Source organism: Haliotis asinina, chromosome 3, assembly GCF_037392515.1.
Source record: "Haliotis asinina isolate JCU_RB_2024 chromosome 3, JCU_Hal_asi_v2, whole genome shotgun sequence".
In the NCBI taxonomy this organism is placed as follows: domain Eukaryota; kingdom Metazoa; phylum Mollusca; class Gastropoda; order Lepetellida; family Haliotidae; genus Haliotis; species Haliotis asinina.
In genome coordinates, this window is record NC_090282.1 from 33,592,319 (window position 1) to 33,736,497 (window position 144,179).

The 144,179-nt window shown below is 38.8% G+C and overlaps 6 protein-coding genes and 1 pseudogene across 7 annotated transcripts; 5 read left to right on the forward strand and 2 right to left on the reverse strand.

Moving 5' to 3' along the window:
- The first annotated feature begins 6,026 nt into the window (after positions 1 to 6,026).
- Positions 6,027 to 13,934, forward strand: LOC137276754 (CUB domain-containing protein 2-like). The gene is made up of 11 exons (XM_067808392.1): positions 6,027 to 6,262; positions 6,546 to 6,636; positions 6,986 to 7,119; positions 7,329 to 7,481; positions 9,119 to 9,203; positions 9,617 to 9,738; positions 9,956 to 10,132; positions 10,472 to 10,550; positions 11,478 to 11,602; positions 12,263 to 12,427; positions 12,616 to 13,934. Exons 1-11 carry the CDS (start codon positions 6,202 to 6,204, stop codon positions 12,699 to 12,701), a joined length of 1,278 nt encoding a protein of 425 aa, XP_067664493.1. The 5' UTR covers positions 6,027 to 6,201; the 3' UTR covers positions 12,702 to 13,934.
- An 8,182-nt stretch (positions 13,935 to 22,116) lies between these two features.
- LOC137278836 (tolloid-like protein 2) lies at positions 22,117 to 26,610 on the forward strand (annotated as a pseudogene).
- Positions 26,611 to 27,612: 1,002 nt separating this feature from the next.
- Positions 27,613 to 45,906, forward strand: LOC137276755 (cubilin-like). 2 transcript variants are annotated; one of them, XM_067808393.1, is made up of 23 exons: positions 27,613 to 27,772; positions 28,956 to 29,040; positions 29,273 to 29,379; positions 29,564 to 29,713; positions 30,124 to 30,199; positions 30,981 to 31,120; positions 31,751 to 31,900; positions 32,004 to 32,088; positions 32,414 to 32,544; positions 36,168 to 36,302; positions 36,561 to 36,648; positions 37,150 to 37,283; positions 37,819 to 37,968; positions 38,522 to 38,609; positions 39,788 to 39,909; positions 40,200 to 40,355; positions 40,837 to 40,927; positions 41,231 to 41,349; positions 41,484 to 41,648; positions 41,925 to 42,003; positions 42,599 to 42,729; positions 43,608 to 43,772; positions 44,971 to 45,906. In XM_067808393.1, the coding sequence occupies exons 1-23, from the start codon at positions 27,712 to 27,714 to the stop codon at positions 45,138 to 45,140; spliced, it is 2,778 nt and encodes a 925-aa protein (XP_067664494.1). In that variant the 5' UTR covers positions 27,613 to 27,711; the 3' UTR covers positions 45,141 to 45,906. The 2 variants fall into 2 exon arrangements, with proteins under 2 accessions (XP_067664494.1, XP_067664495.1); XM_067808394.1 differs by having other exon boundaries at positions 27,647 to 27,772; positions 36,168 to 36,290.
- Positions 45,907 to 50,612: 4,706 nt separating this feature from the next.
- LOC137277844 (cubilin-like) lies at positions 50,613 to 68,542 on the forward strand. Its single transcript, XM_067809809.1, has 26 exons — positions 50,613 to 50,749; positions 51,871 to 51,952; positions 52,333 to 52,457; positions 53,137 to 53,286; positions 54,063 to 54,138; positions 54,602 to 54,741; positions 55,326 to 55,463; positions 55,768 to 55,849; positions 57,100 to 57,224; positions 57,545 to 57,700; positions 58,338 to 58,434; positions 58,863 to 58,987; positions 59,247 to 59,399; positions 59,880 to 59,964; positions 60,392 to 60,507; positions 60,992 to 61,141; positions 61,464 to 61,545; positions 61,803 to 61,921; positions 62,593 to 62,748; positions 63,444 to 63,522; positions 65,096 to 65,214; positions 65,454 to 65,609; positions 65,933 to 66,011; positions 66,625 to 66,749; positions 67,016 to 67,174; positions 67,731 to 68,542. Exons 1-26 carry the CDS (start codon positions 50,626 to 50,628, stop codon positions 67,943 to 67,945), a joined length of 3,213 nt encoding a protein of 1,070 aa, XP_067665910.1. The 5' UTR covers positions 50,613 to 50,625; the 3' UTR covers positions 67,946 to 68,542.
- Positions 68,543 to 72,767: 4,225 nt separating this feature from the next.
- On the reverse strand, positions 72,768 to 91,899 carry LOC137276756 (cubilin-like). Its single transcript, XM_067808396.1, has 29 exons — positions 91,698 to 91,899; positions 90,905 to 90,986; positions 90,305 to 90,429; positions 89,701 to 89,850; positions 88,657 to 88,732; positions 88,105 to 88,247; positions 87,478 to 87,615; positions 86,896 to 86,977; positions 86,507 to 86,628; positions 86,155 to 86,310; positions 85,721 to 85,829; positions 85,119 to 85,243; positions 83,888 to 84,037; positions 83,635 to 83,734; positions 82,362 to 82,483; positions 81,810 to 81,959; positions 81,040 to 81,139; positions 80,210 to 80,334; positions 79,913 to 80,062; positions 79,565 to 79,664; positions 78,418 to 78,542; positions 78,120 to 78,269; positions 77,720 to 77,798; positions 77,292 to 77,410; positions 75,574 to 75,729; positions 75,036 to 75,114; positions 74,590 to 74,714; positions 73,928 to 74,086; positions 72,768 to 73,321 (listed from the first exon to the last, which is right to left on the reverse strand). The coding sequence occupies exons 1-29, from the start codon at positions 91,753 to 91,755 to the stop codon at positions 73,008 to 73,010; spliced, it is 3,669 nt and encodes a 1,222-aa protein (XP_067664497.1). The 5' UTR covers positions 91,756 to 91,899; the 3' UTR covers positions 72,768 to 73,007.
- Positions 91,900 to 97,933: 6,034 nt separating this feature from the next.
- LOC137276757 (cubilin-like) lies at positions 97,934 to 117,259 on the reverse strand. Its single transcript, XM_067808397.1, has 20 exons — positions 117,042 to 117,259; positions 116,353 to 116,434; positions 115,840 to 115,964; positions 115,294 to 115,443; positions 114,850 to 114,925; positions 113,690 to 113,829; positions 110,867 to 111,004; positions 110,556 to 110,637; positions 107,121 to 107,245; positions 106,637 to 106,792; positions 105,771 to 105,852; positions 104,944 to 105,072; positions 104,540 to 104,685; positions 103,851 to 103,935; positions 103,117 to 103,232; positions 102,454 to 102,606; positions 102,188 to 102,266; positions 100,809 to 100,933; positions 99,748 to 99,906; positions 97,934 to 99,269 (listed from the first exon to the last, which is right to left on the reverse strand). Exons 1-20 carry the CDS (start codon positions 117,097 to 117,099, stop codon positions 98,977 to 98,979), a joined length of 2,499 nt encoding a protein of 832 aa, XP_067664498.1. The 5' UTR covers positions 117,100 to 117,259; the 3' UTR covers positions 97,934 to 98,976.
- Positions 117,260 to 121,523: 4,264 nt separating this feature from the next.
- Positions 121,524 to 137,868, forward strand: LOC137276758 (cubilin-like). The gene is made up of 20 exons (XM_067808398.1): positions 121,524 to 121,661; positions 123,418 to 123,496; positions 123,781 to 123,905; positions 124,973 to 125,128; positions 125,674 to 125,749; positions 126,286 to 126,431; positions 127,331 to 127,468; positions 128,329 to 128,410; positions 129,447 to 129,580; positions 129,988 to 130,161; positions 130,281 to 130,380; positions 130,647 to 130,783; positions 131,877 to 132,026; positions 132,320 to 132,407; positions 132,766 to 132,887; positions 133,315 to 133,470; positions 134,959 to 135,037; positions 135,604 to 135,725; positions 136,002 to 136,166; positions 136,715 to 137,868. Exons 1-20 carry the CDS (start codon positions 121,592 to 121,594, stop codon positions 137,017 to 137,019), a joined length of 2,604 nt encoding a protein of 867 aa, XP_067664499.1. The 5' UTR covers positions 121,524 to 121,591; the 3' UTR covers positions 137,020 to 137,868.
- Positions 137,869 to 144,179: the final 6,311 nt, after the last annotated feature.

Here is a 144,179-nt window from a genome sequence, read left to right on the forward strand (position 1 = left end):
GATTCGAAGTTATTGCCAGTGGTCCCAGAACTTCATCATAAGATTAACGACCAATAGTCAGGCTGCTACTCTCTATTCATAAAATTTATAAATAGGATATGTCACTCAGTCAGGTCTGACTACGGACACCTGTCATGAAATACATACGCTGCCTACTGACACAAGCGGTCATCTCAACATATTTAATACTTTTCATGTGTGTTGAATATGTCTCATCTATTGATTAACATCTTACGTGTCATTCTTTCATAAAGTTTATCTTAAGATAAATAAAAGAGTATGATGCCTGGTACCCACAGAAAAAAACCCATCGCACTGAATGTCTCAAAATGCATGTCAGTGGCTGACTTCGGCTTATGTGCACAAGATTGCTGTTTTAATCTCATGGGACCAAATTTCCTTCTCGAATGATCGTGTCTGTTTATGAGACGAATTCGTGCAACCGGAAATGAAATGATGACAACTATAACAGGGAATGGTCGGAATCGACCGGTACTCCTAGTTATGCATAATATTCCAGACCCCGGCATTCGACTGGTCAGGATTTGACTGTTTATGGGTGGCATGATCACCCAAAGAAAAGGACTGGATAATGTTACGTATGATAGGACATGCCGTGTACTTAACTACTTTAACTCCACAGTGAGATTATCATATCTTAGGTGATGTCTCTATCCCCCACGAAGACCCAACCATCGTCCGCTTCGCCCGTCCTGGATTTGCCTTTGAGATGACCGCTCCTACTTGCTTCTATTTATGGTGATAGTGAGACTCCAAGTAGCTGCATCATTAATAGTTTCAGCGTGAACGTTACTATTTTAACGTCATCTCTAATTTGTGATAAAACTAAATCTATTTTTTTTAATCTTTTGTAATACATCATTGCCGCACTAATCTCTCCAAGTAATATCCCTTTTTCACGTTTCTTGTATCCTTACCACTGCAACTGAAGTTAGGCTGAACGTATTTTCACAGATATGTCACTCTTTCACATATAAACTACATAAATTGTAGAGAAAAACGCGAAAAATATATGTTATCCTATTTCTGACAGTACTATAGTTTAAACTCTAGACGCTAGTTTTCATTCTGACTGTGATATTTTAGCTGCTTTACTGTCCTATGGTGAACAGTTTTTTAAATATTATATACATATTTCATTTCATTTTCATGTATGTTCTCGTCACGGCATGGCTGTGATCTTTAATCTTAACTCACTAACTCATAAGATTAATATTATTCATCATTTATACTAATCCAACACAAAAATAAATGTTTGGATGCAAAACAAACATTTTCCTGAAATGTTTTCATTTCTATTGTATCTCGTAAGCGGCAGAATTTCTGCACTTGTGATTTCAAGATAAAAGAAAATGCACTACCGTGTCAAAGGACTGTATTGACAGGTCTCGATTTTTACTCACCACTGTCGTATAACAGGAGTACCGCTGTTAGGCTGCAGGAAAGTATACCCTTTTCAATGCCAGCCTAGTTAGAATTTAACAAAAGCGTTACACACCACTTGAAATCTGTTTCTGCATATGATCCGGACTGATTTGAATTTGACACTGGTGTTTTATATATAAGACGGTTAGATGGTAGAAAACCCTTCTTTTCGGTCCTAAAACATATCGACTTCTTTGATCCGTCGATTGTGGAATAAGCTTAAATGTAATAACTATGCTATTTAAGGCCATGTCTGTTGGAACCATTTCAAACCGTTCATCTAAGGGTGACGGGTTTTGTATGTCAGCTTGCTCAGACAGGAAGGGCTGATTCCAATATTCTTTTTGAGTGTATTTAACAACTGCAACATCTGGCAATCTCTCTGGGAGACATCTGGCAGCCACTTTAGAGACATTCAATATGTTTATCGTCTCTATTGGGCCAAACGTTTGCATACAAAACCATCATACATGATATTTGTTTGCAGTGTTAGAATATGACATATTTCACGTGACTGGGTGGATGAAGGACACGAAAATCAGTCGATATATTTATATATTGTGTAATTAAAGGATGGGTGGATTCTGTAGTGTAGAAATGTTTGCTTCCGGTGAAATGACACCGGAAATTGTGAAATCGAATGGCATCACAATGCGTATTCGGATTCGCTCACAATAACGTATGTAAATTGTATGAAATTGCATGTGTGAGTTGTATACAATTTATTCATGCTATTTGTTGATACAAAACCGAAATCACATTGAAATTTAACCTTAACATATGCTTATTCGGTTTTAAAAGGAAAACTATTTATGTGAGGAATACAATCAATGACTTTGCGTCGTCATAATAGGACTGCCAATGGCATAAAATGATTAATACCAATTTTCATTAATTTTGTAACCACGATTAATCATCATCTTTAGGAAAGTATCTGAACAATCGGAATATACAGAGACAGAAACTACACTTCATCTTTCAGCTGCACACCGGTGTGGTTAAGTGATGGCCCAAAATATACCAATTAAACAGACTCTAACAGGCATGCCAAATTACAGCTTTCTTCTCAAATTACACCAGTGACTAGTATCTTTTTATGTTCCAGACTAAGTCAAAAGGGATTAGCAAAGGTATGTTACAAGAACACATGGATGACGCTCTATCTCCATGATATCACATCTCACCGTTGAGAAGACGGCTCTACATTGTTATCAGGACATGTGTCACTGGAAATAATGTGATGTATGGCAGATAGAAAACCCTCGGCTTCGCCTGTCTTGCACTTACATTGTGAATTGCAAATAACCGAACACGTATCTTTCAAACGCTCAAATCTTGATCTTGCATAATATTGCTAACGTCCTGTTTCCTCCCTTCTATTGTTTTGGGTAATAGCATTAACTACCTCCTAATTGACATCACCATCCGTCCTCTACTTCCCCGTCAGATGAGATAATTGCATCCAATCGTTCCGGCAACGTGTCTAAGGTGAGTGGACTGAGATCTAATACTGAGTATTGTTCGATCAAATAGTGCTTCTACTGGGTGTTGGATATAGCAATATATATTTGGATATTTGTTTTACTTGGTATTATTTGTAGCTAAAAGTATTTCGTTCATATATGATGTATTAATAGAAGAATCAGTTCGAATCATTCTGAATGGAACACGGATCACTTTTGGATGGCTTTTGCATACAATGTACGAAGTAGAACTAAGGAGTGTGAGGAACTAGAATTCAATCTCTCCTTTTGTTGAAATATGGACAATAGTGAACTGCTTGTAAAGCTTGTAAATATCAACTCCACTTTTGCGAGTTATTCTAGTCCAAACCTCTTTGACCACAGACATAAACAGATGACCATAGACATAAATAGTGTAAGCTAATAGCATGAATGTTGATAGCATGAATGACGATGACAAGAACAAAGACAACGAAAACAACATTAGTGGTACTTCATTTAGCTTCGAGCAGCGACTTGTGGCTTAATGAAATCTCTTTTTCAAGCTTGAGATAAATGTGCTCTCGTGCATTCTAATCTGTGCTAAAGCATAAAAACCTCACTTACACAGAGTGTAAAAACGACTGGTCTGAGTCCACTTCAGATACAGATATTTCCCGTCCAGTCAAGGGGCGTAGCCAGTAGAAAAATGATGTTTAGGCACAACAATTTTTTAAAAATGGTTGCTCTTTATGATAATTTTTTCTGAAATAGCTTATCAACTGCTGTGAAAAGTGTTCTTTCAGTATTACGCATGGCTCTTGGGAGAAAATTTAAAACTATGTTAATAGTGTCAATATTACTGAGCATCAATAATACTGCTGGACACATAAGCACAAAAAGTTCGAGTAACCAGAAGGGTGTTCTAAATACACCGAATCAAACATACGAGGACTGGTCACAGCCTAGGGTTCATTTCTGTGTTTGACGGATTCATATTTTGTCTTTAATGGTTGACGAGTCGGTGTTTACCTCATCATGATGAAACGATAGTCGCCTGTCACAAGCTCATGTGTTGCTGAAGACAAAATTTTAACACAATTTACCAATCAACGACTACTTTTGAGTAAAGTTGGTAAATTGAAAAAAAATGTTTGGGAAAAAATTTTAATCATGCTTTTGGGAATATGTTATTTAATAAAAGTTGTTATCATTATCTGCAAACTGTTTTTGTAAATAAAGCATCGACTCCAAAATGTATGTTCCTTGGCAGAAGTTCATTTTGTCACGCGAGACGGGACGTCAGACAGTTTTGCGCATCACAATGTAAGGGGCGCAACTCTGCACATCCAAATTGACAGCATGGTTGTGCATACATCATGTAAAAGCGTAAGTTGACCAATGAAGCGGCCATAAAATCTCCCAGTCCTCTGATGGGATTTGAACAACGTGTATTCTGATCCAAGGTCAGACACCTTATCAACACATTAAGCGGATTTTTCCTGACAGCAGGCAAACTGTTTACATGTTGCTATGGTAACATAGGTCCAGTTAACGTCAGCGGTACTCCAGGAATGTTCCCGCTGATAACGCGTTATGTCTGTGTTTACCATTGCCATGTGTTCACACAGACAATCATGGACAACTCCCACTGTATCGAGGCATATGGGTCACACTTGAACCGGTGATGATTATCAATATGATAGGCATATGATCGCGCAGATAAAATACGGCACGGCGCCCTGTGAGGTTTTGTAGTTGTCTCCCTTACATCATACGCTTTCACTTCTCATGCCAGTTTTGCTGTAATGTCTGTTTATCATCGGTCGGCTTTCATGAGATCTACTTTCAGTCCTGTTAAACAATCAGTATGTCACATGCCCTCTACAACAACAGATCAGGTTGTCATATACCTAGAGTGAAAAATATGACAATATGACACTTGTCAATTTTGCCAAGAAATGTACTCCGAAACTATATAAAAGGGAGGACACTCAAGCCATGTGCGTAACTGTTAGCCACGCGGTTTATCCTGCGCGACTCAACCGGAAGTTAAGTCACTGTTGTCGTCAGTAGCTAAATGTGTTGACATGAGACTGAGACAGCGGTATTGTTACATGGGGGCGTTGTACGCAGACTACGTGTGCATTACAAAGATCTGCCCGAATCACTGGGTTTAAAGGAGCGCCATTATAATCAGGGCAGATAAGCATTGGGAAACAAACGCTCATTTCGCAAACTATGTTTCATTATCTCACTTTGTTTCAGCAAGACTACCAAGACCAACACCTAGTCTTTGCAATAAATATATTTAAATCATCTTGATGACTTTTAACGATTAGGAGAAAAAGATTTTTCTTGTTCAAACTGAAACTGCAGCAATCATGACTTACAAAGTATTTTAGTATAGCATGGACGTTAATATATTTATATCTGAGTGTGCTGACGGACTGCACTTGTAACCTGGAGTTACAAAATCCCTTATCCCTCCTCTTAAAGTCGCACTTGCTTTCCACCGAACAGAACGGCCAAAATGACTCGCAAGATCAAATCAGTCACAAAACACTAAAGTAGATCCTAACAATCTACCCTGTTGCCCGCCAGTTGTAGTAGCATAATACAAGCAATACAACCACATACCCCTTTCCACATTCATGTGAAAACTCGGTCAATGGAGTTTCCTGTACTATGGTTACGACATCATAAACCAGCGATGCTATCTAGTAGTAGGGAAAGGATGAGCGTACCCTGCTCCACACGTATGTGTCCATATTCAGCATTTATCTGGATTATTGGAATATCTCACTTGTCCATATAAGAGGTACCCTCTTCTAGGTACAGCTTCATTGTTTCCCCACCTGCATGTTCCATGAAAGCACCTGTAAATAATAGAGCCTGACCGAAAAGAAACAGGATGAGCAACATTCACCCTGTCAGGTTAACCTGACATGCAAACAGCCAAATCACACGTTGCGATCCTCTAATCACAAGTGACCTCTTGCGATAAACAAGAAGTATTGAAGATATGTTCTGCCCAGGAGGAGCACAGAAACTGTGTTCAAGCATTTGTACATGGAATAACGTGTATCACATAGCCCGAACGCGACCCACCTAACTGACCTTATTTTCCACCTACCCAGAATAGTTATGAATGTTGCAATACATGGACGTTTACACTGATTAGGTTGATATCACGTTACTAGGTCTCTTGGGTATGTGTGGGTCTACGTAGAAGTTGACCTTTTGATGGACCTTGTATACAGCCTTTCCTCAGTCTCCTGATGTGATCGTACTTGGTCGTATTTGAGCAACTATGTGTTTTAGGGAATATTATACTGGGTTGTTCATGCTGCTCTGCTCATCATACATTTCCGGTAGGTTTCCTACAATTCTCTACAGTGAAATACTGGGTGTTTAATCTGATGTCAACGGATCATTTGAAATACGGATTTTTTAATAACTTGTGTAGTTGAAAATATATGTTGATGACCTTTGCTTAAGAACTTACAAATGTCTTTTGGAAGGGATGATTTGCACAACTGTCTTTTATTTCCTGTCGGGAAATCAAAGTCGTTACGTTTGTTTCGTTTCCATTTCCTTCTTGTAGGTATGTTAGTACTTTGAAAAAAAAGTTATAAGTGCATGTGAATTTCGCAGATGCTGCGTCTTCTTGTGGTAATTCAAATCTGACGGCAACATTTAACACTAGCTATCTTGTATCTCCCGGGTATCCATCGATTTCATCCGGGTAAGTCTCAACTTGGCATGCCAACGCTTACTGTATGTAGACGAGCTAGTATCTGTAATCGAATGTTCAGAAACATGAATGTGCATAGTGCACAATGCATGTAAAATATAGTTTGTTTTTTATCCGACTTCAAATCAGCTCGAAATACAACGGTTGTACTTGCTGTTTCTCTTGGGTATGTGTGAGGATCAAAAGTAGGCAGATGTATGCAAACTTACAGTATATAAATCTGATTCTAAGCAGTTACAACTGTATAAATATTGTAAATCACACTTGCCAGGAAATGTATTGTACGTATTTATGCATACGGTATTAGATCTTACTGGGTTCACTCATGTTTTACATTCAGTGAGGATTCGTGCACATGGTTAATCTCAAAGTCGTCAACCTCTGACAGGATCCATGTACGCCTTCAAGTAAAACATATGAATTTAACAGATTCGTTAACTGTCTGCACGAAGGATTACATTGAGATATTTGATGGTACGTACCATACAATGCACCATTTATACGTAAAAGTAGATATACATGGCTTATCTTCTTAAGCGTAATTAAGTCTTAAATTACTATATGTCATTATATTAATTATCGTTATGTGTAACAGATCCTGATAATGTATGCATGTGTGTATGTATGAATGTATGATGTTTGTAAAATCATACACATTGTTTGAACTGCATGTTTCACCGTAGGACCAACAACCTCTTCGTACAGCTTGGGAAGATGGTGTGGGCAACAAAAGCTTATGGTACAGAGTACATGGAATTCCCTAACTGTCCACTATAAGCGCAGCAACAGCACCATACACGTCAAAGGATTCCGGCTCATGTACTTCCAGACTGATGGTAAGACTAATGTAGAAACACTGGTCGTGAGATCGGTGAACACATTCCAATGGCATACATGTCCTGTCGGTAAGATTGGTGTACATATTCTAATATTAAGTCTGGTGTACACATTGTAATTGTCAGACTGTTGTACATGTTCTATCAGTATGGCTAATGTACATGTTCTAGCAGTAAGACTGGTGTACGTGTTCTGTTGGTTACATTGGTGTACATATTCTAATGTTAAGTCTGGTGTACACATTGTAATTGTAAGACTGATGTACATGTTCTAGCAGTAAGACTGATGTACGTGTTCTAGCAGTAAGACTGATGTACATGTTCTTGCAGTAAGACTGGTGTACGTGTTTTGTTGGTTAGATTGGTGTACATATTTTAATGTTAAGTCTGGTGTACACATTGTAATTGTAAGACTGATGTACATGTTCTAGCAGTAAGGCTGATGTACATGTTCTTGAGGTAAGACTGGTGTACGTGTTCTGTTGGTTAGATTGGTGTACATATTCTAATGTTAAGTCTGGTGTACACATTGTAATTGTAAGACTGATGTACATGTTCTAGCAGTAAGACTGATGTACATGTTCTAGCAGTAAGACTGGTGTACGTGTTCTGTTGGTTAGAGTGATGTACATATTCTAATGTTAAGTCTGGTGTACACATTGTAATTGTAAGACTGATGTACATGTTCTAGCAGTAAGACTGATGTACATGTTCTTGAGGTAAGACTGGTGTACGTGTTCTGTTGGTTAGATTGGTGTACATATTCTAATGTTAAGTCTGGTGTACACATTGTAATTGTAAGACTGATGTACATGTTCTAGCAGTAAGACTGATGTACATGTTCTAGCAGTAAGACTGGTGTACGTGTTCTGTTGGTTAGAGTGATGTACATATTCTAATGTTAAGTCTGGTGTACACATTGTAATTGTAAGACTGATGTACATGTTCTAGCAGTAAGACTGATGTACATGTTCTTGAGGTAAGACTGGTGTACGTGTTCTGTTGGTTAGATTGGTGTACATATTCTAATGTTAAGTCTGGTGTACACATTGTAATTGTAAGACTGATGTACATGTTCTAGCAGTAAGACTGATGTACATGTTCTAGCAGTAAGACTGGTGTACGTGTTCTGTTGGTTAGAGTGATGTACATATTCTAATGTTAAGTCTGGTGTACACATTGTAATTGTAAGACTGATGTACATGTTCTAGCAGTAAGACTGATGTACATGTTCTTGAGGTAAGACTGGTGTACGTGTTCTGTTGGTTAGATTGGTGTACATATTCTAATGTTAAGTCTGGTGTACACATTGTAATTGTAAGACTGATGTACATGTTCTAGCAGTAAGACTGATGTACATGTTCTAGCAGTAAGACTGATGTACATGTTCTAGCAGTAAGACTGATGTACATGTTCTAGCAGTAAGATTCGAAACTAACATTTCCTATTATAAACATTCCAAGGTGTTGAAAGCCTGTCGTTGAAGCTTCATTTCAATGTTTCGTTTTCACGTTTGTCACATTGGGTCAGATCACCTTTGATCAGAAATAGAGAATACTTACACAAGGTTATAGTTCTGTTCATTACCAGGTTGTTGGATTTATGTGTAGAACAAGGGAATGTATTTCTTTTTAAAGAACCATGGTCATGTGGAGGGATGTACAATGCAACTACAGAAGGCGCCTTTCTGCAGGCCCCAGGCTATCCTACATCGTACAGGACGTATGTTGTCATACTTATGTTTGTTCAGCATTAGTTGAAAGGTAAACAGAAATGTTAAAACTCTCACCTGTCCCTCATGAGAATTCAGTCCCATTACCAACTGGCCATGGTATTCCATCGCATATTGTTAGAAATGACCAAGGCTGTATGACACATGGCAGGTGGTAGAATGATATACGTAACATTTGGATGGGCTTTGATACATCTTTTCAATTCGTAAACATGTTTCATTTGTAGGAAACAAGGAAGAATTGAACTGTTTGGTATAACTGTATTCAATCTAGTGGGATCTGTTTCGTTGGATAGTCGAGGGTGTTCCCATAGTGAATTATGTAAATGTGTTTTCAGAGTAAATCTTACCTTGGTTTTAAGGTTCGATTTTGTATTCAATGAATTTGATCGTTATGTTTCAGTGACACGAACTGTCTTTGGGTGATAGAAGTCCCCAACGATTTCAATATACGTGTAATTGTTGAGGACTACGATATACTCTCGTCTAAAGACTGCTATGGTGATGACCTCCGATTCGTTGATGGTAAGTTCAATAAACCGTCAATCTTAATTTAGAAAAAAAAAACGCAAGAAGACAATGAGAACGGCGATTATCCACGTTCTACAGGATATGAATTGTGTGGCGAATTTAAATTTAAACAGCAGAATCTAAGGCCTTTAGATCACACCCACAGTCTTTGATAGGGCAACTATGGATTAATATCTACATGCGATTGTAATTAATGCACTGCTTCTGTCAGGAAGGAGCCCTCATTCGCGGGAAATTGGCGTGTTATGTGGCTCGCAAGCTGGACCTGGCATTCGTCAGTTCACCTCATCTGGCCAAGTGATGCGCATCGAGTTCTCTGCTGATCCAAGCCGTGCAGTTGTGAGACCCAGAGGATTTAAATTAGCATATCTGAAAGGGAAATTTGACCGTAAGTGTTAAATAAAGTTCATTTGCTTAAAAGGTACAGTGTACCTGGACCACTGCACGTGACATGTGCAGGGATGATGACCAGTGAGCCCCCAGTAGGGTTGTGTTCAGCGGAGCATGTCGTCTATGATCAGAAACAAGGACGTGGACAAGAAAACCTCCCCCCCAAACTCCACTTTTGAAAATATTACAACACCTTGCTTTATCTCGCATTCACGTAAATGTATCTGTTTCTGAAATGATGTACTTTAAGTATTATACCTGACTAGCATGTTACTTTGCATTAAACATCTTCAGATTTCACATCAAAATTAACGTTTGGAATCTTTTACACTTTCAGCATGTGAGGACAGACATGTATGGGCATCTCAAACGCAGAAATTTATAACGTCGCCGAATTTCCCTAGTAACTATACAAGGTAACGTTGTACTTCCAATTTAGACATTTGTTTTCTGGTAACATGCAAGCAACAATTCATACAAGCACGGATAATTGAAATTGAGACATACAGTATTGTGCATTAATTAACATTATGCAATTCATACTTAATTGATGTGTTGCAGCTCACTGTCATGGCAGATTGCATGTTATAGGTGTAACAATGACAAGTGGAAATGTAGGTTCACATGTTTATGGGGAACATCTCAAGTTTAGAGGTAGTCTTGTCGTCTAAACGCTTGTAATTCGCTTTGAGGTACTGCGTCCCTTGGTTTCAATCCAATTTCGTCCTTAATGTGGTTCAAGGTTTGTCTGCACCATGAGTGTGTGTCCAGCAGTGTCTAAAACCTGTGTCACTTGTAGGGGTGGCTACTGAAGGGTAAACAACTATGACGATAGCAATGGCCTATTGCGACCCACGATATAGCTATTGCAATACTATAGCATTAGGTTCTTGGCGCCTTGAATTGTGTCATTTATAGTCATTTCCCAAAGGACTGCATACTTTACGTGGAATAAAATATGTGGAAGTGTTTTATTCTCTTTTTGCGACTGATAAGACAAAGTTTGTTTAAGAGTTAACAGTTGCGGATAACTCTAAATCAAAGTAAACCCCTCGGGTGCTTCCGAAATTTGCTATCGATGCGTCGATAAGTTTTCCTTTCTACATCGATTAGTTGCTATCGGGAAATGAACAATTGCAATCCATCGATAGTTCGATGTATCTTTACAACCCCTATCACCTGGAGATTCCACCTCAGATTAAATGCACAGGCTATGGTGTAAATAAATTACAGTTCATAACGGAGTTCAACCCAACTCACTCACGACCACAAGTACTCACTCATTCACTCTCACTCACTCTCAACACTTTTGTGTTCAGTAACCTAGCTCCTTTCTTTTGCAGTAACAGTAACTGTTTGTGGAGAATAGAGACCCGGAGCCCGGGATATATGGTACAGGTGACCCCTCTTCACTTCTCTGTACAGTCTTCTGCGAACTGCACCTCTGATTACCTCTCTATATATGACGGTGAGTGTTGTGGTCGCATTGTGATTAAGCGCGAAAGAAAGTATAATTTTATTTGAAACACAATTATAAATATACATACATTTTAACTTGAAATAATATGCTGCGAGGAAACCGCTCAATGTTATGAAGTGGTACTAACACATATGTTGTAACTGTGAGCAAAGGGCCATCTAAACATGTTTGAAAGATGATGTATATAATTATACGTGTACATGTCAACCTCAAATGTTAAACATGCATGTATATGTCGTACAGTGACTTCCTGGCGTTTTGACAAGGTATTACCTTTCAAGATTGTAACTTTTCCACTTCTTGAGTTTCATCTCGGTAGGTAGGATTTCACATTGTACCACCAAAAATATTACTATGTCACTGATAACATTAACTGGGCACCCTCTCTGTTCCTGGTATCATAGCAGTTAATTCAAGGTATTATTTTACTTTAAAATAGTTTTTGATAATTAACAGTGTAGCCATTCTGCAGTTCCGTTTTGCCTACGTTGCCAACTTCTTTCTTTATTGTCATCACAACGTTCCTGGGCCAAAAACTTTGTGTGATCAATAAAGAAACATTTGACACCCACAACATGTATCTTTTATCAGAATACCAACTTCCACATGCCAAAACCTATAGCTAACCTGCTTCGTGTGTAATTCCAGGCCAGAGTGCGGGACCAGGGGATGTCCCTATTGGAAAGTGGTGTGGTCATGACATGCCAGCTGTACATAGTAGCCAGTCAAACATGTTGCTTATTTTCCACACTGATGGCGATCATTCACGGTCGGGTTTCAATATCAGCTATACTGAAATACCACGCCCAGGACGTGAGTGTTCACAATACTGATAGCATGGATTGTGTTGTAAATTTTTCAATTATTTCTCAACTGCATCTGCATCTGAGCGTGCTCAAATAAAACGGTGTATTAATACCGTTGTGAACATACAATAACATTTCTTATTTCATTACCAGCTCTATGGGGAATATATGTTAGTGCCTTTCTTTGTTTTTCAGCTACCAATGTTGGTGCCGGACGGGTTGTTTCATCGAAGCTCGGTTGGCTACTTGTTCTTTCGTTATCAACTGTTTTGCACTTTTAAGTATTTATACATGCACACCTGAACACCTGAGTGGTATTAAAAGTACTTTGGTTAAATCCTAATGGGCAGTTTTGAGTTTGATTTATAATTAGTTTGACTGATATCGTTTCAGCACATAAGTTGTTCATTCGTTACTTCCTTTATTCGAACTTTTACAGTAATAATTGTACATGAAGAATAATGGTATATGAAGAATAAGAAAAGAACGACAGTGATATTAATTAATGCATGTATCTTGTTTGTTTATTGTGTTTGTATTGTACATTAATATATGCAGGTATTTGAATCTGATTTGCGTGCGGTTGTCGTAACATTACATGTCGTGTAATAGGTACTGTTGACTCCTCTAAGATCCTCTCAGTAACCTTTCTGTCAAAACGCCAAAGAGTTCCAATTTTAGTCCATCTTTTCTGAAAACGTTTGACGGACGGACACAATATGCAGGATTAAGAGATAATGCATGAATAAAAATTCCCTGGTTGCGTTGGAAGTATGTACGCCATGTTTGGTCTCTATGATAGTACACAAGATCTGACTTGGTGGATGTTGGTATACGTTGAAATCGACAATATTGTAAGTATATCATCACTCAGAGTACGTAATCTCCCTGTGTCATTGGATAAGCCACTATTAGCGATATTCCAGCTATATCACGGCGACGGGCACCAGAGATTGGCTTAACACATTGTACCCATTATTTGGCGCTGGCGTGTCATGTTAAAGCTTGTCGAGTCTGACAATTGTGTGATGTTTTAATCAGTGGAACGTTTTACTACTTGTTCCAGGCGTCTAGATGTATACAAGTATATCGTAGACATCTGGAGATGTAGAACCTGTCAAGATGCGGGTTAGAACTTCAGTAATCCATGCTTGTCCTAAAAGACGACTAACGGGATCAGGTTGTCGGGCTCTCTGACTTGTTTGACACATGTTATCGGTTCCTATTTACGCAAGTCGATGCTCATGCTGTTGACCATCGGATTGTCTGGTCCACACTCGATCGAGACACAACGACTACAGTCACACGGAATTGTCTTATTGTATTTACTTTAATGTTCAAATCACACTCAGACGTTATATATATATTATAAGTATATTGTACCTTGTTTTACATTTATCTGCGCGATATATCAACCGTAAAGCCTTGTTCTGATATCGAATTTGGACAAAATATTCAATCATAAGTATATAATGTATCAGTACCACAATGAAAATAAAACAATTATATATTCACCTTCGACTAATTCAGTCCCTGTATCTCCTCTGTGTATTATAAGGGGCACATTGTCACAGAGGCGATAAACAGATATGACCTACTCACTATCTCTTGCTTATGGAATGCTGCAGGGGACATTCTCGCGATTCTCGCACTTTTGTCTTTTTAGACTTTTTCCCAAAGTCCGATATCGCGAGAATGAAAGATCGCGAGTATGTCCCTTACAGTATTCCATACGTGCTACATATCTTGGTCAGGCGATCTCTACTATAGAAACCTGATTAAACACAATCTTTGGCCCGACAATCGTACTTGCTTCACTGAAGTAGCCTTTCATCTTGTCAAACAAAGGAGTGACTGTGAAGGTGATCTGTGTCGACAATGTTGAATATCAAACACAACAACGAAAGAATACATGCTGTAATACATATTTATCTTACTGAACACATAATGTAGCTTTGTTATTGGCTGAGCGTTCTTCTATTAGTTTCAATGTACACAGATTACAAGCGAGTAACATACCTATGTACCCAGCTGGGAATGCCGATCTCATTTGGTACTTCGTGGTAGTAAATCCTTATCTCGAATAACACTGAATTACTTACGGTGACGAACGGAAATTACCGATGTTGTGCAAATGCAAATCAATGAAAGGGAGAAACCTGTTTTTCTTGTCTGCAAAGTCTACGCACATTAAACAAAACAAAATTAACAAGGAGATGTTCGGTAACATATATACGATGTTCACTGGTCCCTCGCGGCCGATTGGTTGATGTAGATGGAATGATGTTTGTTTAGGTCCCCCTCCCCTGCTGGCTGTGAATTAAAGGGGCACTGATGCGGAGCGAATAATGTTTCTCGCCAACGGTCTAACTACGAAACCAAACCGCAAATTGGTCAGCGCCCGCTCCTTCGACTGTGACGGACAAAGGAACTGGGCTCCTGTCCATATTAGCAGAATTTCTTCACCTAAACAGTCAGGAGGCCGGATGCCCATCATATGCCATTTGTTTAAAAATATCCATGGTATTCCTTGTCTGATCGTAACCATATATCCCAGCAGTGTAGTTCTTTTCGGATGCCTGGATGGTATAGTTACTGATCCAATTGGATCCTATTTCTGTGTTTTTAACCTCGATATTTAATCATGTTACATGAAAATATGATGTCTACAGGCACCTTGCAAGCCATTTGTTTCAGTACGGAAGCAAAGCTTTTTATTTAGGTAGTTTTGAGTGTTGGTTCAGCTGTGGTAGCAAATATCATACGTAAATTTTGGTAGCTATGGTAGCTACAATGGTTTATTATTTATGATAACAAAAACACACAGTTGATTTATTTGAATTCGTAAACAAAAAACGATGACTTTGCCTTTGGTAGAGAAATCTGGAACTTTTCTTACGTAAAAAACCCTTATTTCACCTATTTACCCAAGTACACAGCAAATGCCTGTGTGTATTCCTTATGTAACGAAATTCCATTGGTATTCTCCAAACAGTTTCGACCCATAAGTGTTTTCAGGCTGCATGCGACACAGAGATTACATCTTCCTTGCTGTAACTCGCGTTTGATGGTGTAAACCTACACGTGTTATTTGGCATCATTCTCTGGATGGTCAATTAATGAATTTATAACAGGTATATTTTACCATAAGAGTTATACAAGTTATACTCCGTTGACCTCTGTAAAGTACCATGTGTAACACTGCTAATTCTATTTCCATTTAAAGCTTTCAATAATTTTACCATCCATTCTCGGACGAAGTCTCTCTCTCTCTCTCTCTCTCATTCGGAATTCGAACCAACAATGATAGGTTGCTTGCAGTGCCAAGGGGACGTAACTCTACATATAGAGGAGGCGAGCCTTGGACCCTTGGGTCAATAGTGCGCCGAACATATGATAAACAATGTACAAAACCACGCTACAGTTTGAATTATTATATGTCTACGACAGAATCGTGTGTCAACACCACTTAAAAAGGTAAACTGTGAATTAAAGTATTAATATGGGACTGCTACATGATAATAAAGCCTACATATTCTTTGTGAGATCATGATGACGTGCCACATTAGGATGTTAAGTCATTACTGAATGGCATCAGCATCTGGTGATCATGTGTAAACAACTGATCCCATCTGTTGGGATTTGTGCTCACAAAAGGCCTCTCTACAGCCTATAACCTCAAACTTAACCAGTCAACTGTGAACATGTATTCATGAATCTTAACCACCCTTTTTTTTCCTTAACCACCCAGTCCAGTGCCATACACTTAACTTCTAAATGTCTCTCGTTGTTTTCTTTGAAAATCACTTGAACATGTACCAGATTCGTTTTCTTGGGAAACCATTCATCAATATGAAAATCACCTTCATGTCATTGATATTGGCACACTCATGCCAAGACAAAATACCAATGCACTGAGAAATTCAATGGAAGGTTTGATTTGATAGCACTAAATGCGAGGCACTTGCTAGAGCACATTTTACGAATCATCCGATATCGACAAATGGCACGCCTAGATATGGTGTTAAATGCTCAAGCGCAAAGTTTCCTGCGCCAGGAGCTGCCAGAACCTTTACGAAAAGGAATAAAAACCCCACACATTTATATGATCAAAATCTGGAATCTTTGACTGATTATTAACATACCCACTTTTAATTGACTTACTGAGAAGAAGATATAAAACGCATGAAAAGAGTCAATGAGCATTCGGTTAATCCTGTATATTCGTATACCCAGCGCATCTGGGGACGGATAGCTGTCGAAGATTTGGCCCCAGCAGTTATCACACACACAATAGCTGTGTTATCAGCAACACCGACTTTCCCAAGGTATACACAGTTCGTAATCGTGGTGATATCACTAACTATTCAACTTAATCTTGTAAGTCGTGAAGCGAGTATGCTTGCGAGTCTTGGGACTGCTGCCCCTCCCCATACTGATGCGGATAGAATCTTTGGCAAGTGACGATGAGCAATGAATGGGTTCCCGGAAGTCTGAGATAGCAGTGTGACTATTGCCTCATTGGCAGGATGGGTTGTAAAATCCATGGGAGGAGTCATTCTGGCTTTTTCTATGTTGTGGCAACTTAATAGCAAGGCCAGAAAACACTCCCATTCTAACATTCGCAAACGTTGTTTATTTAGTGTCTCAACCTTTGTCATCAATCTTCATATTCAGATATGGACAATTCCAGGCCAGAGTGCCGGACCAGGGGATGTCCCTATTGGAAAGTGGTGTGGTCATGACATGCCAGCTGTACATAGTAGCCAGTCAAACATGTTGCTTATTTTCCACACTGATGGCGATCATTCACGGTCGGGTTTCAATATCAGCTATACTGAAATACCACGCCCAGGACGTGAGTGTTCACAATACAGATAGCATGGATTGTGTTGTAAATTTTTCAATTATTTCTCAACTGCATCTGCATCTGAGCGTGCTCAAATAAAATGGTGTATTAATACCGTTGTGAACATACAATAACATTTCTTATTTCATTACCAGCTCTATGGGGAATATATGTTAGTGCCTTTCTTTGTTTTTCAGCTACCAATGTTGGTGCCGGACGGGTTGTTTCATCGAAGCTCGGTTGGCTACTTGTTCTTTCGTTATCAACTGTTTTGCACTTTTAAGTATTTATACATGCACACCTGAACACCTGAGTGGTATTAAAAGTACTTTGGTTAAATCCTAATGGGCAGTTTTGAGTTTGATTTATAATTAGTTTGACTGATATCGTTTCAGCACATAAGTTGTTCATTCGTTACTTCCTTTATTCGAACTTTTACAGTAATAATTGTACATGAAGAATAATTGTATATGAAGAATAAGAAAAGAACGACAGTGATATTAATTAATGCATGTATCTTGTTTTTTTATTGTGTTTGTATTGTACATTAATATATGCAGGTATTTGAATCTGATTTGCGTGCGGTTGTCGTAACATTACATGTTGTGTAATAGGTACTGTTGACTCCTCTAAGATCCTCTCAGTAACCTTTCTGTCAAAACGCCAAAGAGTTCCAATTTTAGTCCATCTTTTCTGAAAACGTTTGACGGACGGACACAATATGCAGGATTAAGAGATAATGCATGAATAAAAATTCCCTGGTTGCGTTGGAAGTATGTACGCCATGTTTGGTCTCTATGATAGTACACAAGATCTGACTTGGTGGATGTTGGTATACGTTGAAATCGACAATATTGTAAGTACATCATCACTCAGAGTACGTAATCTCCCTGTGTCATTGGATAAGCCACTATTAGCGATATTCCAGCTATATCACGGCGACGGGCACCAGAAATTGGCTTCACACATTGTACCCATTATTTGGCGCTGGCGTGTCATGTTAAAGCTTGTCGAGTCTGACAATTGTGTGATGTTTTAATCAGGAGAACGTTTTACTACTTGTTCCAGGCGTCTAGATGTATACAAGTATATCGTAGACATCTGGAGATGTAGAACCTGTCAAGATGCGGGTTAGAACTTCAGTAATCCATGCTTGTCCTAAAAGACGACTAACGGGATCAGGTTGTCGGGCTCTCTGACTTGTTTGACACATGTTCATGTTATCGGTTCCTATTTACGCAAGTCGATGCTCATGCTGTTGACCATCGGATTGTCTGGTCCACACTCGATCGAGACACAACGACTACAGTCACACGGAATTGTCTTATTGTATTTACTTTAATGTTCAAATCACACTCAGACGTTATATATATTATAAGTATATTGTACCTTGTTTTACATTTATCTGCGCGATATATCAACCGTAAAGCCTTGTTCTGATATCGAATTTGGACAAAATATTCAATCATAAGTATATAATGTATCAGTACCACAATGAAAATAAAACAATTATATATTCACCTTCGACTAATTCAGTCCCTGTATCTCCTCTGTGTATTATAAGGGGCACATTGTCACAGAGGCGATAAACAGATATGACCTACTCACTATCTCTTGCTTATGGAATGCTGCAGGGGACATTCTCGCGATTCTCGCACTTTTGTCTTTTTAGACTTTTTCCCAAAGTCCGATATCGCGAGAATGAAAGATCGCGAGTATGTCCCTTACAGTATTCCATACGTGCTACATATCTTGGTCAGGCGATCTCTACTATAGAAACCTGATTAAACACAATCTTTGGCCCGACAATCGTACTTGCTTCACTGAAGTAGCCTTTCATCTTGTCAAACAAAGGAGTGACTGTGAAGGTGATCTGTGTCGACAATGTTGAATATCAAACACAACAACGAAAGAATACATGCTGTAATACATATTTATCTTACTGAACACATAATGTAGCTTTGTTATTGGCTGAGCGTTCTTCTATTAGTTTCAATGTACACAGATTACAAGCGAGTAACATACCTATGTACCCAGCTGGGAATGCCGATCTCATTTGGTACTTCGTGGTAGTAAATCCTTATCTCGAATAACACTGAATTACTTACGGTGACGAACGGAAATTACCGATGTTGTGCAAATGCAAATCAATGAAAGGGAGAAACCTGTTTTTCTTGTCTGCAAAGTCTACGCACATTAAACAAAACAAAATTAACAAGGAGATGTTCGGTAACATATATACGATGTTCACTGGTCCCTCGCGGCCGATTGGTTGATGTAGATGGAATGATGTTTGTTTAGGTCCCCCTCCCCTGCTGGCTGTGAATTAAAGGGGCACTGATGCGGAGCGAATAATGTTTCTCGCCAACGGTCTAACTACGAAACCAAACCGCAAATTGGTCAGCGCCCGCTCCTTCGACTGTGACGGACAAAGGAACTGGGCTCCTGTCCATATTAGCAGAATTTCTTCACCTAAACAGTCAGGAGGCCGGATGCCCATCATATGCCATTTGTTTAAAAATATCCATGGTATTCCTTGTCTGATCGTAACCATATATCCCAGCAGTGTAGTTCTTTTCGGATGCCTGGATGGTATAGTTACTGATCCAATTGGATCCTATTTCTGTGTTTTTAACCTCGATATTTAATCATGTTACATGAAAATATGATGTCTACAGGCACCTTGCAAGCCATTTGTTTCAGTACGGAAGCAAAGCTTTTTATTTAGGTAGTTTTGAGTGTTGGTTCAGCTGTGGTAGCAAATATCATACGTAAATTTTGGTAGCTATGGTAGCTACAATGGTTTATTATTTATGATAACAAAAACACACAGTTGATTTATTTGAATTCGTAAACAAAAAACGATGACTTTGCCTTTGGTAGAGAAATCTGGAACTTTTCTTACGTAAAAAACCCTTATTTCACCTATTTACCCAAGTACACAGCAAATGCCTGTGTGTATTCCTTATGTAACGAAATTCCATTGGTATTCTCCAAACAGTTTCGACCCATAAGTGTTTTCAGGCTGCATGCGACACAGAGATTACATCTTCCTTGCTGTAACTCGCGTTTGATGGTGTAAACCTACACGTGTTTTTTGGCATCATTCTCTGGATGGTCAATTAATGAATTTATAACAGGTATATTTTACCATAAGAGTTATACAAGTTATACTCCGTTGACCTCTGTAAAGTACCATGTGTAACACTGCTAATTCTATTTCCATTTAAAGCTTTCAATAATTTTACCATCCATTCTCGGACGAAGTCTCTCTCTCTCTCTCTCTCTCATTCGGAATTCGAACCAACAATGATAGGTTGCTTGCAGTGCCAAGGGGACGTAACTCTACATATAGAGGAGGCGAGCCTTGGACCCTTGGGTCAATAGTGCGCCGAACATATGATAAACAATGTACAAAACCACGCTACAGTTTGAATTATTATATGTCTACGACAGAATCGTGTGTCAACACCACTTAAAAAGGTAAACTGTGAATTAAAGTATTAATATGGGACTGCTACATGATAATAAAGCCTACATATTCTTTGTGAGATCATGATGACGTGCCACATTAGGATGTTAAGTCATTACTGAATGGCATCAGCATCTGGTGATCATGTGTAAACAACTGATCCCATCTGTTGGGATTTGTGCTCACAAAAGGCCTCTCTACAGCCTATAACCTCAAACTTAACCAGTCAACTGTGAACATGTATTCATGAATCTTAACCACCCTTTTTTTTCCTTAACCACCCAGTCCAGTGCCATACACTTAACTTCTAAATGTCTCTCGTTGTTTTCTTTGAAAATCACTTGAACATGTACCAGATTCGTTTTCTTGGGAAACCGTTCATCAATATGAAAATCACCTTCATGTCATTGATATTGGCACACTCATGCCAAGACAAAATACCAATGCACTGAGAAATTCAATGGAAGGTTTGATTTGATAGCACTAAATGCGAGGCACTTGCTAGAGCACATTTTACGAATCATCCGATATCGACAAATGGCACGCCTAGATATGGTGTTAAATGCTCAAGCGCAAAGTTTCCTGCGCCAGGAGCTGCCAGAACCTTTACGAAAAGGAATAAAAACCCCACACATTTATATGATCAAAATCTGGAATCTTTGACTGATTATTAACATACCCACTTTTAATTGACTTACTGAGAAGAAGATATAAAACGCATGAAAAGAGTCAATGAGCATTCGATTAATCCTGTATATTCGTATACCCAGCGCATCTGGGGACGGATAGCTGTCGAAGATTTGGCCCCAGCAGTTATCACACACACAATAGCTGTGTTATCAGCAACACCGACTTTCCCAAGGTATACACAGTTCGTAATCGTGGTGATATCACTAACTATTCAACTTAATCTTGTAAGTCGTGAAGCGAGTATGCTTGCGAGTCTTGGGACTGCTGCCCCTCCCCATACTGATGCGGATAGAATCTTTGGCAAGTGACGATGAGCAATGAATGGGTTCCCGGAAGTCTGAGATAGCAGTGTGACTATTGCCTCATTGGCAGGATGGGTTGTAAAATCCATGGGAGGAGTCATTCTGGCTTTTTCTATGTTGTGGCAACTTAATAGCAAGGCCAGAAAACACTCCCATTCTAACATTCGCAAACGTTGTTTATTTAGTGTCTCAACCTTTGTCATCAATCTTCATATTCAGATATGGACAAGACCAGGCGCAAGTCCGATCATGCATATCAGATTATCCAGATTGACTTATCACAAAGACAGAAAGATTATGGTTGCGATAGGAAAACTCACATAACACGTACAATCAATCCATTTCTATATCCGACACGGCTACGTCTCATCAGGAATTTAAGCATGGAATACATTCTGAGTCTTGGCATCAGTTTGATGTGCATTTGTGTATCTGCTTTGGTTTCGCTATCTGGTAAGAACATTGTCGTAATTTCATCAAATATATATCTAAGTCGTATTATTATCACTAAGTCGTCAGTTACAACTTGGTGGACTTGATTAATATGTTTTTGTACTTACATTTTATGAATTTCAGAAATTACGTTTATTAACTCAAGGTTATCTGTGGTGTAGTGTGATGACGTAGCAACTGATGACGTCGTGTCTTGACGCCATGTTTGTAAATGCTCGTACCAAGGTCATATATATAAACAAAGGCACGTAATATGGCGACGCCAACAATAGCACAATTCAGTGGTTAATGCTAAATGTGATTTTCACGTTTTTGTACCTTCCTTTTATGAATTTCGTTTCATGTGCATATCGGAAAAAATGCTAATATTGTTAAAGATAAGTCTATGGAACCTTAAATGCACAAACTTCAGTAATTAATATGACCGTCTGGGACATGGATTAAGGCTTTAAGTTTAGTAATTTATTTCACTACTTGACTCTTTTGAAAGGGAAAACAATTTAGAATTTAAAATTCTTTCAAACACTTTTAAAATGTTTAATTCCCCCAAATAGTAGACAATACTCAATCACATGTTTAGTTTTAGTTTATCTACAATAATGACTCAGGACTGAAAATACATTATTTCAGTCCCGTAGTTGAATAGCCATAACTACACAAACCTAACTATATGTTAATCATAGTTTCAGAGAATACGACCAGTGTTCATTCTTGCGGAGACACTACACTTACAGCGACGGACAAACCGCAGTACTTGCAAACTCCAGGCTACCCAAACGGGTACAGAGAGTAAGTCACACACTAGGCAATATTCTTTGTAGTGTTCTTGTGAGTATTGCTTTGTTTCGATACGGTTGTGTCTACTGAGCATGTAAATCATCTAAAGATCATAAAAGATCATGAATGATGAGGAATATGATTGTATCTTTGCCTCTGTCTTTCAGCAATGATTCTTGTGTCTGGACAATAAAAGCAGAACTGGATTATATGAGGGTGCAGCTTATCGTTGAAGATGACGGAGTTGAATATGGCCTTACGTGTAACCACGACTTTGGAAAAGCCTTCGATGGTAAGATAACTATAACAATTGCTTCAAGTCATATGATACAAGGACTGTTAGTTGATTACATAGATTTTGATGTATATCTGAAAATGTTACTCATTAAAATTATCAAATTTAACACAAGTTTTACTTTCCTTGAAGCCGTTTACAGACATGGATGCAAGTGGTGCATGCCATGAGTGCTACATAGTTTTCAGCATCATTCACATGGCAAATTTATATTTCTCCCTTCTTGGTTAGCGATCTATGTCAAAACGGTGCTGTAACGATAAGATATAGAAGATGGTAATGTAAATGTGTTTTCGTAATTTTTTGTCATCCACCAAACTCAAGGAAATGCCTATCAAGTAATCTGTCAGACTCTAGTTGCACATAGTTGGTATCCAGCACGTCTAGATTCGGGCATCTTTATACATGTCCACTTCCATCCAGGTCCTTCCATTAAATCTCCCTTGCTGGCAACATGGTGTAACGAAAAACACCAGAGGTGAAGAGCAGTGGGCAGGTTATGACTGTACAGTTTTACGCTGATCAGTACGGAACTTTCAGAGGATTCAAAGCCAGGTTCTTCCAAACGAATGGTATGTTCATCGTTATGAGATATATTTGCTTATCATTTTAATATAAGTCCCTGAACATTCGATGTAAATTTAAATATACAGAGTTTTCAATCGTAGTATTCTTGTTATTTTAATTTTGGCTGTCATTTCTTACACTCGCCAGTGGCTAAAGGGATGGTGTAAATCCAGCCAGGGTACATGCAGGTGGCAGAGGTACTGTAAGTCCCTATGGACCCTAGTATGGTGATCTAAATCAGTTGTTGGCGGTCTATAGCCCAAGTTTCATATCGCATACATATATATACAGTCTATTTCTGTAGGTAGGCCATCGGCACAGGTACATATTATCCTTGCTAGTTTTATGTTCATATCTGTGATAGTCTAGTGTCCTTCGATGACATGTTTTTACTTTTTCAATTTATTAAAGGCCACATGCAACGCAAAACAGAACTGCAGATTCTGATACCTTTCGGTATGCACTTACAGGAACAAATCATCAAAAATGCCAATTCAACCTATAAAGTTAAAACAAAACGCGATGAATAAAAGCCCGCGGAATCGGAGTTCAAATGATTCACCTATTTTCCCCCAGCGTTGGAAAAAAAGTGGTTTCAAGAGCTATGCTGCGCTGCGCTCATAACGCATGCTCAGTGAATAGGTTTCCGAAGCTTGAAAGTATGAGGTCGTGAGCAGTAGTCTAATCTTGGTTGTCTACACAAACAAATAAATAATCTACTCGTTACATTTAAAATAAAAACACAAAACGTGTTGATTGTGACAAGCAGACTCTGCCACATAGGAAACTCAATGTCTGGATTATTGACACTTCTATGACTGACTGCCTGCTAATGACAATATGTAATGCACAACTTCAATCACTGACCACTTACAATTAACACGCATCGGGCGTATACGCCATAAACAAAATGCCGGCTAAAGCGCATCGGCAAACGAACCTGTAGCCAATGAAAAAGTTGCGGTACACTTAAGTGCACACCCACCAGCTCTGACTGGGTTCGGTATCGCGGCTGCTTCGTCTCGAGAAAGGGAAACCAAAGCACAAAATATTGCGTTTTTGATATACGCTTATAATTTTGTTCATTTGTTTTTTTAATCAGCAATGCATTTCATATATAATGAATAAGTGATAACTCTGTTTTATTTTTTAGCATTTTACCATCAATAGTTTGGACACGTGTGCAGTTTAATATCCACAGGACACTGTCCCTACGTGCCCATTGTTTCAAGAATCAAATATAGCTTAATTATATCGAAATTACGGAACCATAAATGATGACACATTCTTCAACGATTTGAGAACTTTAAGGTATGCATTTATTTCGGTAATTGTTCCACAGTCACAGCAAAGAAACCACCCGATAGATATTCATAGGATGATCACTGATTGATTTGATCATTTCAGAGATTGACTCCTGTGGCGGGAATGTTGACGTCGTCAGCTTCCTTACTCGAACCCAAACTCTGATATCTCCGGGATACCCTCATGGTTACCGAAGGTAATAATATTAAATCGTCTTCATACTTAGCAACCTTCATCTGAAATTCACTACGAGAACAATATGTTTAGTTGTAAACTTCAAACGTTATATATTTGAATTGTATACGGGTGCAAATTCGATTTCTCCTTGATAATGTTTCAAGGACTGATCACTCATTCAGTAAATATGAATTCTCCAAAAGAGATTTGATCTGAGAAATGATATCTCTCATAAATGTGCATTTTAAGATGTGAAACTACATATGGGCTATATCTGTCACTAACCAGGTTATTCTTTTGCAAAGCACTAACGTAACCTTAGTGCAGTGTTAAGAATGAGAGTTAAGGTTTAGTAAACGTTGCTCCGTAACTGCCGCCCCTGTATCAATAAGAAGATTTGCTCTATTTTACTGAATCACGTTATTTACGGTTTAGAGATTCAACTTCATACATCAAGGATGCCGTTTCTTTTTGATACTTTTCGATACTGATGAAAAGACAATATCATTGATTTATCTTCTAAACCGCAACTTAGATAGTACTCTACACTTCACAAATAGTGACTATATTTGTTATGATAGGATTTCAAAGAGCCCCGGATTCTTCCGTCAACATTTTTATGGTTACAGCACCAAAGACCTGCAGGTCCCCCTATGGACTTGTGAAAATTTTACTTCTTCTTACGTGTCATTGTAATGGATGCCACCGCTGTGTTCAAGCGTACACTTTGTATCAACAATAGAAGTTTACAAACACATTCTTCTGACATGGCAAAACGTGTGCTCTGGTTGTTGCTGTGGTTTCGTAATGACATGGAAAGGATATTGTATATCGTTTTCCTTAGAAGCATGGGTATATGTTATTAATTTTTCTTCAATTGACAGCGACATGGAATGTGTCTGGATTCTCCAAGCAATGGGTGGTGCAAGAATTCGGATACAAGTACTCAACACTAGTTTAGAGGCCACGTCGCCATCTTCAACGAAGTGTCACGACTTTGTGGTTGTTCATGATGGTATGCAAATTAATACTCCAAGACATGCCATTTGTTGGCCTCGTATGTGTTGTTATCATGAAATCGATCACTCATTTTATAATATTAATTATATTATTTTCAGGACAAACAAAGTGTTCCAGTGAGCTGGGTCGGTTCTGTGGATCAGATACCCCCACTTTGATCAGTTCAGGGCCCTATATACGGATAGGCTTCTACTCGGACAAAAGCATTGAACACAAAGGCTTCAGATTGCAGTTCGATTCGGGTATATTTGATTGTAAGTGTCACAATAACTGCTTGTGTTGAAACTATTATTGGGACTCGTAAGATAAACCTTTTCAATCAGTATTTCAATAATATGTGACACATATTTTCCTGTGTTGACATTAGTCGTTTTATGTGTGATGTCTATTCACTTTACTACATTTTGCCCCGTTTCCTTCCCTCACGACTTCATTTACAATGCAGTGTTCCTTCTTCCAACTACGCTGAATAACCATATTTTGTTATTTTGTTTCAAAGTTATTTTACACAGATATGCATGTAATTGTAGATGACACAATACTTACTTGTTTATCATTTGTTCTTGAATAATGATGGATATACGTTGCTGGTTTTTGGTACAAATAATACAATACTTAATACAATATTTGAACAGACGTTTTCAGGTAGACAGATTTGTTCATACCTCATATCGCATCCCAGCTGGGATACTCCTGATGTCAGCAACTGAATTGACTGGACTGGTTTGTGTGTTCAATTACCGTCATTTAGATGGGGCAGTGATGTTTGCAGTCTTAGACAGTAAAGGCATGAACCAGTGGATGAACAACAATCTAATTATTCCTTTATTCTTCTTTCTGTAAATGGTTCATGTGGGTGTTACATACACACATGCAAACATACACACATAAGCGTGCGTGGATGCATGCATACAGACATACATGCCTACGTGCATGCAACCACCCACCTACTTTACCTACCTACCTATCTACCTACATTCATGCCTGCCTGCCTGCCTGCCTGCCTGCCTGCCTGCCTGCCTGCCTGCCTGCCTGCCTGCCTACCTACCTACATACATACCTACATTTGATTACGTGGCACCCTATTTCGCAACCCTGTCATACGACCTACATGATATCAGCCGCACAACCAACTAGAGTGAATTCGAAGATACCGGACCGGAGCTGAAAACATTTAGGTCACGACAATGTGTAAACATTGTTGTGAAAAAACTGCGTTACATGCTCACCTGGAACCAGTTTACCCATTCATTGGATACGACGCTATGTCAATACACGCAGGCGCAGAAATAGTTCTGGATACGCGGAAATGTCATGTCATTGTCGATCTACTTTTGGGTTTTAAAGTTTACCTACTAATTACAGGTAGACATTCAGAGACAACATGCTTATCCACAAACACGCAATTTTAGGACTTCTTCTCGCCACGCTGGTTTATCTCACAGGTAGGCCTTGACGTATTTATTTCTATGTGTCCCAAACAGCTTCTGTCACTTGTTCCCGAGCACTGTTTATTGTACTGTACACACAATATGGTTCCGATGTTGAATCACATATTTATGAACAGACATGACGCCCAAGAAACCAACACAGGCCAATAACGCATCGTAAATTAGCAAGTGTACTACAAAATGGACTCGATCTCTCTCTCTATATATACATCTGTATTGAGATAGTCGTGCTTAATGCGACAACTCGACATGCCGAGGATTCGAATCTCCTCACTACTCTCTCTCTACAATTCAGTACCAATTACTGCCAGGTAAATTCAATAGAGTGAGGTACAACATCAGGATGCATGTAATAGCAATATTTCGGGCAGTAATTTCGGTGTAATAATATACACCTGGCAATGGCCAAGTATCCAGTATACAGGACTGCTTAGACAAGACACTTAACTGGTGGTATTGATGTATTGTTAGATAGATTAGGAGGCATGCAATTACCAATCTTATATAAACCCCGAATATCTAACAACTTACAGAGTCGATTTATTAAAAGATAAATTCCAGACAGTTTTTTTTATTATTTATTTTTTTGATATAAATAGTTATGAACTTCCATTGAATCTCAGTAGTAACAGTGAAAATATATGTTTTACATTCAATTTGTTTAAAAACACTATCCCTCCTTTTGCGTATTTATAAACAACAGTCAGTTAGTGAGCCTGGTTTTACGCCGCTTTTAGCAGCAATATCCCGGCGGCGGGCACCAGGACTGAGCTTCACACATTGTACCCATCACACATCAAACTCGGGTTTTCGGCGTGACGAGCGGACGCTGATACGACTGGTATAAACATTCGAATCCCTACACGTAATCGGAAGATACATTTCACAATTACCATGTGCTAGGTCCATCCCTAACTTAATTGTCCTTTTTCAAACTCCTGTGTAGTGTTATGCAGCAATTACCACATTGGTAAGAGGGTAAGAGAATGCACGAGCTGATGCATTCATATGTATTTGAGTACTGAGCGCAGGTTTGCTGTGTATTGTGTAACTAAGTCTTACTCAATTTTATTTAAGTTTTAAGGTTAATAGAACAGTGAAGAGGCTCCTCAGATCGATCTCCATTGAAAACATACAGTTACTTACATGTGTACATTTAGTATCTAATGTGTTCCAGATGCTGGTAGATGCAGTTGGGAAATCAACGTTACTGAACACGATCAATTCCTACTTATGCCAAGTCCCGTGCAGGCAAACGAAAGGTGGTATTGCTGTGTGTACATGTAGATATACCACAACAGGAATGGAATACACGTTTTAATGTCAAGAAAAAATGCACTGTACACAATAACAGAGCGTTAATGCATTATAACGTATAAATGTACATTATTGTCCATAACACAGGGTAAAGCCGCTTACTTGGCCCAGAACAGATAATTCCCGAGGAATATAACAATTTCTACATAGTATATCAGTGGCTACTGAATGTTTCAGCTGTTGGTGGAGACTACATGCTGTAGAAGAAGGACACCATGTGGTGATGAAGGTCAGGAACGAACACAACCTTACGGGATGCCCTAGAACATTAGCTGTATACGATGGTATGTTGTTACGGGAAAATGTTTGATTAAATATTTAGTAACTAAAACATTACAAGACACACATACACGTACACCTGAAGAAAAAATCTCTATTGTCGGATTTTTTACTATGCGTGTTCGGATATCTATTTCCAAGATTTTCCCTAACATTTAATATCACAACGTTTCATATTTGTTCCTCCAGGGCACAACAGCTCCGACCCACTGCTGGCGGAAATATGTGCGACTGAAAAGATGTCTATTGCCAGTAGTGGCAGGACTCTGTACGTAGACATGGAGCAGGCCAATACGTTCGCAGAGACAAGGATAAATATATTGGTGCATGCAGTGAGAGGTAAGTAGTTTTACCATGTAGCAGTTTTAGTAAAAACACAAACTACGTTCGAATGGAGAACAATAGAAAAGTGAAGGTATATCTATGATGCCATGTACCAGCTATTCCTTCTGGAGCCTCACATTTAGTCACTTCTTACAGTTCACACTGATGCCCATTCTATTAATCACTGAATTGTCTGGTCCAGACTGTTTACAGTTGTTGTTCACAGCGCCCCGTATAGCTCTTACCCACTCTTACAATACAGTCTCCCATCATTATGCAAGAATGTATTGACATTTAAACATCTGTGAATCATTGGAAGAAGAGAATAAAAACTACGCGTGTCCTCCTTTAATGAGTAATAAGAATCAGGTGATAGAGATTACAAAGATATTGTACCAAGTCTCATTTCTCACATTTCCTTTAAGAATGCGGTGGCCAGCTGACGTCGTTTGGGACATATACCGAACTGACATCTCCTGGATACCCTCTAGACTATTACAGGTATGGCACATGGACAAACCTGAAATCAAGCTGTCTGTTGTGAAGACACATATGCTCCAGGCTTTAGTAACGACTTTGTTTTCGAAAACTGAAAACGGTATGTGATCATTGCATCGCTGTGTGATTCATAGAAGCATGCATATATATTTTATGTTAATATTTGTATAGCGCCAACATCCAGGTCAGCTGCTCAAAGGCGTTCGTTTTTCTCTCTCGATAACTGTCAATCTCGGCACATCGTATTATCAATCTCAGCTCTAAGGGGATCATACAGCTCTTGCAGCCACTGGGCGCACAGAGCTAATAGGGCTTTCCCGTCCTTACAATGTACCCATTTACAGCTGGGTAGACTGGGACATACAGTCACAGTACCTTTCCCTGGTTTACTACACATTGCTGTACCCGCAACTAGGTGTTTGCATATCTTCATGTTGTCACGATCTGGTCATTTCTCAACGGATTCGTGAGCTCTATTAAATACACAGGGATATGTACTGTACACAAGGGGGCGTGGCAAGGTGTGAATATATGAATATAGAGCTTTATGCTGATTGGCGTGTTTCTTCAGACTATTCACTTTTGCCTGTATGACTATACATAAGACAAATAAGAGCTTTTCACATAATTTCGAATCTAATCATGAAAGTTATTTTCTTCGAGTTCTTGCGTATAGATTATATGAGAGGCATAGCAGCCCATTCGTAGTTATGCATCACGCATTCTCATGTGGTCAGACTAGTTCATTGTAGGGAAAGTAATGTTTCTCTATTATTTATACAAGGAACCTCTACTGCTCATGGGTCATCAATACAGAATCTGAGAGTGAAACAGTGATACTAAAGCTGACAGATGTTGACATGGACCAGAGTGATATGTGTAAGAACGGAGCAGTTACAATATACAACTCGAACTCCTCCGATGGTAAGTTACGCTCTTTTCTGATGTGAGTGAATGAGAAGATGCGATGGATTTTACAAGGGCTGTTCAACTTATATCACTGCTAGGAAAACTGGATTTACACACTTTACCACAGACCCTCATGTCTTTGTGAGGATTAAAGGTCGCAAAACATTGTGTTCAAACCGACCCCCGATTCGAATTTATTCACAATACAGTACACAATGACCGTTATGATGTAATGCACAGGTCGAAAACCTAAACATTTTGTCGTAAGAGAGGTGTGATTAGTTTCTCTACAGTGAGATATTTCACATAATTGTAATTAAAAACAAATAACATTGTTACAATATCAAACATAACATTTTTTCCAAAGAATATGTAAGATCATGCTCATGTCACAAGTGAATACATACACAAGGCCAGATCAATCAGGAGTATGATAACTACAAACTGGGAACGACAAGTCTCTATGATCAACTTCTTTACTTCTTTACAATAACGACGTATTCGAATATTACAATTATAATTAAGCGCGAGAATTTACAAACTGACATGTTTCATTCCTTAAAATCAGCTTTGGGCTGGTTGTCTTCTGTCTGTTTGGTTTATAATGTTTGTATTCTTTGATATACCTACATTTTTACGGGACAGAGAGCCTTCTTCTTGGACGCTTCTGCAAAACGGCGTATACTGGGAGTATTGTCCAGAGTTCCCAAAACACGCTGAAAATAGAATTCAGTGCAAACGTGTCTTCTCCTGGAACGTACAGAGGATTCAAGCTACAATTTTACTCCGTCGCAGGTACTATTTAATTATTGCAAACCGTTGTCCATATTCCAAAAAAGAAAATGCACCCTTACCTTCTCATTTTTCTTTGAACATTTTGTTGGGTTTTTTTTTTCAGAAAAAAGTTGCAACTTTACAACCGAGCTTGTGGAAAATACGTCTATGTTTATATACTCCCCAGGATATCCAAATTCGTATTACAAGTAAGTGCTATGATTCTATAAAAATAACGGAAATTAAGGTCGGGACGTGGGTTATGAACGTGTAACATAGGTCTTGCATGGATGTGTTTCGACATGCCTCTGTTTTGTATTACTCCAGTACAACACGACTTCATTATAGTGTCTACCATAACAAAGTGTAATGGTTCGAAAGAACGAAAGCGGACACATGTTTCGCCGTTGTTGAGTTCCGGGACAGACCAGGACCTCAAAACGAAATTCTTGTCCAATGAATGCAGTCGTTGATTGTTTGTTATCATGTCCCAGCAATATTGATCAGAATGATATTACGTAGTGAATATTTCAGTGATCTCCATTGTCTTTGGGACTTGTGGACACCAAATGAAATGGACATTGTTCTCGAAGTTGTTGACTCCGAGCTTGAGGGTTCAAATCCTTCCTGCAGTGAAGATGCAGTAACAGTGTGGAGACAGTACAGTGGGTGGTTTTCAAAGTTGCTTTTAGATGTATGCGTATGCTATCTATGTCGTGGCATATACTTGCTTTAAAGGTCACATGCAACGTAAAAGACAACTTTGCAGATTATGGTACCTTTCAGTATGCACTTACCGAAACAAATCATAAATAATGCCAATTCGAGCTATAAAGTTGAAAAAATCCGCGATGAAAAAAAAGCCCGCGAAATCGGTGTTCAAACGTTTCACTAAATTTCCCCCAGCGCTGGGGGAATAACTGGTTTCAACAGCTGTGCTGCTCTGCGTCCATAACGCATGCGCAGTGAACAGGTTCGCGGAGCTTGAAACAGTATGCATGCCCAGAGTCTGAGGTTGTGAGCAATAGGCTAATCTTGGTTGTGTACACAAACAAGTAAATAATCTACTCGTTACGTGAAAAAAATTGTTGATTGTGGTAAGCAGTCTCTGTCTCAGAGAAAGCTCAGTGTCTGGTTTATTCACACCTATATGTCTGCCTGTCTGTCTGCGAAACATGCAGTACACAGCTTGAATCATTGACCACGTGCAATTTGAACTTAACACCTATCAGACTATACGACATAAAGAAAATAAATTGATTTATGACTCGTGCACCCGACTCCCGTCTCTGCCACATTATGTAATTAGGCAGGTGTGATGCACATGACATGTTTTTATGTCTGTGGGTTGCAAACAAACTACATTCATTTTTTTTCGAAAGAGTGGATCTAACTTAAACTGGTGCAAGCTCTTGTCAGTTTCAAGTCCTGCTTTCTACTTGGACGAATGACGAATTCCAGCCACGCAGTAGTTTACCATCTCTACTGAGATGATTTTTGATTGGATCGAGCGCAAATTCAGAGAACATGTATTTTCAAAACCTAACATCTCTATGTACATTCTTCATGGATAACAATTTCTTTTAGCGTATATGATTTTTTGTTTGACAACAGTATATGAATCCATACTGAAACGACGCATCAAGTACACAAAAAGAAGTTGTTCTCCATAAAGAATCTTTGTTGTGACCCGCCATACTTCTAAAATGCCCATCAAACAGAACATCTTTCTGTACACACAATGAAGCCTCAGCATACAGCAAATGAAACAGCCAATCGGAAGCCGTCGTTACACTTGATTGCAGATCCACCCGCTACGACTCGGTTCGGTCTCCCGCGGGCTTCGTTTCTGGGGAAGGGAGCCCAAGTACAAAATATTGCGCTTTTGAATCGCGAATGTACGCTTATAATTTTGTTTAATTGTGTTGTTTTTAAAAAAAGCATCAGTGTAACTATATTATATGTCATGAATAAGTGATAAATGTGTTTTAATTATGTTTGATTTTTTTGTTGCATGTGACCTTTAACAATATGTTAGATGCATTGCACAGGTACGAGTAGGGCCTTGACAGATCTGAGATGATAAATATCACTACCATATTCTAGGATACGAATACGAATACGAATATATGATCACAAGAAATTCTCATCCAAAGGATTGTTTGAGTTCAGATACCTTTGCGCTATCGCCTTTTGAGTAGCTTGTATAGTATGTCCATGTATAGCATGTATAGTCTGTTGAGAGACACAATTCTATAAAGTGATTGCAGGATTGTAAGTTTATTTCCAAATAGCTTGAACTTTCAGTGTACACGATAAAGCATGAAACAATTGTGGAAATAATGTAATAACAATATAATTATATAACAATGTTCAGTATATTTACAAAGCATACATTAACATCTATGTATCAATATCCAGTACTTTAACATTATAAATGTTGATAGAGCTGAAATGCATTAGTGCCGACTGTCACTGGATCCAGAACAATCTCTTCTAGAATACCTATTTATAGCTCTATTTTTACAGCAGAGGCAAACGCAATACTAACGGCTCTTAAATATATTCAAAGACACCCTGCACATAAACAGTATATAATCTTTTCTGACTCTCTTTCTTGTCTTCAGGCTATTAAAATCTGTCTATATAGTTATATAATGATCTTGCTACTGGCCAATATGACATCGTCTTCTGTTGGTTACCCAGCCACATGGGCATTTCTGGCAACACAATAGCAGATCTTGTTGCTAAGGCAGCACTCAATAAATCTGTGACACCACTCCTTATTCTATACTCAGATTACAAAGCAACCGTTAGAACTTACGCTCGTGATCTGATGCAAAAGAAGTGGGACACCCAGGTAGGTATCAATAAATTACATGAAATAAACCCGTATATTGGTTATACCTACTTGGTCTGTCAGCCCAGATTGGAGTTCGTTATGCGACGATGTCGTATTGGCCATACGCTGTATACGCACGAATATTTACTTAAAGGTGAGGATGCTCCGTTTTGTATCCCTTGTGATGAAGGAATCACGGTCAAGCATATCTTACTTGACTGTATTGATTTTGCCACCACAAGGGAGAAATATTTTACTGTCAAAACAATGAAGGATCTTTTTAATGTTAATTATCATTTAATCATCGAATTTTTAAAGGAAATAGAATTATTAGATAAATTTGGAATAATATGTTTTGTAAATAGAAAGTTGATATTTTAAACATGGTAGTGTGAATTGGCAACTGCGATTGTTAGTGGCTGTACCCTCAAAGGGGGTTAAAGTAGCGTAAAATTATTGTCCCCCTGAAAGGGTGTGTAAGTCCCCAAACTTTCAAAGTGAAATTTAAACTTAGCAGTATTTTAAACGTAGTATTTTTGTCATTATAAATTTCGGCTATATTTTCCTACAATCGCCAGCAGCTGAGGGGATGGTGTAAATCCAGCTAGGGGCCACGCAGGTTGCTAAAGTAACGTAAGTCCCCTTGGTTCCTAGTATGGTGATCTACCTCCAGTTGTTGGTGATCTATAGCCTACTTTTATATTATGTATTGTCCAAATTGTGCTGTAGTTTTAACTTCATATGCTAGTTTTAGACTCGAATTGTGATACTCTAGTTATTTTACCGTACTTTGATGACGGCTTTTATAATATCTACATGTTCTGTATAATCATGTTATTCTCGTCACGATATGGCTGAAATATTGCCGATGTGACGTTAAATTATAACTCACTCACTCACTCTTTTTTTAATATAAGCCATGAGATTAAGATTATTTATTGAGTTATTGTTACATAGAATATCCACAGACATTATCAAAGATATCTTATTTCATATATATTATGTGCTTAAGATTACTTATTGAGGTATTATTCCACTAGATGTGCATAAACATTATCTAAGTTATCTTATTTAATATATGTTAGGAGCTTAAGATTGCTTATTGAATACACACACACACACACACAACTATTATTGCATATGTCAGCACCTGTCTGATGGTGAAATAAGTTAGACAATTACCGATTATTTAATATAGTTAAAACTAATAAGTGCAAAGTAATCATTATACTCACACATACGCAATATGTTCCTGCAACACCGATGCGGTACCATGTATTTAATTAATGATCTATATAATATGAGATATCTATAATTAATATTTAAAGAATTTCGTAGCGGTATGCCTTTGCGAATTCATATAGTTGAGATTAAATATTGACATATTGACAAAATGCACGTACAGAAGGGCAAAACGCAATGATGTATTGGTTTATGTTGCAATAGAAAAAGTTGAGACGTTTTGTGGTACCTCCACACCAAATTTTACCATTCCTGATGGGCTGAAAGTGATGTTTACAACGCGCCCCGCTGTTGGAAAGAAAGGATTCCGGATGAAACTAACTGCAGGTAAACAAAATAGTAAGTATAGAAACAAAAAGGCGATATTTTGAAGAAAGGAAACTGCTCGTGTTTAATCCCTCGAAAACCATATTTTAAAACATTCTAAACGACCACCGGAGTTGCAACATATATACTGTATAGTTAGTGCTAACCTATCCCTTTTATATGGCATTTCCATCGTTGAAAATCCGAAATATAACTGATACTGATTGGCAATAGAAGCAATATCGAATTGAAGGTCAATAGAAATTTATATAATAATATCTATTTGTCCAGTTACACCGAGCTGTGGAAATCAAAACCTCACTGTTGTTCAGTCAGATCGATACCTTGTCTCTCCTGGATACCCAATGGCGTTTGAAAGGTAAGACTGACAAATTGTTTACAAAATCAAAGATCACTTCTAGTTATACTGAATGTACAGTAACCATATCCTGGCGCAATGTGTGCAAACGTGAGGAATCCCCAACGACAAGGCATGCCTGAATGCGATTCCTGGTGAAAACACCCCCAGGAAACACACACTTTGATGACGTCATTTTATGACGTTATTTCACAATGATATAGTGTCGACAATATGTTTTACAAAGCCTTTCATCGTTTCCGAAACGCTGATGCGACGTGAAGTGTCTCTTTTCCAAAAATGGTCGAATTATTCGTTCTTTCGGCATTATTTATAACTCTCATATTATACTTTGTGATTACCATACATATACTGAAGTCACAGTAGCGTAATATCACGTCACTGCACCGTTTCGTTACAATGTTGTAATGGTAATCCACAGAAACCGTGGTACGGACGAAAACATAACGTTGTGACAACATTGTTACAGTGTTTTCTGGGACATTTCACTTTTTGCTGTAGGCGTCTACACGTAGATTGCCTGTGGACCTTGACATCATCCGATCCTGACATGATGGTCCATATAGAGGTCTTAGACTCCCAGATGGATGGGTACAGGGACTGTGATTCAAGCGACAAGGTCTATGTGTATGATGGTAAATATTAAATTCATAATAAGTCTGTTATTCTTGCCCTACACGATCCAGGGTTACATAATCAGGTATAACTGATCTTTGTATATACGATGATTATACCTGTATTCCTGACAATTGTAATCACGATTGTACAATAACAAGACAATTACCATAGAGAACATTGAACAAGACCTTGTATTATTCGTGTCCCCAAGTCATTTCTAGATATTATGTTTCTATGGTTCCACAAAAGTAATGGATATAATTATGTTTGGTTCGTAATCTCTGTACAACATCCTAGTTATGTACGGCAGCCAAGACACAAACACTGACCTCACCAATTTGAATATTACTAACATCACTTCATTTGAACAAATCTTCCTCATTTTGTGAGGCGGTGTACCTAGAGTGTTGGATGTTCGAGTCCACACATCGGTTTAATATGAGGAAACTATGACGTGTTCTCCGTACTATGTCTGGATGAAAACAACATCCCCTACACTCTTCATAACCTTTTAAATCAAGTATTTTACGAAAATGGCAATAATGTTTACAGGTCCTGACACGACAGCAGCAGTTATACAGATATGGTGTGGCAATATGAAGCCTGTGGTTCAGAGCTCTGGTTCTACTCTCACTGTCAGATTTGTGACAACTGACCGACGTTTACGCAGAGGATTTAAACTGAAGTATACAGAAACACGAGGTACAAATGTGTATGGTTCTCCATATGAAGACTTTTCACGAATATCAAAAATAGTGAGTGAGTTTGGTTTTACGCCACTTTTAGCAATATTCCAGCGATATCACGTCGGGGGACACCAGAAAATGGGCCTCACACATTGAATCCATGTGGGGAATCGAACCCGGGTGTTCGGCGTGAGGAGCTAACGCTTTAACCACTAGGCTACCCCAACGCCCTCAAAAATAGAGTTACGACATAAATTATTGTAAGAAAACGTTAATTGTAATACCTGCACTAAATTGTACTTACCTTTGGCATAAATAACAATGCAATGAAAATTATAATAAAAACTCTAGCCTTCATGTGTGTAACTTTGCTCACTTATATTTACTCTTCTGTAAAATATATAGGTGACATAGCGAGCGATTTGTTGCAAAATGACAGTAAAAGACTGGCAATGTTGTTTTTTTCTTCATGTATCGTTGAGATACCATTTGTGGTCTCTGTGTTTATACGAAAAAGAATAACTTGTGGATTCATGTTCCAAACTAATAGTCCAAAATTATTTGTCTAGAACCTTTCTCATGTGGCGGTCAAATCAGCGTTACCAACTCCAGTGAACAGTATCTGGTCTCTCCTGGGTACCCCGGCAATTACCGTAGGCAAGTTGAATTCAATCAAAATGACCTTAGGCTAGAACGGATTTCAGTGAGCACGAACAGGCATCATACACTGCACCCAGTGGAGAAGTAGCCCTCGGCGAAACGACTCAACACTTTAACCACTAGGCTATGCCCCACTACCAAAAATATAATCTGAAAGGGAAAAAAATGAATTTTGTTTTAAACAACAGTCGACATATAGCAGTGGTACCTAATGGAAACTAAGCGAGCTGTTGAGAGTTTAGATATCATATCTATCAATAATAAGTGACGACTAACGGGTTCACATTGATCCCCCCTCGTAGATGTGTTTTATCCTTCTCGATTCGAATCCAGTTGCTTTAATCGATGATAATGTTGTCAATCACGGGATTGTTTGAGCAGGTCTCGATTATTTATAGCTGGACTGTTCATTTAAAACACAACACAATAACATTAAATAGTAAATATTATATTAGATTTATTATTTGACTACAGCAAGCATTTAGATAAGCACTACCTTTACACTACCATCGTAACTGTGTTTCATTTCTTCATAAAGCGAACAAGGGAGTATTATGCTAAACGCCGTAAGTTAGTTCACTGACAGTCATTACATACTATAGCATATGTCACCTTTATTCGGGACATTAATTCTTCGAGAACAATTGTGTTCACTGATAAGACGAGTATATGGATGACAACTTCTTTTTATTGTCTAACACTACGTTTCTGTGTTACTTCTTACCCCTTCTTCAGGTGATAGAGACAGGAGTACAAAACATATTATATATACCAGTATTTACAGGAAGAAGATAAGTACATGTATATACAAACAAATCACGGAGGCCAGATCAAATGCAGTTATAAAAACAATGATAACAGGGATAAAAAAGAAGGTGTCATCCATATGAGTACTCGACCTTTCAGATAATGTTATGATACTGTCTTCAGTAACTCATGCTTGTCACAAGACCTACTTACGGGATTGGGTGGTGAGGGTTGGAGACTTGGTTGATTCATGTTATGGTATCACAATCACGTAGATGGATATTTATTATGTCAGTCACTTAATTGTACGGTCCTAGCTCCATTAGTTATAAACTGACTTCATGTAGCCGGAAAATATCTGAAATAGCAAACACCGAAAAGAAATAATAATGAGACATCAGTCATTTCCTTGTCATGACGCATTCCAGGAACATGAAGTGCGTGTGGATTTTGAGGAGCCCACAAAACACCAGGATCTACATTAATGTACGGAAATCGTCCATAGGTGATGGAAATATCTGCACTGACAGTTATGTGAGTGTTCGTAATGGTGAGTGGAACCTTAAATATCAGTTCATTTAGTAATATGAAATTTTTACCTACATTTTCAGAGAAATATGAATTCTTCATCAGGCAACTTATATATACAGTGGTCACTAACTTGCTCTATGAAGAGAAGTGTTTGACTTGGTTTAACGTAGTTGCTGTAAAGTGATTGTCGTTTTATATTTTTTTCTTTCGTACATGTTACATAATTGCTCGTATCATGTCATGAATGTATAATTCTTATAACAGACATGTGTTATAAATTCGCCGTGTACACATTATTTTTTTATGTAGGTGCAAACGAGTATTCCAAAGAAATTGGCGTCTTTTGCGGTGAAGCGGGGCCATACTACATAAGTTCCGGGAATGTAATGTCGGTAATTCTCCATACTGGCCCAGGGTCTGTTAAACAGGGATTCCTACTCGAGTATATCTCTGGGTCATATCACGGTACGTCTTCATGCTTTCATTAACAAACTAGCTAAATGTGTTTTGAACAGTCCATTATGTCAGATGTATCAGAACAACAGAATTTATTAAATGCATTTCATAATCAGTAGAAGTACGTGCCAAATGAAATATTACAAGTGCGATTTTCCGAAAATTAAAAATGAGATGTCGTTGATGATAGAGAATATAATGTCTGTCAGTAATTGTCACGGCTCCATATAACTTACACTGTCCATTATCAAGAACAATATCTTAAGCAAGTTAATATCTAAACACTAACAATGAGATATGACAAGAATTTTGAAAAAAAAAATCAATTTCATCAATTTCTCCGTGAAAGATACCTACATGTAAGGACATGTAAAAATATAAACAATATCGAGAATACTGTCTGCATGGCTGTAACTACTGACCCACCTCAACATGTGTTGAATGCTCGTAGGTTTTTCTGTTGAATGTTGAATAGCTGTCTTCTCTACAGATCCTTATGATTGTGGCGGACACATACATCTGAATTCTACAGTAACGTTTTGTAGATTAACTTCGCCGGGATACTTCTCAAACTATTATTTGTAAGTGTTTGAAATAACGCTACCTTTATTTCATAGACGCCATTCATTTGTATTTAAGTTATCCTGTGTATAAAAGTTCCAGGTTAAATGTTTTATAGTAAAGTTACTATTTGTTTCGTGAAGTTGTCCAATACTAGTTGGATGTACTGTGGAAACGTATTGTACAACTTTATATTCCTGTATATACATGTGCGGTCTAGTTTTTCTGTTCACCTTTAATGAATTAAAAGAAACTTACTAGACTGTCCTGACCATTAATACTATAAGAGATGGTAACAGTAATAATGTTTCGATGACTTTCAGTGATATGAAATGTGTCTGGGTAATAGAAACAAACAACCAAAACCTGCAGGTTTCCACGGAAAGAGTGGACATCACATTTTCACCTTCCTGTAGAGAGGAATACCTCACATTAAATGATGGTGAGTGTGACTGAGTATGGCTCTTTCACTTGGCCAGTAAGATTACATCCAAAACTAACGACCTGTCACATACATTTTATGCTTCAAATCAGACTTTACTTGTTACATATACACTACACATATTTTGTATTTAGGTTCCTTGTCCCAGCCCAGTTTAATCGGGAAGTTTTGTGGACAACTACAATTCCAAAAAGAGTTCGTTACGTCGGGAAAAGAAATGGTTGTCACGTTTCAAAGCCGGAGGCCAAATAATGTCCACAGCGGTTTCAGTGTGTTAGTTGTGGACGGCGATTTTGAAGGTAGACAAACCTCTTTATAGGATAATGTGATGTTCTTCAGTGAGATATAGTTATCATGGTAAAATGATAACCATCAATAATTATAGTTTAATAAACGAAGATAAGCAATATGCAATATTTATAATATCTCTCAAATATAAACTCCAACAAACAGTGAAATGGTAACGTAATATATTGTATCTCTTTTGATAAAATGATGACTTAGGTAACTTTTTCTGAAACCGAGCATAAAGCACAAAAATTATGTTTATAAAGCAATACTTTTGCCTGTTTCAGCCTGCACATTGCAAGAACAGATGGCATGGGACACAATAACATACATAACATCTCCTAACTATCCATTTAACTATCCAAGGTATGTGTACTCCGTGTATAAGTACATCTTAATGGAATTACATAATTCCAATGCTTCAAATGCTCAACAACACCCGGAAATTGGCCGACACATGATGTTTATCGACACTATAAACAAACAATTTCAACCAAAGGGTTTTACTGTGCAGTTGCTTACATCGAGTAGAGGTACAGCAGTGAAATGTCATCAGCTGGCTGTTTCAGCTGGTTCCCATGGTAGCATCTGGAGCTGCTCATTTGTGACGTCATTCTGACTTCCCAATATGCTTTGAATGACGTCGCCACTGTTGGTGACACAACTTAACCATTGTTTGCGAAGTTTCTACGTGTCAATAGCAGCGAACAGTCATGCAGTTTCCGTGCATCAAATACCGTTTGATCATGTTTTTCAACCAATCAGATTACAGAACACAGTGACCTCTGGTTAACAGTGGAATCATACAAAATGATTATTACGGTTTACGATTATCACATTTCCATTTTGAGGTCGCGTTATTCCTTACGAATTACGTAATACACTTCACTGAATTGAGAATAATCATTTCTGTAATGATTTAGTTGAGGAAATAGTTAAATCTTGCTATCTGTTCTTGTAGAAATGTTCACTGTTCATGGAGATTAGACACTGATGGCGATGCAGATATGGCGGTCCAGTTGACGGTGATATCATTGAATATCACAAAGGTGTCAACGGCATGCGATTCCAACTACCTTGAAGTATTTGATGGTATTGTATACAAAAAATCGAGATGACATTGTGAATGATATCAGCTGATATTATCTATGTTTTAAATACAGGTATTAATTACTAACTATAACTTGTATATGTGCTGACGATTCCGGATTTATTGTGATCTACAGTCCGTGTTTTATATTGTATTGTCTGCTTTAATTACTACAATATTTTACTTTTCTATGCTAGATTTATATCCATATCTGTGATACACTAGTATTTTTACTGTCCACCGTGTCGGGTTATATTGTTTTCGTCACGATGTGGTTTGGATATTGCCGATGGGACGTTAAATATTAACTCACTCACCCAGATTTATTGGGATTTGGCCAATTAACGCCAACAGCCATTATACGTTAGCTAAGTACACACCTACCCACCTATCCACTTACCCACCTACTGACCAAACCGTGTATACTTTAAATTATGAAATGACTTCGCACGTTAAGAAGAATATTGTTGACAAGTCAGTTACTTTTTTTCTGTATTAGTTATCGTAGTTATTGTATTTTCTTTTGAGGTATGTGGTTTTGTATCAATGGATTGTCTAATCCAGACTCCATTATGTACAAGTCATATATATCAAACATTGCCAAGTGTGGCAATGGACAACAAACCGACAAAAATACCCAATCGAGAAGTTATTTTCACCTATGACTTACACTATATATACCCATTTGAATAACTGTCACGATCAATAATGGTAAAAAAATCGTACTATTGCAAAGTAATAAGATGTATGAACTGAATATTATTATGCCTTCATGTATATATTGAGGTATTATGTAGTACCTAGGATACAGACCTAGTCTAAGATTGTTCCTGATTTGTGAAATTCAATACATTACAAATGATATACAAATGTGCTTCAGGCTATGATCCCAGCAGTCAGTCCTTAGCTCGATGGTGTGGTGCAGGACAAGACCATGATGTCCTATCCAGCAGCGGGAGGTACCTCTTCCTGAAGTTTGATACCAGTTATGACACGCCCAATACAGGCTTCAACGTTTCCATTAAACGGATCTTTAGTCCCCAAGGTATCGTGTTTTCACAGACCTGTTTTTCACAATGCTTTGCCGCTTGAATTGTAGCTTCCCATTTTGAGTTTATCCTGAACTGAACTCAGGATGTTCTGTTTCTATCAAACCACGCTGAAAACCGTTAATGGCCACGATTGTACTGGCTGATACGCATCGATGAGTATTTATGTTAATTTGTTTCACGTCAACACGAGGACACAAATGAAACAGACATTGGAACAGTATAAACATATAGATGAAATATAGCTAGGGCCCCGTTTCACAAAGGCATCATAGCGCTACAACTGCCGTAGATCCTAAACTGTAACGAAGACTTGCGACACTTCATCGCCTTAGAGGACGACTGGTGTCTCTTTGCATTACATTGTTCCTGCCATGAGACGATTTGCTGGCGAACGCTACTAGAGTTCCAAAGAATAGACAAAAGTATTAACCCATTATACGTTGACAGATTAATCACTGTTTGGTTGTTTTGACAGAAATACTGACTATGTCAGTAGGTTTAATCACACATTTCGTAAAGTGAATGTATAGAAGCTACGCCCTTTGTTCAAAGGATTAACTGATAATACTGATTGCCCTTTGTAGCCTGGCTCAATGCTTTCTGTATGGAACTGTATAGAAAATAGTTGAAAAGACTGCTCTTTCGGCTGACAAGTGAGTGCTTACACCTAAGTGAAAAAACAACAGCAAACAACAAAAGCAAACTGAAACAAAGTTACCTCACCAGCTGAAAAATATCACGAATTTCAATATCCTGAAACAGACATGTATTACAATAATAAATATGATTATCTGTTTTGGTCAGCTGTGATATATGAGGGGTTATGTTACTTTGTGTGCATATTGATGAATATTAGGTAGCTGATATATTTCTTAATGGTCGGAATTTGAGTGCTACACAAACAGAATTGTTGAAAAAAACATCCTTGTTGAACTGTACACGTGTATGATTTACGTGATCATAACTTTCAGTAGTTACGCTACCGTTTGTAAGTTCAAATATTGTAATATACTTGAAGTAAATATCTTAAAAATCACATAAGATCATAAATATTCCTATATTGTTTCCAAGTTTCTTCACGAACTTAGACAGCGAATTAACCTGGAAAAAATAAATGAACACTTGTCCCCTCTTGTGATTCCTGATTTTTCCTTCAGTATGTATAACACATCGTTCACATTGTTGTTACAGCCTCCCGCAATGGCCTCATCATTGGAATTGCTGTTGGTGCAACTGCTGGTGTATTTGTGCTCGTTGCTATCGGCTACCACGTTGTTCGAAGGGGGTCATGTTTTCAGAGCGACACCATAGCACACAGAACAAACCTTCGCCGCTTCTTTTATAAAAACACGCATCAGTAACTAACAATGGATAAAGTATGAGGGAAATAGCAACATTCCTGGAATTATGAAATACGGTCAAAGAAATGATTTGAAGAAATTATGTTGGAGTTTATATTACTGCTACCGCCTGCCAATGATACTTCAAACCATTGATACTCTACTTCTATATTGGCTCCCTGTTCAAACAAAACAAATGAACGCAAATACTGGTGTTTTTATAAAATTTGTCTTTACCATCCCAGTGATGACTGATAGTGTAAAATAGTTACAAAGGCTTTGACTGTTGCTTGTACAATTCGGCCGTAAATTACAGACATATTGCTAAACATGCTGGTATGTAATTGGATGTGAAAGCTGGTATGTAATTGGATGTGGGAGCTGGTATGTAACTGGATGTGACAGCAGACATGGTAAACAGAAGAAGGCAATGCACAGATAGTACATGACTCATGGAGTAGATCTTTACTTGCCCGATACAGTGATCGATTATGTAAATATTGAATAGAAGGTGGAAGATCTTTATTGAAGATGGATTACATGTATTGCTTGTATGTGAGCGTTGTTCAAATCTATGAACGATATATCACAATTAACCACTCTCAAATCTTTGACAGATATATTTCATCGGAAAACTATAAAGTTTTGATAATACATGTGTACAGACAGTCCATCAGTTTCAAGAAACGTAATCGATTACTTTATTGATATGCATTTGTCATGCAACCAAACAATGTATTTGGGGTCTGTGACCTTATGTTCGAATAAACTGTTTTTTGTAATGACATGAGACCTCCCTCTCTTCTAGCAACCTTAATGTAACAGCAGTGGAAGGGTTCAGTTGTTTCCGTTGTTGCTTCAAGACATCAGACATGCACTAGTCAACCACTGTAAGATCTGTAGGGTGTTTTGGGTTCAGGTTTAGCGCTATAGCTTTGTTGTGTTCCAATACATCGAGATGATACAGTGAATATTTCCTTCTTTCCACGCCATTCAAACACGTACATAATCGATCACGAGGCTCATTTACCTCACCTTCCCAGTCTGCTGCAACATTATGTCATCCACATCATGGAACCAATTGCTTTATATCTCAGTTGTCATGGATCATGTATGCGCATATCGTTTCCGGTAAACTCAATTGAAAGTTAATGACGTCAGTTTGTTTGTGTTGTCCTTAGTGACGAACGACATGGTATGAGGCAGTCGTTAGTTCTCGCGATATCCCTAGAACATGTTTAGTGTCCCATGCTAGCTAACACATTCACAAATGCAACACATCAGCTATAATCGTCGTAGCCTTTTGGCACCCATTACGATCTGTTCAGAACCATATCCTTGTCAAGGCATATCTATACAGGTGAAAGTCTGTATGCAACGTTAAAGGGTTTGTTACTGCCACGTAGACGAAAAAGCACAGTTGAAAGCCAGTGTTCAACACAAACTCATCCTCGATAATCTCCAGGGTATACGTTCCGATGACTTTATTACCTCCTTTGGTTGGCTTTTTATCCAACCAGGGCCCGCTTGCACAGAGCAGTCTTAGGCCCTTACAATCAATCTTAGGCCCCTACAATCAACTTTACAATCACTGTACAATTGCTATGATCCACTTGCACAAACACGATCTTAAGACAGCATGGATTTAAGATCGCAGTCTTAAATAAGACAGAACTCTTCAACGTTGGAGGTAGAAATTTCTTAAACTCGACTCCTGTCTACAGTTGTCTTCAAGTGCGCATAGCATGCAGCGCAAATAAAACGTGAAACTGGTTACTGCACGCAAATGACACCCCTTCCTTAATCGCACCTTGCAGATTTTTCATGAAAACAATACAAAAAAACCCAAAACCCCAACCCACAAATCTTTGAAGGGAATGATAAGTTGAGGAAGGAAGCGATAACGTGGAAGGTAATTTTTCTACATTCTAATTTTTTATGAACTAGACGTGATACTGCAACCACAGAAATATCATGTTTTATGCTAGTAATGAAATACAAACAAATACGTTAACAAATTGGGTCTTGAGTTATTGACCTAATAATCATGAAATTAAAAGATAGCGCATAAATAAAATTTCCTTATGACATAACGCCGAAATGTACCATGGTTTGTCAGTGGCTGTCAGTGGAACATAGTTTGGCATCTCGTAGGTGTTATTTGGAGTAAAATCCCAAATATATCCCACAAGCATTAGATTTGTAAAGATATGAAAGTGTGACATGACTGTGGGAGTGTTGTGGAAAATTCATAACAGGGAAATACGAAAACGTAACTTATTTCGTGTGTGTTGTATGTGTTGTTGAATGCTCATCCACAGTATATTAATTACTTTATGATATTTTGTTGATAATTATTTTTTCGTTTTGTTAAAAAAACGTTTTATGCAAATTTCACAAACCCCAGCAAGTGTATTTTTCCCGTTTGAAGAATACTTATTTAAAATGCATAGATTACAACTCTTGTCTCTCGTCAGATTCAATTTTTACAACTAGAAAAAAACATAATTCTGCACGTTATCCAACTGTAGATTATTTCAATGATAAACTAAGACAAAATCATTAACCGAAAAGAAACACGTGGAGATCCGTTCTGTCACAACAGAACATGCATTGTATTTGGGCAGGGAAGATTTTACGGCAACGGCATGATATGCAAAGGGAAACCACTCCCATCTTGCGTAAAAGCTAAGATTAGCTGCCCTTGAGTTATTGAAAAGGTCATGGCCACTGCTAACCACATGCAGACACCTTTCGTTACTATCCTTTCCTTGTTTATCAAAAAGGTATGGTGTTCATACTTTTACCAACACTGAATCGGGTGAGAATTGTACTCTGTGATATCGACTCGATAATGATGTTGTTCACTACCTCAAATAACGATATTTCAAACGTTAAATCGATGTTGCATTCTCCGTGTTGTTGAAGTGTCGAGGTGAATCATACAGTTTTTTGCAATATAAAAGCAATCCCCAAACGCAATTCTAATTATTTGCGTGAAACTGACAACAACGTGAACGCCATTTTGCTACTGACTACAATGATCTTAGCTCCTTACAACTGGTTCCGACCAATTGTAAGTTTTGATTGTAACTTACAATGATCTTAGCCCACAATCGATTTGTGCAAGTGGATGGCGATTGTAGCCGAAGCCTAAGATCGCGATCTTAAGGATTTACAATAATTGTAGCTCTAAGATCGTTTTGTGCAAGTGGGCCCAGGTGTTTAAGCTGGGAGGTTGAGCGTACTAACCACAACTCACTTTCGCATTTTAAATTATCTATTGAAACCTGGCAACACAATAATATGTTGTAGCAGAGGTACTCCGTAAGAGATACAAATAGTTCTTGCATTATGTTTCTTTCATGTGTGTTTTAGACCCGTCAGTTTGTCCGAATTTTTCCTCAGCAAGTTTGAGTCGCACCGCGAACAACTTTTCGTGGATGCGACTGCTACTTTTGTTGACACTGATAAGTTTGGTTGTAACGGCAGCTTATCTCATTGGCTATGTGAGAATGTGGAACCAGCTAAAAATAGGTAAAAAAATCATCGGGCCGAGCCGTAGATGCATCCGTAGTATAGTGGAGATTTACCGTCCTTAACGTATCGAGGATGACACTGCCGTTATCAATATATTACTGTAAGTGCCGAGCATGCATAATAGTATGTGCTATATAGAGATACACAATTGACCAGCTGAACAACTATTTTAGATACCGTGGATCAGAGGTGAGTATCTGTAATCAGATTCCTCGATGTATATCGCCTTCTCAACATCGAGTGGGCGTACAGGGATGATACTGCCTGGTCTACTGATATTTGCACCCAACATATCTGACAACATCAACACGTATAGTGAGTTTATCGTGTCAATCAAGAAGATCAATCGTCACATGAGAAATACCATATGATTATAGGCAATATTGAAACAAAGCCACTGACGACTCCACGTTATCCTTATTAATTAATGATTATAAACGTAGTTTAGACATAATACATACACAGTAAATGGTGGAAAACAATGCGAAGGGATACACAAGCGAAACGTTACATGAAAACTGTAAAGGTTTTTCTCAAACCATGAAATCAAATTTATCGCAAAGGCCCGTTCATGTTCTTCACGAAACAAAGCACTGGCTTTCTTCTGTGTTAAGAATCTGTTTTACATGTGTAAGTGTAACGTTAATTACATATCTCAGTCATTTCTAAAGCTAGGAAATGCAATTTGCTCAACAATAGATTTATAGTTTGCATCGCCTTGAAATGTTTAGTAAAAACATCATGTTTATTCAAGTATTCAAGTTCTAATGTAACATACTTTACAAGCTCATGTCTCCATACACAACACTTTCGAAGATAAAATATAAGGGACCATTCATAATTTATGACTGGGTGGTGGTGGGTGGGGTGTGGAGGGGTTGATGATGACGAGTTTGTTGTGACTGGTACATGTTACATGTACGATGTCAATAAGCACCCCTAAAAGTTAATGTATAAAGTAAGTGACCCCCCCCCCTTCCCCCAGCTTATCATGAGCCAAATCCATTACCCACCCCTTAATATCATTCCCCCAACTCGTGGCGTGCACGACGTAATTCTAGAAGTTTAATACCCTCTGTTTCCTTTACTCCGTTGAACCGGAAGGTGGCCGGTGGGGGTGAAGAACGATCTGAATAGCACGAGTTACGCTTAAAATGTTGAATAAAATATAATCATTAAATATAGAGTTGGAAATACGACAGCTCAAGCAAGTGAGGAAATGGGAGTGTGTAGCTTTGATGGTGGCGATATTTTGTTTTGACATGAAAAAATATATGTCGAATCGAAGCGAGGGAAGTACGTTGCCAACCTTGGTCCACTTCGCTCGCATATAGAGAGACTGGTCATATTCTCTATGCTGCGCAACCACATTTGCGCCACAGTGTGCCTGTGCTTCAACTCTCCAAAAACACACTTTCCTTATGTTGAGCAATAGCGGTTAACAGCACAATCGGTTAGACGTTTTCTTACACCATCACCATGTCTATAAGAAGTCGTTAATGTATTAAAGTAAAACGATTTGCCCAGTCTTGGCTTAACTTCAGTAGAGCAGTGACTTGGACAAAGAACGTGCTTGTGTTGTCAAACAGCAGTTGTACTGTATTTTTGAATAGCTGAAATATTTGCAAGAATTGTGTATATTACTTTAGCACCAACTAGTATTATAACGTTTTGAACAGATTAATCTGTTTTTATCTGCATATTTGTAATACGGGTTAGTGGCATTGTTATTTCAATAAACGAAATACTTAATAATAATGTATAGTAATTAACACCTCAATACCCATATCCGCCTATCATTGACGTATTATGTACGTTCTTTTGCAACTAGTGTCACTGATAGCGTGCAATCCATGCTTTAGCAGTTTTGATTTCATGCTTTGTATATGATGAAGCTGATGAGTGGTTCATAGGTTGATGATAACAAATCACGAGATACCGTGTCACATATCAGTACGGTTTCGCAATGAGATCTAATATACATATTAATACAGGACCTTCAGCCAGTCGGTCCAGAGGAGAATACAGTATGAATGTTCGTCAGTATCTCTCGACCGTGGTGGTTATTGTGGCGCTGTTCGCTATAACAGGTAGACATTCATTTGCTTTACATTCTGCCAAACAATATATACGTCCTGCTGCAGGTATTCAAGTTTTCTAAATACCACTTGCCACAGGGCATATTAAGTAAGTGACTTGTCCTGACTAATTTTCTCCCTTGCCCTGATTTTTGAAACATAATTAAGATGATGATATTATGACAGTGTAAATAATCATGGTATTTGATGTTAATGTTTACCTGACTGTTTACAGAAAAGTGACAAATAGCAAAGAAAGATAACTCTACTCTGCTATCAGTGCGAAATTAAATATGAAATGAAATCCAAGTTTCTTCACAGTTTGAAATTGTAAGCAGAAATTATCCAGTAGTAACTGGACAAGTAAGATACCGTTACTTGATTGCCCGAAATGAAACATTACATGTCGGGCGATGGGATTTTTGAACCCTTGCCTAGTTATTGGAAGGATGGTTCTGTACTTTTCAAGTAAACCACAGTGTTTTCAAAACATTTCAAAGTGACCGTCACCGTTCAAAACATGAACGCCGTCATGTTCAGTAGTGTTCATAACTTCATCAATATTTGCGAACAGAAGCCGTCACAGAGAGGACATATTGTACAAGTGCGGGGCATTTTTTAGTTGAAAGGGGGCGTGTTTCAGATACATCTATTCTATATATATTATTTTCATGCTTATGTGTTAACAATTAACTACGTTCGATATGAAACGTCAGTACACTACTTTTCAGTAACTTTTTTAGTTTTCAAATCGAAGGGGAGGATGATTTTCGGTCTATTGACACTTTTTTTCTGTCAAAGTGTCATACGTGTCGAAGAGCCCTGTATACATGTAACCCGCGCTTTTAATTGCCATATTGATTACATTCTAAACGGTTCATGAACAGACAAATCTGGTTGTTTTTTTTAAAAGATTTGCAAACACTTCGCAGTAGCTAATAAAATACATTCTTCGTCATTATCTATACTCATGCTCAAGGGCTGACCACAGTGTTCAACGTCAGTGTTTTGGGGGCGTTATTCCTAAACTTACAGGTCCTAACACAATTGAAAAACGGTTAAAAGCGGTATTAAATAAGAATATAGTGATATATTGCAAACTTGTACTCATTTTTCGGTTTTTTTTTAAACAGAATCATGCAATGTGGTGCTGACTGCACGAGGAACCCCATCTAACCTCACTTCCCCTGGATACCCAACGAAAAACTATCCTAGGTAAGTCTATAGAACCTTAAAACTAACCCTTTTGTGGAACATATAGGTAATAATGTATTGAGTGTGGGAGTCAACATGACCTTACGTCAAGCGAACGCTTGATCCATTAGGCTATCCCTAAACTAGATCATTTAAACAAGAAATTTACTGAGGTACGGATCATAATTATTTAATGTTTGTTAACTGGTGTCTTGCACACATCAACCCGTTTTAATGTTCGTAGCTTTATACAGCAATTTGTAAGTTTGCAATTTAAATCAGAATTCACGTGTTCCCTGTGACAACCGAGCGTAGATGCAACGATCGTAAGTGGCGTCGTGGACACGCATTTTGTGCATCTCATAGATATGCCATAAAACAATTCTTTCCCATTATCACAGCAATCTGACATGTTGGTGGAGGATACAAGCCAGTGACACAGAGAATACTATCATCGTGAAAGTTCTGGATTCTGTGATCGAAACATCGAAAAACTGCGTTTATGATAGTCTGTCATTTTACGATGGTAAGGGTGCATGTACTACCACGAGTACGCAATGCTTGTTTATCTGCATTTTCAAGTAAATCCATTTTAATACAATGAATCGTAAAATTAATGATGATCTCTCAAAAGCATTGCCTCATTAATCCAGGCAAGGCCATAGTATGTAAAATGATTAATATTTGTTGATGTTTCTGTTTTGATGATCTAAAATTTTGTTTACCCACCTACAAAAGTTAAACTTTTCCAGCAAATACGAAATACAATACAATATCAACACACTTTTCTTATGATAGTTCCTATGTACCTTAAATAACTTAAAGTCCGAAGGAGCTGTCATTTTAATCCGTCATACAATGCAGTAACGCTGTAGAAGCAAGATATGATCTTGGCAGAAGCATAAGGATCTTTGCAACCGCCAGGAAATACTGACGGTCCTGAAATAACATAATTTATGTATTCTAAGTTGTGATCGCAGCTTGCCACATCTGTTGGTTATACGAAAACTGTATATACCTTATGCTAAATTCAGTTTCAGTGGGCCAGGACAAGATATCAATATTTCTTCTGTGTAATGACACGTGTGAAGGTTCCAATAATTCTAAGTACAAATTTAGGTATGATCATCATAAACCTTGGATAGCATTGTCTTGGTTAACTGTGAATCTGTTTTCAAACGGAGGCGGGTGTTTCTGTGTTACAGGGTCAAGTGCGACAGACCGCTCTCTAGGGCGAATCTGTGGCCATGAGCGCACTATGGTTGTCAGCTCTGGGAGAGTCATGTACATCTTGTTTAAGACTGATGACGATCACGAAATGAGGGGATTTCATCTGCAGTTCTATGAAACAACAAGTAAGTAGTGAGATGTTATTTCTCTCAAATGAAACAAGAAGAGATGGTCCCTGATGTCCTCTCCACAGTGTTCTGTTCCTGTTTGCTTCCTGTTTGTTAACTTCATGTCCTGACAACACACACCACATTTGGCTTCAATTTCGAAAATGGTTACTGAGAAAATCTGCTCCCATCTGGGATAAAGTGCACTAAGTCAAGAAACGCATGTCAAGGGCCATAACTCTGTAAAGACGCGTCACATGTTTTCCTTTTTAACAGATTCCATATTTAGTGTCTCTATCCGTAAGCGGTTTTGAGAAAATCTGCCACCATCATCTAGAACGAACGGACGGACGGGCGGACGGACGGAACTCAAATCTATATCACTTATCCGCCTCTTTTCTTAACCACAAAACAATTCTGCTGAAATCTCCGCTAAAAGGAGCCCTACCGGCGACATATATCAGACTCATCGACTCAACATTCCAACTCATCTCGAGAAAACTGTCACTTGTACGTCAACTTTAGTTAATTCAACAGGCACTCGTTTATTTCATTTAACTATATAACCACAAGGCGGCGCCAGTCTCGTGTGTGAAAGTGTTTGGTTGTAGGTCCGATGGGGTACATGGTTCGAAGCCAAGCTGTAACTGTCACATCAGTAAAAAAAGATGTTTTCGGCTAAAAGTTATAGATGTGTATCCTGTTCTGCAACGTCCAATACTTGATTCTCTGTTGCTACTATGATTCATTTGATATGATTTTACATAATGCATATACTATAATAATCTTCGCAGAATGTGGAGGGTCGTTTACAGTAACACCTGATAAGGCAATCTTTCACTCCCCTGGGCATCCATTTCAGTACTTCAAGTAAGTATATGTTTGTAACATGGTTTACACATCGGTTATTATGCCTTCATGTTTGTTGTTGGAGCGTTAATAACTTCATAAAGGTGATGAATTGAATATCCTATATGATATCACAATGGTATGTGGTTTAACGCCGATTTCAACAATTTTACACCTATTAGAAGACAGTCCAGTGATTGACATCATGAGTTTCGATCCACGCAATTGGGATACGATGACGTGTCAAGAAGTCAGCGAGTCTGGTCACATGATTCCGTTTGTTGCATCTTACTACAAGCAAGGCTTGCCGAAGACCAATTCTAAATAAGGTCTTCACGGGTGATATTACAATGCATTAACAGTTTAACCAGAATACTTCAAAGGAAGGGTTTCGGTGTTACATCCTGTGTCTATTATGTATTGAGTCGACAAGACGTGTATACCTACCAGTAAAATGACCTGCATAAATGATACTGTGTTACAGTAATCAGAACTGCACCTGGCTCTTCACTGCGAAGAATCCGACTGATACCATTGTAGTGGTATTCGACGACATGGATGTACAGTATACAGACGGCTGTGTCTCCGATTCTGTGACTGTTTACAATGATCACGAAGGGCATGGTAAGTAAAGCGAGGAGAGTGTGTGTAGTTTTACACAGCACTCAACAGTATTCTAGCTGTATGGTGATGGTCTGTAAATAATTGAGTTTGGACCACACCAGCCAATGATCAACAGAATGAGCATGGATATGCGCAGTAGTGAGCCGGCGAGCCTGACCACCCGACCCCGTTAGTCGAAACTTACGATAGACACTGTCACCTTTTGTGGCAAGATCGGGCTGCTGAAGAGCTATTCTATCCCGAATCTTCACGGTTCTAAATAGAGGAGAATCTCCCGGACTTGCTCATGAATGATCAAAGACTTGATCAAAGAGAACTGTTTTTTTTGACCCGCCAACAAAATCAACCATATCGCCAAAAATACTACGAAATTGTGATTTTCATTAATGATTTTCAACTGCACTTCATGAATGCATTCAAGAATCACAGTTCCAGCCAACATGTACGGCTGAAACGAATGAAAACTTTTACATAATGATAGAGTTGTAAGCACAAGATTTGAGGTAATATCACAGATAATAGTGTGGCAAGATATCATAGCTCATTGAAAGGTTTGTGTAACTGGTAAACTGTATTTCCTACAGGGAACCAGTTCCTCGGATCCATCTGTGGACATACTTCCCCTAAGTTCCAAAGTTCTAAAGATAAATTACGGATTGATTTCAAGACTGATAGCTCTGTTGTTGGGAACGGTTTTACATTTCATTACAAGACAGTTGAAGGTGAGCATCACACAAAAGATCGTAATAGAAATCAACATGCATAAATTTATGTTAAACACTGATAACGTAACGACAGACCTTAAGTGGTCACAAAGAGATATTTATGGACACATCCAAATGTAATTCCTTGAACACAAAAATCAAACATTTCATTTTATTTTATTTCATCTGAGTTTCTCATATTTTCTTATCCACTAAAGAATGCATTTTATATTGTGATTGATTGTAAATATTTTTTCAGTTTCATTATCATGACACGTGACTGAGGAGAATGATTTTAACAGTATAAATGTCTTGTTTGCAGCTGGTGTCTGCAATTTGACAATGATGCCCTTCAACACCCCATTGTACATCGTATCTCCTGGATACCCGGATGAATACTCTAAGTATGTCCCTATCAAAATCAAGAAGAAAACTTAATACAACTCTTATGTCGTTTTCTCACAACTATACATACAGTGGTTATCATGTGGGGTACGTTATCATATCTATATGTTTCTGTAGTTCACATTTGCCATTTCATTCGTATCCGTACCATATACGTATGCGTACATACGTGATATGTCATATACACACAAAATACGGCACACTAGTGGATTTAAATCTCCCAACAACCACATGGCTGACATATTGATATATCTATTCCCAAGTCGCACTTAAATACTTTGTTGTCATTGTTATCAGCAATATTCAGCTGAGGTATTATTGTTCGTGACGTTGATTGCTCTCTTATCGTGTCGTATTGTGATCTAGGGACGATCCGTTACTGGTTCGATAACATGGTATTTCTACATGGTCGCGACAAGGACGCGACACAGCTGCACCTGAACCGCGTCACCTCGGGATCAAAGTCGTGTACCAAACCCCCGGTGGCCCTTTCTTCAAAGCGACCGTAGCGCAACGATGATCGTAATTCCCATACTTTAACACAGATTTGCGACAGTCGTAGCAGATTTGCGACGATGATCGTAATATCCATACATCTCATACGATGATCGTAACAGATTTGCGACAGTCGTTGCGACAGTCGTAGCAGATTTGCGACGATGATCGTAATATCCATACATCCCATACGATGATCGTAACAGATTTGCGACAGTCGTTGCGACAGTCGTAGCAGATTTGCGACGATGATCGTAATATCCACACATCCCATACGATGATCGTACTTCCCATACTTTAACACAGATTTGCGACAGTCGTAGCGCAACGATGATCGTACTTCCCATACTTTAAAACAGATTTGCGACAATCGTAGCGCAACGATGATCGTAATTTCCATACTTTAACACAGATTTGCGACAGTTGTAGCTCAACGATGATCGTAATATCCATACATCCCATACGATGATCGTAATTCCCATACTTTAACACAGATTTGCGACAGTCGTAGCGCTACGATTGCCTTAACGAACGGGGCCAAGGGCCTAGGGTTTCGAAGTTCTATCTCACTAGGATAGGCTAGGAAGTTAATGTTAATGTATGGCACTTACGATTATCTTAGCGCTATGAGTGCTTCAAAAATCTAGGACCTGATCTTTATAAGCCTGGAGTCAAGCTGGGATAAGGTTTGAAGCGTCCGGTTCATGGGTACGGTCGTAGACTTCGAGTATCATAACCCTCTTTATATTTTCAGTGACTTGGATTGCATTTGGCTGATGAAGGAAAATTTCCTTATGGGCAACGTTGAAGTTGACGTGGTTGATTCAAGCATTGAGGGAGACTACCCACTGTGCAATGACTCACTTACAATGTATTCAGGTATGGTCGGTATTCAGGTATTCATGTCACTGACAAATAAAACAAATGCTAAATGATAAATGTTCCCTTTCTTAATTGTTTATCTTTAGCTGTAAGCACCGGAATATCCAATTTTTAAGCTATAGGCTCTATTCAAAGCTAACGTTTTGTTGTTAGTTCCAACAAAATCGGTAGGTGTCAGTTCAGCTAAGTTCAGTTCCATGTGTATATTTACGAATTATTATCCAGGTGTTCATTAAAGGGTGACCGTGTACTGACCGACATAAATACAAACATTAGCAATAAGTAGTTTAAAAGAAAATGAATAATATATTGTACAGGGTCGAACCAAAAGGCAAGGAAACTGGGAATGGTCTGTGGAAATATGACGTCAACGTACACATCAACTGGCATGGGCCTTACGGTTGAATTTAAGACGAATGAAGACGTTGTTGATAAGGGCTTCCGAATTAGATACACGACCGTCACTGCTCCAGGTAAAGGTTCATCAACTAATGTCTTGCACTGGTACCCACGGATACGGTCGTTTTGATTCCTACTTACACGTTATTGCCTTTTGAATTTTAGGCAATATGGTGAGAAGACTTTCGATATTTTCATATCTGACATTTCGATCATGTCAATTATTCTACTTTATGTGTGGCAAAATCTGCCATTATATAACTCCACTTGTCAGTGGTAAGAGTATGTATACAAAAGCTATTCTGTGATTCTGCGCATGTAAATCATTCTATATTGATGTAAACCTAAGACCATTATTGCTTAGATCCGAGAAGACCCGAGGTAGAATAGGTCTTCAGCAATCCATGCTTGCCACAAAAGGCGACAATGCTTGTCGTAAGAGGCGACTAACGAGATCGGGTGGTCAGGCTCCGTGATTTGGTTGACAGATGTCATCGGTTCCCATTTGTGCAGATCGGTGCTCATGCTGTTGATCACTGGAATGTCTGGTTCAAACTCGATTATTTACAGACCGCTACCATACAGCTGGAATATTGCTGAGTGCGGCGCAAAACTAAACCCACTCACTCACTTACTCCTTAATAGTAAATTTGATATTTACTGACGTCGAGTATATAACAAGCAAGAAATAATGTGGTATTATGGTTTCAGCGGTTCCAACATCAAGTCAGTGTGGTAGCCGAACTCTCACAGCCCTTTCAATACCCAACTACTTTCACTCCCCATCATATCCTTACAACTATCCAAAGTAAGTAGACAGGTTATTGAAAACACAGTTCTTATGAGTGACACTAATTTTGTTAATATCAAAACGTTGCAACAATAGAGGGAAATAATAGTTTGAGCTCAACACTAACTACATAATTAGGTTAACTTTGTAACTATTACATATTGAAACAGTTGAATAGCCAACTAGTTACGGCGTAGCTCGTCACACAGAAGGTTCTACTTGATTCCCCCATGGATAAAATGATTGAAACGTACAATCTGGTGCTCCCCAAGGTGAAATTCCTGGCACATTGCTAAAAAGGGCGTAACCTCACAAAACAATCGTACATAATGAACAGATATGCCTAGTGTCTGTGCTACCCTCACTACTTACGTAAATTATACGCTGTTTTACGATTAGAATTATAATTGATTTAGTTATTTTACACCATTTATGCTCTGTTTCAGCAATGCACTGTGTATTTGGACGTTGACAGCATTCTCCCCAACCCTGATGATCAGACTAGAGGCAATATATTCCCAACTTGAGGACAGTAGTCTATGTCAATACGACTCCGTTACAGTCTACGATGGTTCGTAAATAAGAACTTGTGTGATTCAAACGTATAATGTTGTAATTTCCGTTCTGTATTAATGTTTGCTTCCTCTGTGTGTCCACCAAGTATGGCTAACTAGAATCTAATACTCTTGTCTCACGTGTCTTCATGGCAGTTTCACGGGTATTAATAAATACGTTCAGTAAGTGTCCACTTTACATATAGACTTTAAATGCAACCTCTGAGCTCATTGTGTGTGCAAGTTATTGCGATAAATACTGTTTCTTGCTGCTAGGTGTTGGTAGCACAAGTTCGGTGATGTTGAAGAAGTGGTGCGGAAACACTCTACCGACAGTTCAAAGTACAGGGCCGTCCATGACAGTGGTGTTCAAAAGCGACATTTCCGTTACCAAGAAGGGCTTCAGTCTCAAGTACACTGCAACATCTGGTAGGAGAACCTATATTCTATACCTCCAAACAAAACGTAAGAGCATTTTAGAGTGGCATTAATGTCGTATATGAACCCGAACCTGTACAAAAACATGTTCTTGTTGGCTAATTGAAATACACATACGAGAAGGTAGAAAACAAATCGGTTATGCAGTTACCTGACAATGAATTCCAGACTGAGTACTTTCCTATATAACATCCGTGTCCACTCAGTGATATGGAACATCTTTATCCTGGAATGTATATTAGTATTTACGATCGTGCCCCATACATATTTTAATAACATGGTCTATGCAATAAATGTGTGTGAACCTGACGTTTTCCTTGTGGAGTTCAGACACAAGATTTTTTCAGATAAGAGTGGTGTATGTGTAGAACAGAGTATGGGAACTCGTTTCGTGAACTTAATAGCGATTAGTAATGTGTGACTATGGGTGTAATTTGACCATTCTGATCTGTATCCCATACCTGTTTGCAGCTCAACTGACATGTGGGGGTCGCCTTTCCGCTTCTAGTCAGAACCGGTATTTAACATCACCCGGGTATCCAGCTGATTATCAAGAGTAAGTGTATCTTTAAGTGATTATTCTACATAAACCATTTCAGTACAAATGATGATAATTACTGTGGTAATTACCGCAAAGGCGTGGTTCTGTGTTTACAACTCAATTACGGCTATTGGTCCGCTGTTATTTACTGTAGTTTGTTTTCCACAAAGTGTAATAAAAATCGGACATAATGTATATGGATAAATAGTTCTCCTTCAAAATGTTTATTTCATCTCATTGAATTCATTGCACATTGTGAACTGCAGTACTAAGACTGAACATATAAAACGAAATAAAAACAATGGATATCAATGGAATGACGTATGCTTGAGGTTGTAGGTTTGGCTCATTATAATAATTATACAAACAGCGTTATGCGATGGATGCCGTTGTACTAAGCGAGATACATTTGAATACTTAACGTTTTATAATTTGTCAACAGCAATATGAACTGTGCGTGGACCATCACAAGTTCGAGTGGCATCGTCATTCAAATCGTGACCTTCGACCTTGAGCAATCTGATAACTGTAGATATGACTACCTCGCAGTCACGACTGGTAAGAAATGAAACTTATGACTGATGCAATATTACTCTTACCATCGCTGATCGCCTCAGAAGTAAGATGTAAATGACGTCACATACTCTTAACCCCTTATAAAAGAGAACATGCGCACTTCTCGAAATAGTCGCATAGAATAAAACGAAACAGTGAACAATCGCAGGATGATCGTTGCATGTTCCAGTGTTGTTTTAATCGCCCGAATGATGATGACGCATATTCTAGTCATGTTAGTTTATCAACGATGTCGGTTTACAACGTCCAGCAGAGCGTTGGGATAGCTAGTCGTTAAAGCGTTCACTTCTTACACCGAAGACCCGGGTTCGATTCTCCACATGTTCACAGTGGGTGAAGTCATTTCAGTTGTCCACATCCTGGTCATTGCTGAAATATTGCTAAAAGGGGCTCTAACCTAAACTCACTCACTACAACTTTCTGCTGCACAGACATAACGGTAAATTCATTGCGTGCATATTTTCAGGCCCCGGAACAGATTCTGTCGTACTTCAGAAGTTGTGCGGACGACATACAAACGTGGTCATCAATACAGGCTCAACTGCCACCATTAAGTTCCATTCAGATGGCTCGAACACGGGACAGGGCTTTAAAATTGCTTACAAAGCCGCAAATCGTAAGCAATTCGCTTTGAATAAAACATTACTTTTAGCAAAATAGAGAAGCACGATTACCACGTGTTATAAAACATTTGTTTTCCTCACCTCTTGAGTACAAAGGTCTGTACATATTTATTGAGCATAAATATAATATCATGATTTTTTCCCAGTCTAAAGCTTGACTGTTTTCAAGGATGTTCAAGGAGAGAATCCGATTACACAACGTGAAATCCTTTTCGACGTTACTATTTTTCTCTTTGCGCGATAACAACTAATATTACTAAAGGAAAGGCCATGTGGTTTTAAGTGCTTAATCATATCGTTCATCGTCATATGCAGAAGGGTCATGTGGTGGTCAACTTAACGCTCTTTACACGGACCAAGTGTTGACGTCGCCTGGGTACCCTACCAACTACCCAAAGTAGGTGCATGTATTTCTGCTTCTCTGAATATTCCCTCGCCAAAGGTTAAATTATCCACTTGGTCAGATATAATTATGTTTATGGTATCTGAGGATAGGTCAAACATATTTATGACTATATTGCTGAAACCAACATTTAATGACCAGTTCCATCCCTTGGGAAAATAGAAACTTCCAAGCAATGCATGTGCAACATCATTTGAAGTTGAAGTAGAGGTGGGGGAATATATTTAACAATCCGCATGTTTCCTTTTTAGCAACTTAGACTGTGCCTGGATCATCACAACGACCTATTCGCACATAAAGATTACTATCACCAATCTGGACATAGAGTCTCAGGCCAACTGCAATTACGACTACCTCAGGATTATTGACGGTAGGTGATTGTACTGATATATACTGAACAGCAAAAGAAACACTAGTTTCGAAATCTTAGAAAGTAAGTGTTCATGTTCATATCTTGTATCTAAAAACATGAAAGAAAATAGAGTTGCCTTTCTTTTGCTGTTTAGTATCTTTGATAAAATCATTAGTAATCCATTTAGTTATGCCATCTCTATCAGTGTGTTAGGGGTGGTAAATGCTTAAACTGACATAGATCTATAAAGCTTAGGACAGTTTTCGTTTTAGTGGATGTGATACAACTGTCTGCCGAGTGTGGTGTGTGGTTTTATGTGATAACAAGGTCATCTCTCATCTGATGCTATCTATGATAATAATACATAGGAGAAAAACGATTGTTTGTGTTGCTTTTATACAGAATACATTTGACATTGTATTTGAGAAAGATAACACATTCTCATTCTGTAATATATCATTGCACCTTCAGTCATCCTCAATGACACGTTGATCGTGAATTCCTCAGCTACAAACAATATATGGTTCAACAGAGTGCAGAGAAAACGTTTGACAAAGTTGTTCTGAAGAAAAGTGATCTAACAATTTGTTTTGCTTCACTTCTTGTGTATTTTAGGAATGCAAAGTCTACGTGCCCACGCGCGTTAATTTACGTTGTACAGGTAACGTCTGAACATATGTGTTGTTTAGGTTCCAGCTCGATTTCGTCTACGCTTGCGACGCTTTGTGGGACCCAAACTTCAACGTACTTCAGTTCAGGCTCATCTGCCGTCGTTAAGTTCCACTCAGACGGTTCTACATCAGGAAAAGGGTTCCGACTCACCTATAGAGGAGCATCGCAGAGCCGTGCGTAATCTACAAATGAACAATTCATGCATTTATAGAAATCTTTGAGCTTGCAGCCCAGGGCCCACTCGCACAAAACGACCTTAGAGGTACAATTATTGTAAATCCTTAAGATCTCGATCTTAGGCTTCAGCTACAATCGCCATTCACTTGCACAAAGCGATAGTAAGCTAAGATCATTTTAAGTTACAATCAAAACTTACAGTTGGTCGGACTGCAAGGTGCGAGTCAGGAAGGTATGTCAGTTGTGTGTAGTAACCAGTTCCACGTTTTATTTGCGCAGCATGCTATGCGCACTTGCAGACAACTGTAGACAGGAGTCGAGTTTAAAAAATTTCTACCTCCAACGTTGAAGAGTTCGATCTTAGATAAGATCACGATCTTAAGTCCATGCTGTCTTAAGATTGTCTTTGTGCAAGAGGATCAGGGCAATTGCATGGTGATTGTAAAGTTGATTGTAAGGGCCTAAGATTGCTCTGTGCAAGCGGGCCTTGGCCTAAACATTCCCACCTAAAAGTGTATTCCGAGCGCTTGAAGCTTTATAAACTGTTTGTATTCAGTTCTGGAAACACACCTTTAGTAGCATTAGTGCCTTCACAAAATAATCGTATGTTCAAAGTTCACACATGTAGCAGAGATATATAGTAGTATGTGGCCTAACACATCAGGAATCTTCTTACACTTTATATTTTCAGAGTGTGGACTCGGAAGTCTTGTGGCCGATGCGACAACACGCTTCTTGACATCACCGAACTATCCTTCTAATTACTTGAAGTGAGTTGATAGTATGAAGGTGTTGCTTTGATATTTTTCTGAAAGCCGCTAATACATGTATATGTACATGTACATGTATATGTATGGTCAATATTTAGTTAACGTGTTTTCTGAATGCCGTATGGCTATGCCAGACTCATCAAGTAAATTCTACAATTTAAAGCAAGAGGCCGTATGTTTCCACTTGACAAACCTCCTTTATGAACACAATATCTTTGGCCACCCATATTGCTCGTCGGGTGTAATGAAACATTAAGCGTTGATATATGTCACATAGTTGTGAGTCTTTGACTACGTTAACGCCAACGAAACAAACCGACGTTACGTCAGATATTAGATCAAGATATGCACCGGTAACTGAAATATTTGACTGGTCAGTAATGGTCAGTATTACCTACAAACACATTATTGGTGTACCTCTGACTGAAACAACTGATGATTATCAACTCTTTATACATATCTTTCTTGAACCGAAAGGGGTAGACAATACAGAGAGTGAGTCCATTTTTATCGCCGCCCTCAGCAAAATTTCAGTTATATGGAGGCGGTCTGCAAATAATAGAGTCCGGACCAGACAATCCTGTGTTCAACTGCATGAACATCGATCAACGCAACTGGGATACGATGACATGTACCAAGCAGGTCAGCGAGCCACACCACCCGATCCCGTTTGTCACCTCTTACGACAATCTTGGGTTACTGAAGATCGGACCCGTGAAGGTCCCGGGGTAGAATAGGCCTTCAGCAACACAAGCTTGCAATAAAAGGCGACTACGGGATCGGGTGATGAGACTCGATGACTTGGTTGACACGTGTTATATGTTCCCAGTTGCGCAGATCGATGCTCATGTTGTTGATCACTGGATTGTCTGGTCCAGACTCGATTATTTACAGCCCGCCGCCATATAACTGGAATATTGCTGAGTGCGGCGTAAATCTAAACTCACTCACTCACTGAAGATCAATCCTAATCCGTATCGGTGCGGGTCAGTACTGATAGAAACGCAATTTATTATGAATAACAGATGTAATCCTATGATCTATGTGTTATGCAATATTGCATCAGATGATGTTATGTATGTTAAGTCGAGGAAAGGTCACTGTATTCCTACGGTAGATCTGTGCTGTCTTCAATCGCCATATGTACTTTAACTACTTAGGCGAAGATAAAATTATTGATTTTTAAACGGGAACTGGTTCATAACAGATAAAAAAGTATGTGATACGGCTGAAAAATTGTCAAAAATTGACGTTAAATATTTACTCATTCAGTATGCTTATACAGTTTTCGGACATTACCATTTGTGATTTCTTATTTTATACTTTTTGAAATCCAGTTTTCATTGTCGCCGTTATTTGCGTGTGTTTTTTTTTTCAGATGTTTGTCTTTTTCGAAATTGCAACACAGAGGACTGCACGCTGATCCTCCCAAACGCAAACTCTATATGTGTATAGGGTGTTGGTTTGAAATGAAGCTGATTGTTCGGTATCAAATTTGTTTGCTGTCTAACTGATTATCAATCCACTAAATGACATGACCACTTTGTTGACATTAGTCTGTATATATCAACAGCAATATGGATTGTTCGTGGACCATAGCTACCGATCTAACAAACATCAGGATCAACTTCCTTGACATCCACTTGGAGTCCAGCACTAATTGTCAGTATGACAAAGTCACAGTTTATGATGGTAAGTTGCACAACAGTAACGCCAAATGTAAAGTTAAGCATCATAAATACTGAAGAAATAGTACAAGGATTTTAAGGTAAAGTGAAATAGTCACATCCTGCTCAAACAGAAACGTTCCAACCTTCCCTGCCCGCCCCACCCCTATCCCCCAACCTCCGAGGCATGGAGACTACTAATTTCTCCATCGATACTAGCTTTGGTGTGGATTTGGTATGAGATCAAACACGTGTACTCTTCAGGCTCGACCTTACAGTCTAATATACTTGGGAAAATCTGCGGAACCACTACGGGGTCCTTCGTCAGCACGGGAAGCAGCATCACTATCAAGTTCCACTCAGACAGTTCAAATACATACAGAGGCTTCAGACTCTCGTATATAGGAGGGGATTTCGCCTGTGAGTAGCTCCACAATTCCCCACGGCTCTAACTGGCTGCTAAATTGAATACGCCAAAAAACAACAAAACATATCAACAGGAATATAACCAAGACATGATAACGCATAATAACTACTAAATTGCATTTAAAAAACCCCAAAAACATGCTAATGTTGATGAGATTATTCAGTATTGCCGAATCTGAACTGGCGTGAAACGCAAGATGTCAAAGGGTCGGCACCTTTCGTCAAAATTTAGTGATATAATGTTCGCCAGTTACGTATTATGGTCACGAAAGACATCGGTTTCTATATTATTAATGAGGACGTAAAAATATTTTCAGCATGTGGTTCCAGCGTTCTCTCGGCTTCATCGGTGCCCGGTACCCTAACCTCACCAAACTACCCATTTAATTATCCCAAGTGAGTATCCTTTTTGACAGCAAACAGTTTCTCTTCTCTGTCTGTCTGTTTGTGTTTGGTACCACAACAGTGGTCAGTTGTAAAGATTCGGACTAGAATTGGTCTTTAGCACCGATATTTGTCGTTAGAGGCAATTACCGGGATCGGATGGTCAGGCCCACGCATCATTCACTGTATGTTGTGTCATTGAAGTGAGGTCATTTAATCCATGGCAACGCTACGTGCTTGTTTGTATGTAGCTTTAAGCAGCACCCAACAATATCCCAGCTGTATGGTATGTAGATAATCGCGTCTGGACCGGTCATTGACATCTTGAGCATCGATCTACAAAATTGGATTACGTCAACGAGCCTGATCCTGTTAGTTCTGACAAGTATTTGTTGCTGCCGATTAGAGCCAGTCATAAAAACCCCATGCTTTTGATATTGTCGGTATTGTTGAACAGAACTTTCCGTCACTTCCATCCCCTGAATTCTATTTGGGCCTTTTTTCTCATCTTTAGTTCTTGGTTTTAGTTCTAAAATCGGGATGTAATAACTGTAATTGGGATCGTTTTGAAGTAAATAGCAAAATTTGGTGTCAGGTTTGGATGCAGTGCTATACTGTTTTTCAGTCACGCCGAGTGCACCTGGACAATCAGCACTATAGATTCCAACTGGGTAGTCTCTCTTGATGTCACAACTTCGGATTTAGAAGAGAGTTCCGGCTGTATCTACGACTATTATGAAGTATTTGATGGTGAGCGAAACCTGATTTCATGAGCAAATACATAGTTAAACATTTACGGATTTATGAAAACGTCACACAAACTCACTCACGTAAAAGACTAAAAACATCAATCATCTTGCCTGGAGAATCCGGGTGAATAATAACTATTTAAAAATCATTATCTCGTACTGTTATATATAGTCAAGCTTAAACGTCAGATAAAGATCTGTTTTAAATGTATATATGTTGTACATTTAATCTTCAGTTGCAATATCATGGCTCTGTTTTGTCCCAAGGATCCAGTGACATAGCCCCGTCATTGGGGAGATATTGTGGCTACAGTGTCCCAACTTTATCCAGCACCGGGCAATACATGTACATCAAATTTAAATCCGATGGCTCCACAACTGGTACAGGTTTCAGCATGACGTACACATCCGTGTATCAAGACATCGGTAAGAACAGAACTGTATTTTGGACTCTTTATTGTTGAGCTTACAGTCAATGTAAAGAGTTAGCGAGGGAGTTAGCATTTAACGTCACCACGGTAATATCTCAAACATATCGTGACGAAAACAATCCATACAATAGAGATTAATACTTTCTGAAGACTATTGTAAACATTCTGAATGGAGATCTGTCAACGATGGACTGTAAAAGCTGTAGAGGGTCGCAGGACTGAATGTCAAAGTAACATGCTAAACTGAAACAAATCGCCAACAACTGAAGGTGGATCACTATACTAGGAACCATGGGGACTTACAGCACATTTGCTTTCTGATTGGGCCCTTGTTGGATTAACCTTGAATGTATCAATGTATAGAAAATCGCCTGAAAGTTATGTTTAAAATATATACGAGACACACTCACACTTAACTGAGTCTGATCCAGACTTACTTATAGAAGGGCGAGATACCACTGGGACATTGCTCACTGCAGCGTATTGGACTTAATATGCTCACATATTCATATGTGTATATACTTGTGATAACGAGGTGATAACTTGTATAGTTCCAGATATTCCAGATGTTCCGAATATTCCAAATATCAACTTCGATACTGACGACGACGACGACTCTAATGCCGGACCCATTGCCGGAGGGACCGTCGGTGGAATCTTCTTCATAGTTTTCATAATGGCCCTGGCACTGCGCGCCAACAGGAGACGGTACACACCTTTCGTCTCCCAGGCATCTACCACATCTCCCCAAATGACAAAGTATTAATTTCTCTCGTTAACACGTCCAAAGTGCCAATCCGAATCACAGCTCAACAGTTTTCAACCTTTCAAATTGATACGTTTACGATCATGTACATGTCAACCCTGGCTTAGCTCTGAATTACGTCCAATGGAGAGAAACGTAGAGAAGTTAACAAAGAAAGAAAGGTCTCTGTTTATCATGCCTGCATCTACAAAATGTTCTTTCTATAATGATAACGCCCACTGTTCAGAAAACTCTCGCTATGGTGTTTAAGCCGGAACAATTTACTGTGCACAACCCTAGTATTAAGGCATTGTGTTTGAGAAAACAAATTGGTCGTTTCAGTATATATCTTAAGCGGACACGTGCTACTGAGAACTATTAAGAAGAACCTGAACGAGCACATTAAATCGTTCGACTTTCTTCTTCACTTTAGACTACAACTATGTGTATCCGTTACAATGTTTCTCAATCATTAGCTGTGTCATTCAAAGTTGTGTCATTCAAAGAAGACAGTGCTGACTTGGACTACAATTTTTCGATTCCATTAATGCATATCATATTTTGTATTTCTAACTGAAACGCTGTACTGAAGGCAAATAAATAAAGGGGTTAAATGCATTTAAACCTGTCTTTAGTGGTAATGTTCCAAAATTACCACTCAAAAATAAATACATAGATTGTATTTATGAATTGTGAGGAAGATATGCGGAACATATGGACACCGGTTGTGAAGCATAATAGTAGAAGTGACCGGCAACGACAGCGGTAAGACGGGAAATTTCAGGGTTGACTGCTTTGGATTAATGGTGCATAATACCGCAGAAAGTTCTCTGAGCCAGCATGGTCCTCCGCCAAAGATGCACACGTCTTCCTATCACGTCCTAGACTTGCTCTGGAGAATGAGAATGACTTGCTCATTTACGATTCGTGGGTATTTACGATTCGTGTATGATGAGTTGTCCAGAAAAATAAGACGCCAACACACCTCGTAACGGGAAACAGAACTGTCTTATGGTCATTATTTGCACAATATTTTCGAGTGAGTGAGTGAGATCACTGTTTTCACCGCTGCACAGTACAAAGCATTCTTCACAAACGTATGACACCTGAACAAATTCAAATGGCTTGACCATCATTTCAAACTCGTCAAATACGGTCATGGCAACGCCACACAAACACGCAAAGTGAATCGAGAATCATATGAAAAACACATGAGATGAATCAATGGGCACCAATGACGTCTTCTGGCAGTTTGACATGTTTGTAAGGGGCTACACATGTGTGCTGCCCTTTACATCAGTATCGTTATGAAGATTTGCATCTATATGATTCGTCTGTTGAGTTCGAAGTCGCACGACCAGGTTTTTGATTTGTCCGATTTGTCAACATTTTGGCACATTGTACCGGATCCACTGTCACCACAGACATTACACCCACTAACACTTCGTTGCTGGGAGCAAGCATTCATGAAAATGACCTTTTAGTTCTTGATATCAGGACTCTTTGTCGGAAAGTGTCCTGATATCATGATCAGATACAAGAACACTTTTGAAAATCTTCAGTAAGCTATAACGTGACGTCATCAAGATTTTGAAACAGACAGCTATGAGTTTTGTTTTGAAATTGAAAACATATTGAAACAGTCAACGACAATAGCTCTCTAACTAATAGACAATATTTATCAGTTTATTCAACGCTACTTAGAAAAAGGTGTCAAAGGATGTTTCATCTGTCTTTTTTGCATTTGATAAAACACTTTTTGGAAGCTGTCGTCTGGTTACCGTCGTCGGTGTCGTCGATTAAGACAACATCAGTTTCTTTTCGTTCTGGATTCTTAGGTGGAGACGGCTGGAGTTTGTCAGATAATTCCTTGTTAATTTCATCAGAGGCGCGCGTGTAAACCCTCACAACTTTGCTTCAGTAGCCTGTCCTCGCCATAATGAGCTACTGGTCAACTATGGAGTTGAAAAGGGCTGCTAAAGTGACCTGAAGACAGAAATTAATATTTTGCTTTAAGGGAAAATACAAATGTTTCATGGAGACACTCTAATGTTACAATTTAAGACAACACTTTCACTTTCAGAGATAAAGTGGCGTAACGTCAACAGGCATCTATATATCCCGCGAGAAAACGGTTACTGACCAGTCCAGTTTTCAATATCAAAGTATTTAATGTTCACATTATGAATAAGAATTGGATGTTTGGTTGTTACTTATCTTTATTTACTGAATACATTTCACTACATAGCGTTTCATGTACCGAAAAAAGTCATGAAACTGAATGAATTATACTTCCTGAAAGGCCTGTAAACCATCCATCTGGACCTGCCTCGTCGCACGTTGTCTTGAAGATTTTCTGCAATGTGTGTATCCCATCTTTCTGTTGTGAATATCGCAGTTTTCCGCCCTTAGCTGCAAGAGGTCGTCTGTAGAAAGGACCTTCGGCTGGTACTGGTGCCAAGTAGGTCTTGAGAAATTTCGCAAAACATCGTTGTCGGGTTGGGCGCATTCCTTCATGTCACTAAAACAAACACTTGATATTCACTCATGGCGAGTAGTGTTTTCAGTGGGGCTTCTGGTATCCTGGATCTTCCCATGAAGAAACTACGGAGAGACCACTTCGTCCACTTGGCGACAAAAATCGTATTAACATACTTCTGTTGGAATTCAGAATTTGGGCGTAGTTTTTGTTCTGTCGACACGGTTTAGCTACAAAGATATTCCATTTGGTCGTTTAATTTCACAAATAAAGTGACACACCCAGAAGTCGAGGGCGTCCGCTGTAACTTCAGCAGGGAGAGAGGTGCAAATTCATACTGCTCACGTGCAGCTGAACCTTGTGCTTTTCGTGTATTTCTGTTTTTCACCCACAAGACGTAGATGTATACACACCATTAGTATTTTTTATGCAAAGCTACGATAAATCCACCAGTCACTGAAGCACCATTGCTCTTCAGTAAGTGTATTTTTAATGTCTTCAAGGTCCTCAGTGTCAATTTGAGACAAATCGTCTCCATTGTGGCTCAATAAAGACATGACACATGCTCTGCTTTTATTCCTGAATATTGCACGTGCAGGAACGACATGCTCTCGCATTTTGTATGAAAACTTTCTGAACGGAACCCTGTCAACGATGGACTGTAAAAGCACTGGTGTATCACAGATATGAATAAAAATGGCATGTTAAGCTAAAACATTTTAATTTACGAAGACAATACGACATAAAACGCGGACTATAGAGGGTCCATACCTGAAGGTAGATCACCATACTAGGAACCATAGGCACTTATAGCGCATTTGCTTCCTGATTGGGCCCTAGTTGGGTTGATATAATCCTTTCAGCTGTCAGCAATTTAGATACATCTTGCCAGACGTTACAAATGAAAACATTGTACGATTAAACAAAAAAAGTTTAAATTTCATGCATCAATGTAAAAAAAGATTGCCTGAATGTTATGGTTAAACTATATTTATGTACGAGTCACACTGAGTCTCAACTCCAAATAACATGTGACGTTTGGTCTTCAGTGACCCATAATTGTCGTAAGAGGCGACTTAAGGGATCGGGTGGTCAGGTGCTCAGACATCGTTGACACATGCCATCGTATCCCAATTGTGTAGTTCGATCGCATGCTGTTATTTTCGATCCATGAACATCCGGAGTAGAGTATGCCTTCAGCAACCCATGCTTGACACAAGAGGCGGACCAACGGGATCGGGTGGTGAGACTCGCTGACCTGATCGACACGTCCAATTGCACAGATTAATGATACTGTTGACCACTGGACTGTCTGGTCCAGACTGGAATATTAACAGACCGAAACTTTTTGTTCACCTGTAAATACTCTATCTTCAAATCTCTATCAAAACTTATACGGATACGGATACTTATACGGATTGTAAATGAAACTGTCAAATTGTAAATATATATTATTTATTTACATAGGTGATCACGTTACATATGAACCATTCATACTGTAAAAAGTTCTTCCTGTACCACCTATGGTTTCTCTTTAGAATAAAAAAATGATTTCGAATTCCAATATCGACCAATCAAAAGGTTAATTGAAGTTCGTTTATTTAATCGTAACCGCTGCAAAAGGTAACTGCGCTGGCCTTGCGGCTTTCACCTTAGCGAGTTAGTGACTGCTGTTGTAAGACGTCCTTAGTCAATCATATTATAGCATGTGGATCAATGTGGACAATAGAGCCTTGTTGGGGATAAATTAATTCAGATCAGCATCTGGTTCCGTGTATTCGTTGTTGATCACTGGATTGCCTGGTCCAGACTCGATTATTTACAGACAGCCGCCATATAACTAGAATATTGCTAAGTGGGGCGTATAACTAAACTCACTCGCCTGTGTGATCTTTATTTGACTCTAGCGACAGAGAAGGACCTATGGGACAGATAACCTTGTCAACAATATCACGGCAGGTATATACGTGGCACACAGGCAGTGTGTCACGGAGGTAGGAGTATCACGCTGTTCAGATTCCTATGCAGTTATGCAGAAGACTGAGGCGACATAAGCTCTCTTGTCACATCCATGAATGGATTTTGTGCGAAAACTAATGCTGCTAGGCATTGAAACAAATTGAAAAGCCAGACTCAGTGTTAAGATGTATCACTCACTCACACACGGGTTGGTCGTGTATAACAGTCACAGCGATGATGTTTGCTTTATACCTTACACTAGGGTGGATGCTTCAAATTACACAGACTACCAATAACTAGATGGATTTCTTCTTAAACATGCCTGGCTCAGTGAACAGCTTTCTAAAATGTGTGCTGCTATTTTGATATGTGCACGTTTTACAAAATAATTAATCAAACAAGAAGGGCACAAACTCAACCTGCATTTTATTTCAACAACAAAGGTAATAAGCACATTTAGTATTCTGTTTCCCATTCTAATGCAAAAATCTACTTATCTTATACTGCCAACGAGATGAACCGGTCCCACATTTTTTGAGATTGAAAATTTAAAACAACTATGATATGTGTGCTTTACAAAGTAAGGCAGGATCATTTGATAATCATCTTATCATCGCCGCCTTTATCAAAATAGCTGGCAATTCATCATTGATTGGGTGTCTCAGGTACTTGAGTTGTGACTGGTGCTGTTTCACTCGTAGCAACAGGCTGGGGATAAGCGGGAGGACTGACCACCTGGGAATATGGAGGGGGTGGTTGAAAGTTGGCCGGAGTAACTGTTGTTTCATAGGGACCTTGACTGACATTATAAATGCCGTCGTTGCGAACTTGGTTCACTACCGGTCGTGATTTCTTCTTATTGGCTACAGCTATAAGACTGCAGATGATGATGATGAGAACAAAGCCCCCGATGGATCCTCCAACTATGGCGACGATGTTAGGAGGGTCAAGATCTGAAACTAAAGAAACAGTTCATGTGATTATAGTTTTCCATTTACCTAACTTCCACATAGAGGATAAAGCAGATAGCGTGACATGCTGGCAGTCTGTGTGTCATCATAATGATTGAATCAGAATATCAGAATGGATATACTTGCACATTTTATGCATTGTTATATATCACGCAATGACATGTATAAAATGTGCATAAAATATACACAGTTCTATCTCCTGTATTTGGAATAATTTCATGTACAATTTAACACCGTGCAACCGAGAATGTGGGTTTTTTAACCAAAATGTTGAATCGATCAGCAACCCTTTAATAATTCCGAATACATGATTCAAGTGATGTCTGTTATTGTTACTCTTATTCAGTCATTTCAGGCCATGCGTTGATCTTTGACGCATGCCATTAATGACTGATCACATATACATTGTATGGAACAACGATTCTTACATTACACTAAGAGTTATGCTTCTCACAGTGGAGATGTATTCGAAAAATACGCAGCATGTTGATTGTGATTTCCTAATTATTAATTTCCTTACGACCGTCTGTGGCTCTTAAGAGATATGTTTTGCCATACAAGCAGTCATATAATGTGCGTTGGTCAGGTACTCACAGTTGTCACTAGATTCAGCTTGATACGTCATCTTGAACCCTGTTCCCGTGTTGGAATTGTCGGAGTGGAATTTGATGTACATGTACTGTCCGGAGCTGTGTCGTGTGGGCAGACTGCTGCCGCAATATTTCCCAAGCGACGGAAAGGTATCATCAGAACCTGACAATTGAAGAAGATTATGACTGCACCATGCATTACAACAATCAGCCAGGACAAACAAAACAGAGGTCTCTTTTTGGCCTTGTTCAACTGAGATTAACTTGCTTAAAATGTATTTATTCTTCATAACTGGAGAATTTTGTTTTTATGTTTTTCGACAAATTCGTGGCTCTGTAGCACAGTATTTGAAACCATAATATCGCTGTCACCAATTTTTCTTATCAGATCACACCGTTAATGACTGTTATACTAAGGACATTCTGATATTCTGATATCCTTTTACCATTTCAGCTCCTTTTAAGTGATCCGAAATAATTTGTTTGTATGACATATACTGTTTAACAATGATTTCTCGTTTTTGCAACATTGTATAGCATTGACACTGTCCATTAAACATGACATGTTTACTCTATCTTCCATTGTATCCCACAGCAGCATTATAGAAGCTTATGCTCCGGTTCTTTTCTCTGGAACTATAAAATCCTTAAATCAACTCCTTTTACCATCAAAAAACTCATAGTAGTCGTAGGAACAGCTGGACGAATATTCTAGGTCCGACGAAATGACGTCAACATTGACCACGTAGTCGATAAGGTCGGTACTTATTGTCCACGAGCAATCAGCATTACTGCAAGAAATTAACACCTCCTTCAAACCTTAACAATAAAAAGAGAGTAACCAAGAAGAGAATATAGCTGATACTTGTCATGTCACCATTAAACAATATGGGAATTAATTTTAACAACATTCATAAGGAGGCAAGCAAATTATGTTCAAATTCCCTTTTACAAGTTAAACAGCAGTGTAAACAACAAAACTGTTTTAAAAAGTAGTTGGGACTATACTGGCATCTCAAAGCAATTACACAAACGGGAAACGTGCTAGACTAAGTTCTACTATCTGAACAGATTTGAAATAACACTGGCAAGACGCCAATCAGTGTACTTACTTTGGGTAATTGTAAGGATAGTTCGGCGAAGTGAGGTCGCTTTGAGACGTGTAAGCCGTGAGATCTTGATCACCGCATGCTGCAGAGACATGAGAAACTATACTGCCAGCCATATGATTTGACAAGAAGAGAAAGTAATATATCCTGGTGATGTATCTCTCGTCAACGACATAAGTCCTACCTTGTGTCCACTATTCGTGCAGAAACACAAATGTGAAAACAATGCATTCAGTTTCCGATTACTAGATGATCCTGACCACTCTCTGCTGAACGTGTATATGCCGTCTAACAAATATATATAATTGAACCATAGCTAAGACAATGTCTGACTAATTGTTATGGAGACAGATCACGTTGGCTGTTTTACCTTCAACACATCAGCGTAATCCTCGAAAGGTACAAAGCGTAACTAAAAAAATAAAATAATAAGTACATTTTTGAATACGTCTCTGAATATGTAAGACTACTCTGACAAGTGTCAGTAGCAGATATACACATTCGGTTTGACGAAATCTTTTATGAAATGAAGAGCACTCACCAGGAAATGATCCCCCGGTGTAGGTAAGTCGGAATCCTTTCCCTGTGTTTGAGTTATCAGAATGGAACTTGATTGTGACACTGGTACCAGAACTGACGTAGGTTGGCGTCTGTGTCCCACAGAATTTCCCAACTACCTCTGAACTAGTGCTGGATCCTAAAACGTGATTAGTTTAGTTGTTTCGATCTCAAAACATGTCATGAACGGCAGATTAACCGAGTGGTTAAAGTGTTGTTTTCTTATGCTTAGAATTACTACATTCACACAAAGAACACAACCCATTTATGGCGTCTCCTGGATATCATAATATTAACAAAGGTTAAAGAGCTATGAATTTATCGATCATGTTTTGACGCGTCTGCCAGTTAAAATCGATTTTATCTATTCAATCTCTTATCTACAAAATTCATTTACTCATTTAGTCTCAAAGAATTTAGAAGCTGATTACAATAACCGAAAATATGATTTAGTTTGACCTCAATTATGGTACTCGTGCACTGCCGCTTCAGGCTCATATGTAGCGACCTAAACGCTGACAAGACTAGATAGATAGATAGATAGATAGATAGATAGATAGATAGATAGATAGCGCACATATCCACGCACTAGTTGCATGCTCAAGGCGCTGGTATTTTCCCCTCGATCACTGGATGTCAGTCTCACCAGCACATCGTATTTCAATCTCAACTCCCTAGGGAGTATACAACTCTTGCTGCCACTAGGCGCACCGAGTTTATTGTGGCTCTCTCATCCTAACGAGGTACCCAGTTGACCGCTGGGTGGAATGGGACACATAGTCACAGCACGTTGCTGTACCCGCAACTAGGTGTATGCACGTGTTCATATGGGCACCATCTGGTCATATACCAACGGATTCGTGGGCTCTTTTAAGTTCACAGGATTGTGTACTGTACACTAGGGCTAACAGACATTAAATAGACAGTACATGTTGCTGTTGTGGGTATCACTATTTTCTCACATGCAGTAATATAATCAGATAGGACTTACACTTCCGGTTATAAGCTGGATAGCAATTTTACTCCTTGTGTAAACCGTAAATTAGTTGAATCCCTCCACGATTATATTATCAAGACACAACGCTTCAGTTTGAATATATGAAATCAACAACCTTCTCATGATTTCTATTTCTACAAAGGTTTGTTAGGCAGACAAAACTGTAACGTCCTAATTAGGACTACTTAAAGAATAGTTGTATTTCTATTTGATGTAATATGTATAATATATTTACAAAGAATATATCTATGCAACAGTCAATATCTATGACGTCGCATCCTCCATTTTATTTTGTATTATATGTTGCATGGGTGCGCTGTTAACATAAACAGCAAAGCGTGGTCACCAATCCCAATTCATTTTCATGAACAGAAATATGTTTAAACCTCTCATGCAAGAATGTCCTTAAGCGTTTGATGTTCCAACATATGCCATATATGAACCCGTGGCTTTCAATCATTTGCTGACAATCTGAGATAAGACAACAATATGGGCATTTTAGATGCAGACTTTGGGCAAGAAAACCCAGAATCATAACATATACGGTTTTTAACTGGAAATTCATTTGGATATAAAACAGTCAGTGCCTGTTTCCAAACATCATTGTGTTATTATGTGATTATGTAATAAACAATAATAAAAAAGAATGATGAACATATTAAATGTATTGAGGAAAGTGAGGTACACTATATAAAATAACTGACCATCGTAGACTTTCACGTAGTCGTAATCGCATGAGGATGAAGTTTCTATGTCAGAGTCGAGGACGTCAATCTTGATGTCTGAGAAGTCCGTGGTGATTGTCCAAATACAGTCCATGTTGCTACAAGAGTATAAAAACGTTTTAAGCACATAGTGGTACCCAGAGAACTGCACTTCAGATTTGATTTTAGGGTGGTGGGGTACACTAGCTGATGCGTCAAAGACCCGGACTCGATTCTCCACATGGGTACAATATTTGAGGCCCATTTATGGTGTCCCCTGATATAGTTGCAATAGTGCTGACAGTTTCGTAAAACAATATTCACTTATGCAGATGTGATATACTGTTTTCGTTACTATGATATCGTGTGAAATGGGGTTATCAATAGCACAGACGTGCAACAAACAGCGTGCAATAATTGACTCGTACTTTTGATAGTTCTCAGGATACCCTGGTGATGTCATATACTGGTCGTAGGACAAGGCACTCAGTTGGCCACCGCAACCACCTGAAAAAAAAGACGGATTGATACGGGTACATCGTCCAGTATCCAATTTCCTAAACATGAAGGACCCTCGGGGGTTCAAAATACTAATCACTTTAAACATGCACTCCTTCACCAATATGTATTCTATGGCTAAGAAACAAAAAGGAAGATTTTCTTTCAAAACGATTTACACCCTTTGATAAATCGAAAGAGCAAATTCATCAAAATGAGAATGGTTATGTTATATAAGTATGGCTATCAGTTTCATAATCGTAATGCTAGTATCCCGATGTCTCTGTCTTTTGGGGGAGAATTGTTGGATATACATATACACTAACGTACCATCTGTTTCAAAGTACTTGAGTCTGAAACCTTTGTAGGTATTAGAGTTGTCTGATTTAAACATGAGTGTCATATACCGCCCAGAGCTCTGCACTGTAGGTCTCATCACATCACACCAAACTTGTATCATCCGTGAAGATGTACTACGACCTGGAAACCAATAGATACAACAAATTCAGTAACTGAATTTTCATATTTGCTTTGAATATTTTTTATATGTTATTTGACGTAAAAGCTCAAAGGTGTAATCTCGATGCACGAATATACATGTTACATCGTGTATTCCATATCTACCAACCATCGTATACTTTAACGAAGTCGTAGGGGCAACCGCTCCCTCCCTCTAGAACTGAATCAAGGACTACAATTTTCACCACACTGCTTGATGTTGATGCCGTTATTGTCCAGACGCATTGGTCGTTGCTGAAACACACGAACATATACATCAACATTTGTGTTAGAAGTTTCCGAGAATACTTTTTGCAGTTCTAATAATAGTATTTTAAGTTACAGTCATATGCTAATAAACAATTTGAAAGCAAAACTGAAACAAGCAAACCAAATCAAACTAAAACAAAACAATAAACCAATCGAATAAAAATACAAGCAAACCTATAACCTAGAAAATTAAAAACAAACAAACCCTAGCGCTCTGATGTCATATTTACTACTAATAATGACACATGGCTCATATAATACTCATGAAACATTTCATGCGGAATTGACCATGCATACCAAATACCAAACTCCAAACAATAATGTATGAATGAGTAAGTTTAGTTTACGCCGCACTCAGCAATATTCCAGCTATGTAGCGGCAGACTGTAACTGATAGAATCTGGACCAAACAATCCAGTGATCGACAGCACGAGCATTGATCTCCACGATTGGAAGCTGAGGGCAAGTGTCAAGCAAGTCAGCGAGGCTGAACACCCGATCCTGAAAGTCGCCTCTTACCACAATCATGGGTTAATGAAGATCAGTTAATGAAAACCACGACTTGCGTTAAAATAAACTTCAACTAAGGGCAGAACATGGCTAAAATGGCGTCAATACTTTCCAATGATGAGTACCAATGTCACTGGATGTGTCCTTTTCTATCTTCGAGAGTAAAGAATTCCTGCAAATCGGCACTAAACATGTCTAGTCAGAATATTTTAAGAAATTAATATTTCGCTTGGACCTTCATAAATGTCCCAAAGTAGAAAAAGCAAACCTGAAATACGGACTGCAAATCAGGTTGTCTGAATAGTTACAAAATTCATAATTATTTAACTGACTCTAGACTACACTGAATCCTGTTTGACTGTGATACCTTCTTCTGGTATTCAAACTGTATCTGTCCTTTCGATTTAGGTCAAGAAAATATAAAATAATATTATATCTACTGACATTACATTTGATGTACGCATTGTATTAGTTCACAATATATCTATCGTCCTTACTTTGGGTAATCGTTCGGATATCCTGGTGACTGAAGGTACTGGTAGGATGTTTGGGCCGTTAGTTCGGAGGTGCCGCACTGAGGTACAGGTGTTGGGGAGACTGTATTATGTAAAGACATCACGATATAGCTTTGTGATAAGCGTCTTCGTCAATAGGTTTTTTATTAAACGAAAGATGAAACTGTGACAAAAAATCCCTATTGTGTATTCGGTCCACATTTTACAGGTTAGATAACGACAAGACACTGTCATTCAAATGTTGTATAACGTATTGATGAAACCATTCGACTCAACTATTTTCACTCCTTTAAACTGATCTTTAATGGATATCCTCGACCTGATACTTACCGGCTATTTCGAAATACTTAAGTCTGAAACCCTTGAATGTATTAGAGTCGTCTGATTTGAACACGAGTGTCATATACCGCCCAGAGCTTTGTACGGTTGGTGTCATCCGATCACACCAAACGCTAATCATCCGTGAAGATCTGCTAGGTCCTAGAAACCAGTGGATACAAAGAATCTATAACTGAATTTTCAATGTGAATGCGCACATTTACACACATATGTTACGCAAAAACATCCTTAGATATCAATGTACGAATATGCATTTTACATCCTATGATGGATTTCATATGTACCAACCATCGTAAACTTTAACGAAGTCGTAGGGACAGTTGCTTCCTCCCTCTAGAACTGAATCCAGTACAATGATTTTGACAGCATAGTTTGATGTTGGTGCCGTTATGGTCCATACACATTCGTCGTTGCTGAAACAGATGGATATATAGTGCTCATATGTCCAAGTAGTCCCAACACAATGCTCATTCCTGAAAAAAGATGATTTTCCTGTTAAAACAGTTCCTTGGAACTGAATTCTAAAGGTCAGTATTCGGAACTACAATGCATGTTTACATATGACTAAGGGCACTTGAACAGGGATATCTGTGGACATGATGCGCTATATAAATGTCCAGTTTATCTATCTGTTATTAATTTAATGGACATTGAGGCAGTTATGACATTACTGATGAGGTTTGTTTAATCATGTTTCTGTCCATGCGTCATGGTTGTGGCAATGTGATGGCTTGCACATCCAACTATTGTTGGATTGTTGAATGTGATATTTTCTCACAGACATTATTTCAGAAACAGTTATTATGGGTAATGCAATGTCTAATGTTTATAACGAGGAGGAACTTCGCTCAATAATGTAAATATGTGTGAAAAGACAGATTTAGTAAGTTGGGAATGGTATAAGAGAAACTTTTTCCAACTGACATATTATGCAATTGTCTCAAAATAGGGCTTATGTTAAATAATTAAATGCTTATTAATATGATAAAATAGATACTATTGATTTTCCATATGCACGCAACCATATTTAACAGTTAACGTTACATGTATTTTCGTTCTGTGTTGTCCTCAAATAAGGATTGTATCGATTCATAAACATTCTATATAACCGTTCTTACTTTGGGTAATCGTTCGGATAGCCTGGTGACTGAAGGTATTGATCGTACGTCAGCGCCGTAAGATCGGTGCTGCCGCACTGAGGACTCGGTGATGGCGTAACTGCAAGATTGTATAATTGTATAAAACATACCATTGTAGTCATTGTCAACTCTATTTTGTAATCAAAGCATGCTTTTCCCTTCAGTGAAGGAAAGACATTACCAGCTTTCTCATATCATATGATTATCACAACTATTGTGCGCAGTGTGCATTCTGTTGCCGAAAACTTAGACCAGTCACCTCAACCATTTAATGTTTGCACAAAGGAGTTCACAATTTCCAAAATGTAAGTGAAGACAGTGGTCTTAAGGGTTTTCCGTCAACGTTATGTAATCGTCCAAATCGCCTTCTTGTTCGCACTGCGGTAGATGTGAAATGCTATCCCCTAGAACAATATTCAAACAATAGAACAATCCCCTAGAACAACATTCCAACTGGATCAATGAGGAGATACTTAGTTATCACTTTCAACAGAGTATGTCCTCCCTGCACTAATGACGTACATGTAATCATTGTGTTGGATTTCTTTTACCCTTTTTTGGCTTTCTTAATAACTCAACTATTTCTGTTACAAATAAACTAGGTTATTACTCAAGGATTGTTGATGATATTTCAAACTTTCTTACAGGTTTATTTTCAATTTTGTTCAGTTTACAGATCTCTGTTCCTATCTAACAATAAGACTCATATTATTGTTCTTTATCAATTCGACTGTCACAGTGTAACTTACCTGTTATTTCAAAATATCTGAGTTTGAAACCCTTGTAGGTAACTGTGGCGTCGGTTTTAAAGAGGAGTGTCATATATCGCCCTGAGCTTTGCACAGTCGGTGTCTCCAAATCACACCAAACTCGTAACATCTGTGACTCTACGCTGTCACCTAGAAATAAATAGTTATGACGTTTGCCATCATACAGTGAGAAAATTTTAAGGATGCATACTCATTGGGTAATAGACGTTTGATGCACAACTCACCCTGATATTCAGATGTATTACGGCGAGTTTTGCCAGAGACCTGAACGCCATATACCTCTCTGTACTGTAAATCCGTGAAGATTCGAATCTTAAAATGCTCATTAAAAACCCATGCTGAATGTAAGAGGTGACTAACGCTATCGGAGGTCAAGCTCACTGACTTGGTTGACACATGTCATCGTATCCCAGTTGCGTAAATCGACGTTCATGCTGCCGATCTCTCGATTGTCTGGTCCAAACTCGAGTATTTGAACACAAATATAGTGCTGCATAAATTCTTGACATTATGCGAGTATGTTTTACGTACCATCGAAAACCTTAACATAATCATCTGGGCATCCTGTTCCACTTTCCAAATGGGAGTCTTCCACAACGATTTCGATGACACTGTTTGGGGATGATTCAATCGTCCAAATACATTGTTCGTTGCTGAAACATGATATTTTCAGTCTTCATGCATTACTTCTGCATATCTCAGTATGTATTCCGAGTGCAATTGGTTAAAAAGACATAAACAGATGATTTTTTATGATGAGTGTATATTAATATACTCAATACTGAACATATTTTAGAAATACAGTTCGTTCATCTTATGTATAGTGTAATGAAGTACACCTTTGACCTGAACTGTTATTGTTCACGAACAAGAACGCTTGCATACGTTATGATTGTTTCTGTATTTATTTATGATTATGATAGCTGTCCATGCTTCCGAGGTATGACTGTAAGTTGTAAATACAGATGTCAGCCAGGTGCGGGAGGAAAGAAAGAGATGTCACAGCACGGGTTGATGAAAATATAATTTTCTTAGCACTTGTGCACGTAACTCTCAAACATCAGGTTGTTCCTTTCTCTGCATTCCTCCCTCGTACAGAGATAGATCGTTAGAACAAACATTCTGCAAAATCCTCAGAGTTGGTATAATGTGTTTAGTATGATTATTCATTGAGTATGTTTTGTTAATAGTTTGCGTTTTAGATAATCATCATTTTAATTCATGGATAAGTATCGCCAAAAGAACTATAGTTGGTGCAGATTTACGCTAAAGGTGCGAGTGGCAGGTGGAAGCGGGACTAATTTATGCCAGTATCTGGTGTTAACAGTGAAAAACATTTCTTACAAGTTCTATTTTGACTGAACGCCCAAAATGAAAACACGACATTCTCTGACACTGATTGCTCTGGGCCTTCAAGTTCACACATTCCGTTACCATTCCAATTTATCTGTAATAAAATGCGTCGAGTTTTTCCAGATCCGACTTGTCATTTCCTTTGGGATGGTGTTTTCCCGGACATTCTGCTATCTTTAATGAACTCTGGTGTGTGGCCTACGCACAGCTTTTTACTGTGTGATATGACTCACGTAAACGTAGGTGAACCCTTCGTATGGAACGTTGTCGTCACCCTACCTTCTGTTCTTTGTATGTAATGCAATTCCATCAACAGAATGGCATGTGTTTTACCGGTTGCCTTTGCGTTTGTTTGAGTAACGTTAAACGATGACTGCAAAGTGGGAATACGATCATTATGATTGGATTTTAAAACACTGGTGTTTAAATGAGAATGGTCTTGTCTACTTACTCTTGATAAGCTACAGGATATCCCGGGGACTGAAGTTGTTGGTAGACATTAGAGGCGTACAGATGTGCGGCTCCACATTGAGGAGAAGATGTCGGGAAGACTGATATAAATAGTACATTATGACAAATGTAACAATTTATGTGAAGCTATCTTCACTTAAACACAAACAGACATACACAGAAACAAACACAGACACGAATACACAGAGTGAGACGTTACGGTACATTTAGTCAAACATTTTTAGAGTACTTACGACTAGTTTCAGTGTACTGGAGTTTGAACCCTTTGAATGTGTTCGAGGAATCGGATTTAAACATCAGAGTCATTGACTGTCCAGAGCTCTGTAATGTAGGCCGCGTTGCACCGCACCACTTCTTTATTACAGGCGAACCGGTGTTACTCCCTGTAAGCAGTCGTATACGGGGTATATAACCAGTCTTTGAGGTTCCCTGCTCAAGCTATACTGACATAACATAATTGAAGTACATGGACAGATTAGGGTGTTCAGGGGATTAAGATCATGATTACACACTGAGGGTGCGGGTTCGAATCCCGGATGGGACCCAACTCCCCAAAAGTACTGGAATTTGTACTTTACTAAGAAAGTGAAATCCCAAATATGATATACGTTGCATCTGACCACTTTCTAACTGGCATTGTGTAACCACAGCTTTCGGCCGTGGGAGCAGTGCCAATTTACACTTATTCGAGAGGTACACAAAGTACGCCATCTAGACTACCAGTTGTCCGACTTCCATTTTTGTGAATATCGCGTTCGTTGGCTGAACGGGCTAGACGGCTGACTTTATGTGCTGGCGATTAGGTGCCTGACTCTGAGGGTGCGGGTTCGCATTCCGGGTGGGACTCAAGCCCCTAAAAGTACTAGAATTTGTACTTTACTAAGAAAGTGAAATCCAAATATGACGTATGTTGTAAGATACTAAAATCGGATTAATTGTATTTCCCAAATTGGTGAGTGTAATCATCAGTGTGTGTAGTCATTCTAGCCAACCATGTCCTGATTTGCTTCCTTGCATTAATAACTCCGTTAAATTGTCGTTTTGAAGTTTGCACTCGCATTATTTGATTCACATTGCGATGATCTTGAGTGATACATTTTATCAACACAGATATTGATTCCGGTAGCGCAGTAGTACGTTGTGTTAGAATCAGTTTGACACAAGTCCTATCCAGTAGCCGAGTCATGGATGTATGCCCGCAGTGGCCACCGAATTTTCGACAACTGTTCAGCGGTAGTTAATTGCGCTGTCCCTGAGTGGACACTGTGGTCATCGACTTGGATCTGAAATTATCCTCTGTTTTATTCCTTGTCTGTTCTAAGTGGAAAGCGTCACTGTGCTCTACTTTCGTGCGACACATATTCGTTGTGATATAACGAAAGCGTGTTAAAGGCCTGCATTATTATTAATTGATTACCTATGCCAAATATGATACATATTACAACGTATTTATCTTTTACCTACCGTCAAAAACTTCAACAAAGTCATATTGACATGCATCTCCAAATTCTAGTACGGAATCTATTACGTCGATTTTGACGTAGTTGTTTAAAGACGCTGCCGTTATTGTCCAGATACATTCCTCATTGCTGAAACAAATGGTGAAATACATAAAGATTTGCTTCTGCCAAACGGTTATAAATGTGGAACTTTATGAACGTAGGGCAGCCTATCCTGTCTTACGGTGCAGCACTTTGAGAAACTGAGGAATTTAGTTGCATAAGCGCCGCGCTTGTAGATTATTGGTGTAAATAGTGAATTCCTAATACTCAGCAATATTCCAGCTAAATGGCCTTAATCGTGCCTGGATCAGACAATCCAGTGATCAACGTCATGAGCATCAATCTACGCAAATGTGATACGATGACATGTGTAAACCAGGTCAGCGAGCCTGACCATCCGATCCCGTTAGTCGCCTCTTACAAGGGTCACCGAACAACAATTCTATCCCGGATCTTCACAGCAGATGTCTTTGAGAACAGTTGCTCCGACAGTTAAGACGGAACATACATGTACATTGACCTATCTTTTCTTTAACAAGTACCATATAAAACAATTTTACTTACTTGCCATAACTCAAGGGATACCCTGGAGACTCTAGGTACTGTCCCTGACGTCCGGCTGTTAAAATTGTGGAGCCGCATTGACGAGCAGGTGACGGGGAGACGGTAGTAACTGTTACAGGGAAATATGTGTGATCATTAGTGACGAGTACTGTCATTCATCAGTCTAAGGAATTGTCATTAATCATGCAATCATATTACTTATATACCAGCAATATTGCAACAGAGGACAATACAAATATTGCTTCGTTCAGAATCTAGCCCAAACCTTTCGTGTGACAATGATGCTGTTCACCCGCACATCAGTATTGGTAGAACAGTCTTACGTAAAAAGCACATAGATCAAAACATTACCTCTAAAACATCACCATCAATTATTCACTTATGAACTTAAAAGATCTCCATTTAATGGAACACTGCCAAAAATGAGCCCTTACCTGGCGCATCGAGGCTCCTGTATCTAATTCGGAAGCCCTTGTCAACACCCTCACCATCTGTCGTAAAAGCTACCGTCATAACACTGTCGTTCGATCTGAAGACTGGCCTGGAATTCCCACAAAACCTTCCAAGTTCAGGGGTATTGAGATCTCTTCCTGTAGAACAAATGTTTGTACTTGAGCATAATATTTCAAGGTCACTGATGTCAATCGAAGACTAACTGAGGTTAGAGAGGGTTTTGAGAGGATGCTAAACTAAAAATTCTCTTCATGAAATTATGTTTATGGGCTCTTCAATGAAAGTGTAATCAACATTTTACTAAGTGTCGTTTAACATTATTCAAAAAGTTACCTTCATATACAGTGACTGAGTCGTTACTGCACAAGGTGTTTTCTTCAATGTGTGAGTCCATGACATCAATCTGAATATACTGCTGACCAGTTGACACTATTTCCCAGACGCATTCCAGGTCACTGACAACAACCAAAACAACGATTAATACATTAAGACAGATCAGCAGACATTTATATTTTAATAGCTTACAATCATGATTTAATTACAATGACATCAAACAACAACATTGTGTTACTGATCTGTGATCTCGAAATTAGACAAAATATGTCAGACCGATGCCAAAAAGGGTAGGAAACTGTTATTTAGCACAACTTGCTATGGAATACGTGGTACCCGACAGATAACGGGTACAGTAAAGCGTTTTTCCATGGTTGCTGTGAACATACTTATCATAAGCTACTGGATATCCTGGCGAAACGAAGTAGATCGGGTTGGAGTCCGCTGGCAATGTTAGATTGCAGTCCCCCGCTAAGAAGGGAAATGAATCAGTATATAATTAATTTCACACTTTCACAACAAACACACGTAAAACGTCCTGGGCAGATAATAATCAACCTCAAATACCAGATCCCAAGGGGGTGTTGGGGAGTATCATATCATTTTCTACATGGGGCGTGGCGTCATCCCACAGAAGACGTCCTTACTTTGTCAGCTGGCTGTGTGGGGTTAAAAGTTGTGGTCATATGGGAGAGGCACCTGACTTTTCAGAACAGAAGGTCTATGGTTCAAATGAGAGCGAAGAACTCGAAAATGCATGGCAGCCAAATCTAGATGTATAATACCTGACGTATCTCTTTATTAGGACCTCAAATTTCCATTAGAGAGAGTAATCATGTGAAATCATCTGTAAATGTATAACCAAGGTTATGCTATATTGTCTGTAACAAGTACCTGAAAAACAATACGTTACTGACGGGACTCTATCGACATTATTGGATTTGAATTGATATGATAAAACCAGTCCGTACCTTTCACCGTCTTGAAGTTCAATGAAAACCCCTTTCCTACCCCAGACACATCAGTCTTAAAATCAATGCGCAGTTTGTTTCTTGAGCTCTGGAGAGTAGGTGTAGAGGATCCACAAAACTGTCCCAGCACCTGCTCATCTGTGAGAAGATTACTGCTTGTAAGAACTATATAAATATATGAGAGACGTAAGTAGTGTGTGGTACTGGTACTTGATACCAAATGGCATCAACATCTGCAAAACTCAAAGAAGCGTTTGAGAGCTCATCGTGTGTGATTGTGAGTCATAATGTATAATAGTAACCAAACATATATACATGAAATCTGCTTTTCGCTTTGTTTTCTTACATAGTGATATTAAAGATTTGGCCTGCTCGGATATCTCGAAGTTCGGATAACACGATATTTTTCTTAGTCCCATGAATACCGAGACAATGGTGCTCAGCTGTATAACCATATTCATTCAACACACGAATGAGTGGTATAAGGAAAAAAGCATATGCGTGCCAATCCGGGCCACACGAACTAATTGTCGAGAATGCTAAAATGCCGTCAATGTACCATCATGTATTGTTACCACAGAGGCTGGTGTAGATAGTGTTATGCGTATTTCATTCTGTGTTACTCACTGTCGTTTTGGTGATCGTTGTAAATGGTAACATAGTCAAACAAGCAATTTCCTTGTTCCGTTTCGACCTGGAGTTGGTCAAATTCCACGACAATTGTATCGTTTTCATTTTCGGCCGTAATGAACCACTTGCAGTTCATGTTACTGCAAGACGAACAGTATGGATGAACAAACATTGCCTCTGGGTAAGTACCAGTAATGATGTACAGTCAGTCGTTCAAAAAAGCAACGCTGGGAATATGCTCCTCGTTTTCCTGTCTTACCAAGTAATGGTACACGAGTGAGTGATTATAGTTTTAAGGCTCACGACGCTGCCCGTAAGCAGTTGGTTGATATAATGAACAAATGAACTAAGATTAAACTTTCGACAAGTTTCACTGACACGGTGAGCATTTTAAGTACAAGAAAGTCGGAAAAATCTATTACTATTTATTACTACATCTATTATGTTCAAAGAGCTTGTGGGTTTACATGTTCACGGTGTGCTGGTTCATCAACACCACTCTAATGGATCACAATCATCTAAGACATGTACACCCTCAAGCGTCCTTACTTCAAGTACTGGTAAGGAAAACCTGGAGACACAAACGTTGTTTCGTCGGGTGTAGCTGTCAGCGCCCCTCCACATCCTGTAAAACAGGACGACAATGACATCAATCGTTAAAGTGCTCTTTAGGCTAAAGAACTCACAAAAGAAATATCTCATATCGTGACGAAAACATTTATTTAAGAAAAATGGAAACATTTTGAAGAATGTAACCTGTCACGATGTACAGTAAAAATACTTGGGTATCACAGATATGGGTATAAAACTAGCATGGTAACGTAAAACATTCTAGTAATCGAAGCAGACAATACAATATAAAACACGGGCTATACATCGCCAACAACTGAAGGTAGATCACCATACCAGGGGCCATGTGGACTTACAGTACCTTCGCTACCTGCATGGACCCTAGATTTACATCATCCCTTCACCTGCAGAGAGTACGAAATGCTAGCCAAAATTAAAATAACATGAATACCACGATTAAAAACCCGTTGGACTTAAATGTACATAGAGGACATTCAACCACCCGTCTAGGTGACGTCATTGCCGAAGTGGTGTGTTGAAAATAGGAGCATTGGTCCAGCTCCCATGCCCTCAACCACCAGGATCCCTCCTCCACCGACACAGGGCCGTAACCCACGGCAAACGGGTTTGTGGACCAAATATGTCCCCGGGTCCACAACGTGGGGTTGGCGAGCACTTAGCGTTACCAAGCACCCACCACGAGGAGGTGGCTCGCTACGGGTGCCCGAAGCACATCGAAGAGCAGTTGACATCAGTATGAGTACCCTATGGGTGTGTATCAGAAGTAGTTTAGGCTCAAATGTTTTGATAGCCTCATGTAGTCAAGACACAGGAAAATGACGTAGCATGGTGTAACAGCGTAACACCGTTCCGAGTTTCCATTGTCTATGTGCAGGAGATACAATACAGAAGGTAGACTGGCACCTTATGTTGTGAGAGTTCTTTTGTGCAGTAGAACTAGAACACCTTACAATATACACTTTGTTTTCTATACCTTTGAGTCACTTTGACAAGTTAACTTACTTGTTGTTTCATACAATTCAAGAAGAAAACCCTTGTACTGGTTACTGCTGTCGGTTTTGAAGACGATATAGATGGATCTGCCAGAGCTTATCACCGTTGTGCGGTTCTGTCCACACAGTCGCCCAAGAGAAGGGCCCGTAGCATCTGGTCCTGGGAGCAAATATGACACACGTATTAGACTATTTTTCTGAGGGTTTAATAAGGACATTTCAGAGCAAAATATATTTTTCCTTACCGGTAATATTTGATGAAGCAATGTGAAAACACTATCAACTATTGCATGTTTAATACTTAACGTAACATAACGAGGTAAGGAAAATGTAACATGGTAATTATAACTCATTGCGTAAGTGTTTGCAGTTTAGGACCAGAGATACGTTTTAGATCAATTATCAAATCGAGGTGACTAACGAGAATGAAGGAATCAGGTAAGATTACTTGGCTGACACGTGTTACATGACGCCAGTAACCGGATTGCCTGGTCCAGACTCGATTAAACAACCATAACACTAGAGAATTATTTGTTACAGAAACAAACGCATTAAATCGACTGCTAATTTAATTAAAAGACTACTACCACATTTAATCTTGTATGCGAACTTACCATCATAAAAGGACAGACTATCATAAACGCAGTTCCCTGACGATTCAATGTATGAATCAAGAACCCTCACAATAATGCCGTTTTCATTACTACTGGCATCAATCCTCCACCAGCAGTTGAGATTACTGCAAACAAAATCTATACATAAGCAATATTCACACCAACACAGCTATGTCCAACATGTTTATGGCACGTACAAGGTATGTATGTATGTAATTCGGGGTATATAGACGCCTTTGACTGGCTGTCTCTCTAGTTCTGCAAATTATCCCAGTGCATTTTTGTATAAAATGATTACTGAACAATCAGTAAACGTAAGCGCATAGTCGCAACACGGCGTATCGGTTTTACTGTAGACAATGCGTTGACAAACCATAGATAACGATACGAATCTTAAAATAATGCGTGCGGGTAGCAGATCCTGACGCTACCGAGGGAGGAAATTATGCTGAGCAAATAGCACCATCGTTAAGAGATGGGCCACCATCTGTTACCCCGATCAGAATAAAAGAATAAATTTGACATTTGGGCCATTCTTTGTCAAATCTGGTTCCAGATCAGGTGCTATAAGTCACAGTCTCGCCGCATTTGGCGTCTTACCTCGGGTAGGCAATGAAAGGATATCCAGGGGAAGTGACATTTGTCGGTGTTCTTGATGCAACTATTTCCACATTACAGGAATCTGTGAATATGATTGAAACTATGATTGAATAACTACCATTATTGTTATCTTAAGAGCTGAATAATATAAACAAGTGTGATTTAAAGTTTTTGAAGAACAATTAGGACTTGGATGAACGTGAATACATGACACTTGTGATGGATAACAACTTCATTTTTTACGTTTCAAAGGTAATGCTTGATCCTTTAGAAGGTAATGGTTCATATACCGTGTCATGTAGAAGTGACATATTTTCTATCTTCGAGGAGCCACAGAAAACAAAATCATGGAAAGGGTTCTTATACGTCAAAATGTGCGTAACTCCCGAAAGAGTACATACAGCTTCATACAGTTTTGCCAGTAGTGAAAAGTTCTGAGGGATGTGGTTTTTAGGAATGAGAACTACGTTCATTCCATATTCAGCTCAAGTTATTTCATTTACGCACGGCTTGTGACAGTAAAGTAGAAATATTATGTCCCACAAAACAGAACGAAAGTTGTTTTGGTAAATGGTGACGATTCTATGTCTATGGGTGTGATTTCTACATATGACTGAGTTAGTGAGTATGGTTTTACGACCCCTAGACATCGGTATCATCAAGGCAGCGGACACCAGAATTGGACTTGAACCCAACTCATCGATGTAACGGTTAACTACTGAGCTAGCTCAACGCCCACATTATAACAGTAAGACTGGTATTACTACAGGGCTGAGCACAAAACAAAACCTACCTGTTTTTGACACCAATATCAAACATACAACTGCTGAACAAAAACCCCATATCTTCATTGTTCTGTCACCCTAATGCGTAGTCCACTTTGTCTGTCGGTACACTGCACAAACCGCTGTATCAAACTAAATGGATGTCCTTTTATTGTGAAACATATGAAGGCTCAACATTAGATGTGACGACGGTTAGTCACACGGTTATCTGGGATCACATGACGTGACTGATATTCGACACTGTGTCTCATTACTCACATGTCAGTCTCTGGACCGCTATTCACAAAGCGGCCGCAACACTGACTATCGTATCTCCTATACTTTAACATATTGTTACGACGGTCGTAGCGCTTAGCTCGCATTTGTAGAGCCGGGCCCTGGTCGACACATACCTGCCAGTACAAGGTGTCATTCGAGGGGATATCAAAACGTTTACTTTGATTTCAAGTCCTTGAGACTTCTTCTACATTGTCACCATCCAGACTCACACATTTCTCCCAACATTTCTTGACCCTGTGCAGACAACTTAAATAGATCCCCTGATTTCATGGAAAACTAACACTCCGCCTCTTCAATGACTTCACTGGCGTCATCAAGACGGAGTCCACATCTTGGCTCATCTGTAAGGGACATGTGATCAATCTGATTTTTTTTCTCATCTCCCAACAGTATCATAACATGGGCTATCTCCACCTTAAACACTTTTCATCTCCTCTTGATTCTATCGGGCAGCGCAACCCTCAACTGCAAACACTTGATAAAACGTGCATGTCTCAAAAGTCTGCAAACATGGGGTTACTCGTGTTTAGGATCGAAACTGAAGTACTCGGAAGGCTGGTTCGCTGAACTTAGAGCTGGATTGAAGCTGATCACTCAAGAAAACAAAAGCTATCGTAATGATATAAAAGATCTTGAAAGTCAAATGCTACGCCTAAACTACTTAGTTGATGCAAAATTGAAAATCATTGAAACGAAAATGACCAGTATTACCGGAAGATCTAAATATACAAGATCGTGGAATTCAAAGCAAGTTTGACTTTACAGAAACAAACCCTTGTATTGTGCCAAGCCCTTCGAGTGCCCCAGCAAGTCAGAACCAAACAACTGGAAGTCACATTGCAAAAAAAAAATAAAATAAAAGACAACCAACAAAGAACAAAAAAACCCAAAAAAAAACCAAAAAAAAAACCCAACAAAAACAGCTAAACCAGTACATCAGGTGAGGAACACTACATCTGGTAACAATATCGTCCTGGACCTTACTGATAAGAATCATCAATATGACTTTACATATACACAAAGTAGTGACCAATGTGACAAGTGTGTAACAGATGCATGAAAACCTGTCAGTTTTAATAACACGGACAGCGAGAAAGATACGGGGTAAGCCAGCTTCCTATCCCATCAAATCTCTTGCAAAACCTTACAGTATCTTAGAAGGAGTTCCCAGGCTGTATATTACATTAAAGCTGATGATTCATTTGAATGGCTAAAGAACTTAATCTTTGATACTACACATGAACGACATGTTCGGGTAACGTTTGTGCGACTCTGGAAGAGTGAGTAAGTCAGTGTAGGTTTACACCGCATCCAGTGTCTGTTCCTCACATTCTCTCGTGTCCTAGGGGTTCAGGTGGATTAGACAGTTTAATCAATAAGCAGTGTAAATAGAAGGCCGAAGCTGTCTCAACTCTCACAAGTCATGCAATAGCAGACAATCAGTCTCGTAATCATCATACAGATGGGGTTTTTTTTATTGTTGCGTGTAGACTGCCCTCGACAAATGTACTACACGCTACCTATTGTGATGCTTGACGTTTTACACTTTTATGAAAACCTGTCAGCTTGGTACTAGAGTTATCGTGGGTGATCTCATTGCAGATATATATAAACACCCCTTGTCTACTCGAGCCAAGCATCTGAATAACATGAGTGAGTGAATGAGTTAATGGTTAAGTCTCATCGGCAATATTTCAGCCATATCGTGACGAGAACATGTTGCTATTGAAATGAAATATGTATACCTTATTAACACGTGTCGTCAAAGTGTAGTAAAACCACTAGAATATCACAGTTGCAATTAAAACTAGTGTGAAACGTTAAAACTAGTAGCAGTTTGTGGGCAAAACAACATTATATACGGGCTATATATCACCAACAACTGAAGATAGATCACCATACTAGGGACCATGGGGACTTACTCTCAGTAACATTGTACCTGAAAGATACCATTGTGTGAGGTAAGATAAGTCAGTAATGTACGAACTCGCATGTAATTGATAGTCCTGCATTAAGTGATACGTTATGACGCCAGATTTTTTCTTCATATTCATATTGTTTGTTTACAATTTGTTTCCATTTGTGTTTGGGGAGAAATGAACCACTCTTCTAATACGTATGTAAGTAGTTTCTAAGACAGTATTTGCACAAAACAGACAGGAGATTTTCTTTATTCCGTTTGCCATGCGCTATTCCACTATTTTCAATGTACCCCGTTTAGAGGCGATGTACTATTTTCAGTGTACACCGCTGGGAATTCCGAACTCTTCTGGTACTTAATGGTCGTACTTTCTTACCTCGTGTAACATCAAGCAGGGAAATTACCGATGTTTTGCGATTGAAAATCGATGGTAGGGATATAGCTCTAAATCTGTTTACCTTGTGTCCTCTGCAAACTGGCGATTCGCCTCGCATTCAACAAAAGTGCTTCAAACAGTTCAAAATCAAAATTCTGGTGTTCGGTAAGATAAATACGTTGTTCCTGGTCCCTCGGGGACCATCGGCTCATGTACATAAACAAAATTCGAGGGTACATGAGCCCATGGCCCCCTCGCGACCAGTGAACAACATATAATATCACATACTTTTGAACTTAGCATTTTTATACCCTGAACGAGGACAGCCGTACAATTATGTTTGAAAGTTCCATCACGAAATAAATTCTAAAAAGAAGAAAGAAAAATTATCTTCCTTTGACGTGTTGGAAGAAGACGAAATGTTGTCAACGCTCCAAAGTGTTGATACACGGTTCTCACGATCCCTTGTCCGAGACATATATCATATTGTAATTATAAACTTTGCAGCATATATCTATTATTTGAGACCACATCTTACGTTTGTTTAATTTAATGGAGACAATCTGTGAAGGTCTAATTATAGTCCAATGCTTGGTGCGTTATTTCTGGTCATATCAACCGTGAAGTTATGTATCCATAATCTTCTGACTGATTTCTGGAGGAAACAAGAATACATAAACAACCAATGTACAGTTTTTCATATTTGATCTTCAAGTTTGACTTTTCTTCACATTCGGCTTTCGACATTTGAATCCCGAATCTGAAAAAAAATATTCAGATTCGGGATTCGAATCCCCAATGCCGACTCCCGGATCAGTTTCTAACTTCATGTTCCCATTTCTGTTCTCGTATGGCAGTGCTGCGGGTATCTGGCATGGCTCAGTCGCGCGCGTGCGCTTCGGGCTTTTCTCCCACATTCTAGTAGGCAGGTGTTTGATGTTTGATGTTTCGCTCGTCATGAAAACCCATCAAGCTGCCACGAGATACAGTTTTACTTGAAATTTGTTAAGCTTGGTTTATGTCATCAATTGAAAAGTTTTTTTCATTTGTTACTATTTTGGGCTTAACTTCAATCGAAATGACATTCCTGAAAATGCTGAAATTCTTAATCATTTTTAACCACTAGTGCAGAGCAAAACTTCATTTTCAGTGTCATCTTGTATTTGTTCTATTATTTACCAGGCGTTATTTCATAAGCGAGTACTTGTCATTAGGATTTAAATTTATTATTTTAATGTAAAACGTCAATGCCACAGAACATGTTCTGTAATCAGGTGAGACAAGCCCGAGATAATGATATCAGTGAATGTTATCATTTATCACTATTTCTAGTGCGGGGCTGGAAATAGCAAACACGTCATACCCGGTAAGCTATACCCTGGCTGTTCGTTGTGTATTGTGTAACACCGCACCAAGCGATATTCCCGCCATAGGTGGATCAAGGTATATTCAAAGGGTTGATGGGAAGTGGTTGGGTAGACTACTGAAACCCCATTGATTCCGCCAATGCAAAACATTCACTTCAGTATGGTTTTTAGTCATTTTCGAAAGAGGGGTTCGGATCCCTTCGAACCACACCGCTACACCCCGCTCTCTCTGTCTCCTTGGCTACAGGTCCACAATTTAAGGGCACGATGATATGCATTGACTGTGTAAGCGAAGACCGATTCTATCCCGGATCTTCACGGATCTTGCTTAAAACAGCAAATATAGTTTATATCGGGTCTTACTAAACTCAGTGTTCAGCTTATCATAGACTACTAGGTGTGTATATATATTACTGCATGGTGATAGTGTCATACACCAGTATGTTGTGATGCTATACCGACTAACCCGTGTTCACTATCACTGATGTTGGGACACCGGTGTCTCACTATATCCCTTATTTGTAACTTGACAGTGTTGATCTTTGGCCATACTATCATCCCTACTGGTTAGGGTCATTAGGTCAATACGATAAATCAGGTGACACTCACTTTACAAACATAACGATGTCCGTAGCGGAACAGCCAACCGAAGCAAGGGAGTTAACTAACTTTAAAAGCCCACATTTCGGATGCTAAAATTTAGTAACGTGTTCTGGCTGGGAGAGGGAAAACACCTTGGGAATCCTTGGTAACACTTGTAAGAATTGAAATTTCGGCACGAAATCGATATCAGGTTCGTAAACTTCATGCAGATGGTTGGTTCACAGATTTGCAAAAATGTACGCTAGTTGGGTAGTGTCCAGATTTTTCAAAACAAAGCTGTCATGAAGGAATGGAATCAGTGTTACTCTTCAGATTTTCTCGTAGCAAATCGACTTAATCTCTGGGGAAATGCAATGCGTATCAGCTTGGAAAGGCGGCCTCTGGTACTGGGATTGTTTCTTTAACTGGACACTCATACAAACATCTTTCCAAATCATGCATTTCATTATCAGTGTGTCAGCTTGATACAGTATGAACTGTCCTATCGTATATATTATTGGGGACTTTGGCTCCTTGTAAAACCGTCTCGTGAAGATTCGTATTAAAATCTTCAACTACTTATACTGCTCTCGTAACTTGGTTGACGCTTGTCATCATATAGCAGTTGCATGGATCGATAATGACGTCAATCACTCAATTATCTGGACAGACACTGATTATTTCCAGGTCGCCGTCTTATCGCTGACTATTGCTGAATGCAAAATCAAACAAACAAACAAACAAACAAAAAAAAAAAAAACGAGCGAAAACTACCTATTCATGGTACTGGAATAGGTCTTGATCCATTTCGTAAATAAACTAAAGGTATTTTTTCCTAAATAATAAGTGAACTAGTAATGTTTCAGCTTTTGAGTTCACAACAATTTGTTCCGGAAGATTAGCAATGAAACAAAGACAGCGCATGACATTGATCCTGAAACTATACTGTCAGTGAATCTAAGAGTAAGTTAGTCATGCCACTTTGAAATAGAACTGCAACATCCATAACGAGTAGGGGATATTCGCTGTTTTGCCAGCATACTACAGTATTTGCCAGTACCAATGCATTAGAAAAAGTGATACAGATTTATAAAGATGAAACATTTCCAAATGAATTGAATAAATTGTATCATTTTCTGTTAATTTCTCTCCATCATCTGGTTCCTCCCTAGCTTCATTATTTCCATTTTATCAGTCTTGTAATTTCAGTATGTCCTACTTTTGGAATGGCATATATTCTGGTATATGCCCTAACGCGGTCCCTTTGAACAAGTGGTATCTCTGCGACCGGGAACATTTATATCATTATACACGTAATTGCGGGTGCAGTGAACTTGGACAAGGTAATGTGACTATGTGCCCCAGTCCAGCCAGCTGTGAATTGGGTACCTCGTTAGGATGAGAGAACCACAATAAACCCCGTGCGGCTAGTGGCAGCAAGACTTGTATACCCCCCAGGGAGTTGAGATTGTTAATACGATGTGACGCTGAGACGGACATCCAGTGATCGATGGAAACGAATACCCTCGCCTTTGGGCAAGCAATAGTTGTATGGATATGTGCGCTATATAAATATCCAATAATAAAACTAATATCAACAAGTTTGTAGAGCTTAAGAAGGAATATGCGTGAAGTGAGAAACAAGAGCACGTTGGGCCAAAAATAAATAAAAAACAAACAGCAACAAAATAACTGATAAGAAATATTTCTGAACGTGACTATATTTTCGCGCAACCTACTTCTTTATTAAGTTACAAATGCATGTTCGGAGATTTTTAATATGCTGAAATGTGTAAAATTGTTGTCTTGACGTTCACTCATCTGAATTTGAAAACCACAGAAACAGACTGAAAATAGACGATGTCAGGACGTAGTATTTCAATATAAATATCTAAAACTAGTGAGTTCACAGTAAAGAAATAATATGCATACTTAGTGCCGTATGTGCTCCCTTATCACTCATCATACTCTGCAATGAGCATTTTGCTTTCAGATAGTGCTCTCTGTGTCAGCGATATTCCTTACATGTAAAGATATGACTACAATGTCGTGAACTATCACAATATGACTGTGTGATCATGATTTGTTTTATATGCATTCCTAGTTGCGTTCTTGTGTGTGAGGACCAATGGAAGTGTTAAGCTTGTTTAGTTAGTTCATGAAAAATGTAACTGCAATTTTTCAGAAGCATCAGTATCTTCATAAAGTGGACAAAGACAATAACGCAATGCAACACGTATGTATAGTGTTCAAGATACATGATACATGTGTATCATATTAGAAAACAGCAAAAAGGCGCAATAACGTGATCTTTATTCCATATCCCATTGTGATATGTAAACATCCGAGTATTAATAGGTTTATTATTATAATTATTATTATTAGAGTATCAGAATTGATAAAATATGCAAAAGCAGACTCACAATTGGTTGAAAAACATACTGTTTGAAACTGACACATGTAGTTTTCATTCCCAATGTCGAAAATGTGGTATTTAGTGTTTCAGTGAATCTGTTTGATTATTTCTTTGGCATTTGCAGTGTATACTGTAGTTTACCAGACATTTTCATTTTTTACAAATGTTGGAAAAACATATTTCTTTCCGGTTTCAGGTATTGGTATCTGGAAAAGACACACAGTTTACTATCTTAAGTCTAACATGTTTATTGGATGATCCCTAATTAAGACATTTTATAGATTCACGTGAATAGACTAGAGTTTGAATTTCTGTGTAAACGTATTAGGGATACTTTGTGCTGTTCTCAGTCGGCTACTTGGGTTACGATGGGGGCGGTGTCTCTCGTAGCAACGGGCTGGGGATAGGGAGGGGAATTGACCACCTGGGCGTATGCAGGGGGTGGCTGAAAGGCGGCCGGAGTAACTGTAGTTTCATAGGGCCCATGACTGACATTGTGTACGATGTTGTCTCGGATTTGGGTGACCGCTGGACGGTTTCTTTTTCTTGCTGTTACTAATATGCCAATGAAAATGCAAATGAAGCAGAATCCACCGACAGTTCCTCCAACAATACCACCGATGTTGACTGGGTCTGAAACTGTTACAAAACAAGACATAATGTGAACATGCCTCTTAGTGTGCTGTTGGTACTATTTTTAAGTTCTTAATATGGATTTTGCCCTTTTCACATGGACGTTTAACTGTGACTTCCTTGTATACGAGCATGATTATTGAGTTCGACAGCTATATTTCGGTAAATAGTTCACACTTGCAAATTTGCAACTTTAATGCTACTGAATACGTATACTCCAAAACTGGAGTCCACTCAGCACTGAAGGTGAGAATTACCAATGAAACTTAAATGAATGGGCTGAAAAACAGTGATATTCACGAAGATCTAAAGCATGTCTAGCCTGAACGGTTGCACACTGCAGTATCACAATTTGTGTGGAAATGTAATGGTTTCATGTCTAACATCGCACAACAGTACTCCTACCATGTCACGTTACGTGTGATTTTAGGATCAGGTAATCCAGTGAAACCTATATAAAAACAAATGTTTAAACAATACTCACAGCTGTCACGGACCTTGGCTTCATACGACAACTTAAAACCAGTGTCTGTGTTGGAATTATCAGAGTGGAACTTGATGTACATGTTTTCTCCAGAGCTGTGCTTTGAGGGAAGATCGCTGCCGCAATATCGTCCAAGTGATGTGTCTAGGTCAGAGTAGCCTGCACAAACCAGTGAGTACAAATGTCAAAGTTACGATTGCATGGCGGGAACTACACGTTTATAGCAGTCCCACTTAACATTATAGGCTGGAACAGGCTATATATATATCGTCGTAATCTCCAAATATAGATGGTCCAACTTTAGTATGGGATGAAGTGGATGAGTGAGTTAATATTTAACGTCACATCGGCAATATTTCAGCCATTTTGACGACAGCATTTTGATACTGAAATGAAATATGTATACATTATAAGAACGTGTCGTCAAAGGACAGTAAAACAACTAGAATATCACATTCACATTTAAAGTTAGTGTGGAAGGTTAAAACAAATATCACTATTTGGACAATACAATATAAAATACGGGCTGTAGATCATCGCCAACAACTGAATGTAGATCACCATACTATTACCATGGGGACTTACTGGGACAAAATGTGAATGAGTAGACAATATTCCACTATTATGTCATCTACACTGGGCACTTGACAAGATCAGCAGTTATATCAACACCCCAGCATCAACATAAACCAACAGCTTATTCTCTGCAAAGAACATTATTATTTTAGAAATGTCCATTGATATCGTCAGCCTTTTCAGTATGGTGCTCGATCTAGTTTAGTACAGAGATGTCTTCGGATCGTTACTTCAAAGACTGTAGTTCAGATCACATCATGGGTTATCATGAACACTCGGGGCAGGTCTCATTTTGCCACTAATAACACTACTGATAATAATGAAAAAAGGGCTACAATAGAAGTTCACGGGAGGAGAGAGTTACGATGGACAGAACTTTCAGAAGCCAAAACTTTCTAGGCTGATTATGAATATCTATTTCCAAATAGCTTAATAGTAACGCCGAAACTACGTATTCAACACAGGTATGTTTGTTTTGTTTTTACCATCGAAAAACTCGATGTAGTCATAGGAACAGCTGCTAGAAGACTCCAAGTTCGAAGTAATAACGTCAACGGACACCACCATGTCAACGTCCCCCGTATTGATTGACCACGAACAGTCAGTGTCGCTGTAGGAAAATACATGAAAGAAATAAAATCTCGTAAGAATCTTCGATTACCCATCGACATAAGCAGCAAACATTCTTTGCAGATTGCATTGCAAAGCAGATGTTGTCAAGCAGATGTATTCTTTAAATTGATGTTAATCTCATATTGGCTTGAAATGGTATAATTTCTTATGTCAGTTGTCACATGTAGATTTGATATTTATGAAGTGGAATGTTACTATAAAAGCACTGCAGTTTCAGGCACAGCCAACATTTACAATCCTTGTGACAATAAGTGAGTGTTGTTTTAAGCTGTTCTCGGCTTGTGCTGATTGAGCATCGCAGACTGTGCCATGCCACCTTATGCATGCAACAGCGTTAGTTGGAAGGAACTCGTACTGATGACAACCATGGATACGATACCCATATGCCATGGTCAGTAGCCAAGGATGAGCTTTACAACGAAACCACGATCAGATGATCCGTGCTTGACAAAGAGAGTAACACTGAATCGCAAATTGTGATGAGTGGACACCTATACATTTTGTCTTCCCCAATGGATACAGGTACCTGTTCCAGTTTACTTCCTACCCCCTAAATGAAAGACTTCGGCACAACAGGGGAAACGGGATATATTGGCACGTATCCGTGTTTACAGGTTTCACTAAGGTGCTAAAGTTTTTGATCTACATTACGTCAGTCTTCTCTTCCACAAAAAACCCCCAAAACATTTGATCAATGCATTTTGAATGTGTGATCACTGCTAGTCCTAATGGTAAAACGCTAAGAGTTTACTGGGCGAAAATCACCGAGACATTGTCTTCTAAACAAGGTGAAAGTATAACTGCATTCACTTACCAAGTTAACTTCGTGTTGTGATACATGATAAAAATCTTGTTAACCTTCGATCACAAGAACAATCTTCTGCTCTTTGGACAGAGGGTAAATACGGGTGTTGAAGGATGGGATAACTGTCATAAATGTTACTGAAATATGGCGCCACATCATTAACTGTTCAGGTTATGCATGAAGTACAACTGCTCATTATACTTGCTTTACACAACTGTTAATCTTTCAACTTACACACGTGAAAATCAACGTTAGTTAAAGATCTTCAACAACCCATGCTTGTCGTAAGAGGCGACAAACGGTCCCGTGTAGACAAGTCCGCTGACTTGGTCGACACTGGTCATCGTATTGCGTACATCGCGGCCACATAGCTGACATAATGCTTTGTGCGGCATTAAACAACAAATCAACCAACCATCAGCCTACCGTGGGTAGTGGTACGGATAGTTGGGCGAGGTAATGTAGTCTAACCAGGGCTCAGCGGAGATATCTTGTTCACCACATGCTGAAGAAAATAGAGGCGGTTTAGTCCCCCAGATATGGAAACAGTGATTCAAAGAATGATATTCTTATGTTTTATGCTTTTGCTAAAGCAGATACACATACAAGTGCTCAAGAAACTAAACAGATTCATCAAAGACCACGATTAATAATATCCTCAGTTGTATGTAAATTACAAATATTATGCTCACGGTTGAAATCATCGCCTCCTGTATATGTTAACTTGAAGCCTCTGCCAGAGACTGTAGAGTCTGAGTGGAACCTTATTGTGACAGACGAACCAGAACTGTATATTGTTGGTGTGTTAGACCCGCAGAGCTCCCCAATTAATGACACTCCATCTCCTGAACAAAACAACAATCATTTATACACAAGCGGTAGAACATCACATATATCAAACAATTAACAAAGGTGACTGCAGATGTACTGTTCTGCAAACAATACACAATTCGTAGCAAAACAGGCATGGCTGCATAAGGAGATTGCAAACGCGATCGGATAACAAATGAGTGAAAATGAAAAAGAATACAAACATGCTTATCTCTATAGCTAATCTATATTGACATACTGATATGTGTGACGGTCGTTTTGGATGGAAAGAATAAATAGTTTGCCTGAAGAGGAAGATAATAACTACGGCCTATACATAATCCACAGAAGAAAGCATTGTTTTCTTTCGCCAATGGACAATGCCTTTCATCCTTGAATGATAGTATCTTATGCACGTTAGTACATTGATTTGTTTGCTTTTCGTACATTTGAGCGGGTAGTAGAGAAAGCAGATTTATAGCATCCCTATTGTATTATATGGTCTGAAGACTGTCTTCTACGATACTAAAACAATGGAGCCTTACCATCTATGATCGTAACGTTGTCATTTGTACAGGAGAGTCCTTCCATCTGGTTATCAAGAACATTAATCTTGATTTGCGTAAAGTCTGAGGTAACAGACCAAATGCAGTCCTTGTTTCTGTTGCCAAATGAAACATAAATGAAGTTTATGCATAAGTGCATGGAAATAATGAAACTAAATCATTTGTGTCAAATGAACAGAAAGAACAAAAGACAACGGTTGTGCAAATGGTAGCTGGTTGGTTTGTTGCTGAACGTCGCACTAAGTAATTTTCAGCTATATGGCGACGATGAGTAAATAATCGAGTCTGGACCAGCCATTCCAGTAGTCAACAACGTGAGTATCGCTGTAGGCAATTGGGAATCGATGACTTGTGTCAACGAAGTCAGCGAGTCTCACCACACGAACCCTTTAGACGCCTCTTGCAACAAGCATTGGTTACCGAGGAATAATAAAAATAAAACGGATGCACCACATAATATTAACTTCAAGAGTACAGGTATAGAACCAACCTGTTGTCAAAAATATCTATTGCATTTTCAAAGCAATCGGAACCTATGAAGTAAATTTGAAATCGTAAACAAGATGTTTTGGGCATATATGATTAAAGATGTAATCCAAAATGAAAAATTGTTTTTATAAACACTCTATATATTGTAGGTAGCAGTTGAAAAGCGAATTACTAGTATCATCCAAACATGTTCTCTATAGATTGATAAACGAAAGCGCTCTTACGGTGGGTAGTTCCCGGGATAACCTGGGGATGTTATATACTGATCGTAAGAAAGGGCATTTTCATGTCCACCGCATGGCAAAGGACCTGAAATAGATGAGAATAATACCTCTTGGCTTAGCAGCGCACATTTTCCTGACAATACATTGACAGCCCGTATCTTTCCCTTTTCATGGTAAAGATAGTGCCATGGATCTCGTATGTGTGCCAGATGGCACATAGGCCAAAGTAGGTATCGATGTTCAAACTGACAATATATTTTGTAATGAAAGTAGAGGTCATTAATCGATCGAATTTAAGTTGTTGGATATTTCCTCAAAGTCAACAGTCAGATTGTTGATGTATCGGTCTTGATGACATGAAGAATACGCTTCATGTAAATGTTAACAAGTGCATTCAGTGGTTGACAAGAGTGAACACTTTTATGAACACTCTTGAAACTCGTACTTCGCCTTTAGCATTTAAGTCGGCATTCAATGCATCATTGTAGTGTGCTAAAAGGATCGGTGCATTTATTATAGCAGAAATTACCCTTTCAGGCTATGACGTAAGTTATGCATCTCATTCCTTGCACACACACAAAAAAAACATTCCAAATATACAACCTAAAGCATTAAAATGCATTGTCTGACATCTTTCAGATACTGTATACGCTTTGGGTGAAATATTAAAGCATCGGTTGCTTACTTACTAGTTGTTTCAAAGTACTTGAGTCTGAAGCCCCTGAATGTATTGGTGTCGTCTGTCTTAAACCGGAGCGTCATTGCATATCCAGTGCTCTGTACTGTCGGTGTCATTGTGTTACACCATACTGCTATCACGCTTGAATGTATGCTACTACCTGTAAAACAAACGGATTCAACATTTACCATCATTAATACCCACTTACAAAAAGACAAGAAAGAGTAAATTATATAGACAACCAAATAAACTTTGATTTAACCGTAGGGAAGATAGAGGGAACAGATCGCTTAATGGTCTGCTCGAGTTATATGCATGTAAAATAACTGATGGATAAAATATAAGCAACTGGTTACATATGCAAAAAGTGAATATCAGTAGACATTAGACATTATTTTAGTCAGTTTTATGTACCTACCATCGTAAACCGTCACTGAGTCGTAGGGACAGTCATATCCCCCTTCAAGAACAGAATCGAGTACCACGATTCTGACCATGGAACTTTGCGACGATGCCGTTATCGTCCAGATGCAAAGATCATCGCTGCAAGAAGAGATGATTTGCGGTAACTATGCATTGATAGGTAAGCAGGATACCCACAATAAATAAATAAATAAATAAATAAATAAATAAATAAATAAATAAATAAATAAATAAATAAATAAATAAATAAATAAATAAATAAATAAATAAATAAATAAATAAACTGTTTGAATTATTAAGTAGGTTTTTGGAAAGTTCAAATATCCGCTCCAATGTCACAGATTAATATACTTAATAAGTTTTTGCGAAATGAAGCGTTTAGCCAAGGAGAAGAAATAGGATTATTTGTTTACCATGCGTAGAACATGTAGAATTGTAGACCCAGAATTGTCACATTACGTGTTATAAAAGATTACCATTTTGAATGGCACAGTTGGGTATTGAGGTGTGTTTGTTGCTGCAGTACTTACCATACTGTGATATCAAAGTGTTCAGCCAAATCATATATGTTGGTTAACAGTTGCAAGCGTGAGAATGTGATGTAAAATAACACATTTCCAGGCAAATATATTCCACATTTGAAATGCGAAACCATGTATCTCACTAAGACATGTAAGAATGGTGGGCAAAATACGTCAATGCATATTGTGTCTTTGGTAAGGTAGCTCGATGTAAGGATGTATTTTGGTTCAGTGTTCAAACTCGTAAATGTTAATGGGAATACATGTTGAAAATACTAATATATAAGTTATACTTACTTTTGATAATTGTTAGGATATCCCGGAGACTGAAGATACTTGGATGTTGTTTGAGCTGTGAGAGATGTATTCCCGCATTGGTCTGGAAAATTATATAAACACTGTCAAAGTCAAACAAATTAGTATACCTGTCAAAACATTACTCCGTGTAAAGAGTGAAAATGATATAAACACTGTTAAAGACAAACAAATTAGTATACCTGTCAAAACATTACTCCGTGTAAAGAGTGAAAATGATATAAACACTGTTAAAGACAAACAAATTAGTATGTTTGTCAAAACATTACTCCGTGTAATGAGTGATTGAGTTTAGTTTTACGCCGCCCTCAGTAATATTCCAGCGGCAGTGTGTAAACGGTTGACCAGAAAACCTGATCCCGTTAGTCGCCTCTTACGACAAGCATGGGTAACTGGAGATCAATTCTAAACCGGGTCCTTACATGTCTACTATATGTAATGGTCCTATCAGTTATATTCATACAGATGAATGACAAAAAGAACACGTATGGGGTTAGTGCTGACAAACAAATCAATATAAGAAACATATTCAAGTGTGCGTGCGCGTATGTATGTATGTATGTATGTATGTATGTATGTATGTATGTATGTATGTATGTATGTATGTATGTATGTATGTGTGTGTGTGTGTGTGTGTGTGTGTGTGTGTGTGTGTGTCTGTGTGTGTGTATGTGTGTATGTATGTATGTATGTATGTATGTATGTATGTATGTATGTATGTATGTATGTATGTATGTATGTATGTATGTGAACGACCATAGGCAAATTGAATACCGGCAATCATTCTACCATAGCCAGTAAACAAAACAAACATGTAACTTTGATGTAAGACATGTATAAATCTTTACCTATTTTTCTGACACTCGTGTATCTGATACGGAACCCTTTATCTTCAATCACATCATCTGTCTTAAATTTCACAAACAAGCCGTGGTTTGGCGATGTGTACGTCGGTGTGGCATTGCCACAAAACGTTCCCAGTGCAGTGCTTGAAAAATTCATTGCTGTAACAAATTATTACACATCTACATGAAAGTAATTGATCACAACGCACGTTCCAAATGTGTTTTCCTGTCCTTTTCACATCCTAAATGATGTGTTATTTTAAGTATTCTTTGATATCCAAATAAATAATTGTTATGATTTCTTTGCCTTTATCCTAAATGATATAATTATTATATAATAATATTTGAGATCCAAGTGAATACGATCTCTTACGTTGGCAATCGAATAGTTTCAATAAAACAATCACTTGTAATTATTATAAATAAGTGTTAATTTCATCAAATTAGCTCAAAGCAAATAGTCTAGATGACAAAAGACAGTTAATACATCCATAAACAGTCACTGAGTCGTTGCTGCATGACGGGTCTGGGCCTTCAATTTCTGAGTCGATGACGTCAAGTTGAACATACAGCTGATCCAGTGCCACGATTACCCAAGTACAATCCAAGTCACTGATAACAACAAACACGTATATTTTGAAATTCGTATCGAATGATTATATCTATAATCCAACTATACGTGTATGTAAACAACAATCTGCTTGCCTATTATGCACAAATGATGCACAAATAACATGTTTAAGTTCTAACTAATGTGTACTAAAATGTTGTCCCCTCAAATATGGTTCATATAAAACTTTGAGAGAATATTTTTTTTTAAATTGAGACACTAATGTACTTTGTATGTATACTACCTACAGAGAAATAAGGGAACTAATGAAATAATAGCGAATTTGAAACTGCTTTAAATATCCACTAAATCCATTTTAGGCGTCAAGTTCAATATCTGGTGTGTCCACCATGTTGGGCAACACATTCACGACACCTTGATGGCATGCTGTTAATCAACTTCCGGATGGTTTCCCGTGGTATTGCCCGCCATTCCTCTTGGAGAGCTGCACCAAGCTGGGCCAGGTTGGCTGGTCCTGGGTCCCTGGCGTACACCCTTCGACCAAGAGCGTCCCAGAGATGTTCAACTGGGGACAGGTCTGGGGACTTAGAGGGCCAGTCCAATGTCTGGATACCTTCTTGTCGGAGATAAGCGGAGACAATTCGGGCCCGATGTGGTCTGGCATTATCATCTTGGAATACAAAATTTCGGCCGATAACTCTAGCCAATGGAGCCACAACAGGACGCAATATTTGGTCAACGTATCGCTGACCAGTCATGGCTCCGTTAATGATGACCAAATCTGATCGTCTGTCATGTGTAATCCCACCCCACACCATGACAGTACCACTTCCATATCGATCATGGTCAAGAATTGCTGCTGTGGCATATCGCTCCCCGCTCCGACGTCAACAACGTTTTCTGCCATCTGTGAATCGTAGGCAAAACCTTGACTCATCAGAGAACACGGTGTAACGCCAGTGGCGCATAGCCCGTCCCTGGTGCTGCCTAGCCCATGCCAATCTTTGGCGCTTATGGTGAGCTGAAAGGGTGACACCCTTAAAAGGCCGTCTTGCTTTCAGACGAGCTTGATAGAGTCGGTTTTTAACGGTTGAGGTTGAAATGCGTCTTCCAGTGAGTGTGCGGAATTCAGGGGCCGATTTAAACCTATCGCGTAGAGCAATTAACGTAATGAGACGATCCTGTCGTGGTGTCGTTGATTTTGGTCTACCACGCCAAGGTCTCGTTGCAACCCCACCCGTTTGACGGTACTTATCCCACAGGCGTGAAATTACACTTTGTTATTTACCCATCTGCCGGGCAACTTCACATAATGATGTCCCCCGTCCCCCCCCCCCCCCCTCTATCATCCCCACAATTCTCCATTTTGTTGCTTCACAGAGATACTGCCTCGGAGGCATTTCTGTCAGTAAGTGTCAATCTCTATTGCATTAGTGATTGCGACTTCTCCAGTACATTTACAGGAGTTAACTTCCATATGCACGTGTAGCACGTGCTGGGCATGCATTATGCGATATTCCATTGTCATTGGATGTTGCGTTTGGGAGATACGCCACGATAACGGACCCTGTCACAGTCAAAGTCATCTACATTCAATTTCTTGGTTCCCTTATTTTCTGTCGATAGTATATATTTTAAAAAAGACAAGGTACTACTTAAACGTGTTCCTGAAAAAAAAACATAGATAAAACACTTTTCAGAGCATACATTTTCTAGTGGTAAACTAGACATAACTTCAGAACATATAGTCGTCCGACGTCAGTCAGAAATCTTTTTGTTCCCTGAGCAAACTTTTAACATAGTTGATAAATACGTAAGCGTCACTTACTGTTAAAGTATTTGCAAAGCTTAAAGTAAATGTCCCTTAGTAAATTCAGTTTTTTAAGTCTCTTTACTGGAATTTTGTTTACTGTAAGTAAAGAGGACATGACTAGTTGTACTTTCTTTCAGGAGCTTTTAACAAGTAGTCTAGCACCCGTGATGGTCTAGGCTAGCACTGATCTTCATTAACCCACGCCTGTTGTAAGAGACGACTTAAGGGATCAGGAGGCTAACCTGGCATCTCAATTGCATGGGTCGATGCTCATACTGTTGATCAATGGACTGTTTTGGCCAGATTCGATTATTTACAGAAGCCGACACATAGCTGGAATATTGCTGTCTGCAGCGCAAAAGTTAATGTGAATTAGTTTCAAGTTTTTACGTGTAGGTTTAAGTTATACTATGAATGTGTGCTAGGGTTCAATCAATTCTGCTCACATGATTGTGGATGCCAGTTAAAGTTAAAAGACACATTTATTCTAGAATTTTGAAAATGTTTGACATAGAAAATACAAATAATATTTTCCTAATCAGTCATTCTGGCATATGTTTATTCAAGTTCTGTTAAACCTCGATACAGAGTGCCCCATGTCCCTAGGCGCGTATTCTTACAAGACTGCGGTGCATATATCTGTGGGCTAATTATGGGAGCTGAATCACCTCAGTGCCAGTCATCATCTTTTTCAATTGTGGCTTTCAACTGTCTTTTTAATCCCTTATCTATTAGGCTATCTATAGCGTCATCTAGTTAGAGTTTACTGAAAGAGAGTACTTTTTCTTTCCAATGTGCTACTTCAATCTATTGTAAATAAAAGGGAAAATAACTCTCATTTCTCGTTTTCTGTGTGCTGGGAGTTCTAAATCTGAGTTCAAACCTCACGTCATATCTTTTTGAAATTTTAATTATTATTGTTATTTACTATTTTCAGACAGAAATAATAATTGAAAAAATACCATTTTTCATAGCTTTTGCCCACCAAAAGCCACTTAGCATGAACACCCAAGTGAGGAATTTTATGTATTAGTTTAAATAACTGTTTTAAATGACATAAACACTAAACCATTTCCGTGCCCTTTTTTTCTTAGGTTCAATGATGTTTCCGCTAATTTCGAGTGTTGATATAATTGCTATCAGTAGACACACGTGTGCGATTCTATGTATCATCCAAAATCATTCTCCATTAGTTTTGAAAAATGTAGATCTCTGATCACAGCACCGGTATTAGCTTTTTCAGTACAACGTCATAACATTGTGACATCATCGAGCCATGACGCCATAGCATTGTTATGGCACTGTACAAAATCTACTGTCAAAGTGATATCTCCTAGGAGATATCGTTTGATCTCACACAAGCGATATCTCCTGTGGAACACAATTTAGGATGATAAATACAAACATAGATAGTATTACGATGTCAATTAGATACGATGTCGATGTATTTATGGCAGGTTTCAACTTCCAAGCAAATGTAAAGGTTACACCAAACATTAACTGTAAATGGTTTACGGTAACAAATACTTGAAACTTACCTATCATATCCATCTGGGTATCCAGGCGATACAAAGTATTGCGGGGTAGTAGAAGAGAGGATTGTCAGCTTGCAAACATCAGCTGGTGATTGGAGAAAAAAACCTCTGAGTGCACTTAATTTGATATGAATAAATAAATGTCAGTGTCCAATGAGTGTTGCAGCTTTTTCTGTCGAAGAAACGAATGGAATTAATTGCAATGCCAGGTTTGATTGTAATCGTCAAAATTATGTTAAAGTATTTGCAGCAAAACGAAAATTCAATTTCCTGTAACCTCAAGTAAAATAGCTTCGACAACATGTCTAGCATACCTTTCACTGTTTTGAATGTCAGAGAGAATCCTGTTCCTGACGAGTCCATAGCCCTAGTAAAGTCGATCCTCATTTTGTTTCTGGAACTTTGAAGGTGAGGCGTGGTCGAGTCACAGACTTGCGCGAGTAGCTGTTCGTCTGTAAGAAATAAGAATAACAAGAAGGCAAAGTCATCAATATGCCCCGCAACGTCAAAAAACTCTTTATGAATATATGTGCTAATTACGATTACAGTATGTCAATGTTTTCGTGTACATATGGCACAGTGGAAGGAGAGTATTGTAAGAAAGGAACACTACCCCTAAATTCAGTCGAGGTAGAACTTGTTGCCATGGAAACACACACAAAACATATTCAGAAATGCAAATCAACCAAGAGCACAACCACTAATTTCAGTCAAAGTCAATAAAAAATAAATCACACACTGGTGTGTAACAAAGGCGCATCTAGGGATCATGATGAAAATGGCGAACATGTGTAACTAGTTTGATAAAGCTAAAGGGAATCTCCTCCGGACAAGATGACATCCTCATCATCAGTCACAAGTCAGCCTAAGTCATATTCCATGGACACCGCGAAGAATAAAATTCATATCTAACTGTAGGCCCCTACAGGCACATCTGGAGATCATGCTTGGCATGCGTACCAAGTTTGGCTACACTATCACGAATAGTGCAGGAGGTATGTTTCGGACAACGTATGACGGACGCACGTACGGACGGAACTCGTTTCTATATCTCCCTTCAACTTCGACTTTCGAAGGGAGACAGCTTCAGACACAAACTGGTGGTAGGTTGATTATCGAGACATGCGAAAACTATGTCGTTACTCGAATATCATTCGAACTTTTTATCACATTTTTTACATTTTATCGAATCACTTCCTATATGAATCGCAACATTTTGCTTTAGATTTGTGTGTCAATATTACTGAATTATGGATCATTTACTGGGTAGTTGGGAGACAATGTTGGATATCGACCTACATCATAACCGGGTGCCTGAATGACAGAATATTCTCTCGTGTTTAATTAACCGATTTGTGAGAAAGGAGAAGCTGGCATTTCGTTGTTTTCGTTTTCGTGTATATAAACCTTTTTCTACACACGATTCGCTCACCAAACTGTATTTGCCAATGTGAAAACATACACGTGGGCCCAGTTATTATTACACTGTTATTTGTCTGTGAGAAGGCCCACATCAATATAACAGCGATATTGAATTTGTCTTTACGAAAGTGCTTGTGCAAAGACTTTGTCAGTTCAGACAGACTTCATCACTGGGAAAAAAGTTATATAGCAAGTCATTGCCAATATCCAATACGCTTAATTTTGTAACAATGTACGCGGCTGGTCAAAATGGTCTAAGACAGCATAACTTCTAGACTGGTGACACCATCTAATCTCAGGAGTGTTATAATTACACAATACCATTTGGAAAGTGGTCAAATGTAACATGTCATATTTCGGTTTACGCTCTCTTGCTAAAAAAGTACAAATTCTAGTACTTTTTGTGGTTGAGTCCCATACGGGATTCGAACCCGCACCCTCAGAGTTGGTATACCCTTTTTTCCTTATATCAGTCAAAAACATTTTAAGCAAGAGAACACGGATACACGAGGAAGATATTATTCATTCAAGACAAAGCACAAAGATCCAGCACTTTACAGGAACTTGTGTTAGGTCCCGAGCTGCAGTCAGTCAGCATGAGATGGCAGTTTAAGTAGTAACTCTACAATGACAGTTTTTTGAGTCACGATTTTCAATAAAATCAAGCACTTATCATCAATGACAGAAAGTAGTGTCTGGACATTGTATATCCTATCAAGTTGAAAGCGGTAAGGGTTTGAAAACAACAATGAGTTGGTCATGACTGATTGCTCTCCTTGAGTGTGGTTATATTGACAGGAACTTTAACATAGGTTACCATCTGACAAAACTCGCCATGACCGTTAATCTAACGAAGCATTTTCGAAACCTTTTTATGCTCCATACTAAGGACATTATACCGTCTACACAGTAGGTATTCGGCGATTAGCATATCACCCCATCTATGAAATCAAAGGTCAAATTTTCAACCAACTGCTTCACAGATATCGTGTGAACCGTTCCGTAAAAAGTTCACACTCGTGAATGCTAATGACTCCACGGCCATTGTAGCAAACACTGCATGTATTTTGTGTCAGTAAGAGAACCGTGACTGTATTTGCGTCCCTAGATATCTGTGAATTCATGATAACAACGTTTCAGTTTTTGTTTAATTTCAACACCCGTGAAGATCTGTTTGGAACTGGCCTTAATAATCCATGGTTGTAGAAACATTCAACCAACGAGATCGGGTGGTCATTTTCGCTGACTTGGTTGACACATGTGATCGTATACCGATCGTAGATCGGCGTTCATGGTGTTGATCACTGAATGTTTTGGCGTTAACAAATGTACAATCTGCAATGTTTTATTAAGAATGTGGGAGAGTAACCGCCCTTGAACCACCGACAAGGTGATTCCGTCACAATTACAGTATAAATAGGCTCTGAAAAGGAATTCATACCTAATTCACATTGGGTATGCTTTAGAAAAAGTTGAAGTTGTTTGTTTGCTTAAGTTGATATCACGGGTGTTAACTTCCCTGAAAACGATATGGACGGCCACGAACGCTACATGTTAACATGCCTGTCGCACTATGATCCTAGCTGATCAGTCTTTGTGTAAATGGTGTATCATCTGTTCTATTCGAGACACAACACAACATGTGCTGTCCATGTACAGGGACTTTACAAAGAGCATAATTATAAGGAGCATCGTCATCCATATATCGAACTCACCGTTGTTGTCGTGGTCGTTGTAGATGGAAACCGAGGCAGTGTCACAGTGGATGCTTGTCTCCACATCAATCACATCAAACGTCATGACTATTGTATCATTTTCATTCTCTGCCGTGAAGTACCATGTGCAGTTCATGTCGCTGGAACACATAGACGGGGATATCATTCAAATGTGGGGGACAAATTGTCCTTTAATGAATAAAGACTAAAGAGAGCACTGTAAATACATTAGAGCTTTTACAAGCAACTTGTTTGAATAGCAGGCGCTAGAGGTAGGGTAGAACATATTACCCTCTTGGCGAACACCTGACATCATCACTTTGGTGGAATTTCATTGGTCCATTCATGTATGATTACCACGGTCTTTATGGTCTTTGGGGATATGAAGACTTGGTACGCAATTACCCTGACGTTTTATGCATTAGATATATTAAAGATCGTATACACTCTAGGGGGTACAAACACATAAATCATTTCGTGACGCCTTTTGGAAGCAATGTGGGTGTCAATGTAATACGATCTACAATAATACTGTCACTCCTTTTGGTTATCGATCATTTACTACAACTAGTAAGACTTAATAGTTTTGTTTTATTAATTCAAAGAAAACAAATGTAAATAGCATCTTCTATTTTGGAAGCGAGGTAGGTGTCCAACCACCTGAATTAATACATGCAAGCTTCCACATCGCTCGCACTCACAAACAACATATTTAGCACGAACTGGGGAGCCCCGTTGAAATCTGTACATAGTGACACCATCACCCGACACCCGGGAACATTTGACGGCAACCTAAGGATTCGGCATGTCTTTGTTGACGTCGAGAAATCAGCAAATTGACGAGCGTGTTACACATTTTATATACAACTGACTGAAAATCCTTCCTCACATGTTCTTGCGCAGTGCTTTTGCGACAGCGTTACATAACCTGTCTGTAGTTTTGTTCACGGGAGCGAAGCAGATAACCTTTTCTTACAGCTTCAAATCGCTCGGTATTGATTAACCACGCGTTTATAAAGAATGACTTTGGCGTTCCGCTCAAGACTAACCACAAGTCTTTCGTATGTAGTGGTTAAAAGAGTGAAAAAAACATGGGTTCATTCGTTCTTTAATGCAAGAAAACCACAACAAACAAACAAACGAAAGACAGATATACTTACTTTGCATACCAGTAGGGAAAGCCGGGTGATGAAAAGGTTGTTCCCTCAGGTGTTGCTGTCAACTCCCCTCCACATCCTTAGAAAAAAATGATATCAGGGAAATGTAAAATGACTTATATCGAATGACTGTGCTATGTATAATATGTAGTCACACAACGTAGTCGAACAGCAACGATAACATGTACTCGGACTTAAATACATGAACTGCATCTCCAGATTTTAATGGAATTCATTATATACAGTACCCCCGAGAATTACAAGTTTCCCAAATTACAAAACATCAAAATATACAGCTACAGCTAGAGTAGGTTGTCAGGGAAATGCTTGAATTGTCCTCTTTTTGAAGTTTTACAATCATGTCATTCATTACACACTTAGTCAAAATGTAAACTGATTTGGCACAACGAACGTGTACCTCTGATGAATTGTGACTAAATAACCCACTTGTTGTTTCAGAAAACTGAAGAAGGAAGCCCTTGTACTGGTTACTGCTGTCGGATTTGAAGACGATATAGATGGATCTACCAGAGCTTATCACAGAGGTGCGGCTCCGTCCACACAGTCGTCCAAGAGAAGGACCCGTAGCATCTGGTCCTGAGAGCAAATATATCACGCTCTTTTAAGTGAGTGAGGTTAGTTTTACGCCGCATTATGCAATGTCTCAGCTTTATGGCGGTGGTCTGTTAACAATTGACTCTGGACCAGGCAGTCCAGTGATCAACTGCATGTGCATCGATCTACTTGGATACGATGTCAACCAAATTAGTGAGCCTGAAAACCCGATCCCGTTAGTCACCTCTTCAGACAGGCATGAGTTACTAGAGACCATAAAATACACAATGCAATGAGTGTAGCGGTAGAATTTTCTTAGTTAGACATGTCTGATTTTTTGTTCAAATTTCAAATGTTGTTAATGGTAACATAAAAACAATGTACGATTTCCTTTCTTTGAAAAAATACTGCTGCATAATGAAGGTGTCATAAACTTACCATCATAAATTGAAAGACTATCATAAGTGCAATTTTGGGATTGTTCGATGGTTGAATCCAGAACCCTCACAATAACGTTGCTGTCTTCGTCACTGGCATCGATCCTCCACCAGCAGTTCGTATTCCTGCGGATAGATAAAACCATTTAATGATTGTCTCTTAGCAACACTAACGTTACGCGAGCGCGCACACATACACGCACACACACAGACAGAGAGAGAGAGAGAGAGAGAGAGAGAGAGAGAGAGAGAGAGAGACTAGTAATTAATCATAACTAGTAACTTGATGTCAGTATCTTTGCTTCACAGAAATAACCTCGTGTCTGTTGGCATGTTTCCATACTATTAACAAAAACGTTTTTTCTTGGTTACGTCTTCTTCTTTATTCAGTAACAGTAACTGTGAACTCTTCCCGTGCCTGTTCAGTTCGACATGATGACGGGTCCAGATCAAGCCTTGAAATGTTATACTCCAGAATAAAAACGAAGATAAATTTACAATAATATGCTCTCACTTGGGATAGTTTTTAAAAGGGTAGCCCGGTGAACTGATATTTGTGGGTGACCTCGTTGTAATTATTTCCAAGTTGCATGCATCTGAAAGTACAATTTATAGTGATAGTGAGTAAGTACAACACGTGTAACGTATGGATTAAATAATATCAATTAATATACAGTATATATGGCAAGGCAATTTACTGGTAAATATAAATCATTCACTTAAGCCGTACTGGGAACAGAATGATTGACATGGCTGGGCTGCTAATAAGCTCAGTATCAGATGATGAAATGTCGTACTTTTGATAGCGTCGTGAAACTGATATGCATACTAAAATAGACTCGTAAACAAAGCTTCTTATGCAAGTAATTACATGTTTAATAAAGATTAAAGTGTTTCATATTTTATATACATTAATAAAACACTAATTGCGCTAATTGGTTCTAAGCCCGAGAACAAAACATTTCTTGGTTGATATTTTCTTTTGATAAATATTCTTTATTTACACTAACGACAGGAATAATAACGATAGGAATAACTAACGATAGGAATAATAAATTATAGTCATTGGAACGTCAATGTATTTTTTCGGAAACGGGTGTACAGCCGATAGTGATTGTTTGATCATTTTAGTGACTAAAGCGAATAAACAAATAGCAAGTGTTAATTATACCATTATTGATATGACATCAAAAGAACGCCCACCTGTTCTTGAGAACAAAACCAAACAGACAACTGCTGAGCAAAAAACGCCTATCCTCATGTTTCAGCCACTCTGCAGACCGCCTTGTTTGTTGGTGAACCTCCTAGTTTATGTATCAGTTTAAATAGTGGTATTGTGTACACCGTGAAGGTTGAGTGGTACTTCTGATGTGGTGATGCTTTGTCCTGTGACTTGTGTAGAGAGATGTGATCTGTTATCTGCTGACCCGAACATTGAACAAGTGTGACGTCCGTTGCGTTTTGAAAGTGTCACATAATATCCAGGAACCTCGTTTCACTATTTAATCTTTGTGAGTGACAGGTGTTACATGAAGAGAAGAACACGCTTACCCTTTCTTCGAACAAAAACAACACCTCTGTTTTTCAGTGATCAGGTCACAGGAACATTCTCAGACATTCACTTTTTACATTTGCCTGATTTTATTTGGAAGGTTGATCGGTGGTTAATGTGAACATATCAAAAGCAAAGTAAGTGCATAAGCAAATATCATAAAAATTCTATTTGATTTGTGAAAATCAATGTTCTTGTGTCTAGTCAGCCAGTGTGGCATGACAAAGTCACATTTTTTGTTAACTCTTGTCGTCATTAATTGTTGAAAGTGATTCAACTCATGCTTATGATCTATTCAGAGTTCTGTAATGAACTCAACAGTTAGTTGGTATTTCTCATCATTATGACGTCACGTATGAAAGAGTTTCCCTTACGGGCAAGTATTTTCATACTTTCACAATCGCTGGTCACCAATAATGTCATGGTAACGCAATGTACACAAATGTGAAGCGGTATCTATTGCAACATTCAGTTAGAAACAACAGTGGGCCGTGTGTAGGCGTATAGATAAGCGTCAGTGACGGGTCCAGTTTCTCAAATGCTTGTATGCTAAGTGCTATATTCAGTATATGCTTTATTACGTTGTTGAACAGTGTGACCAGGGTGCTGAGGAAGGTAGACGCAACAGTGATAAAGAATGATAACAATATTAGGATGAAGAATCTCACAGTGAGAGCGGTGTTTATTTGTGGGTTAACATTAATAATAAGGACATTTTCTAAATTCCGCACCACGCAGCGGCACGCACAAACCGCTACAATCTAATCGTTTTTACTCCGGATAACCTAGGCTACAAGGTTTATAGTCACATGTTTTATCCCAAAGGGTACTCATTTCATGTTGGGTGAACATCTTATTACCATCCTGGGGCCCGTTTCACAAAGCTCTCGTAAGCCTAAGATCTCGTAACTTTTCTCGTAGTATCCGTAGCTCCTGTGTTACAACATAGGAGGCACAATGGCTACGAGAAAACTTACGTGATCTTAGGCTTACGAGAGCTTTGTGAAACGGGGCCCTGATCCCCACTGAGCTGCACAAACATCCCCGCACTTACATATATATATATACCACTCTCTATCCTTTATCTGTTTACTTATTACTTGCTTGATAAGTTAGACGGTGTTAAAACGTACACCGAAACGTCGCTCTCATTGTAATAAAGAATTGGTTCATTCCATATAGCGCTATCTTTCCTTACTCCTCCAACGTCTAAATGCCGCCAATGAAGTTAGACACAGCACAGCACAGCAACAGCAAAGAGTTCAGGATCAGAGTATTCATTCCAGACCATTATAAAAATGATTATCGTCCCAGGATGTTAACGGGAAAGATTGAATGCTTCAGATACGACAATGTTTGGTATTCAGATACGACAATGTTTGGTATGTAACGCTCTCATCTCTTTCGAGTCAAGCAATAAGAAAACGTATATAAGAACTACAAACGTACCAACACAACTATACTTTGCAATTTCGGGACATCGTTCCAGCTTACATCTTGAAACGTTTGTTTAACTTGTTAGATACTTAAAGTCTTCATCGTCATGAAATTCAAGCGGTTGAGCAGCCAAGTCTTCGCAACATTTGCGTACCTTTACATAATTTCACGAATTGCCCGTGCTACTGGTTTCTGCCAATGAAAAAAATTGATGATTGCATGTGAATTAACAAGATAATAATACATATTTCTGGTTAATCAAACAAGCAAGTACTAAAGTGGTTCACTGCAATTTCGAACAGCAATAAGAAAGATACCAAGAGGAAAGGGGCCCGAATACCCCATACAATAGCCACGAACACGGCAAAGGTCATAATTAGATGCTACATAAAAGTTAAAATGTGATTGCATTAAAACAAGATGTTTTCTCCGTCTTCGTAAGGAAAGGAAAAACATGTTGACATAACTTTACAACACTAGGCATATTCGTTGAAAAATAATTTGAAAGAAGCGGCAAGATTATAGCTTGTAAAATAGTTCCACTGTTCCAGATGTGTTAAATAGTCCTACACACACCAATACTATTGCAAATCCCTAGTCATGTTATGTCCACCACCTCAAGATATTTTTGTCTCCGACCTAAGGTATGTTGAAAGCATAAAATATTGATATCTTATTTGATTTCATTCTCGGTTAAAAGCGATTTGTTGTAATTCCTAAACACATAATACATGACTAGGGAGGGGGTGTTGCTCATGATTTTTATTTTTTATGGAGGCGCATGTACTGTGTCAATGACCCCTCTTCCCCTAAACACTCACAGGCACACCTTACTTAAATGTATGTACAATTGCGTGACACCCTGCGTCATGTACAAAATCAATGACACCCAATGTACGTACACATTTGATGACCCCGACCCTACCCCCACCTCCACTTATCATCATCATCAGATAATTTGGGAACGGTTCCTTGTGTTGTCACGTAGTACTCCTTGTGATGTCATGTAGTACCGACGCTTAACAGAGAAGTTTTAATTTGTTCTTTACATTATGAACATTTCCTGTGGAATCCTGAAACAAGATCGTACATTCTTCCTTCTTTATTTCTTCCTGCTTCCTTCGGTTCAAGCTTGGCGATGCGATTTGCCGTTTATGTTATACTCTGTCATTGAGTTCTTATATGATATAGTATTCATACATGATATCATTAGGCCTTGCCAGCGATGTTTGTCTGGGGGCATTAATCCCCTACAGGTCTTGTTTTCCGATTGTCAGCCTCCATTCGGAGTAAACTGAACGTTTATCCCGTTTACTAGTATTACATTTCTGCCATTAAATGGCACTCTGATCTTAGGTGCACAGCTCGTGAAAAGGGTAGGCATGACCTTGACCTGCACCCCCGCAGCATATGCCATCCACAGAATTTACATAAAAAATTGAAACGCGTGTTGTCTGAAGCGTCGCTAAGCAGCAGTCCCCGACAATGTCGAGGGCCTGTGCCAAGCAAGGCTAGGGGGTAATCGATGGACCCGACTATCAACACACATGACAGCTCATTCATCGAATTTCCTTAAAGCCTAAAGTATAAGTGTTCCCCTTTCTTTCCCGACGTGCGCTGCTGTTAATATTGACATATCGTGTCGTATTTCACATCTAAATAATAGCACGAGATCGTCGCAGCCTGTCACTCCAGCTGCTGCGCAATGAATGTTCGCCGCTTTCTGCTTACTTTACAGGTGAACGCACTCAACGGACTGGAAGGACAGGGAGCATTAACGAAGAAATGTTTCGCAATCGCGACAGTGTTTTTTCCCCGCAATCGGGTGATCGCGGGAACGTGATGTTCCAAGTTATTGCGCTTTGTTTACAGCATTTCCTGTATTGTAATTCCACATAGTATAACTGACACGCTTCTTCCTTGTTATGCTTTTAGGTCATCAATACTGCATAGGATTTCGTAATTCTGGCCAAATATAATTGTCTAATTCTCAATTATAGATAAGGCTTTGATAAGCGTCTGTATTCATCTAGAATCACCATATAAACCATTTTGTGGATAATGAAATTTTAATCACGAGAGACAGGTAATAAGTAATGAGTGACTGAGTTTAGGTTTGCAGTCACATCGGCAATATTTCAGCAATATCGTGACTAAAACAATTCTTAAGTTAATAAGGTATGAAACAGAGTATGCATCTGAAAATGGCTTCCCTATATCGCTTCACGTTAGATTGTTACTTTGATACGAAGGTCATACGAGTAACATCATGAATAATATTATAGAATTACTCTCGAATTAGAGGATATTTGACTTTTGATGTCAAATGACATGATGTTTATCTGGTGATTTGCACCTCTCACAGTAGCACTAAAAACACCATCTTTGATAAAGATTAACAAATATCGTTACCGCACAATATTGTAAACGTCAATACAATATTCGGCACATTATCTTCCCATTAATCCTTCATCTTAGATATATTCTTGCCATGGCCATGAAACATAACCTAAAATGGTATGGCGAGACTGAGTTTATCTGTACGATATACAAAATCGTAGATAGAACTACGTTCCCGTTTTAAGCAATGTGCGAGTCGCTCAAACACCAATGACCTGAATACTAAGCAAACAAATGTGAATTCCAGTCAATAAAGACCAGGTAACATCCCAACCTTGCTATTACGTCGTCACCACATATAAGCACAAACCGCCTTTAAACTGAACATCATTTCTTGGCTGTATATACAGGAGGATTCAAACAAATGTTGGGGATATACAAAACCATAGCCGTCGTTCTCGGTACACTGTCGTCGTTGCATGCCGCAAGTACAGGTAAAATTTCCAGGTTTCTACAGGTAGATAGTGACGCCAAGTGACACTGGGGTTTATCTGAAGCAAATAAAAATATTTTCGTCTACGAGCGACATTAGTCGAATTAAGACCGGAACGATTTCATATTTTTTGTCATGATACTTTTAAACATACTTTCATTCATTTACAACCTCCAAGACAATAAAAAAACCTATGAATTTTGAGTGGAAGTGCAGATTCTTGTACTTGCTAGAAATTATCGGAATTAAGCCACAATGAGTTGAAATGTGTGCCATGATACTTATAAATATATCTTCATTCATTCACAACCTCAAAAACACAGGGAAAGATGTATTTTGAAGTACAAGTAATTATTCTGGCATATAATTTTAAAATAATCGCCCTGAATTCGTAAACTTAAGTCAAAATCAGTTGAATTTTGAGTCATGATACCCATAAAGGCCGTAAAGGGAAAGTAAAGTAAAAGGAAATATTCTCGCCCATGGGCCAAATGTTTTTTAAAAATCGCACTAAATTAGCAGAATTAATTAAAAAATAGTTGAATTTCGTGTCATGACACTCATAAATATACTTGGTCAAAATGCGTTGACATTTGTGTCATGATACGTATGAACATACTTTCATCCATTTACAACCTCCAAAACATGGAAGAAGATGTATTTTGAGTAAACGTAAATATTGTCACCATGGTCCAAATGTTTGACGCCCAAAAGTCGCTCTAACTTGGCAGAATTAAGTAAAAATAGGCTCAATTTCGTTTCACGACACTAATAAATATACTTTTATTTATTTAAAAACTGCAAGACATGAAACAACATGTATTTTCAGTGAAAATAGATATCCTTGTCCATGGGCCAACATGTGTTTCACCCATGGGCGAGATTTTATAAAATCGCTGTCAGTTAGCAGAGTTAAGTCACAACGAGCTGAAATTTGACACTTATTAACATTTTGTCATTCATTTACAACCTCCAAAACATTTATTCTGGACGAAAATTAACATTCATTAACATGGGCCACTGTTCGAGCGAGTTTAAATTTTGAGTTTCCGATTTTTTTTCATTTTTTCATCCTTAGCACATATGCATAACAGCTTCATGTTTATTTTTGCCAAATCCGTTGTGGGAGAGTGGCCACGGTGCGGAGAGTTTCTGGACTTAAGAATTAAATTGTGGCGTGTTATGAGAAATTAACATGTTTTACATGGCACTGGGTTTATAAAGTTACACTGATGCTGATACACGATTGAGGGTACGTGATGCTGACTATACGTGCAGTATAACTCGATACCTCAGGTCACATCGCATATCGATTCACTTGTAGGCTAAATATAGCATTGTTTCTGTTGGTCTGAGCTTTAATCTTGGAAGGCGACCGAGAAGGTTTGGTCATTGATATTGCGCCCGATTAGCCCTTGTTGAACTGGAACGTAATTAAAATTAAGGTCTCAAATGAAGAACCTACAAACAGACTTTTGTGACTGAACGATTGACATACTGTCTCTTAGATTTGGGATATATTGTTTAAATATGTGAATATTTTCACCCATGGGGATATGTTTGAAGTTAATATTACCTTTCAAAATTGATTTCCCATTTTCATCTAACCAGGAAGTAGATTTGAACAATGCGACAGATATTTACATGTATACACTACCCAAAATTGTTACAGCCAACTGTATGCTCTGACAATATGTTATGTTAAAAGACCCACATTTCAATTGCATGCATATATGTGGCATTGATTATCCTTTCAGACAGATGTTTCGAGGAAATCACACTTGCTGGGGATGCAGTAAACATAACATCGCCAGGATATCCAAAACCCTATGGCGCGTAAGCATCGAATGTCAAACAAGTTCACAAGTTTGTTTCTCATTAGTGCAGTGTGAGAATTGATGCTAGCATGGGTACGATCAGTTACATAACACCACGTGCAGAGAAAAGACATACAGAGTGGTGATGTGCTCAGGAAGTAAAGTGCTGAACTGCGGAGGGGCGAGGCCACACCCTTTAACTGGCTATAGATACAGGATCCTGCCACGTTATAAATGGTTTGCGATTTTGGTGAATAAGCTTCAGCCAATCTACATTCCTACCATGATAACTGTTTATTTCAGAAACTTGACTTGTGGATGGAAGATACACACATCGACACCTGATCGTCGCGTTGGCATTCATATTGCATACTTTTCCTTAGAAAGCTCCACAAATTGCAAATATGACAATCTGTCTTTCTACGATGGTACGTATATCATTTGCAAATATTAATATTATTATAGAGGGCCGTGGCTACAATTAAGTTTAGAAGCAGGCAATGGAACAATCAGCGATAACATTAAGAACATCAGTATTGTGAAGAGAGTACATAGTTTCAGGTCGAGACATTAACTGAAATGAGACGTTATTTACACTCTGGCCCCTGCCACCTACAATGTACATAATATTTCAAGAACTTAATATCTATACAGGTAGATATTGGATAGGTATAGCAAATTCCTGCCGAGTCAAAATATGGACTTATTAGGATATGTTCCTAATCGTGGATTATTGAAAAGTAAATGATTTTTATACATATCGGGTCGAATGCAGCAAAATCTCTGCACACTTGCTGTCTTTCGTTTTGTAAAGATGGACAAATGATGTAACTATTTTCCTCAGACACTTTACAAAATCGTTTTTGTTTTTTGATCAAAGATGTTATTTTTTTATCTCCCAAATTTAATAGTTTGGAAACTATGCATTGCTTTGCAATAACTAACAATTTAGTTTAATGTTTCTAAAGTAGGGTTTGCGAATTTTGTTTTTTGAACGTTATATATTTGTAGTTTATTCATCTTTACACTTACTTTCGAAATAGGTCGCCATTTAACAAAAAAAACTTCATGTCCGAGGAAGGATAATTTACATGATTTCCTGGAAGGAAAGGGGATATCCCATTCTCAATTCAATGGGCGCAATCTTCCAGGTTCCCCACATACCAAGACACAAGAGGTTCAGGGCTAGAGCAATAGCCATTGTCCGTTATCTAGCTATCTCTCACGTGAAGTCACTTGTTATGAGACGCATCGTTCAGACAAGAATTCCTAAGAATAACGATAAGAATTAGGCGTTTTGGATTATCTTGTGTATCATATACACAGTGTGTGGTTTATTTATGGATCAATCCTTCGTCTTTATCTATTGTTAAACTGAATTACATTAAATAATCAATAGTTCATAGAGTACCTATTAATTTCAATAACATAATGTACATGACGAAATCTCTCATCAAAATGTTTGCAATTATGTGGGGTATTTTTTTCTCACCAGGGCCAGAAAGATCCAATGTATCCATGTTCAAATTTTGCGGCAATGGGTCAACCCCGAGCAGCTTCCTCAGCAGCAGAGACAGCATGTACATAGAGTTTATCTCTGATTCTGCTGTGAATGCAGCAGGGTTTCGCATCATCGTTATGGACGTCGAAGGTAAATGAAACCCATCTTTTTCGCGAATTTTACCGAACAGATCTTGATAAATACGCAATGATTGTTTTCTTTACCTGTCATGCCCTACGTGTTTGTCACAGAGTACGTTATACGGTTTACTAGAATATACAGAACAAAGTTTAAAAAACACTGCTTCGTTCATAATATATAACCGCTTTCACTGATGGAAAATATAAGGACGTTGGGAAAAATTGCAAGGCCCTGAAAATTAGAAGATTTGCTGAGTTGCTCCAGAAGAAATACTCACATCTCGAAATAGAACAACGTTCAGACATTTAAATATATTTCAGCTTGGTACAATTCATCAAGGATATGGGCCGTGCGTAAAGCATAAAATATGGTTGAAAGCTTTAGGAAATTGTCGCTTTGATATTTAGTGTAAAAAGCAATAGTCTTTTGTTTGCATTGGATTCGTTTTAATACGTGTTTATTGTTCGCCAAGACTTATACGTATTGAAAGTCAAAGTATTGAAAAGCATGAATCTTGTATCCACAGTTTACCTAATGTTTAAAAACCATTGTAGAATGCGGCGGAACCTTGACAGCAACATCACAACCACAACACCTCACTTCCCCGGGTTATCCATACACCTACTTCAAGTAAGGTCGCTACAAACTGTAATTGAAAGCTGTCATTTCTTTAGTTGTTAACGTCTCAAATCGCGAGTTCATCAATTCTATAAACTAAACGTTTGTAAGGGATAGACGTCTTTGATGTCAATTTTGTAAGGTTATCAAGGAGTTAGATAGAGTACACCAGAAAAACTTAAGGTTTCTAATTTGAAGTTCACACATATATTTTCTCGGTAATGTGTATCACTCATAAATGCACTTTCGCTCTGTTGTCTAAAATTTATTTTCCTTTTTCTTGTTTTGCTGAAGTCATGCTGTAGTGGACATGCTCACATCTTAAACAAGATTCTGACCCGCGATTCGTCCTATCCTTCACACAAAATATTATAACAATATCTTTGTACTTGTTTACACTTTATTTATACACGAAATATTGTAAATAATAGCTAATGTGTTTAGCTGTGACATACTGCCCCTTGTGTTTGTTTATGTTGCTATCTAATATCATAACGCTCACGGTGATACAGAAGACTAAACAAAAAGGCATGTTATTGTATTTTCAGTAACCTTCGCTGCACGTGGATCATTACAGCGGAAAATGAAACCGATACAGTTGGACTGAAAATTCTGCGGTCAGATATTGAGAAAGCTTCCATAAATATGTGTGTCTACGATTTCCTTCGTGTTTTTAACGGAAACACAACTGAAGGTACCTACTGCCTTATGGCATTATTGAGGGAATTCATTTGTCAGCATGACGCATGGCATTACGTCGTACACCCACATACATAACAGTGCTAAGTACAACAGCATGCGAAACCTTTTCACCTTAGTAATGTCATTGGGACTTAGGGTCAGTCTTAGGCTCTGGCATCATGGACCTTTTGAAAGAATCTACTCACGCATGCCTGACTGTGACCTTTTTGCTTTCGTAATATCTTCAGTTGAATTATGTCTCCCAGACACGATTATCTTCAGCTGGGAAAACCATTTTGGGTATTTAAGCATCATTAACTCATTCACAAATTCACGACGTTGTGCATGGCTGCTGAATGTAGGATATTTCACCTCCAGTATCTGCATTTGTTTTCACTTACAATAACTCAATTAGCACAAAACTTAATATTTATACATAGAAATAATTTACTCTGTTACGGTACAAACCGATTTAAGACCTGCTCGAAAAGTCCGAAGATGTCTCCCAAAGTTGCTGCTGTTAACAAATAATGTATGTCTATATTGACGATAGGTTACTGACACTGTTAGGTACTAAGCAGTAGTACACGCATGCCTTCCTTCTCTACATGTTTCAAATGCTTGTGGAATATGAAACCACTGGTGCAGTGAAGGAAAATATGTGTCTGTTAATACATGTTTGATGGAATACTGAGCGAGTGAGAGAGTTTTACCCCACACTCACCTCTGTGGCGACGGTCTGTAAATAATCGAGTCTGGACTAGACAATACACTGATCAACAACATGAGCATCGATCTGCGCAATTTGGAATCGTTAGTCGGGTCTGTTTGAATACTGGTGAAATAATTTTAGGTAATAATGATACATGATATAATGAGGTTGACCGAGTCAGAAATAATTTTTTGTTCCAGCTCATCAATATCTAGGGACATCCTGTTCGAACCAGATCCCCAGATACCAGAGTTCGAAGAATTCGCTGGTAGTACAGTTTATCACCGATACCAGAACAACAGAGTCAGGCTTCATGCTTCAATATACTGCACGAAAAGGTATTTGTTTCACGGCTTGCAGTTATATTACTGGTGTGTAATTAATTAATAAAATGGAACGTTGATGACAAGATCCAATTTGTCTAGATAAGTGTGTGGTATTAGCAGAATCACACACGGCAATCTCTGCACTGGCTACGTCAAACCAGAGAAACCTCTACACATTTGTTTGTACCTCTTCGACGTAAGTCCGTGCACGTATTACATTATCAGAATGCTCTGTTTCTATGAGTTTCAAAGGTTTAAGTATTATGATAGATTTGAACATAAGGACACGTCATAGTTAGGATAGTAGCAACATATATGTGAAAACGGTGTAAATATAAACTTTATATAAAAGGAATGTATAGACGTAAGACTTTTAAGTACCTAAAAAGGTGATGTCACTATTATTCTGAACTTCCTGACACTATATTTAGAACCTGTCGATGATGTGAAAGAGGACAACACCCCAGAACCAGATAGAACCACACCTATGATAATTAACTGTTTCCCTTTCACCATTTGCCATTATTGTTGTAAATATAATTTCTGTATACTTGATACTTTCCTGTGGAATCTGTAAAAGGTTCACTCAAAATATATGCAACCAGGAGGACAAGTAAATAGAGATTAATAACTACAGGAGTGTTACCACGAGTGATGTTACGCATAAAATATTTATACAAATAATATAGAATATATAAAATTAAATACCGCATTGACTACTTTTCACTGTGTATTGGTAGAGTTCAGATTGGCAGGTAGGATTTAGTTACACCTGTGTCTTGCTGGTTATATCTTTGAAGTTTGGAAATAGTTCACAAACAGTGCATTTGTGTAATGAATGTGGGATTAATTAAAATAATTTGACATTTCAGTTGGTGACTGCAATAATACGTATCCCGTGTATTCTACACCCGTGACCATTCTGTCACCTGGATATCCCGACTCTTATGAAAGGTATGTTAAATGTACAGTCACTGTAAACTCATGTCTATCCGTGTGCCGCCGCTCAAAGCTGACACACATGGGGGCGAACAAATCAAAGCAAGCAGTACTGAGTTTTTGAAAGTCACAAAGGAACAAGGTGGGCCCCGATTAACAGTAATTCAGTTATACATGGACGTCTAAGTTTATACGATGTGATTCAGCGATTTAAAGAGCACATTTGTATATGCCTAGGGGAACTTATTGCAAGCATGGGGCTGAATCGTATCATCCCCGAATATGCCCTAATCTTATCAGCATAAGTTTGTTAACAGTGAATAGCCTCACGTTACACTGAGACTGTGATTTTTTTAAATTATCGTTTTATTACAAGTTACAGATAATTCCGTGATGCGTATTGTTATCTTGAACTTATCTGGTACATTTTCACTTATCGGGAGTTTATCCCCATTCAACTGAACATCGAGGAATTGGAAACCAAATGGTTTCAGTGGAGCTAACAACCAAGAACATAAGAGGGAAATCATCTCAAACCCTCAATGGATATGGTCGAACTTTAGGTATCACAGAAATATTGTAAACCCATATCCGAAATGAAAACCTTATGAAACTTATCCATGTTGTGTTTCTGATTGAGGATGGTGTTCTTAAATAGACTATGTATACAATGATTCAGGACAATTACCTGAAGCAAAAGTCTGAGGAAACAGAAAGCAAAATTCCTCATGCACAGCATCCATTTGAAAATTAGGAATTTATCTCGATAAAATGTGAATTTCAGGTGTATCGGAGAAGACATCGAATATTCAATAAAATTACAATACCCAATTTTCTTCCAGTGAATTACTTCCCAATTGCATGAAGAAACCGATAAAATCCGATTTTGTTTACAGCTTTAAAGATAACTGGAATGGTCACGTTTATGTCCATGACCATGCACAATGTTTCTTACTGAAAATCTGTTACACACATGCCCTGTTGCGAAATATTTCTTACAGTTGAAATTGTTCAGACAACACAATATCGATAATAATTATAATTGTTTCAGTAACTTGGAATGCTTCATAACACTGGCCGATGTATCACGTCAAGACCAACAAAACCTGAAACTAGACATTGTCGACTCGGATTTAGATGGCGCCTACCCACACTGCGAAAATGACTCGGTTACTCTTTATCAAGGTGCGTGAGTAATGTTCGAAAACATGGAACAAGACCCATGTGTTGTCTGCTTCATGCAAAAAGCGTTTAATTATAGACAAGGTAATCCCAACCCTTCCTCTGTTGTGAAATGCAAACTGACTGACCGTGTGTTGAGATTTGTCATGAACAAACCCTCATAAAATAAAGTAAATCTCGATATACAATTAACGACACTTCGACCTTCTCTTCACTGCTCTGACACTCCTTTAAATACCCGAACCTCTGTTCAAAGCTGCGTTTGATCCGACTTACTCAGTCCCGTTTATACCTTGTGAATAGTTGAAAAATTGCAAAATTCAAAGTAAAATTCATATATGAGCAAAATGAAGAAGCTGAAATTTCAGTGTTTATTTGTGAGGCGTCTATAGGTGTGTTTTTGAATGTAGGCCGGAGAGGGAGCGGGATAGAGAGAAGCATTGGAAAGTTTTGTGGTGATTCTTCAACAACACCATTGGGTCCATACTACTCCAACGGAATGATAATGAGTATGGTGTTCAAAACCAACGGTGACAAAAGTGGTCGGGGTTTCCGAATCCGTGCTTCACACAGCATACGGAAAGGTATGTGAAAGAGCTGCAGCAGCAGATGCACATAATATTCGAATGCTGAGACACCGTGTCGTATTCTGCACACTGCGTAGCCTTCAGAAATAATATGACTGTATCTGTCAATGTTGCAGTGGTACCACCTCAGTCAATAAACTGTGGCGCTCTGTTCCTTAATGCGACTACACATCGACAGTTCCTACAATCCCCTGGATACCCTGTAGGCTATCAAAGGTAAGTATTCATTTAGTATTCATCTCCGTCCCTGAACAGTAAGTATTCGAGTTTATTCGCTTATACGTGCGTACATGTGTGTATGTGTATCACATTAGAAAAACATCGTCTTCAACATCAGCGGTTAACGTTTGTAGATGTTCACTGCCCATTTTCAGTGACAATTTAGGCATAATTTCCATTCTATTTGAAATGAAATTATGGAATATCTGATAAAAACAGAGTTTTTACATGGCGATTACTACTAAAATGAATATTTCTTACAGCAAAGAAGACTGTCGGTGGACAATAACGGCTTCTACTCCAAATATGATGGTGCGCATCGAAGTTGTCGACTCGGACATATACTCTGGTTATAGCAATTACGAACACTGCAGATATGACCATGTTACGGCCTATGACGGTGAGTTATAGGTAGTCTCTACATCCGTGATGAACTGATAACGACCAAGAACGATGTATTGATCCATTGCATATTCTTTACAACAAACAAGGGGATCAAGGACATTTGTTTATATTCCCGAGGAGTGAAGACTGATCACACAATGTCTGTTGTCTTTCATCCTGGTACGTGACATATATATCCGTAAACAATCGAGTCTGAGCTGGATAAAAACAGTGATTGTCCTGGACATAAATCTACGTTACTGCGTTACGTAACGTTACGTTACGTTGAGTTGTCAAGAAGGTCAGCGTGAGAGACCATCCGATCCTGCCTTTTTTAACAGGCATGGGGTGCTGTATATCAATTTTGTCTTCGATCAAACTGTCATAAGCATCTGTCCACCACAAGGACTAAATATGTAAAATGTTTGAAGGATCTACTTAACAGAATAAATTTTCATTTAGTAATATATATCAAGGGAAATTTATTGATACATTTTGATAATAGTGTGCATTGTAATTAGTAAGTGATTTTAATTAAGTAATGGCTCTACCTGAAAAGGGGGTCAAACTAGCGGAATTACTTAAGTCCTTTTAATTCCAAGAATGTTTAATGCTCAACATAATATCAAACATAGAATATTTGTTATTTCAACGTTCGGCTAAATTAAACCTACTGGCCCATCCCTGGTATGATGGACCTTCTTTAGTTGTTGTTGGTCAATAACAAGAACAAATATTTGTTTGATATATGATGTTTTACTGTGTACACCACAATCCCAATCAAATGATTTATTAGAATGGAAGCAATACCACGCGAAGTTCACTTTGAGAAGAATTACCAGAAAAAAATAGCATTCATAGACCGAGCCACAGTATTTTAAATTTAAACACGTCTTCGTGCTGAGTGGTGTCATGTGTGTCCCCATGGTCCCTAGTATGTGATCTACCATTAGTTGTTGGCGATCAATAGCTCGTGTTTCACATTGTAATGTCTTCTTTAATGAAATGGTTTGGTTTTACACGCTAGTGTTATATTCATATCTGTGATACTCTAGTATTGTACCTTCCTACATTCGATTATGCTGTCAAATTATTTTTATTCTTCCCAGGACCATCAATCTTTAACGACACATTATTATCATGGTGTGGCCCTTCACGACCGACCTTTCAGAGCACTGGATCAGCTGTGACTATTCACTTCCATACAGACATGTCATCAGTTAAACGGGGCATCAAGCTGGCATACTTCGAAACGAATGGTATTTCCTTCTTCACAATTATTCCCTTTCAACTGTGCGAAATATATAGAATGTCTGTGAATACGCCAAGTAAGATATGCGACGAGTCAGGATCACACTAAAATAGCGTTTTGTAGAGCTGGCAAAGTTTTCTTCAAAACCTCTGATCTTCATAGGTTCAAATTCCCCCAAATTCCAAAACGACTACTGGCTTGTCACCACGAAAGGATTAAGAAACCCTCTACCTCCTGCGTCTAGGTCTCTGTGACAAAATGGCACGCTAATATATTGCTTAAATAATAACTTCTTTTCAGAACCATACCATTGTGGAGGAACTGTGAATATCACTACGACTGACTACACAACCATAACATCGCCTAACTACCCTGGGCCATACCCAAAGTAAGAAAATATAGTTGCAAGTAGTGATGGTTGGCACGCAACAGATAATAATGAATGTATACCCGAGAACAACCTGTAGCCAATGCACGCACGTGGTTTTAATCACATGATTATGTTGTTTAGACGCGAAACTTAGGAATATCAAGAAAACCCATAAATATTGATCTTCTATATTCACGGATGTAGTGCTTGTCAGAGTTTACACCTATATACAAATTGAATACAGGCATAAGTGAAATGTTTGTTTTGTTGTAATTTCGTAGCATTTCATAGTATGCACTGCCTAAATTTCCTTCACCTGAAAGTGTTCATATGTGCTGTGGTAGCGTAAACCAGTCCGTTATGATTGTCATTTCAGCCACCAAGAATGCAGCTGGACCATACATGCTCCAGCAAACACGAACATTGAAGCAAAAGTGAGGAACATGGGGATTGAATCAACATCCCAATGTACATTCGATTTCTTGGAAATATACGATGGTAATTATTCTTGAAACCATCTGACAATTGTTACATAGGAAAATAGCAGCACTCCAACTTTATATGTGCCATGTAAGCATATAGTGACAAAGAAGCTCGAGGGAGGGGATCGACATCAAATTCGACACAATTCATTCCTTTGAAAGATCCTGCTTTTTATTTACCCCGTGTTTCAATTCATATTCACCAAGTTCTCGTTTACATTGGATTATTAACAATCACGAGTTTAAATATTGCAAAAGTCTACAACACGTAAATAGAGCTTTTTATTTGACAGATTGCAAACAGTGGCGGTATCACTGAAAATACGCCTAACAGCTGTGTCAATGTATGACAGTTTAATACTGTATTATACATAACAATGATAATAATAACATTTGTTTTATGAATACTCGATTTTGTGAAAATGCGTTTGTTTTGTGTTTAGGAGCACAAAGCAGTTCATCAAGTGCCGGCAGGTTATGTGGGGATGACGACGCCAACTACATCAGTTCCGGTCACATCATCACCGTAAGGTTTCACTCAGATTCATCAACCAGAAACAAAGGATATCAAATGCAGCTCAAGGCGGGACGCTTTAGCGGTAAGAAACGTGCAATACACATGACAAGTGAACTTTATATTGACATTTTCCGTGTGTACTCAAAAGAAAAAGTACAGAGGTAGTATTTTTCCATGTAATTTTTCGAATTTGAATCATTGGTATCCATGTTATCAGTGAACGCTGTCTGCAAACATTTCCGAGTTTGAATCCAGTGTCTTTAAGGACAACTCGCCAAAAGGCACCAAAATCTGTTTTCCTCAATAGATGCAATAAATTATGAACGGGAAGAAATTCATGCGTTTCCTTTTGCACACACATTCCATGCATCATTTCCAATAAAAGTGTGTGTGTGTGTGTGTGTGCGTGCGTGCGTGCGTGTGTGTGTGTGTGTGCGTGCGTGCGTGTGTGTGTGTGTGTGTGTGTGTGTGTGTGTGGTGTTGGGAGCTCAATGCTATTGCGATAGTTGACAATCTTAAATTTGGTGTTAAAGTCATGCCTAGACTTACTGAGTCTCAGCCTGCGATTGCAAGGCAACTGAACGTGTCACAGAGTACCATGGCATCGCTACCAGTAGCAAGGGTCAACATGTGAGATCAGGTGAGGTAGGTCGACCCCGTGTGGCCACTCCCGCTCAGGACAGGTTTATTCGGCGTCGATATTTGCGGCAATAGGTTCACCACGCATCCTCCACAACATCGGTACTGCCAGGCCTCAGAACAATTTCTGATCAGACTGTAAGGTTCCGCTTACGTGAGACTGGTATTCGTTCCAGGGCACCGAGGTGGTCATTGCAAAGGTGATGAGGCACGTTACATGCTACGACGTCGTAACGAACGCTACGCTGTAGATTGTGTACAGGAAGTGGACAGGTTTGGTGCTGAGAATGTCATGGTTTGGACTGGCATCTCATACAGTGGCAGGACAGATCTCATTCAAGCCCAGGGCAATTTCGCAACTCGACGTTACCGTGATGAAATCATCAGACCTCATTTCCTTCATTTCATAAACCACCAGAACGTCAATTTTCAGCATGATAACGCGCGTTCGCATACAGCAAGAATAAGCAGGGATTCCCTTGCCCAGAACAACGTTCAGGTTCTTGATTGGCCCTCACGATCACCGGATCTTAACCCTATTGAGCATTTGTAGGACGAATTGGATCCTCGTGTGCGACAGCGTGACCCTCAGCCACAGACGTTACCTGCTCTGTTTGTGACCTTGACGGAAGAGTACCAACTCAATCCCAGGCACTTCATCCGGAATCTTCATCCAGTCTATGGGACGCCGATGCCAGGCAACCATTGATGTTAATGGTGGCCACACAAGATGCTGACTGCTCTGCGACCTTGACCTTGGAACATTTGTCATTTGTGACGTACAGTTTGTTGCAGCATTTGACCGTTAATGTTCATTCAGGTTTCCTTCATGACTGCCCTGTATTACTGAACCTTAAGTGTAGAAACTGATAACAATTTTTTGCCATGCGTTTCTTTTTTGAGTAGTATATTTTGTTATATTATATTTCAGTTTCTGCGACAGAGGAGTTTTCAGCTTCCTACAGTAACCAGTACATATATTCCCCGAATTACCCATTTAATTACCCGAGGTGAGTATTTGAATTATACACACAATGTCCGATTCCGATTACTTATGCCGATAATCAATAAAATGTTGAAATAAGTGGAAGGTAATGAATATTGGTCAGCCTGCTTTTTTACTAGATATTGGCAAGGTCATCGCAAATTTCTGTTGTGTCTGAAGGTGTAGATGTCATATGATATTATATGAAAATGCTTAATAGTGAAAAGAATAAGAAGAACATGCTCCGATTTATCAGACTTGACAATAGTATAAACAATATGATGGTAATGGCAGAGACTGCACAAAACGTCCTAGTGACTGATACCATGAGCATCTGCTTCGAAGCAATGTCATGCAATCCTGACCTCCCGATACCGTCATTTTACTCTTACGACAAACATGGATCGCTGAAGATAAATTCTTATCCGATTTATCACAAGTGTTAAACTTTACGAGGTGAAATGGTTTTTCTTCGAAATATCATGACGTCGCAAATAGAACAAGCAGAAAAATAATCACTGGTGAAAGGTACGCATGTCGACTGTTTTAGCAGATCGTATAAGCACAATACGCCTGTGTTGTATGTTCCAGTAACGCTGAGGTCGGCTGGAAGATCACCGCGGATGAAGACTACATTGTCAAAGTCAGTGTTATCGAATCAAGACTCGAAGCTTCTTTCGGTTGTACCAGTGACTACGTGGAGGCATTTAACGGTATGAGATGGGCATTTTAAATCATGTGACAGCAATTTCAACTATAGCTATTTTATTTACGTAATATACACGCATTATGTGTTCTCTGTGTTGCAAAGTGCTTGCATTGTAATAAATGGTGCACATTCGTGTATGAACATTCTGTGCATTAGCTTTCTGTACCAGTCCAAGAGCTATGATCTTTATGGTTTCAGTGTAACTATCGGATACAAGTGGACATTATAGAACATGCCTCAGCAATGACTTGTAGGAAATGTATGACTTGTTGTTTTAAAGGACCGGACTCGAATGCCCCTTCACTTGGCCGCTGGTGTGGAAAGAGTGAACCTATCAAACGCAGTTCTGGTTCTGTTATGTTCCTGAAATTCAAGTCAGATTCATCTGATGTTGATCGTGGGTTCAAGATACAGTATACCAACGAATATAGTTATCATTCACTTGGTAAGTGTCGGGCAAGTTGATCATATATTTTATAGCCCTATGTTCGTTGCCATCGAGTAGGAAGGGATTTAGAATAGGTCAGTGTCTAAACATGGTGGTTGGGTGAGTGGAGAAGGTAAGTGACATAAACATCCTGTGTTGGAGATCCCGAATACGACTGCTGCTTGAATATTGTTGCAGCGGTTAGGTCTACAGCCCGGTGGCTGTCTGACAAATGTCGTCATCTTCCTTGAGTTTTGCCAAATATTCGTCGTTTTTTCGGGCGAGGTATATGACGACATACTCTTCAGACGCAAATAAGGGTTGGCAATCTAATTAATGTGTTATATATGTTTGTCAGATTCTATCTGACTTTAAATTTGTGAAGAAGGGAGACAAATCTACTGTACACAAATGGTAGAAGTACCAAAGCAAACCTTAATCCATGGATAGGCTAGGGTGAACATTACAACTCGTGATTTTTTTCCAGTGATGACAGGGTACATGAACCTCCTAATGCCTTAAGTACTGAGTCTTATCTCATGTTTGTGTATCATCATATTTTACAGATTTGGAATCTGATGTTGGAGCCATTGTTGGAGGTACGCTTGGTGGCGTGTTTAGTTTGATTCTCATAAGCGTAATCGTCATAATCATCTACAAACACGGCCAACGTACTACTGCCACCAACATCCCGGTGCAATATACTGTAGGCCAGGTTCCTGTGATCAACCAGTTTGGCCAAGCACAGATTACCACCGCGATGCCCCCAACATCTTTTACTGCACCTCCTACCTACACAGCTGCAGTTCAGGGTGCTACCATGCCTTCTTCAGGATACACCAATGCGGAAGCACTGCCAAACAAATATTGAAGTCCCTCGTGTCCCATGATATCACCATGAATACAACCGGACAGTGAGGTCATTACGCCATTTAAAGTAGCACAATAGACCTCCACTCAGATGGTTGATGGGCAGAGGTGCCATGGCCAATGGCACTGGCAGACCTATCATTGAATGGACCTATACACTTGTGTTCGCTTTGTACAATGTGCAGTCTGCCGGCTGAGTGAATAACGTTCAGTTAAGTTTGGTTTATACCATGTGTAGGTGAATACAGTATTCTGTTACCCACGAAGAAGAGCGATTGAATCAGGAACGATGCTACAAACAACATCTCAGATTAAACGGGAAGGGGACCGAGTTTGCGACGTCAGCCCAATATTTCGTAATTCAGAAAAGTGTGCTTTACCGAAGGATATCTTTGATCTTTTGATGAAGCATCTTTAAGAGGTAGTCAGTAACAGGAATCGACATGCTATGATATTATGTACTGATATTTTAGTTATCTCCCATATTTTTCACTTTTTTCATGACAGGAAATTAGATGTTTGTTTACGAATGTAATATACTAACCATCGTTGATGTAGTAATATTAATATATTTGTATATAGTTGTTTGATATGTTAATGTACTTGAATGCTGTACAGAAATGCATGATGTAAATATTCACTGATCGTGTTTGCTTGTCTGTACTCCATATGTAACAACAAATCCCTCACGTAAAATGGATCTGAATGTGCAAATATAGCCTTTATTATGTGTTTGTACTCCAATCGGATTGGAAATAATTTATCACATGATACTTTTCTCTTTATCATATGTTCTTTTCTGCATTGGTATAAAATGCGGGTGCAAGATATGGATAAAACGAAGAACACATTTTCCTTTCTTTTGTTCTATGTTCACATACACGTACATATACATATATACTGAAGAGCAAAAGTAACGTCGTAATATTGACATTTATGTATCAATGGAGTATTTGAATCTGTTTTGTTTTTAAATATTCACCGGAAGTCAAGTTTGAGGAACACATAAATCGTGGTGATGTGAAGCCCATTTCTAGTGTCCTCCACAATGTCATTAATAGAGTAATTTTTAAAAAAAACGTAGCATATTTATTGACTCACTGGTCACGTTGCTGTACCTCTCTGTATACCTATACTAGGTAAGTTAAGGTATCAATCTCATGTACTATAGTATGGCTGAAATACTGCCGATGTGACTTTAAAGTTTAACGCACTCGCTCACACTCTCAATTATTCATGCGCAATAGTATTTGGGGTAGCAAATTACACGACAATTCATTCGTTTCATCGTTCCAGCTGAACCCAGATCCATGGTTTGGGCCCTTTTATAGTTTACTCAGTAGCCATGCTCATAGATTCACCATCGTTACGTGCATGACGCATGATTGGGTATCCGCCAGTGTCCGAAGCTCGGTGATGTTTATTCACCGCTGAAATGTGTAAAGTGGTTTGATTCATATGAGTGGTCTAGTAAATATCTGATTTACACGTCTTGTGTAAAGCCAGGGATTCACGTTCAGGGAGGTTCTGTGGGGATGACGACGCTGACTACATCAGTTCCGGTCACATCATCACTGTAAGGTTTCACTCGGACGCAGCAACCAGATACAAACTTTTTAAGGATTTCAAATGTATCTCAAGGCGGGGCAGTTTAGAGGTGCGAAAAATGGACAGAGACTTAACTGATCTAGCTTGTCAGTAGCTCTGTTCTCTTATGCATGTACATGTACTCATAGGAAAAAACGTGAAAATATGTTTTTGTTTATCATAATATGATTTTTTCAAGCATGTTCTCAAGACGCATACCCTTCAACAAAATGCCTTGCTATCACTTAAGCGGATTCACCTTGTCTCGTGTTATATTTTTGTTTAAAGGTCACATGCGACCAAAAAATCAAACATAATTACAACACATTTATCACTTATTCATGACATATAATATACATTGCTGCTTTTAAAAAAAAAATAAACATAATTTTCCCCCGAAACGAAGCCCTTGGGAGACCAAACCCAGTCATACCGGGTGGCTGTGCACTCAAGGGTAACGACGGCTTCCGATTGGCTGTTTCATTTGCTGATATGCTGAGGGTTCATTGTGTGTACAGAAAGATGATCTGTTTGATGGACATCTTAGAAGTATAGCCAGTGACAGGAAAGTAAGATTCTTTATGGATAACAACTTCTTTTTGTGTACTTGATGCGTCGTTTCAGTATGGATTCATATACTGTTGTCAAACAAAATCATATACACGAAAAGAAGTCGTTATCCATGAAGAATGTATATAGAGATGTTGGGTTTGGAAGATACATGTTCTCTGAATTTGCGCTAGATCCAGTAAAAATTCATGTCAGTAGAGATGGTAAACTACTGCGTGGCTGGAATCTTTCATTCGTCCAAGTACAAAGCAGGACTTGAAGCTGACAAGAGTTTGCACCAGTTTCCCTCAGATCCAGTCATCCGAAAAAAATGAATGTAGTTTGTTTGCAACCCACAGACATAAAAACATGTCATGTGTATCACACGTGCCTAATTACATAATGTGGCAGACACGGGACTCGGGTGCACGAGTCATAAATCAACTTATTTTCTTTATGTCGTATAGTCTGATAGGTGTTAAGTTCAAATTGCGCGTGGTCAATGATTGAAGCTGTGTATTGCATATTGTCTTTAGCAGACAGGCAGACAGACATATAGGTGTGAATAAACCAGACCCTGAGCTTTCCCTGTGACAGAGACTGCTTACCACAATCAACAAGTTGTTTTACGTAACGAGTAGATTATTTACTTGCTTGTGTACACAACCAAGATTAGACTACTGCTCACGACCTCAGACGCTCGGCATGCATACTGTTTCAAGCTCCGCGAACCTATTCACTGCGCATGCGTTATGAACGCAGCGCAGCACAGCTTTTGAAACCAGTTTTCCCCCCAGCGCTGGGGGGAATTTAGTGAGACGTTTGAACTCCGATTTCGCGGGCTTTTTTTCATCGCGTTTTTTAAAACTTTATAGGTTGAATTGGCATTTTTTATGATTTGTTTCGGTAAGTGCATACCGAAAGGTACCCGAATCTGCAAAATTGTGTTTTACGTTGCATGTGACCTGTAAGTTAACACTTATAATGTATTCGAAATTTCAGTTGTATACATTTTTGTGCAAATTACACACGGTACGAACAAATATGTTTTTATTGTCGTTTTGATGCATACTTTTGATGAAGGAATAACTCCCTTAGTAAAAACAATTACTGGCATACAAGGATACGTTGCGCACCGACTTGACAACTGACCCGTATTAGCATGTATGAGTGACGTCCACTGACGTTTTTTCCAGGTTGCCCCAGGTTGTCCATTATCAAGTGCTGCACCGACCACGTGAAAGTCGTATGAGTAAGGAGTGCGCAGCTATGCGCGGAATCAGTTTTATCGTCATGCACTGCACTGCACTGCACTGCACATGCACTAGCGTCCATCTTTTCAATGTCGTTCATCACCTACTCTGCTCCCGTCTAACTTATCCTTATTTGCCAGTATGTACATGAGTCAAGATTTTCTGGCCTCTCTTGAGCTCCCACATCAAGCTGGGCATCGTGTTATGCAATCTAATTGAAAGACATTTCAGTCTGGTATCAAAGCTAACATACTCAGTCACTCAGCATGTTGGTGTTACATCAAAGTCACACACTTACGATTACATCGTTTTCAGTTTCTAGGACAATGGAGCTTTCAGCTTCCCTGTTCAACGATGATGTATATTCCCCAAATTACCCATTTGATTACCCGAGGTGAGTTTTCATAGATTACATGTTTTTCACGAATCACATTACTAACACGACTGAAGAAAATCACTGCTTGGCCAGTCTCCTTTGAAGTCTCATAAACTAACCATTCCTTGACGAATGCCAAAATGTGTAACGAGGAAGGTATTACCACATGTGACATTTTATTCTAAAATACTACACACTTCTCAAAAGACTATTACAAGTTCTTAAATATCATAACGTCGGGGGTAGAGCATACAAAAACTGTATCCTTAATGTTCATTGTTTTGGCAGACAGCACAACATGAATATGTATATATTCTACATTCCAGTAAAGCTGGGGTCAGCTGGAGGATTACAGTGGCTGAGAACAACACTGTTACACTGACCAATAATCAGTTTACATCTTGAAACCAAGTATTCAAGTCTATGTTTTCTATACTCCCACTTGCCTACAGACATCAAAAGGTCGAAATGAATCGTTTAATTCGTACATTTTTCTACTGTATTAAATATTCTTCTTTTTGCACAGGGTGTGCAAAGGCGGGTGCACTTATTCATTACAAGAGTATTGTCCAGGTTTCTCATCTAAATAACTCTATTGCACCGAATGACGTGAAGGCATTCTTCTTGCATTTGTTTGAAGGAAACATATATTTGGGACTCGAATGCCCCTTCACTTGGTCACTGGTGTGGAAAAAATAAACTTGTCAAAAGCAGTTCTGGCCCTGTTCTGTTCCTGAAATTTAAGTTAGATTCATCTGGTGTTGATCGTGGGTTCCAGGTGGCGTGTTCTGAACCTGTACTGAGATCAAGGACCAGTACATGATTGAACAAGTATGGAAACATATGGATGAGTGGGTGGATATCTATGGCCACTGGACACATATGGTGTTAGTGTTGGATAAGTTAGACATAAACATAGTTATGACTGGCATTTACGCATTTAGATCTTAGCGCATCAGGAATGTGTAGGCAAGGCAAACCGTGTCATCACTTCCAATCTGTACCATCAAAAATACATTTACGGGAATAGATTTTTGTTTAATCTTTTAACAATATGTTGCTATTGGAGGAAACACCGTAATCACGAATAGGTTATCAAGATTTGAGCAGAGTAGGTTGATGCACGGAGCAATAATGATTAATACCCGTGAGTTCAAGCACTGCGCGTCAGCTGACTGCATACGTGAATCTTACAATGAATGATCGAGCATTATCCGAGGTTGGCATATCATCATCTTTTATAGATTCTCCTGTTGGAGCAATTGTCGGGGTCTCTATTGGTGGCGCAACTTGTCTGCGATGCATAATAAGTGAAATTGGTATATTCATCTACAAACGCTGCCAAAGCACCACTGCCACCAACATCCCAGTGCATTATACTGTACCTCAGGCACTGCTGGTCAACATCATTGGTCAAGAAGCATCGATCACCAACGCAATGCCCCCCAACTGGACCGCCTACCAACGCACATGCAACTCAGGGTGTTGTCATACCTTCTTCAGTGTACGTCAATGCGAACGTATCGCCCACCAAACATTGAAGTTTGATATCAGGTGTTTGACATCATTATACCCTAGTGAATACAGTACGCATCAATAAATGGCCATGCTTTAGTCGTGAGGTCAATTGGAATAGCATCAAATAGACGTCCAGTCAACAGATTCAGTGATAGGAGGAGGTGTTGTAGCAAAGAAAGCCAAGGTACCCCGCTCAACAGAAATCCTCCCACTCATGTATCAAGCTTGCTTTATCCATATGCGTAGTGTTATACATCAACAACTATAAATGTTTAATGATACGTTTGATCAGAGACGGACAGCTTCTACACGTCAAGCCGTTATGACGTAACAAGTGAGGTAACTGTATATCATTTTCTAAGCTAGTGCTGTCATGAAACTTGAACAATATCTTTTGTCTCATATTTCATGTAAAACGTTAAAATTAATGTAGGTGGAGATGTGACCTATTTTGTCATTATTACAGGATATTTAATTAAGGCACATGCCCACTCAATTATGAATCTCCCTCGGAAGTATACAACACTTGCAACCACTGGGCGCACCGAGTTATTGTGGCTTTTTCATCCTGATGAGGTACAAATTCACAACTACGTACGTGTTTGAACGTTTTCATGTGACCACCATCTGGCCATATACCAACGATTTCGTGTCTTCTTTCAAGTGCACAGCGGTGTGTTCTGTACACAACGGGTTGTGACCTCACTGAAAGAGTTTACATACAAAGTAGACTGCAAGGATCTTATATAAAATTTATTTTCCATGTTTGTATGATCAATGTTCAGTGCGTGTCTTAAGTGCATATACTTCAGTTACATCAGTTCCGTTTCATTAACAAAAGTTTATATACAAGAAGATATTATATGATAAACAATGACAAATTAATTTTAACTATATTGACAAAACTCATAAGGGAATACATATCCTCTCCACAAGTGTTGTTATATCATGAAACGTGTTTATGAACTACTACCACTACAAACGAGGAGCAACCCATGCTTGTCATAAAAGTCGAGTATGCTTGTTGTAAAAGGCGACTAAATGGATCGGGTGGTCAGGCTCGCTGTCTCAGTTGGCACATGTCATTGGTTCCCAATTGCGCAGATCGATGCTAATGCTGGTAATTACTGGATTGTCTGGTCCAGACTCGATTATTTACAGACTGCCGCCATATAGCTGGAATATTGCCCAGTGCGGCGTAAAACTGAACTCATTCACTCACTCACAAATCAGGAACAAATCGATCGAAACTGATACACCATTCCAGTGTACTTACAGTTTCCTGGAAATATATGATGGTACTTATTCTTGAAACCTTTTGATGCTTAAATTGCAACATAGCACTATACAAACACTCCAGTATTTATATGTACCATTTCCAGAAAAAAGACATGTAACGGAACGTGCTATGGAAAGGTGGTGACAGGGGGAGAGTTGGGTTTGGGGGTAGCATTTTACACGAGAAGGTTCCTGCACTAGCTTTACCCCGTGTTTTGAACTCTCATAACCCTCAGTCTTCGTTCACTCTAGATCGTGAACATTGCAGTTGAACTCACAGATTTGCCCAATTGGTAAACGTCTATGTCTTCGGGTTTTTTCTTTCTTTCTTTTTTTTTTGCTGTTGATCTTTTCACCCCGATGCAATTACAGTGGAAGCTGTTTCAAAACCGGCATCTGTCCAACTGTCCAGTTGTCAACATTGGCATAAAATCTCAGTGCCATCAGTAGCTTGTACATTTATCATCAGCTCTATAGTCCATCACATTGTCTAAACCCGTAATTCTTCAGTCCCAATGAGTACCGGTTTAGACTACTTCCACTGTACAAAGTATTCTAGTAATAATATGAAATGCCATATAACAAGCATAATGTTCAGAT

What these genes read in the sequence shown, in the direction of transcription:
- LOC137277844 (XM_067809809.1), top strand. Translation starts at nt 50,626, where the DNA reads ATGAGATCTAATATACATATTAATACAGGACCTTCAGCCAGTCGGTCC. An exon ending in TCATTACAAGACAGTTGAAG is followed by an intron (nt 55,464 to 55,767) that starts GTGAGCATCACA and finishes TCTTGTTTGCAG; the next exon opens with CTGGTGTCTGCAATTTGACA. An exon ending in CTACCTCGCAGTCACGACTG is followed by an intron (nt 60,508 to 60,991) that starts GTAAGAAATGAA and finishes GCATATTTTCAG; the next exon opens with GCCCCGGAACAGATTCTGTC.
- LOC137276757 (XM_067808397.1), bottom strand. Translation starts at nt 117,099, where the DNA reads ATGAGGATAGGCGTTTTTTGCTCAGCAGTTGTCTGTTTGGTTTTGTTC. An exon ending in CTCAGTGACTGTTTATGGAT is followed by an intron (nt 106,793 to 107,120) that starts GTATTAACTGTC and finishes AATTTGTTACAG; the next exon opens with CAATGAATTTTTCAAGCACT. An exon ending in TATCCTAACAATTATCAAAA is followed by an intron (nt 105,073 to 105,770) that starts GTAAGTATAACT and finishes CTCTTCTTGCAG; the next exon opens with CGATGATCTTTGCATCTGGA.
- LOC137276755 (XM_067808393.1), top strand. Translation starts at nt 27,712, where the DNA reads ATGCTTATCCACAAACACGCAATTTTAGGACTTCTTCTCGCCACGCTG. An exon ending in AACATTAGCTGTATACGATG is followed by an intron (nt 29,380 to 29,563) that starts GTATGTTGTTAC and finishes TTGTTCCTCCAG; the next exon opens with GGCACAACAGCTCCGACCCA. An exon ending in TATCCATTTAACTATCCAAG is followed by an intron (nt 42,004 to 42,598) that starts GTATGTGTACTC and finishes CTGTTCTTGTAG; the next exon opens with AAATGTTCACTGTTCATGGA.
- LOC137276756 (XM_067808396.1), bottom strand. Translation starts at nt 91,755, where the DNA reads ATGAAGATATGGGGTTTTTGTTCAGCAGTTGTATGTTTGATATTGGTG. An exon ending in TATCCGAACGATTACCCAAA is followed by an intron (nt 80,335 to 81,039) that starts GTAAGAACGGTT and finishes CATCTGTTTCAG; the next exon opens with CAACGACGAATGTGTATGGA. An exon ending in CACCGGGGGATCATTTCCTG is followed by an intron (nt 75,115 to 75,573) that starts GTGAGTGCTCTT and finishes ATGTCTCTGCAG; the next exon opens with CATGCGGTGATCAAGATCTC.
- LOC137276754 (XM_067808392.1), top strand. Translation starts at nt 6,202, where the DNA reads ATGTGTTTTAGGGAATATTATACTGGGTTGTTCATGCTGCTCTGCTCA. An exon ending in TTACATTGAGATATTTGATG is followed by an intron (nt 7,120 to 7,328) that starts GTACGTACCATA and finishes GTTTCACCGTAG; the next exon opens with GACCAACAACCTCTTCGTAC. An exon ending in TGACCTCCGATTCGTTGATG is followed by an intron (nt 9,739 to 9,955) that starts GTAAGTTCAATA and finishes TGCTTCTGTCAG; the next exon opens with GAAGGAGCCCTCATTCGCGG.
- LOC137276758 (XM_067808398.1), top strand. Translation starts at nt 121,592, where the DNA reads ATGTTGGGGATATACAAAACCATAGCCGTCGTTCTCGGTACACTGTCG. An exon ending in TATCCATACACCTACTTCAA is followed by an intron (nt 125,750 to 126,285) that starts GTAAGGTCGCTA and finishes TTGTATTTTCAG; the next exon opens with TAACCTTCGCTGCACGTGGA. An exon ending in TACCCTGTAGGCTATCAAAG is followed by an intron (nt 130,381 to 130,646) that starts GTAAGTATTCAT and finishes TATTTCTTACAG; the next exon opens with CAAAGAAGACTGTCGGTGGA.